At 35.7% G+C, this 144,179-nt stretch overlaps 1 protein-coding gene, 4 non-coding genes and 7 pseudogenes across 5 annotated transcripts; 6 read left to right on the forward strand and 6 right to left on the reverse strand.

The window, feature by feature from the left end:
- Positions 1–27,753: 27,753 nt before the first annotated feature.
- On the forward strand, positions 27,754–29,045 carry LOC131068263 (uncharacterized; annotated as a pseudogene).
- A 2,005-nt stretch (positions 29,046–31,050) lies between these two features.
- On the forward strand, positions 31,051–31,138 carry TRNAS-GCU (transfer RNA serine (anticodon GCU)). The gene has a single exon. It is a non-coding gene; the product is annotated as a tRNA-Ser (tRNA).
- A 2,402-nt stretch (positions 31,139–33,540) lies between these two features.
- Positions 33,541–33,613, forward strand: TRNAF-GAA (transfer RNA phenylalanine (anticodon GAA)). Its single transcript has one exon. It is a non-coding gene; the product is annotated as a tRNA-Phe (tRNA).
- Positions 33,614–33,841: 228 nt separating this feature from the next.
- On the reverse strand, positions 33,842–35,392 carry LOC131068264 (NAD(P)H-quinone oxidoreductase chain 4, chloroplastic-like; annotated as a pseudogene).
- Positions 35,393–38,002: 2,610 nt separating this feature from the next.
- Positions 38,003–39,915, reverse strand: LOC131068278 (NAD(P)H-quinone oxidoreductase subunit 1, chloroplastic-like; annotated as a pseudogene).
- LOC131068265 (NAD(P)H-quinone oxidoreductase subunit H, chloroplastic-like) lies at positions 39,877–41,058 on the reverse strand (annotated as a pseudogene).
- A 1,850-nt stretch (positions 41,059–42,908) lies between these two features.
- On the forward strand, positions 42,909–45,141 carry LOC131068279 (NAD(P)H-quinone oxidoreductase subunit 5, chloroplastic-like; annotated as a pseudogene).
- Positions 45,142–45,931: 790 nt separating this feature from the next.
- TRNAN-GUU (transfer RNA asparagine (anticodon GUU)) lies at positions 45,932–46,003 on the reverse strand. The gene has a single exon. It is a non-coding gene; the product is annotated as a tRNA-Asn (tRNA).
- A 6,854-nt stretch (positions 46,004–52,857) lies between these two features.
- On the reverse strand, positions 52,858–54,665 carry LOC131860269 (uncharacterized; annotated as a pseudogene).
- Positions 54,666–56,831: 2,166 nt separating this feature from the next.
- LOC131859967 (small ribosomal subunit protein uS7c-like) lies at positions 56,832–57,338 on the forward strand (annotated as a pseudogene).
- A 265-nt stretch (positions 57,339–57,603) lies between these two features.
- On the forward strand, positions 57,604–59,768 carry LOC131068280 (NAD(P)H-quinone oxidoreductase subunit 2 A, chloroplastic-like). The gene is made up of 2 exons (XM_058003449.2): positions 57,604–58,325; positions 59,012–59,768. The coding sequence occupies exons 1-2, from the start codon at positions 57,604–57,606 to the stop codon at positions 59,766–59,768; spliced, it is 1,479 nt and encodes a 492-aa protein (XP_057859432.2).
- A 351-nt stretch (positions 59,769–60,119) lies between these two features.
- On the reverse strand, positions 60,120–60,192 carry TRNAM-CAU (transfer RNA methionine (anticodon CAU)). The gene has a single exon. It is a non-coding gene; the product is annotated as a tRNA-Met (tRNA).
- Between the last annotated feature and the right edge of the window lie 83,987 nt (positions 60,193–144,179).

Here is a 144,179-nt window from a genome sequence, read left to right on the forward strand (position 1 = left end):
ATCACGTTATAGCGCTATTGATACTTGTTGTTCTAGCGCTATTGTTCTTACAATAGCGCTATTGTATCAAGATTAGCGCTATTGACATGGTTTGAGCGCTTTTGACCCTGTTTTGGCGCTATTGACCCTGTTTAAGCACTTTTGCCTTCTCTGTCTTTCTTTTTCTTTTAGCGCATTTGTGTTAAATAGCACTTCTGTTCCAATACAGACTAACGCTATTGTAACAGAATGTTGTAAAAAAGACCTTGTAACTGAAAACATGAAAATTTTTAGGCTTGTGGAAGCCCCCCTTAGATATGGATTTTACTAACCGGTTGTTATTTGTGCAGGTTTAAAAACTCACTTTTTTAAAAATCAAAAACTTTATTTTGGTGTTTTAAAACTTGAACAAACAAACTTTCCCTTGCTTTGGAGTTAGAATCACTTGTTTCTTTGGTGCATTAAAACTGAACAAAACAACATTTGTTTTCTTGCAAGTTAGGAAACACACTTTATTTGGTGCTTAAAATCAACAATTCCAGTTTTTTGCATCAAACTAAAGAATTTACAATCCACACTTCAATTTTTGGTGCACATAAAATATACAATCAACTTGTTTAAAACTTTTTGCAAGGCGATTTTTCTTCATGCATACGTGCTTCAAGTTCAGTTGACCAGGATTTTCAAAATTCTAGTTTACTCAAACCTTTGCATTTGAAGTTAAAAAGAACACTATGAATGTTGGAGCAACATCTCCAAATAGTTAGATCACATTGCAATGACAAGTTAAAAAGAACAAGTGTTTTCGTGCTTGGCACACTTGTGCAAAAAGTTGGTCGAGTGGTCCTACTTCTAACACACACTATCCTCTCCCTTGGCTTTCGTGGTCCTAGGTGCAAGAGAAAAGTGTTAATAACACTCAAATTTTTTTTTATCTTTTTAAGAGAGGCCTGCCAAGAGACACATCACTCTTGGGAACGACCTCGCGCGGTAAATCCTTCGAGCCGCTATAAAAATCAGGTGAGAGTGAAAGTTGTAGCCTTGGGTATAACTGTTCCTACAGTGTAACTGGCCAAAAGGACAAATGGGCCCCACCACTAGTTACAAGGCTTTTAAGTGAGTCACTGCAGAATGAACTTATGTCCAAAAATATCGAACATGACTAAACACCTTTAAGTAGTAGCCCGCCCGTTCTATTGATTGAGGATATTTGCAATATAATTTAGTGCAAGAGCATAGATGGTTTTGCTCCCAAGATACTCACCATACATATTTCCTTGAGTAGAAACATAGCTTTTTGAAAAGTCACTTGTGGCTTGATAAAAGTGGTGACTCCCCCATCATAGGGATCATCTATTTGTTATGCTCGCGCAAGATTTAGTATATCACATCCTTACCTGCCACGACAGGATTCATAAGGTATGTAGTACCAAAGTCGAAGAAATATCAAGATGTGGGCTGAATTTATCACAACTGGCCATTGGACCTTAGGGATACAAAATGTTTGAAGTGTTTTCGTGTTAGTCAAGACCAAGTACAAATTGAGTCGACTTCAGGCTTTTGGAAAGAAAACACCTAAAATACACTTAAAGGAAAGGGTCATAAAAAGTCCAAGGATTGGGTTGATCTAGACCCATACTCATTTGTGCCTTTGAGGCAACATGCTTGTGTTTGTGTGCTTGCTTTGTTTTCTTGTCAAAGAAACATCATAAAAATCCAAAAATCAACACAAGTGTTCATCCAACCAAGCATCTTTCAAAAACAACCAAAAGATCAAAAACAAAAAAAGAAAAGAATCAAACTTTATGACCATTCTTCACATCTTGAGAAAGAAGAATCGTCGTCAGAATATCAACTTGAAAAGAAGACCATTGAGCTCAAAGACTTTGATCAAAAGGAGGAAATTCTTCTATCTACATAGACAAATCTTTCTCTCCCATAGAGTTTTTCTACGTCACATGCGTCTCTACCTTCAAGGCAAAACAAACGAATTTGAATCAGAGTCATTGAACCCCAGAGCTTTTATGTAATATAGAGCTTTGAGTTATCATAAAAACCAGGAGGCAAGATTAATCCCAATTTCTTCCCAAATGTTTGCATCACATACAACATAGCTCAAGAAATACCACCAACGCCCGAAAGGGAAGAGGTAGAGTTTGTTCCATTTGTGACACAAAGCTTTTATTGAAGTTAAAACATTTCATCCATTATCTCACTCATACATCATCACTTCATCATCAATCCGTTCCAACTCTCAAAACATTAAGAGGTTCTTGTCCCAAGTTCTCTTTTTAGATATTGCTTGAATCAAACACATCACATCACTTTCTTAGATTGTTTCTACATCTAGGATAAGCTCATCCTAAGAGACACATCTACGCAGGTTAAAACTAGTTCATGAGTGAATCCTCTCATTACCAGGTAGTTAAATCTATAACACATCTCAGATTTCTCTACAACTTATCACATCAAACCTTATAAAAAACAAACAAGCAATTCAAAGAAGGAATTTTGGTTACATCTACCTTAAAAGTGTTAGAGATCCATATGCAAAACACTTCACCAACCATCAATCTTTCATTTCATCAACAACTCATCATCATTTTTACCCAACTTCAACAAAAGCTTATAAACAAAATGGCTCAAACCCGATCACAGTCAAGACAACGAGAAATAGAAATTGAAGAAGAAGAGGAGGAAAATCTCAATGAATTCCAAGAAGCACTTGGAGGAAATTCAAATGACGAAAACCCAAGTACTCCTACTCCTGCAACAATAGAAAGGGCCCAGCATAACCCTCTCTTTAATAGACTTTTTGACAAAATACTCAGGAGCAATGCGGATGCTCACTTTTTAAAGCTCGCTCAAGAAAGAGCAAAACTCCCCTCTGACTTTGATCTTGCCCAATTAAGACAAGCATCAGAATGACAAAGTCGCCATGAAGAGGAAAGAGGTAGAGATCCCATCAGATATAACATTCTTCGAGGTAACCCACCACCTCCTCCTCCAAATGAAATGGAGATGTTGCGGCAACAAGTCGAGAATCTCGCCCAACAACTTCATAGTGGTGTCAAGACTAACCAATTCTCACTCAATGACATTTGTCCCTATCCTTTTGATAGGAATCTTTATATGCCACCCTTTCCACGAGGATTCGAAACACCCAAATTCGAAAAATATAGAAGAAAGGGAGATCCTCGTGATCATGTCAGAGAATTTCATTCCACTTGTCTCAAAGTGGCATATGAAGACACATACCTAATGCACCTTTTTCCCCAAAGCTTGGGAGGAACAGCCACATCATGGTTTTCCCGACTACCAGGTGGCATTAGAACATTTGAGGAACTCATCCAGAAGTTCCTAGCTCTTACTCTCATAACATTGAACGCGACATCACCATGGCTGATCTGTGCACCACTAAACAAAAACCAGGTAAACTATTCTCAGTATTCCTGCAACGATGGCGTCAAATGTCTAGTAGACATTCTCTTCAGTTACCTGAACGAGAACTAGTGGAAATATTCATTTCCAACTTAAACGAAGAAATGGAATTTCACCTGGATGTCAAAGACATAGACTCTTTTAATGATATGATCACCAAGGGTTTGAAATGTGAGCGGGCCCTCATCAAGAAAGGACTCATCAAAATATATAATGAACCAAAGGATGGTCCTCGTCCACGTTTCAATAGTGATAAACCAAGCTTCTGTAACAAAAACAAGAATATCATCAACGATGGGGTTGTGGATGCCAGGACTATCAAAAGTGCACAACCTGTGGTTCGGTTTGCAGGACAGAATCCTCCACCTCAGAATAACACAAATGTTCCTTCAAATCAAGGTCGCATCACATCTCATGATGAACCTAGACCTCGTCAGCAAAAACGAACATACACTCCCTTAGGGGAACCCATTGAAATAGTATTGTGACAACTCATTTCTCAAAATTTGGTCACTCTACCTAGAACATCAAACTATGAACCTCAGGTCAAACCTGCATGGTGGAGAGATACTGAACACTGTGATTTCCACCAAGGGAGAGGACACAAGACAAGTAATTGTCACCGATTGAAAGATCTTATTCAGGATCTTATTGATCGAGGAGAAATTGAAATTGAAGGACATGACCCAAAAACAACAAATAATGATCATCTGATGTTCAAAAATCCACTTCCATCACAAGATCAAAGGGGTCCTTCCACTTCCAGAAGAGGCACTGATACCACTGATTATACACAGGCTGCGTATAATTATACTGTAAATCACCTGTATGATGCCAGTGAACAAGTTGCAACTATAACCATCAAAAATACCAACTCCAATTGCAATATTGTTACACGTCACGGCAAGGTTACCATAAAGGCAGCTCCACAAGGCACCACCTCCATACCAAAGCAGTACAATCTTGTGGAACAATTAGACAAAACGCCTGCACTTATATCCATTTTAGAGCTATTGTGCCTATCGCCATCTCATAAAACAATCTTGGATCAAGCTCTCCAAGAGGCGTCAGTCCCTGCAAACCTGAATACAGACCAATTTCAAGCCATGGTTGGAAGTCTAAAGTCATCACCTTGTCTCACTTTTTCCGAAAGTGACAACTCTTCCTTCCAGCAACCTCATAATGCTTTGCTACACATTGAAGGCTTTATCAACCAGCATAGGATCAAGCGAGTCTTGATTGATAATGGAGCAGGCCTAAATATTTGTACCCTACAGTTGGTCACAACATTGGGATATACAATAGAATCAGTGGATCCTCGCAAGAAGATCACAATCAAAGCCTATGATGATGCAGAGCATTCATCCAAAGGAGCGGTGGTACTACCCATCTGAGTGGGCCCTGTGGTAAAGCACATCATTTGTTAGGTTTTGGACCTTCCTCTGCCATATAATCTATTGTTAGGAAGACCTTGGATACATGCCATGCAAGCCGTTCCATCTACCTACCATCAATGTATCAAGTTCCCACATAACAGTGTAGAGATCACAATCCTGGGCGATGCAAATCCCTTTGGATATTACCATAATATCAGCCATCAACCAGAGATTACTGTTCCTAATAATAGAGAAGCCATTTCCTCCACATCATATATAAATCCTGCCTCTCTTGCCAGTTCGAACACCACTATACCAAAGCAAGAAAAACTTAAAATGAAAATAGTAGAGGAAGGTCCTGGGGAATACAACTTGAGTCAGCTCTTTTGTGTGGGAAAAATGCCCACTTCTCCTAGAGCACATGGTAAACCACAACAGTTACTCCAGCAACAACTAATCATGCCAGCATGTGCTTTGACGCCTTTCATCTTTGGAAAGAGTCAAGAAGAAGAAACCCAAGATGAGGACTTAGTGGAATGGATCTATAAAGATCCCATCACCATTGACATACCACAAGTTAAGCTTCCTACAGATCAATATGGCAAAGGTCTTCTCATTATGCAAAGAATGGGGTATGATGGTCAGAGTGCTTTGGGATATTGCAAACAAGGATGACATGAACCTCTGCTACCGGAATTAAAGCCCAAAGGTAATACAGGCCTAGGCTTTGAAAAAATGATCTTTCCTAAACTCAAATTCAAAGGAAAACCCAGCAAACCATTATGTCAGCCTACTGCCAAAAGGACACCTTTCATTATCAAAGTAGCATCAAACACCATCACAACTGCCCCACCAAGGCTCAGAATCCCAACACAACCATCACCAATGCCAATCATCCCACCAATCGAACCAGTAATCCCATCCGCAGCAACCATCACATCAATAACACCATTAACAACAACAACTGTGTCAGAACCTACAACAACATCTACAACACTAGCAGTTCCAGCAGAAGCAACTGAGTCAACATTACCTATACTCCCCGTATCGGATTCCTTGATCCCCATCGTCCTTCCTGCAGCACCGATCATATCATCTACAAAGGTACATCAACCGATCACACCTGTAGTATTTAACTCAAAGGACATCCCAGTATGGTATAGTAATCGGATGCTAGAAAGTGATTCAGAGACTGACTCACATGAATGGGAATTTGATTCCATTCAGCTTAACACTTCAGATGAGGAAGACACATCACTACCTCCACCCCGCAAAGACATCCTTGTTTACGGAGAAGCACAGATAAAGACTTCTTGGGTTCCTGAGCTGGAAACATCTTCCATAGACCCTACGTCTCATCCTATGCCTGATTCTAATAGGGAGAGTACCATCGATGACCTTCACCATAACGTCTTAACCCTCACTGATACATCTAATGAACTTAACCTAATCGATGAAGTAATGCCCATTATCCATCATGAACTCATTGAATGGAACCAACCTAATCCCCCATGTCTTGACCTTTTCCAAAACGATGAGGCAATCATTGACTTTTTGGAATTACGGGATAACATACCAAGCGGGGATCACAAAGCTGGATTCGCCATAGAACTAAATAGCGCAACATACTTCAGGGCGGATGCCAAACCTTTCAGCTGCAAAAATATAACAATAAAACATGGATCTTCCAGTGAAAACCACACCGTGGCACTGTTTGATCCCACAAAAGTGAAAAGAAAGAGCGTATCCAACGGTGAAAACCTCTCTGAGGCACCTGAGGATGAAGGGTTTGACATTCTCCCTGCTAGTACACAACAGGAACGATCAATGATTCTCATCGAGGAAACCAAAGAGTACAATGTGGGGACTCCTGAAAATCCTTATCTCATACATCTGACATCTCTTCTCACTCCATAGGAACAACCTAAATTAGAGTTCTTTCAAAAGCGTCAGATCAACTTTGCATGGTCATATGCAGACATGCCTAGGCTTCATCCTAATTTAGTCATGCATCACCTCACCGTAGCAGAAGGAGCCAAACCTGTCAAGCAGAAGCTTCGTAAGATGCATCCTCAGATTGCAGTGCTAGTCAAAATAGAACTCAAGAAACTCCTAGATGTTGGTTTCATTAGACCAATTGATTATGTAGATTGGATCTCCAACATTGTGCTTGTTGGCAAACCAAAAGGGGGCATCCGCATTTGTACTGACTTCAAAGATCTAAACAAGGCATGTCCTAAGGATGACTTCCCCCTACCAAATATCGACATCATAGTAGACCTGACAGCAGGACATGCCATGCTTTCACTCATAGATGGCTTTTCAGGATACAATCAGATAAAGATCGCACCAGAGGATCAACATAAGATGACCTTCACATGTCCATGGGGAACATACTGCTGGAATGTAATGCCTTTTGGTCTAAAGAATGTAGGAGCGACCTATCAACGAGCAATGACTACTATCTTTCATGATATGATGCATACCATAATGGAAGATTATGTTGATGACTTACTGACAAAATCACTCACAAGAGAAGGTCATTTGGACATATTAGAGAGAATCTTTGATAGACTGGAACAATATCATGTTCGACTCAACCCAAAGAAATGTGTCTTTGGAGTAACCTCAGGGAAACTTCTAGGATACATTGTCTCAAGCAAAGGCATTGAGGTCGATCCAACAAAGGTCAAAGCAATCATGGACATGCCACCACCAAAGAATATCAGTCAGCTAAGGACATTACAAGGACGACTACAATCCATCTGAAGATTCATTGCACAATTGGCAAATAAGTGTCATCCTTTTACACACCTGTTACACAAGAACATCCACTTTCAGTGGGATGCCAGATACCAACAATCATTCCAAATGCTTAAAGACTATCTTATGAATACACCATTGCTGATCCCACCAGATCCAAGTAGACCGTTATTACTATATATCTCAGCAACAAGTACAACATTGGGTGTACTACTGGCACAACATAATGCAGAAGGAAAAGAATGTGATGTTTACTACATCTCTCACACATTGGTGGGCTATGAACTCAATTACACACCTATTGAGCGAGCTTGCCTAGCAGTAATCCTAGCAGCCACTAAATTGAGGCACTATCTGTTAACACACAAGGTACAACTCATTGCAAAGATTGATCCACTCAAGTATTTACTTAGCAAAGCAGCATTGACAGACCGCTTGGCCAAATGGGTGATGATTCTAAGTGAATTTGACATCGAGTATGTGGACCGTAAGGATATCAAAGGGTAGGTCATTGCATATTAGTTGGCCGATGCACCACTCATAGGCGATCATCCTCTCATTTCCAATTTTTCAGATGAAGAGATATTCATGATCACAACAGCACAACCATGGAAACTATACTTTGATGGTTCATACACTAGGCATGGCTCGGGGGCAGGCATTCTGTTTATCACACCTCAAGGTGACAGCATCCCGAAGTCTTATAGGCTCACATTTCCATGCACTAACAACATAGCAGAGTATGAGGCATTGATCACAAGACTCAGGCTCGCCGTACAATGAAAATTACAAGAACTACAAGTATATGGCGACTCACAACTGATCATTCGACAAGCAACTGATGAATATCAGACCAAGGATGATAAACTCATGCCATATAAGCAAATGGTGGACAATCTAAAGGCATCATTTACTACAATTACCTTTGAGCAGATACCAAGAGATCATAATCGAGCTGCTGATGCTATGGCTACTATTGCATCTCTCCTAGATCTTCCACATAATTCAACATGCTATGAGTTCTTGGTAGAACAACTTTGGATCCTTGCTTATGATATCCCCGAATCCGAGATGATATGTCGCCTTGTCGGTTTTGAATCCCCATGGTATGGTGAGTTCTACACCTATCTCCGCGATCACACCCTTCCTCCCAACCAATCGAATAACCAACGTAAAACCTTCATTCGCCAAACTGCTCGATATACCATTATTGCCGAGACCCTATACCGACGCAGTCTTGATGGTACTCTCCTTCGATGTCTGGAACAAGATGAGATAACAAAGGCCTTATAAGAAGTATATGAAGGAATTTGTGGAGCTCATGCAAGCAGTTCGTCACTAGCCAAGAAACTCCTGCACAATGGATACTATTGGCCATCTATGGAAAAAGACTCCTACTACTTTGTCAGGAAGTGTAAGAAATGCCAAATTCATGGAGACCTAATACATGCACCGGCACAGGAATTTCAACCAATCACAACACCATGGCCATTTTGTCAATGGGGCCTTGAACTTGTGGGTAAAATCCATCCATCTTCATCTAATGGCCATAAATTCATTATTACCGCCATCGAATATTTCACAAAGTGGATCAAAGTTGTTTCACTTACCCAAGTCACCGGAAAACAGATTGCCTCATTCAGCCTCAATTACATCATCTGCCGGTATGGTGTACCCATGTCCATCATCACAGATAACGGGCTTCTTTTCAAAAATTAGGATGTCTGGGAACTCTGTGAGAAATTTCACATCCAACACCGCTTTTCCACTCCCTATTACCCACAAGGCAATGGTCAGGCTGAAACATCGAATAAAACCATATTGAGGATCCTAAAGAAGACAGTCAATGATGCCGGTCGTGATTGGCACGTTCAATTGAATCCATCACTATGGGCATATCGAACTAGCATTCGAACCCCTACAGGCGCAACTCCCTACTCATTGGTCTATGGTGCAGAAGCTATCTTACCTATTGAAGTCGAGATCCCATCACTATGGGTTTCCTTGCACAATCTCATCGATGATGAAGCATACAGAGTATCCCATCTTCAGGACTTCAAGCTACTTGATGAGAAGCGACAAGCTGCATACAACCACCTCAAAGCCTATCAACAACGCATGAGCAGAAGCTATAATCATCGAGTTAGACCTCGTACATTCGAGGTAGGTGATCTTGTTCTCTGAGAAAATCCTCGTAACCAACCAAACAGAGAACATCAAGGAAAGTTTGAATCAAATTGGCTGGGTCCATATGTTGTCACTGCTGTATTTGGGTCCGGGGCATATCGGTTGGCTACTTCAGAAGGAGAACCATTAACAGATCCGATCAACAACATGCACCTCAAATGGTTTTACACATAAGCTGCACAGAGCATCAGGCTCCCGTATATACTGGCAAAAATACCAAAAACATCCAGATAAATGACTTGAAGAAAATACAAAAACATCAAAAGAGTAAAGAAAATTCATGCATCCAAACGGTGAACAAACCACTCCGGTGGCACCTTGGGTAAATACGATGGTGAAAACCTGGCAAACAGGCGCCACTCGTAAAGGCTATGGCTCCATTGTCTTTCAAACTTGTTGCGATCACATCGACTTCATACATACATCCATCCATCCATCAACCATGGCTTGTTATAAATCTACAAATCCAAGAAAGTACTGCATGCATCCTGCATCCCGCTTTTTTATAGTCATGTCTAAAAACTGGGGGCAATGCCTTTAACCTATTTGATGGAAGTGGATTCTACATTATCTTGTGATTCGTTGGGTTCTTCATTGAAAATTATCTCACAAAATCCAAAAACATTTAAAACAACAATCAAAATACCAAAAACATTGAAAACAATCATCAAAATACCACAAACATTTGAAAACTATCTCACAAAATCCAAAAACATAAAAAAACAACAAAAATCAATCAAAAACATGGCAACACCCTGTACATATATTCTTCAAAGTGGATACCAAACAACATTGCAACATACTCCAAACAAATGACCACTTATCAATCAACCAAACAATCAACGTCAACACTCAACCTGTCTTCAACAAGGATGCATCCTTCTTTACCAAAACAAAGACAAGATGACATTTTCATTGACAAGAAAATTTTGTTTAAGCTATCAAATACTTGGTTGATTTATGGGCTAGTTATTTATATCAGGTTCCTACAACATTGTTTGTGTATCTTCGGTACATTATTCCGATGAAGTTCTGGTGCATGTACTAATGGTGTCTACGTGGAAAGTTCACTAAGCTACGTGATCATAGGCAAAAATACAGTCATAGATCACTACGACTTGCTGACTACGGCGTATACCTTGACCATATGAGCATGAACCATTACCAAGGATCCATATTTTTTATTCTTTATGTATATACTGTTTGTTTGCAGGTACAATGCTCTTTCTTTGGTTCCTTCTACCTCGTCTAAACCGGATAAAGGTTTTATCTCTTATTACGGTATGCACTTGTCTTAGGATATGATCAGCCTAAGATCAAGGAGGACGATCCAAGTCATGCATGAAAGGAGATAATCCTTGTCTATTTCGCAAGCAATACTCAGGTCAACTTGATCCATTATATCAAGTTGCTTGTATTAACTTGCTATATCAAAATCCATGTAAGGAATACTCAGGTCATCTTGAATCATTATGTTAAGTTGCTTGTATTTTTCTTACAACATTTTAAAGCTCAATGATGAAAATAGAGAACTATGGATCGTCATCTCATCTCATCTGTATATATTGCATTTCGTTGCATTCCACCCCTCCATACATTCATAATAGTTGCATATCATGCATACATAGTCATAATAATGCATACTCTATTTTACTCATCTTCTTCCATAGGACTCGGTCCTAGTCCTCCATATCTTCTATCTAACATCGAATCCCCCCTCACCCTCCCTATCTTGATCATCAACATCATCCTAATCCCTTCATCGCTTCCCATCCTCACTCATCCACAAAATTAAGCCAATTACTCTGTCTGCACAAATACATAGACTCCCACACACCTAGACTATCAACAGATACTCTGATCAAGTATCTTCGAGTCTCAATAGGTAATCGATCATGGTAATCCTAAACTACATCAGACATTTATCATAATGACCTAGTCTCAACGAGGCTACCATGATTCCCCACAACCATCCATCACATGCACACACTATTAATTGATCAACCAATCAAACACAATCCAACAGACAATTACATCAATTGTTTACGTCTCAACGAGAATTTTGCTTCATATACCTTGACTTCATCGAGCAATTACATCAATTGTCCAAGTCACATCTGGTCACTTTGATTCACTTACTCAGACTTTATCCTGTCCAAGCGACCAACTGACATCAACTGTCACGCTTTGACTCGACTGGGGCAATTTAACCAATTGCACCAGATTGTCCAACCATTTTGATCAATTATATAGCATCATTCAAAAGCACAACACCACATTTGCATCGTATCTCCTGCATAACCTATGGGTACTCACTAGCTTGCCATTTCTCCGTATTCACTCTATTTTTCTTCCATTCTTTCACCGTTGTTGCTAATTTCTTCTATTCTACCTCCCCTCCACTTCTTATTCTTTTTCAAGAGATCGCTCGATTTTTCAAAAATTTTCAGCCCATCTCTCGAGGTGGCATACCACCCACTAAATTAACATTTCTGGGGCATATTTCTCATACCTATCCATCTTTCTTTGAAATGACGTGATAAACCGCACCGTCTCAAAAAGGGGCAAATGTAATCACATAAATCTATCCACTTAATTAAATGAATATTTAATATTTATTTGATTATTTAACCATCAATTAATAATTAATTAAATTAATATTTAATTAATTCATCTTAACCCTCTTCTCCTATTAATTAAATAAATTATTCAATTTATTTGATTTAATTCACTTAACCAAATTCAGACCATTAATTAAATAAATAAATCATATTTGTTTAATTAAATCTTCTCTCACATTTAAATAAATTAATATTTATTTAAATCCCCCAAAATCCCACCTCTCACATTTAAATAAATTAACACTTATTTAAATCACCTTTATCCTCCACCCACTTGTATTTTCCTACAAATGTAAGTTGCACAACTATTTTAAATAAATAATTTATTTAAATCATCTTTATCCTCCACCCACTTGCATTTTCCTACAAATGCAAGTTGCACAACTATTTTAAATAAATTATTTATTTAAAATCCTATTTATCCTCACCCACTTGAAACCTTTAATAGTTTCCCTTAAAGTCTTCAAACTTAATGGCTTCCTTCTAGAGTCTTCTCAAACCTTTAATGATTTCCTTTAAAGTCTTCAAACTTAATGGCTTCCCTTAAAGTCTTCTTAAGATTTTAATGGTTTCCCTTAAAGTCTTCAAATTTAATGGCTTCCTTCTAGAGTCTTCTCAAACCTTTAATGGTTTCCCTTAAAGTCTTCAAGCATTTAATGCTTTATCTTCCTTTTTCTCATTTAAATAAATTAATATTTATTTGAATATCTATCCAAATGCAAATTACACCATTTAATTGAAATAAATGATTTTATTTTAATTGAAAATCCCAAAATTCCTCCCACTTGCATTCTCCTACAAAACCCACTTGCATTTTCCTACAAAATCCACTTGCATGCCTAAACCCCTTCTAGATTCTTCTAAACCCTTCCTAATTAACCTAATCCATCCCCTAAATATTGTCACATTCCTAAGCAAATTGGAGTCACTTCTCAAAGACTCCAAAGTCTTTGAAAAGCAATTAATGCTTTGTGTGTTCAACAAATTAACCTCTAAAGTCTTCCAAACCACTTATGGCTCTTACATGACCATTAATGGTTAATTCCACTTACACCCATGGTTAAGGACTTTGACCCCTAACTTAACCCTCATGTAACCCATGTGTCTCTTCAAAGCATTTATTTCTTTGACTAGGGTAACCATCATGTCCCCTCAAGCATTTAATGCTCCTTATGTCTCCTCTCAAGCCTCCTCATGGTGACACTTGTCAACATGAGATTGGGTTGAAAGTCCTCACATGGATTGAATACCATTCAATCCTGACCCTTGTTGAGATTATTCAATCTCAACCATCCATTGCTCCATTTTTCCTATAAATAGAGCCCATTTCTTCATAATCCAAATCCTGAAAACTTGTATGCATTTAACCTATAGGCATTTTAGAGAGCATTTAGCATAGCAAACTAATATCTTGTTATTTTGGTTAAAATCAATCATTTTTAATAGCATCTAGTATTTTAGCTTTTCATTTTACATTTGGAGCAAAATACTAAAATCTCAATCCTCCATAAGCATCCATAGTGCAAAAAGCTGCTGAGAGCTATACTATTTTGGAACTTGGAGAGGAGAGGAACAAAGGAGAAGGAGCCAAGAGCATGTTAGAAGGCATTTGGAGATGCCTCATCATATTTACTTTTGTAGTTAAATATTCTCTCATGTTTTTGGCATCTCTTTTGATATGCCTGTTTAGATTAGTTTTTGATTGACTAACACTAACGATTTCTTGTGTCTTGTGTTGTTTGTCATTTGCTAACCTTGTCCTTTTTGCAGAGCATCGGATTAAATAATTCTTTAATTATTTAATTAAGTTAATTAATCTTATTCTTCTAAATTCATATTTCCTCACCATCTTACTAATTATTCTATTTTCTATTTCTATCATTATTTAATCATTTAAACCATTTTCTAAATATTATTTAAATTTTTTATTATTTAATTAATTGTGATTAATTCCCCAATTTAAATAATCTTTATTATTTAAATAAATCAATTCTCAATTGAAAACACAGTATGAAAGAGACAACCAATTTTGCTTATGCTAAATAGATAGTGTATGTTCAGTGAGGATGTGTTCAAATCCCCAATGTTTTCACAGGTTTGGATACAAAGAAGATAAATCAGACAGGCTCTTTATTCAAGGGTCATCAACAATATCATAGCCCACTAGTCTTGATACTCTGTCAACTCAAACAACTGTGTCACCCCCTAGGGGGCGCCCATTTTTTTACCTTTTGCCAAAAAATAACCCAAAGTGAATTGCTTCACAATTGGGTAGTTATCTTGGGAGATATATGGTGAGTGATCTTGGGGGCGGATTCTTCCCCACCCTTGCACTATGATATTGAAGATGTTTGAATACTGATTCGACTCAAGGTTTCTATTGCTAAAGTTTGTAATCAAGCTTCTTGTTCGGTCTTCAGTGATAAACTCCCTCGGGAGGCTTCCCAATCTTTAGAACAAATGCTTTACGTATCGTAAAGATACTGGGGGAAGACTAATCATTGAGCAAAACCATTGAAGGGACTTTCGTCAACCTCAACTATTGATTATAGTGGGTTGGAACTCTTGGCGATAAAGTCATTTCCCACCTAGGTCGTTCCCCTCTCACTGACCATTTAAATGGTGCTCTAAGAACAACTCGGGAGGGTAGACCTGCTAAAGGATTTAAGTACTTGAAATACATAAAGCATAAGAGTGGTTTGGCTTTTTGGTCACCCAGTTAAGGGGAGAGCATATACCTTCCACTTTCGAGACAAAGCAATCAAGTTCTTTTTAACCCTCAAGGCAATGATTTTCTAACTTCTATTTAGAGATATTGCTCCAAAAAGCATGGTGTTTGTTTTAAATCCCCATAGAAAAGTGCGTAAAAATGAATTCTCGAATCAAAACTGGTCAACAAAGAAAATTTGTGATTTTGGTCAACAAAATGTAAATTCGAAAGAGGAAAGATTTCCCTCTTTTTGCTTTGTCTAGAATTTGAAAGTGAGGTTATTTTACTTGTGCAAAACAAAGTGGATCATTTTAAACACCAAAGGATGGTGAGAGGTTCATTTTAAAACTTTTACAAAAATAAATTTTGTCTTTGTTCTTTTTAAGTCCAAAAATGAAGTGTTTTCTCCCTAAGAAAGCAAGAAAATGATTTTTTCTTTTGTTGTTCTTTTTAAGTAACACCAAAGGAAAATGAGTTCATTCTTTTTACCAACAAGGAAAATAAAATACTTCTAATAACTAACTTAGAAAAAGTTAGAAACCCGAAAATAATCAAATGCCTTAAAATCAAAATCCTCCAATCCTGCAAAACAAAGATTAGTAACCTGCAACAAAACACTAGTTAGCGAAAGATTCAGATTTTAATGTGAACTTCTACAAGTCTAACTTTTTGTCTTGGTTACAAACTGTTTTTTTCTCTTTGTTTCTGCTATGCGCTAATCTGTAGAACCTACGCGCTATAGAAAATCACTAATGCGCTAACAGACGGCCCCGATGCCCCTGTGAAAACATTGGAGAGTTGAACACATCCTCACTGAACATACACTATCTGTTTAGCATAGGCAAAATTGGTTGTCTCTTTCATGTCGTGTTTTCAATTTATATTTTCAGAAAATCAAGATCAGTTCAATGCAATGAGTGACGCTGGGAGGGGGATTGTTGGTAGTGGGCAAGCTACAATGAGTGATGCTCGGAGGGGGATTGTTGGCAGTGGGCCAGCATCCCTCATGGGGATTCATGACATGGTTTAACAACTTCATGTGGATTCTATAAGTCTAGTGGTTGTATTGGGCATTAACAGGTCAATCTTTTGGTGCAACAACAACCCTAGCTTGTAACAATTGGCTTGATCTTTTAGTGAGGTAGCTAAGAAATTCATTTGGGTGAGAAGACCAGAGCAAATAGTATGTACTTCAAGGTCACAAGGAGAAAAGGAGTGATATAGGGCAGCAAGACATCTAAACTTCTAGATGCATTTGATAATGGTGAGATGGAAAGAGCTAGAGATCATGTTGTGAGCTAAAGAATATCCTAGAACAAGAAGTTTCCATAACCATGAGAAGTGGAAAAGGGTAGGTAGGGAAGTAAAAAGTTTATCCCATAATAATTTGACATGATAGAAGACATAGAAGCAATGTTTGAAGGTTTCATTCTTACCAGAAAAGGGACGTAAAGGGAGATTGCTAAGGAATTTAAGGCAAGAATCTACTCGGAGTTTTACATGATGAAGCTTCCAAGTAGTGAATTGGGATTGGCATCGTCTTTTGACTTCCAAATTAGGTAGAAATTGCTTGTAAATTCCTTTGAGAGGAAATGATCTAAGGATGCAACCATTAGGCCACCTCCAATCCTTAAGGAAGCACATATGACAATTATAAGAGATAAGAATATGGAGGTTGGGGAGCACAATTTTCTAAATTTACATTACAATAATCTTATCATATAGTTTAAATTGAAGGTTGATTTTCATGATGATTCCATGATTTCCACGTGGATCTTGAAGGATCCCAAAATTCTTTGAAGGTTTGAATTACTTTTTTGACTTGCAGAAGCGTTTAGCTTTTAATCTAGGAATCATAGCAAGTAGGTTGTTATTTTCTTGGATCATACGATTCCACCAAATTAAAGACATTGCAAAGCTGAGTCCATAGCTAAATGTTTGACCAAACCAAGATAGTTTGTGATAGATATACTATACATACTAAACATTCCATATACAATTGAAAGGAGTTTATCTATGGGACCTTTCAATGTAAGGGGATAAAATAATCTTGTCAAACCATTGGATAGCAATCCATTATATACGGACAATTATTGTTTGCATACAATACCTAACCAAGAGTTTCAAGGTGAATTTCCTTCCAGAGTCCGCTAATCCATTTTGTTGATAGGGAAGCCCCTTGTGTGAAGGGGTCTGTGATTTCCAATCCACCCTTCTCTTTTGAGAGAACACAATGAGACCAAGACATAGCTAACATGCCTTTTTTCTTTTCCCATTTAGACCAGATAAAACTTCCTATGAGCTATGTTAATTGATTGTAACAATATTATAGGGCAACCAACATGAAGAGATATCGACTTTGTTAGCCAAAATAATTTTATTAGCTACCTAAATATGCCTAAACATAAATAAAAATTGATTTGTCCATGATAAATGTTTTTCTTTGAACTTGTTAAGGAACCACCTCAACATTTATTTCAATAAAACTCTTATTCCAAAGGGAATGCCAAGATATCTAGTAATGGTACCATGCTTAATTTCTTTCCTCTCTTTTGGAATCTGAGGATGAGAGCTAGGATGTATCATCCAAAATTTAGTTTTGTGCATAGCAAGTTTAGAGCTCAATGTAGTGCAAAATAATTCTTTTGAATGACTATAGTGTTATCATTAGAAAAATGAGAGTTAAGAGTGACAATATTGTTAGGAAGAGAAATACTATGGATGAGGTGGTTTCATTGAGCATGATGTAAAAGATATCCAAGGACATCAACTGTAAGGACAAAAGGAATGGTGCAAGAGGGTAGCCTTGTTGAATGAATATTTGGAGTGGCAATCGGGGGGCGAGAGTTCCATTAATGGCCAATCTTGCATTAGCATCCATAAATATCATTCAAACATGAGAACAAAACTTATGACCAAAAATTATTTATTGAATCATTTTAAGGATGAACAAGTATCTTATACAATCATACACCTTATGAAAATATAATTTGAGAATTAGAGCATCCTGAGTTGTTTGATCAGGCCATTAGATGGATTCCCCAGCTATCACCAAGTTGTCTAAAATAAATTTAGCCCTAAGGAAGCTTGTTTGCTAAGGTCTTATTATCTCTTGGGATATGTTTTTTATTCTTTTGGCTACATATTGAGCTATAATCTTGTATGGAATATTCAATAAGGTTATGGGGTGTCATCCATTCATGATGTCTTCTTTCTTCCTTTTGGGTATAACCTTAATGAGCCCTTGTTTAGTATTAGCTACTAGAGACCTACTTTTAGTTCCTTCTAGATAAACATTATAGAAGTCCTCCTTGATATGTGGCCAGAGAACACAATATAACTCAACAAGAATTCCATCCACTCCCAGGCCCTTTTCTAAATCCAAGATACATAGTCTCCTCCATCTCATCTAAGGTAAGATATTGATCTAAAAAAGTGTTGTAATCTTATTGAATTTTGTGGGGGATACATTCAACTAGTCTTTCTTCCAAGATAGGAATAAGGGGATTAGTAATTGATTCATCAGTAATTAGTTGTTTCTAATAAACATAAAATAGTTTCATAATCATATCTCGCCTCGTTGAGGTGTGTCATCAATAGAATTAATGATTCTGTACGTTCCTTTTTATGTTTATGTTGAAGGAAATGGAAAAAAATATTCATGCTCTTATCCCCTTCTCTCAACGATTGCAGACATGCACTCAATCAAGCTCCTTTGACCTTAGCTAGTTTTCAATATGAGCAATTGATTATTGAAGAGGTATGTTGTACAGATTGCTATCTAGGATTTTTTTACCAATAAGCTACCCTTTGAGAGATTTCTCAAGTCTTATATGCTTAAATGCGACTCTCCTAGGTCATAGACTCAAAGGAAGAGAGTACAACAGGATATGGTTCTTTCCTACTAATTGATCCATCTATCATTTTATGGCTCTGGTTCATCATTCCAAATGGATAAGGGTTCATCAATGCAATCTTGATTTTGAAGATGTAAACATTAAATTTATATGGGAGTTCATTTAATGATCATTTGTGGGATCAACTAAGTATTTTGTTTTCATGTAAATTTAACTATTTATTCACAGTGTGTCTGCCTTTTTCTATGGTCTCGTGAAATGGTGAATTAGACTCTCATGGCGTGTTATGAGCCTTCATTGATTCGCGGACTGCGTGTGTGCCTTTTTCTGTGGCCTCGCGAAATGGCAAATTTGACAAAAATGGTGTGTTATACACCTTCATAGATTCGTGGACGACCTGGCTTAGCCGCGGCCGCAAAACAGACCAATCAACGGATGTGTCTATTATGATGCATAATGTAAAAAGCAAAAACCTACGGTTTAAAAGGCCGTTCAAAAGGGTCGACCCACTACAACACTACCATGGCTTGTCAGTTGGGAGTCACAATGTAAGGCTTTTTGGAGCCAGCATACACGCGTCTCGTGTGGTCTCTAACCCTGACAATGCAAATCTTGATCATTTTAAACAAAATCCAAACACAAACATGAAAAAGACAAGTTATAGAGGTGGATTTCAACATACCTCACCCCCACCATGACACAGAAAATTGCAGTCCCAGAAATCCGCCCTCAACAATGAGCCTTCAACAATCAAGCCTTCAACAATCGGATGCCCTTCAACAATGAGCCATAATAGACGCAGCCTGCCCTTCAACAATGCAGCCTGCTTCAACAAGAGCCCTTCAACAATGAGCCATAATAGACGCAGCCTGCCCTTCAACAATAATGTTTTCATCGTGCATTAGTCTTCTTTTTTCCACGTTAGGCATAAAACAACGCTACGTTTTCTGACGAAGGTACGCCTTTTGAAAGCAGCGCCCTCCTTTTCCCATCAGTATGTCATCTGAACGCGGTTTCTTAAATCACCGACGGTTTTATTTTATTTTATTGATTTTTTTTAAGCCCGCACCCTCTTTTTCCCGCTAGTATGTTGTCCGAACGTGGTTTCTTCAGTTGTTGGCGGTTTTTTTTTTTTTTCTGGCTTTTAATGTGCGTGTTATGCACAAAATACCGCCACTAACCACTAAGCGAGTCGTGGCCATCCTCCGACATGTCCACGTAATTTTGGGTGGGGCTCGACGATTGAAATCGGCGAGTCCACGACAACTCCACATCACATACTGTGGGTTCAGCCGCTGCGGCAAATTGGCATGGTATGCATGTCTCGGACATGTATGTCGATGCATGTTGTTGGTACGACAGGTCACTTTTGGAGCCAGAATAGACGCGTCCTTCCAAGAATAGGTAGACCAAGCTCATGAGAAACATAAGGATGCATATGCAATAGAAATAACAAAATTCTACTTGAATAAGATTGGTTAAATATATAACTAAGTTACAAATATGAGAAAACACGAGTAAATTAAGCCATGCAAGGACAATAAATTGCAAATATGTGGAATATTTCCAATAGCCAACAATTAAAAATTTAGATGATTATAGAATGCTCTTTTTTTAATAGGTTGCAATTCCAATTACTTGTCAAGGATAACTTTTCTCTACATCAGGTAGATTCTAGAGTTTCAAACATCCAAGGAGTAATATAATGTCATTGCCACATCTTGACATCGAGGGGCATGTGTGTGGAGCAAATTTTATAGTGAACAAGGCTAACAAATTCTAATATGAAAATATACAGTTATAGAACAACATATGAGCCCATGACTGGCTCAAAAAAAATTGATGTCAACATGTAGAGCTATACAACTACAAACTTTTATGCCAGGAATTATCAAATCCTAGTTCCAATCTAACTATGTTTTGTGGATTTGTTCCATTTTCTTTTAAGCAAAAATGTAAGTGTGAAAATATTGGTCTAGATACTTCAATATAAACTTGTAAGATTGTGAAATTAATTAAATGTTACCATTTTCAATCTATATTTATTACTTTTGAGGTTTCATTCATTGCACATTTTACTAATAGCCCAAAAATAAATCACTCTGTACAAAACCATCACGTTTTTTAGACATGCATTTTTAAATGTTCAAAAAATTGGGGATTTTGACATGTAGAAAATATAATATATCTATTTCCTAAATATTGTTGTAAACGTCTGCTTTGGATAATTTTTTTGTTTTAGTTCCATTAATTTCGAAGTTTCCTAATAGCCCAAAAATAAACCCTTTCCATACAAAACCCTCATCCTTTTCGACCAAATCAACAAGTTATGGACAAATAAGTAACAAACACGGCTTCTTACAACAGTTTCAAAAAATTACCTATTTAAAACAAAACATGTTCAAGATTTTACTAATAGCCCAAATACAAACCCCTTTGTACTAAACCCATCATGTTTTTCTAACTGCATCTATCAATGTTGAACTACTGTAATTTTCAACAAGTTTTGTCAGTTATGGATAGAAAAGTGATAAAAGACATGACTTTCTATGGTAATTTCAAAAATGACCCATCTAAAACAAAACAAAATGTCCCTTTCACAACCCAAAAAATTACCCTTTGCAACTAAAATTAAAAAAACATAGTTATAATTTTTTACTCACTATTTTTTACAGTCACAATCTTTACTATCCACCCTCGAATCAAAGCTTTTTCTTTCACACGGTCCCAATTTTAGCAATAGATGACAAATGAGAAATATCCTATTTGTTTTCTTTTCACAACGCTTCACACCCCGTGTGTTTTTAGCAAATTCGCACCTACCTCCTTTAAAACCTGTGGTGTTTTTCACATAGCTTGTCGATGATAAAAGATTCCTGCCGCTTCTCATCTTTCGAAGGGCGGTACACTTTCATGCTGCTTTGTTGGCTTCATGTCAACATTGGTGAATACCTGTCGACTTAGCTTTTCTCGATGGTCAAAGGGCCCCACCATGGCAACCTCTCTCATGCTACGCCCCACACAGTCCCCGATGCAAACGAACTTCATATGGCTACTTATGTATGCCGATACATACTATTTTTGTACTTGCATTACTATTGTGTGGAGAATAACCACTTCCATAATCTTATACGTTCAATCTCTGAATTTATATCCATTTATTATTTTGTGTAGAAAATAACAACTTCGTAATCTTATATATTCAACCTATGAATTTATGCCCATTAAATATATAGCTACAATATCTTAAAATATCTATCATCATATGACAATTCATAGGAGGAGGATAAGCACAACCTATGAAAATATGAAAGTAAATTTTCATGCTAATTACACTCGTATAATTGTTTCATATACTCGAGGAATCTCCGGAACGCTTCTTTCGACGAGTTGCATCTCAATTTGGACTTGGAACATCCTTTCAAAACATCCTTTCAAGTGATATAAAAAGTAAGTATTGAAAACACATTTTCCATGAATTTCTATTCGAAATAGATTCCTAACATTCTTTGTAACTCTGTAGCGAATTAAGTTTGTACAGATAAGAAGCAGTAGTTTGTTGATAGTGAGATTGTCTGACTGGACTAGTCTAGAGAATGCTCCATAGTGTTGGTTCAACTATTGTGGCTTGGAGGACATGTCCATATTGTTTGTGTAGTGTTCCAGTTCAAAATTCAAGTGTTGGTTTTCTCTAGAAGAGAAGTTATGTTGATTTGTTGTTGGGCGATATATGTTGTGTTGGTCTATCTTATTTGGATCATATTCTTTTGGTCTAGATATGAATTGGAGGTTGAGTTATGATGTTTTTATGGGTCTTATTATGGCATGTGAAGATCAGCATTTAAATTGGATAATATTTCTAGGTTGACTGGTTAACACGTTTTATTGTTTATCTACACGTGAAATTTGATGTCAACTTTGGAGGATGTATTGATGAGTGTGGTTCATTCTCCAATCAACTTAGAAAGACATGTTGTGATGTATTTGGGTCCCCTTTATCTCATGGTGGTTGACTTTGTGTAATTTATGTTCATTCTATATGTCGTTGACCTAGTTGAATGCTTTGGTGAATAAGTTGATATTAAATTGATGTGTGGATGTGTGAATTGTGGTGTGGATTGATTGAGAATGATGTAGAAGTATATGTATGGAAGAAGAAGAGAGAATATTAGTCTATGATGTGTATATGATTAGGAGATCCTACATCATTCAATTCATTTTTTCTCCATGTCTACCAGAAGACAATGAATCCTTTTGGCAGCCTGTGCAAATTCGTATCTTGCCCTGGTATCGTGTGTCTCAATACTACACAAGTCCTTTGTAGCTTTCCCTGGAGTAGTAAGCTTCAACCTACAAGTCCTTTGTATCTTGCCCTAAGGTTGTGTGCCTTAGCTTGCAAGTCCAAATTAGGAGAAATGAGATTTCTTGGCCTTTAGGCTAAAATATTGTATTTAGTTATGTATATTGTGAGCGTGATTCTTAGCGTGGTTTTTCCCACATTGGGTTTTCCACATAAAAATCTAGTGTTCATGTGTTTGGTGTTTATTGTTTCATCTTTCATTGATGCCTAGTTGGTTAATGATAATTGATAAGTGTTTGTGATTAAAGAAGTTTAAGGATTTGGACAAGATTGATTCACCCCCACTTTCAGTCTTATGATGTGCTTAAAAATATTATCATATCATCTAAGATTTTACTTATAATAACACTCTAATTGGTCATTAACAATAGCATAAAACCACGAAGCACGTGCTATATATTTTCTCATTGTAATATAAAAATAATAATTTAGCATCTCAATTGAATACAATGAAGCATCACAAATTGTGCATACATTTGAATCTCTTAATTTATGATATGACTAGAAGTACATAAAATAATTGAGCATAAACACTTAATTTATATATCCGTTATAATCATTGACTAGTCCACAAGTAAGTCTTAACATATTATCTTCTAAAACAATTTTATCTATATTCATAATAATTATTTGATTATGTCTTAACATGTATGTGACTTAATTAATACATATTTAAATTCCTTATATCAAAATCTATTCCAATTTACTATCAAGAATCTTAATTTATTATGTATCAATATAAATTCATGTACCTTTTATCCATACACGTGTATGCATACTTATCTCCATATAATCAAGAACATATGTAGTTTCCCCCTTTCATTTATTATATGTTCAACTAATTTATGATAGAGGAATGATGTCGACTCAAAGAAGATGTATAGTTTTGTAATTATAAAATAAATGAGGACATGAGTACTTCGTGTTTTCTTATGGGTGCATCATTTCTCCAATTCTATTACTATATCATTAACACAACTAATTTGAATACTTTCATTATTACTTTTAAGGTAGATTAGTAACCCATTATGCCATACACATCATAAGGTCAATAGCTTAACCATAGAGTTTAGATAAGGTTAACAAATCAAGTGAATCCATACCTTCTTTGCACCTTCTGTCTGTTGACCTAACCTTAAAGAAATATATCTCCTTTCCATATGAGAATTGTTTCCACCCCCACAATTTCTTCAAGCCTATGCTCGGATCACACTTAGTTGTAGTAATTAGTAGAATATAGTAAACATAACCGAAGACACATAAATTTGTTCATACAATTAACATATCATAAAATAAATGAATCATTGAACCATAATTCATGAAGGAACACTCTTCACATAATGTAATTTATTTAACTCTTATTCGAGATTTATTTCTCATATGTGCACTAATTTCACCTATGTAGATGTTCCTAACATCAAAATCAAGTATATTATCTCAAAATAGCATCAAAATATGTAGTATTCATGTCCATCTATAATGAGGCCTCACACTTTAATAAAATAAAACCCACTAAAACCCCAATTTTCCTCATGTTTCTATGACCAATTTCTAGAATAATTTTTTATGCTCTTGTTGGGTAGAGTTCTATATTAAAATTTAATTATGGTTACCACCTTGATATTCATATTGTGACACATTTCTCCACAAATTTGGAAAAAAATTCTTCATGCTTTAATTTTATTTTGGGTGTTGAAATATTTTAAGAATTTATTCTTGGTGTTTGAAATGATTCTTTGTCTTCTCATTTATTTCTTTATAATAATTGCATGTCTATTGGTATAAGAAATAGTTAGAGTAAATTAAAAAGATTAATAAAGATTTAGTTCTAAGTTATGATGTTAGAAAATGATAGATCATTTATATATCTACACTTATGGAGTTATAATAGATGTGGATAAGCTCATATGCTTCCCTTTTTTAATCAAATTAAGTAATTGGAAAGTGAGTTTTATCTATTTTTTTATATTAGTTATAGGTTTGAATGTCTATTTGGTGGGTCCAAGTACTTCATCACTATTCTAGGGCAAAAATATATATCCCTTATCTCTTGTTATTTGCCTAGCTAGAATTATGATAATATTATTTCAAGAGTCTTGATATGAATTATCTCATGATGGATACATCTTCTACTAAAGTATTGAGTTAGTTTGGAGTGTGCCACATTAGACTATATTGTACCTTTAACTAGACGAGATTGAAGTATGTGCTACCTTCAAGTTTCTTCCCACCTTATTTATTTATATTGTGTGCCTCAATTTCTATCAAGATGCTTTTATCTATAGTCTAGGCCCCTAAAGTATAGGTTAAAATATAAGGAAGGTACCAATCATAAATTTATGATGTCATAAGTAAATGAAGACATTCCAAGAATAGGTAGATCAAGCTCATGAGAAACATAAGGATGCATATGCAATAGAAATAATAAAATTCTACTTGAATAAGATTGGTTAAATATATAACTAAGTTACAAATATGAGAAAGCACAAGAGTAAATTAAGCCATGCAAGGATAACAAATTGCAAATATGTGGAATATCTCCAATAGCCAACAATTAAAAATTTAGATGATTATAGAATGCTCTTTTTTTAATAGGTTGCAATTCCAATTACTTGTCAAGGATAACTTTTCTCTACATCAAGTAGATTCCAGAGTTTCAAACATCCAAGGAGTAAGATAATGACATTTCCACATCTTGACATCGAGGGGCATGTGTGTGGAGCAAATTTTATAGTGGACAAGGCTAACAAATTCTAATATGAAAATATACAGTTATAGAACAACATATGAACCCATGAGTGGCTCAAAAAAAAATGATGTCAACATGAAGAGCTATACAACCACAAACTTTTATGTCAAGAATTATCAAATCCTAGTTCCAATCTAACTATGTTTTGTGGATTTGTTCCATTTTCTTATAAGCAATAATGTAAGTGTGAAAATATTGGTCTAGATACTTCAATATAAACTTGTAAAATTGTGAAATTAATTAAATGTTACCATTTTCAATCTATATTTATTACTTTTGAGGTTTCATTCATTGCACATTTTACTAGTAGCCCCAAAATAAATCACTCTGTACAAAACCATCACGTTTTTTAGACATGCGTTTCCGAGTGTTCAAAAAATTGAGGATTTTGACATATAGAAAATATAATATATCTATTTCCTAAATATTGTTGTGAACGTCTGCTTTGGATAATTTTTTTTTGTTTCAGTTCCATTAATTTCGAAGTTTCCTAATAGCCCAAAAATAAACCCTTTTCATACAAAACCCTCATCCTTTCGACCAGTTCAACAAGTTATGGACAAATAAGTAACAAACACAGCTTCCTACAGTAGTTTCGAGAAATTACCTATTTAAAACAAAACATGTTCAAGATTTTACTAATAGCCCAAATACAAACCCCTTCGTACTAAACCCATCGTGTTTTTTGAACTGCATCTATCAATGTTGAACTACTGCAATTTTCAACAAGTTTTGTCAGTTATGGATAGAAACGTGCTAAAAGACATGACTTTCTATAGTAATTTCAAAAATGACTCATCTAAAACAAAACAAAATGTCCCTTTCACAACCCAAAAAATCACCCTTTGCAACTAAAATTAAAAAAACATAGTTATAATTTTTCACTCACTATTTTTTACAGTCACAATCTTTACTATCCACCCTGGAATCAAAGCTTTCTCTTTCACACGGTTCCACTTTTAGGAATAGACGACAAATGAGAAAAATCCTATTTGTTTTCTTTTCAAAGTGCTTCACACCCCGTGTGTTTTTAGCAAATTCGCACCCACCTCCTTTAAAACCCGTGGTGTTTTTCACACAGCCTGTCGATGATAAAAGATTCTTGCCGCTTCTCATCTTTCGAAGGGCGGTACACTTTCATGCTGCTTTGTGGGCTTCACGTCGACGTTGGTGAATGTCTGTAGACTTAGCTTTTGTCGGTGGTCAAAGGGCCCCATCATGACGACCTCTCTCATGCTACGCCCCACACAGCCCCCGATGCGAACGAACTTCGTATGACCAACCATATATGCCGATACATACTATTTTGTACTTGCATTGCTATTTTGTGTGAAGAATAACCACTTCCATAATCTTATATGTTCAACCTCTGAATTTATATCCATTTAATATTTTGTGTAGAAAATAACGGCTTCCGTAATCTTATATATTCAACCTATGAATTTATGCCCATTAAATATAAAAGCTACAATATCTTAAAATATCTATCATCATATGACCATTCATAGGAGGATAAGCACAACCTATGAAAATATGAAAGTAAATTTTCATGCTAATTACACTCGTATAATTGTTTCATATACTCGAGAAATACCCGAAACGCTTCATTCGACGAGCTTCATCTCAATTTGGACTTGGAACATCCTTTCAAAACATCCTTTCAAGTGATATAAAAGTAAGTATTGAAAACACATTTTCCATGAAGCAGCATTAATTCTGGAATTACTATCAATTTATTACAAGACAATGGCAGAGAAAGGGAAGCGTTGTTACAACATTGCCCACAAACTTCAGAGCCGTGAGATTGGTAAAAGGTTGGCCTTGACAAATGTTCATCCTCAGATTAAGTTCCGCAATTTTCAGTTGCAGGAAGAGTTTGATACAAATCAACCATCCAAGATTGTCGAAATAGTTTCAGCTCGCGGTATTATATTTGCTTTGGCACAATCAGGTGTTTGTGCTGCATTTGACAGACACACAAATAAAAGGCTCTGCTACTTGAATTTAAGTCCACACGACCTTATTCGAAGGCTGTACTATAACGAAGAAAATGATTCTCTCATGACAATATCAGCTCATCCTTCCGATAGATTCTCACTCAAGTACAGAACAACCCTACTTGAGTACATTAGAAGAGCTCAACCAGATGCTGGCTTTGCTTTGTTTAAGGGTGAAAAGCTCTTAAGGCTCGATCCTCTCAATGGGAAAGTTCTTGTTTTTTCAGCTCAAGATCATATTTACAAGGTGTTTGATTTGAAGAACTATACACACTTGTACTCCATATCTGACAAAGAAATTGAAGAAATAAAGATCACTTCTGGTATAATGCTCTTAAAATCGAAAAGAAGTGCTTGTGGAAGTATTCTTCCTCTCAGGATCTTATCTTTAGAGGATGGCAAGTTTTGAAATCTTTTCATCTTGCATTACTACCCAACAAAGAGAGAGAATTTTTTGAGCTGTTCCATGACAAGATACTCCTAAAACAAGAGAATGAATACCTGCAAATGGTTGATGTTCACAGTGAAAAGAGGACTGAATTGAGCGGACGAGAGTTTGAGAAGCCTTCAACATTTATTTTTTTGATTATGAAACGATTGTTCTTGATATTTAGCAGTGGGACTGTTTTTGTATGGAATGTGCAAGGAGAGCTGGTTGCATCTTACAAAAACAACTTGATATGGTTTTCTGCTTTAAAGATCAACACAACTGTTGTTAAATTGACTTATGATCAGCTACTCCTTTCTTACAACAAAGTTCACAAGTCCATTGAAGATGATAAAAAAAGTTGCTCAATAAACATAAGCAACATCTTGACTGGAAATTGCTGTGCTACGATTGGTGGCAGTGACCCAGATGTGGGCATAAGTCGACCTAATCTATCAGTAATCCAGAGCACCTTTCAAGACACTCTTGAAGACATTACTGCATTGTTCTACGACAAGGATAGAAATGAAATTTATACAGGCAATTCAAGAGGCCTTCTACATCTCTGGTCAAACTAATGTTAATGGAAAATACTGATTATTTTGAATTATAATAAAGTAAAAGATTTTTTTTGTTTTAAAAGGAAGTAAAAGATTTTTGGAAGGGCTTGTCCATATAATTTTGAAATAAAAATGTGGAAAATGTCCATAAGATTCATATGTGCTTGTCCAGCTGACTTCCGTGACAGTCTTCAGTAATTGGAATTAGAGCAATAACCAAAAGATATCTGAATATCTGTATTAATTAATTTCAGATGTCAGAAACGTTAATTAATCTATTAGCATTAGCCTTTATTCAATGATAATGTAAGTAAAATAGCTTATTTTGTTATGATTTTAAAAATTGAAATCTAAAATTTTAACGATAGATGTGGGAGGTTTGGTTACACCATGGAATCTCATGGAGTGCAGTCAACTAGCCTAGATAAGTATTCAGCATTTTGTACAAAATATTTGAAGGAAAGTTGAACCTGAATTGGATGGAAATGTTTCGCCTAATGTATTTTAGCATTTAGCAAAAATATCCCTTTCATTATGATTTAGTGGATGTCCACATCCTGTTCCAAAGCTCCCATCTTGATAGAGGCAGAGGGGACGTTCGCAAAGGTTGTCGAGTTTGGCTTCACATCTGTCAATTGCGAAACAATTGAAGACACTAATAAGTTAAAATATCTTATCTTTCTATAGATGATCCCTATAGAAAGATAAGATTGAAAAATCTTAATATTAGGCTAAAAAATCTTTCTAGTTACTTCGTTCCCTATTTCTACTGATTGCGATCTTAGAGGAAATCAAATTCCACCGAGCTCAAACAAAATCACGGTGACTCAAGTAAACCAAAGTCATTGTTATCTAGCTATTTGGCTCCAACTTTTGCTATTCTAGCAATTGAACATTTAGTTACGATGAAAAATAATCTTTTGATATCCATGGATCTTTAATTGATCTGATTAGATAGATCGGTCTAATCCTTGAAAACATTCTACATTCTGTTTCGCCATCTTGGATGGAATGGAAAATAGGGCTTCTTTATCATTCCAAATCCAAATTACGAGAATGTGCACAATTCCTTTCCTGAACCAGGGTATTCATAGGAGAGGTTTGGAACCTATATAGAAATATAGCTTTTTTTTTTCAAAATATAGACGAGAGTTGAAAGATCCTTCAACTCTGTTGAATATAATGATAGAGTGAATCACACTTTTACCACTAAACTATACCCGCCACAATTTCATTGTATCATACAGATCGATCTTTTGTCCATTAGGGAAAAAAGGAATTTTTAGATTCTAATAAGAATTTAATGCAAGTTCCTATCATCGTATTTCCCTATTCCTGAAGAATTCAATAGGAGATGGTTCCTTTTAAATCCGCCCCTTACCTTATTGTTTTTACTCTTGCAAGAACAATCCTTTATGGATATTCAAAATAATACCCTATTACTTAAGTAATATTTTTTTAGTAACCACTCTATAATAGCTGTTAGAATTATTAACACATTCCTTAGAATGGTTCAAATGATTTTGTCATAGTTTTTCTTTATGAATAGAAAATGAAAATTATGATCATTTTCATAAAAATTATCCACTCTTAGTCTTTGAAATCTCTTTTTTACCCTTCCAATATGATCTATCCATTTTCAATCTAGAACATTTCATCCAGATTATAGCTTGAAATAGCCAGAATCATTAAAATAAATAACTAGAAGTGCTTATCTATTATCTTATATAATAAATAGTGATTGGAGAGGAAATAAAAAAATGATATCACTAGGTCAAATTTTGATAGCCCTTTTAGCTGCTTTTATAGTATTATTTTTAGCTCTCAGATTAGCTAGAGCACTGTATGCTTCATAATTTGGTTAATTATTCTTATCTAGGGAAGATAATGGCCTGGCCAGATACTGGCCGAGCTAGAGAAAGCGAAAAATTGTTTGGAACGGAATAAAGAAAAAAAATCGGATTCTCACAAATCTTGGTCTTTATTTAGTGAAATGCTATATTCATTTTAGATCTCCCATCTAGGAGAGATGGCTGAGCGGACTAAAGCGATGGATTGCTAATCCGTTGTACAGACTATTTGTACCGCGGGTTCGAATCCCTCTCTCTCCGTTCAATCACTTAAGATGACTAATCTACTTTCTAATCTTTTTTCATCACTATTCTTTACACCCAGGATTTCGTCCTGGGTCGTTTGAGAGGAATCCAAAGATAAAGAGAGAAACAAAAAATATCACTACTATGTAAACGAATAGCTTAAGAGTAAGCATTATGTAATCTCCGGGATTCTTATTAGAAAACATAATAGATCATCAATTTTTGTATCACATACTTATTAGCCGAGCAAAGAAGAAAAGAGAAACAGAATTGAATCTATTCTGTTTCTCTTTTCTTCTTTGCTCGGAATTGAACAGGATAAATAGGAACTCGAGTACCAATTAAACTATCCTAAACTTGTTTAGGATTATCACAATTAATAAATTTATCTATCATCTTTTCAAACAAAAAATAGAAACAAGTATATAAATTGCCTAAAATAGAAGAAAATTTGGAATACATAGATAAATTCTCATCCTTACTTGTTCTTTAAATAAATATCAAAGATATGCCCCTCTATTAATAAAATAACATATTCTAATCAATACCTAATAACCCAAATTCCAACTGTGATGCAGTTGATATTGACTAATTCGAGGTATTTTGATTTGTTGAGAACAATTGATGTATCACAAAATAAACATCAGAACAAGGAAAAATAGTTTTACACCAATTTGGTTAATGAAAATGATCCATTAGAAATAGTTAGAATGTAACTATTGAAACAATATAATTGTTTCTGTATCAAGTGAATACAAAAAAAATTTTGTAAGATTTTCGTTATCGAAAACTTACGGCAGCTTGCCAAGCAAAGGCTAATAAAAAAAAGAACAGAGGTATAATTGGCATAACATTAACAATTGGATCAAAAATCGCATAAGCTTCAGGCAATTTGGCAAAAAAGGGATTATTCAAATGAAAAGCGACATCATCTAGACAAATATGGAGGTTGAGGATAACTGGCATTTTGATTCTCCGATGAATAAAAAAGATGTAAAGATCCAAAAGTATTTGGCCAATCAATCGAATTTCTTCGGCAAGATTAGACTTTTAGTCTTCGAGTTGGAAGGGATAATTTCTTCATAGAATATTTTAACCATTTTGATAGAGAATGACCAATGAATGTATATTCTTGTTTCTTTTTAGGTTCCCCTATAAATATAGATCTGAAGAAATGATCCCTCCGGTTTTTCTATGCATAATTGCATATTACTAGATAAGAATTAATTAAAATGAAACATTGCGACAATTGATATTAATTTATTAAAATCAAGCAACAATGGGGCGTGGCCAAGCGATAAGGCAGCAGGCTTTGGTCCTGTTATTCCGAAGGTTCGAATCCTTCCGTCCCAGGTGGAATAGTATTATTGAAAAAAGAAATAAGAAGAAAAAAAATTCTTTTTTGATTTCTCATCCTTTCATAGACTATACTTATAGAACGAAAATATGATTTCAATAAGATCTAAATATAGAAAGGGATATTTTTGTGGTGTACAATGGGGATACATATAAGAACATTGTATAAAAAATGCAAAAAGAATATAATGTGAAAGCAAATGAAATAATTGAGATGCAATTATTGTTTTATTATTTCGTTCTACAAGAAGGGGATATGGCGGAATCGGTAGACGCTACGGACTTAAATTTTTTGAGCCTTGGTATGGAAACTTACCAAGTGATAGCATCCAAATCTAGGGAACCCTGGGATATTTTGAATGGGGAATCCTAAGCCAAATCCTATTTATAGAGACAATAGTTTCCTTTCCGAGAAAGGGATAGGTGCAGAGACTCAACGAAAGATATTCTAACGAATCCAACATAATTTGAATTGGATACAATACATTATTTATAGAATGTCTTTTGTATTTTATTTAAGGCTTGAAAAAGCATTATATATCACCAATAAACAAAAATAACGATTAGAGCTTTAATTGTTCTAGGTTTGTTATGCTTGGCTTCAAATCGAAATTGAAGGATTTTTCGAATTAAGAGCTTCTCTAGAAAGAGATGATTTGCGTTTATTCCCATTTTTGGAAGTAATAATTGGACGAGGATAAAGATAGAGTCCAATTCTAAATGTCAATGTCAACAACAATGAAAATTGGAGTAGGAGGAAAATCCGTTGGTTTTATAGATCGTGAGGGTTCGAGTCCCTCTATCCCCATCAAAGAAGTTTGTTTTTTTTCTATTTTTTATTTATTAGGCGTGTTACTAAGAACATAAGAAGTTTTAATTGTATGACACAATTTGTGTCTGCTTGTGTATATATATATTTGTGTGTGACTGTATACAACATTATATATGTTATGTTTTTATTTGCATTGTTGCTTCTACTCTTTCAAATGTTGTCTTTTACCTTTTTTGTTTTTAGTTGACAGGAGTTTGGTTACTGTGCTAGTATGATGCACAGGGGAACAACTGGGATAGCTCAGTTGGTAGAGCAGAGGACTGAAAATCCTTGTGTCACCAGTTCAAATCTGGTTCCTGGCATGTATACTTTTATAAGTATGAAAAAGGATTAGTAGACCTCATTATAATAATAATATAGGTATAGATATATATCTATCAATATTTATATATTTATATTAATTGATTTAGAATAATCAGCAGTGATTCTATGTTATTGAATCAATAGGGAGTTTGTCCAAGTTATTTCAAAGGGAATAAAAACTACTTGAAATAACTCAAACTAGAGAGCAATTAAAAAATGATTATTTCTTAATAGAAAGATTGAGAGAAAATAGCTTCTACCTTAGCATTATATAAAAATAGAACTAGATCGGGGTAAAGACCAATACCTATGATTGGTAGAAAGAGACAGATCAAAATAAAAAGTTTGCGTGGCCCCGAATCCTTAAAATAAGGATTCGGGACATTCAAAACCTTATATCCATAGAACAATCGACGTAACATAGATAACAAATAAATGGGAGTTAATATCATTCCAATTGCCGCTATTGCAGTAATAATGATTCGAAAGGTCGAAGAATATTTATGATTAGTAATTACGGCCAAAAATATCATAAATTCTGCTACAAAACCACTCATTCCTGGCAATGCAAGAGAAGCCATTGAAAAGCTACTGAACATAGTAAAGATTTAGGAATTGGTATAGCGATTCCTCCCATTTCATCAAGGAAAAGAGTACGTATCCTATCATAACTTGTTCCTACCAAGAAAAAAAGTGCATCACCAATTAATCCATGAGAAATCATTTGCAAAATGGCTCCATTGAGACCTGTATATGTCATAGAACCAATTCCTATAATTACAAAACCCATATGAGATACTGATGAATAGGCTATCCTTCTTTTCAAATTGCGTTGACCCATAGAAGTTAGAGCTGTATAGATAATTTGCACTGCTCCTATTATTATCAACCATGGTGAAAACAAAGAATGAGTATGAGGTAGCAATTCCATATTGATCCGAATCAACCCATATCCCCCCATTTTCAATAGAACTCCGGCCAAAAGAATACATGTACTATAATGTGCTTCCCCATGAGTATCTGGTAACCAGGTATGTAAAGGGAAGATTGACAATTTTATTGCATAAGCGATCAAAAACCCTAAATATAATAGTATTTCAAGTGTGATGGGATAATCTTTTTTAGCTAATAATTCAAAATCGAAGGTTGGTCCATGAGATCCGCAGAGACCCATACTTAAATCTCTCATTAAGATAAAAATGGAACCACCGACAGTATACAAAAGAAATTTTGTGGCCGAATATAGACATCTTTTTCCCCCCCACATGGCCAAAAGTAGGTAAACAAGAATTAGTTCCAACTCCCACATGAGAAAGAAAAGTAGAATATCTCGAGAAGCAAATAACCCCAATTGGCCATTGTACATTGCCAACATCAAGAAATGCAATAATCACGGATTCTGAGTAACCAAGCAGCTAAAGTAGCTAAAGTAGTTACAAATCTCGTTAATAAAATAAGTCCAATGGAAAATCCATCAATTCCCAGTTTCCAATGAAAATGGATAAGATTTATCCAGTTATAATCCTCCTCCAATTGGATTAATGAATTATCAAAATGATAATGATAACGGAATATATAGGTCATTAAAAGAAGATCTAATAAGCAAATACCTAGAGTATACCATCGAATCATTTTATTTCCTTTATGAGGAAATAATGGGATTAATAACCCTGTAGATATGGGCAAAATAACAATTATTGTTAACCAAGGTAAATTACTCATAATGAAGAGAAAAGAGACTTTCGATATCAAAACCCATGCTTTCAATTTTGGGTCGAGTATGGGTTTTGATCAATGAAAGAGGAAAAGGAGAATGAAAAATATGTATGGGATGAATCTAACTATCTTTCTTTTTTCATGGATCAGTAAGCTAGACCCATACCGCATGTTGTTTCATGCCATAAATAAACACGTACACTTAAGAAATCCGTTGGACAAGCCGATTCACACCTCTTACAACCTACACAGTCTTCTGTTCTTGGAGCAGAAGCAATTTGCTTAGCTTTGCATCCTTCCCAAGGTATCATTTCTAATACATCTGTGGGACACACTCGTACACACTGGGTACAACCAATGCATGTATCATAAATTTTGACTGAATGTGCCATTGAATCTAAGAACTCCATTATTATATAAAAAGTTTTTAATTGAATAATATTTTTTAATATATGGTAAATGACGATATATTATGAATGAATATCAAGAAAATCAATAATTGTATTATCGGTGATATAATGAATATATTCAGATTCTAGCTGTTTGTTTTATAAAACAGACAGATTTGACTGAATCTGGTCTAATCGTGTTAGACAGATAATTTGGATAATGAGTTCAATATGAATTATGCTCTTGATTGATCATAATACTTATAATAAATAAAGATAAAACAGAGATCTAGATCTATTTTTAGAGAGACAGGTCTAGTATCTATTTGAATCGAAATAGGTATATAAATTCCTCATATGGAAGGAGATCTCTACTACCATTTTGACAAATTAAATTGATCGATACGAGTTGATTTTCTGTTATGATATATTGTCAGAACAATAGCTAATCCAATAGCTGCTTCAGCAGCAGCAATAGTTATAACAAAGATCGAGAAGATATCCCCCTTTACTTGCCTACTATCAAAAAAATTTGAGAATGTTACTAGGTTTAAATTAACCGCATTGAGTATTAGCTCAAGACACATAAGTGCTTTAACCATGTTTCGACTTGTTACTAGTCCATAAATACCGATAGAGAATAAATAAGCACCTAAAATAAGTGCATGTTTGAGCATAATAAAGAAACTCCTCATACCTTAACATCTTCAGATACAAAAAAAAGTTATAATAAGTTTCTAATTTTCCATTATCGAAAGAAGAAAATGATTATTTCACGATCTATGAAGATAAAACAGCGTATTTCTGCTACTAATGCACAGGAGAGCTTTCATTTTCAAATTGTTTCTTCTCGACGAGCTATAGTAATGGCTCCTATAAGAGCGACTAGAAGAATTATAGAAATAAGTTCGGATGGAAGGAAAAAATCAGTGGATAAATGAGCCCCAATACGTTGAATATTGTTTGTTAAATCTCGTTCTAACATTTGATCTAATTTTTGAGTCAGAGATATTCCGAACCATGATATGTTCAAGATAATAGTAATTAATGAACAAAAAAGAATCATACAAACTATTGAACTAATGCTATCTCCGACGGTCCAGGGAGGGACATAATTAGGATATTTCGGATTATTCATCAACATCACGGTAAATAGAATCAAAATATTAACAGCTCCTATGTAGATCAGGATTTGTGCAATAGCTATGAAATCCATGTTCAATATAATATAGAAAAAGGATATACAAATAAGAACTAGCCCCAATGAAAGAGCGGAATAAATTATATTAGTAAGTAATACTACTCCTATACCTCCAAATATAAGACTTAGCGTTAGAGGAGCCAAAACAAGATCATATATCGATTCAAGTCGATTCATTATGTGTACAATAAGTTTGAATATTATTTCCTCCCATTCACTAAATAAAAAGTTACCCCATTTACCTATATGCTATACTGGATTTATAATTTCATTTGATATGGGCACTGATTAATTAATCTATAGATCAATAATAGATTCTGATCAATCACACATGTGACATTATTAATGGAATATTATTAATTCCCGATTTTTCAAAAAAAAATATTTTATTTATCAGATACTCTTTGATCGGAGCTCAATCTGAATAATCATAGAAGTGATTAAAACATAAAATTTGTCTGTAGTTTCTTCAGACATACTAAGTTAATATGTTCAGCTCGGAATTGTTTGAATTGTTAAATCTTCAACAACCGATATTGGTAAACGTCCTAAAGCAATATGATCATAATTTAATTCATGACGATCATAGGTCGAAAGTTCATATTCTTCAGTCATCGCCAGACAATTTGTAGGGCAATATTCCACACAATTTCCACAAAAGATACAAATTTCAAAATCAATACTATAATTTTCCAATCATTTTTTCCCAATATCTATTCTGACTTTCCAATCCACAACAGGTAGATTGATCAGGCATACACGGACGCATACTTCACAAGCAATACATTTATCAAATTCAAAGTGGATCCTCCCGCGAAATCGTTCTGATGGAATCAATTTTTCATAGGGATATTGAATAGTAATAGGTAAACGATTCATGTGATATAAGGTAACCATAAAACCTTGACCGATGTATCTCGCAGCCTGTATTGCTTGTTCACTATAATTCATAAACCTAGTTACCATGGAGAACATGTGTAAAATCTCCTTGAATAATCATTCCATAGAAATTTCTTTCTCTTCATAGATTTGATCTATGAAATTTGGATATATTGCAACCCTCTTCACAAAGAAGAAAAGAGAGTTAGTCACAATAAAATAAGTTGGAAAGAAGCTGTTAGTAACAGATTACCCAAAGCAATAGGTAAAAGAAATTTCCACCCAAGATCCAATAATTGGTCCATTCTTATCCTAGGCAAGGTCCATCTTGTCGTAATAGAAATAAATAAGAACAAATAGGCTTTAGCTAATATAATTAGGATCTCGATTGTTATATTAACGACCCCGTTAATTCTAGAAATAGAATCCCATTCAAAATTTTCCAGAATGGGTATGAATGGAATTGATAAGTTCCATCCGCCCAAGTAAATAACTGTTACAAAGAATGAAGAAGCTAATAGATTTAGGTTAGAAGCAACGTAAAATAAACCAAATTTGATACCCAAATATTCAGTTTGATAACCCGCTACCAATTCTTCTTCTGCTTCTGGTAAATCAAAGGGCAATCTCTCACATTCTGCCAGAGATGAGATGAAAAAAGCTAGAAACCCTATAGGTTGGTGCCACAAATTCCATCCTAAAAAACCATATCTGCATTGTGCTTCAACTATATCAATTGTACTTGAACTATTGGATAATTATAGTCGACAGAAACATCACTGTTTTCATCTCTATTCCAAAACCGTACATGAAACTTTCACTTCATACAGCTTCTCAATGGTCATTAAGAAATAAAGAACAGAATAAAAAAGCACCAGAATATTCATAAATCGAACCAATGAGATTCCGTTTGCTACAAATAATAGGAGCTTTGAAACCTATCTCAACCTTCAGTATTTTTTTGTGGGAGAAAGAAAACTGTGGAAAGGATTACTTCGTTCTGGATAGCCATTTTTTTTAAGTAGATAGAAAGATATTCTAGATCGGGGTTTTGGATAAGTACTACTTGATCATCCCTACCAATGTCAAGTCCTTATTGTTATCCCATTTCTATGGAAATATCTCTGGTCTAGATATCAGTTTCTTTTTTTTTTTTTTTCACAAATCTTTTTTATATCTTGGTGTTTCTCACCATCTACCTTTGCTTGATTTTTGGTATATAGGACAGTAACTTCATACTTTTTTCCTTTGCCTCCTCGCTGTTGGGCCCCAATGGCTAATATATGAACTGGGGTACACAGTTTTCACTGATTGTGCATGCTCTCACTCTTGTACATGGGGGATGGGACTTAATCATCTTACTGCAAGATTTGTAAACTATTTGATCTCAACCCATATGACTATCTAGTTTTTTGATCAGAATGAAGGAATCCCATTCACTTCTGTTTTTCCCTCTTTTTAGTTATTAGTAGAAATAAAAAGAGGGAAAAATGAATCTCATATTCCAACGAATCACATGTAGAGATATAGATAACACACATAAAGCTAAAGGAATTTCGTAACTAATAGCTTGAGCAGCAGCTCGGAGACCACCTAAAAAAAATATTTATTATTTGATCCATATCCTGCTATAAGCAATCCAAGGGGAGCAATACTTGAAATTGCAATCCAAAAAAAAATGCCTATACTAAGATCCATTAAAATAATGTGGCGATGAAAGGGAATTACTATATAGCCTAAAAAAATAGGTATGACCACTACCGTTGGTCCAATCCTAAATAACCAAATATCCCCCCTAGATGGAATAATATCCTCTTTTAGCAGTAGTTTTATTCCATCTGTCAAGGCTTGAATAATTCCCAAAGGACCGACGTATTCAGGTCTAATGCGTTGTTGTATTCCCGCAGATATTTTTCTTTCGAGCCATACAATAACTAATAATCCTATTGTAATTCCCAATAGAAGGATAATTATGTCGATTAGAATCCATATAAGACTAGAAATTTCTCTTGAAAATCCCAATCGAGAAAATAAATTGATAGCTTGTTCTTCGAGATCTGCTATATTAATAACCATTTTAACGATCAACCTCTCCCATAATGATATCTATACTACCCAAAATCATCATTTTATTAGCTAATTTCATCCTTTTAACCAGTTGAGGAGGGATCTGCAAATTAATAAAACCAGGTGGTCGAATTTTCCATCTCCAGGGAAAAATATTATCATCTCCTATAAAAAAAATTCCTAGTTCCCCCTTGGGAGCTTCTACTCTCACGTAATGTTCTTGTTTTGATAACTCAAAAGTAGGGGAAGGTTTTTTACTGTTAAATCAAGATTCGAAATCGTTCCATTGTGAATCTTTTCCCTTATTTAAACGTCGAACCTCTAAATTCTCATAGGGACCTCCCGGAATTACTTCTAGGGCCTGTCTAATTATTTTTATAGATTCTTTCATTTCCCCGATTCGAAGCAAATAATGAGCTAACGAATCTCCTTCTTTTTTCCATTGGATTTCCCAATCCAATTCATTGTAGCATTCATAATGATCCACTTTATGAAGATCCCATTGGATTCCGGAAGCTCGTAGCATGGGTCTTGATAAACTCCAATCTATTGCTTCTTCTCTACTAATAATGCCTACTCCCTCAACTCATTTCAAAAAGATAGGATTGCATGTAATAAGCCTTTCATATTCTGTCACTTTTGGGAAGAAATAATAGCAAAAATCTAAGCATTTATCTATCCAACCGTAGGGTAAATCTATAGCTACTCCTCTAATGCGGAAATAATTATGCATCATTCGCATGCCCATGGCAGCTTCAAATAAATCATATATCATTTCCTTCTCTCTTAAAATATAAAAGAAAGGAGTCTGCGCACAAATATCAGCCATGAAAGGTCCAAGCCATAACAAATGAGAAGCTATACGACTTAACTCTAGCATAATCATTCTAATATAGCTAGCCCTTTTAGGTATTCGAATATTTTCCAATTTTTCTGGCGCATTAACCGCTATCGCCTCTGTGAACATAGTAGCCAAATAATCCCATCGTGTTACATAGAGGAGATATTGAACAATTGTTCGATTCTCAGCAATTTTTTCCATCCCTCTATGTAAATAACCTAATACAGGTTCACAGTCAATAACATCTTCACCATCTAGAGTAACAATTAGTCGAAGAACACCATGCATTGATGGATGATGAGGACCCATACTTACCATCATGAGGTCTTTCTCCCTAGCAACCATAATCATAACTCTTCCCCGTTTTTTTCAAAAATCAATGAGAACAAAAGAAAGAATGACTCATTAGGATCCGGAATTTAATAAACCATAATTGGATCTTAAAATTTTGTTCGAAATTAACGCAGTCCACGCATATCTAATTGACCGATTAAACTTTTTTAACGAAGTCTGTCTTTCTTGAACAGATAAATTAGAAGTCGTTTACGTTTACCCACAATTTTCCACAAACCTCTTTGGGAAGAGTAGTCTCTTCCATGTAGGTCCAAATGTTCAGTAAGTCTTTTAATTCGACCGGTTAAATAACATACTTGAGATTCAACAGATCCTCTTTGTTCTCTAGGAATCAAAGAGGGGCGAACGGACAAATTTTTTATCATAAAAAAAAAAAAATTCCGAAATTCATATTTATTTCATTTAGAGTAAGAAAAAAGAATGAGATCCATTTCTTTTTGTTCATGGTCCATATATTCCTACGTTTCGATCGACTTTATCTTCGGCATAGAAAAATAAAATGCAATTTTCATAGAATAAAGTGACCATACCAGCAATATTTAATGTGGGAGCTGGGATTATTAAAAAGAATGATGCACTTTCCTTTTCTATTGGGAAAGAAAAAAAGATGACGGAATGATTCATAAATTTCCCATCTTGAAGGTCAGAGAGAAAGGCTGTAGTGGATTATAGAACTGTGTCCCTTCTGCCCGACCATCTTTCCAAGTACCTCCAAGAGACCCTAGAGATTCCCATTGCTCCTCTTGGAGGGTGTACACCACTTCCTCTAATTTATTCATCATTTTTGGGATCTTCTTGTCTATCATTTTTAGAATCTTCTTTTTTGGGCACAATAAAATCGGGGGGTCGAAAATAGTGGTGAAAATTGGGTCGAGCCAGAGGACTTCTTCTCATCCTCTTTGTTCTCGTTCCCACTTATCCTCTTCCTCTGCTATGGAGGATGCTGTGGAAGAAAGAAAACCCTCGGGTTTTCTTCCTGGTGAATTAGCTGCAGGAAATATCTTCCAATCACCATCACCGTAAAGCTCAAGCTTAGAATAAATATACTCACTCTTAACATAAGAAAGAGCTTTTGCTACGGCCCAATACACTTTTTTCCTCCAAACATTGTTACGATTTTGTTTTTTAAATTTAGAGGTGCGTTTTTTTGGTACAGCCATAAGAATAGTATCCATTTTTATACCTTGATTTTATTTAGAAAAGATATAATATTTTATATTATATACTATTTTTTTTTTTTATTTTGCAAACTTATTATATCTTTAAATTCATTTTTGAGAATATTATATCACATTTTTCTTGCATTTTGCAACCTTATTCATATAATATTGATTAGCAATAGGGGATCCACGATACAAATTGATAATAATTATCAATTCTTACATACGTATATACTCACGAATTTTGAGTAAATGAAAACCCACTATGTCATTTTAACAGATTCAATTATTTCTTATCTTAAGAATTCCAATTGGTTTCATTTTCTATTAAGTTCCATTCTTAATACTACTATTCATCTACAATAGAAAATTGAATAAAATAAAAATGTGTGTGTACATGACTAATAGCGCAGTACCTAGACTGAAAAAGAGTTCCTTCTTGCTCATCTTACAAATATTTGATTAGTATCAGTATTGATCGGTTCCAATCTGGTATTTGCAAAAAAAAGATGAAAAAAGGTCACAATCAATATGAAATCGATAGGATTCCATCCCTTCCATCCCATATTCTATCGTTCTTTTTTATTCATGATCTATCATTTTTATTTTGTTCTCTTCAGGATCTAGTGGATTGGAAACCAAGAATGTGGAATATAAAAATATTTAGAATAATCATTTAATCTTCCTATGGAATTTATATACAAATATGCTTGGATCGTGCCTTTCCTTCCGCTTTCAGCTTCTGTACCAATCGGATTAGGCTCCTTATTTTTTCCAAGAGCAACTAAGAGTGTTCGCCGTTCATGGGCTCTTATTAGCATTTGTCTGTTAAGTGTAGCTATGTTTCTTTCTTTCAATTTGTTCTTGCAACAGATTATCGATGGTCCCATCTATCGATATTTCTGGTCCTGGGTTATCAATAATAAGTTTTCATTAGAGTTGGGCTATTTGATTGATCCACTTACTTCCATTATGTTAGTTTTAGTCACAACAGTTGGAACCATGGTTATGATCTACAACGATAATTATATGTCTCATGATAAAACATATGTGAGGTTTTTTGCTTACCTTAATTTTTTTAATGCTTCTATGTTGGGGCTAGTTATTAGCCCTAATTTATTACAAATATATATATTTTGAGAATTAGTAGGAATGTGTTCCTATTTATTGATAGGTTTTTGGTTTACGCGACTCAATGCGGCTAATGCTTGTCAAAAAGCATTTATAACTAACCGTGCAGGGGATTTTGGACTCTTATTAGGAATCCTAGGTTTTTATTAGGTAACAGGTAGTTTTGAATTTCAATATTTGTCTGAAAAATTAAATGAATTGTTTGCCATTGATTGGGTTGGTTCATTTTTTATTACTTCGTGTGCTTTTCTCTTATTTTTAGGTCCAGTAGCCAAATCTACACAATTCCCACTTCATGTATGGTTATCTGATGATATGGAAGGGCCTACTCCTATTTCAGCTCTTATACATGCCACTACTATGGTAGCAGCAGGAATTTTTCTTGTAGCTCGATTGTTTCCTCTTTTTAAAGCTCTACCTTTAATAATTTATCTTATCTCTTGGATAAGGGGAATAACAACTTTATTGGGAGCTACTATGGCTCTCGCCCAAAAAGATCTTAAAAGAGGCTTGGCTTATTCTACTATGTCTCAATTAGGTTACATGATGTTAGCTCTAGGGATAGATTCCTATCGAATCGCTTTGTTCCATTTGATTACACATGCTTATTCCAAGGCATTATTGTTCCTAGGATCCAAATCAGTGATCCATTCCATGGAACCCATTGTTGGATATTGCCCCCGTAAAAGTCAGAATATGGCTCTTATGGGTGGTTTGAGGAAATATATGCCAATTATAGGAATCACTTTTCTTTTAGGGACACTTTCTCTTTCTGGTATTCCACCTTTTGCTTGTTTTTGGTCTAAAGACCAAATTCTTAGTGATAGTAAGTTATATTCTCCCATTTTTGGGGGGATAACTTGGTTCAAGTAGGATTAACTGCCTTTTACACGTTTCATATGTATTTACTCACTTTTGAAGGGGACTTCCGCATAAATTTAGTTAATTCATATAACAACCATATTACATTATATTCGACTTCTATGTGGGGAGAGGAGGAATCCAGGATATTAAATAGAACGAGAGCAGATTCTATGTCGAATCAAATTATAGGAAGGAATAATTCCTTTTCCAAAGAAGCATTTCAAATTTCGAATAAGATGGAAGGATTGTACAAAAAGAACAAAGGTTTGGTTGTCACTTATCCTTTCTTTTATAAAGGATCTTTTGCATATCCGAAAGAATCGGGCAAGGCAATGCTATTTCCTTTAGTTGTATTGGGAATATTTACTCTGTTTGTTGGATTAATAGGAGTTCCTTTTTTTCGAAGCGGAATGAGGTATGACATATTATCTCAATGGTTTGCTTCATCGATGACCCCTTTTGATATGAAACATCCAAAGAATTGGTCCGAATTTTTCATAGACGCAATCCCCTCAATTGGTATAGCATTTCTTGGTATATTGATTGCCTGTATTCTATATAGACCTATTTACTTCTTATCATAGGATGTATATCATAAAACAAATCCTCATATGAAGATTATTATGGACCAATCGATTAATACTATATATAATTGGTCTTTTTATCAAGCTTATATAGACATATATTATGACATAATCTTGATTAAAGGTATACAAGGATTAGCTGAAACAAGTCATTCATTTGATCAATGGGCAATTGATGGAATCCCAAATGGAGTAGGTTTTTTAGGTCTTTTTGTACGAGAGGGAATGAGATGCTTAGGAGGGGGACGTATATCTTCGTATATATTTTTTTCCTTATTTTCTGTATTAACATCTATATTATTATATTACTATTCATTTTCATTCTATCCATAGAAAACTAGAATATATACATATATATCTTGCTATTTATCAGCATTGATGTCTATAACTGCATCCTTTTTCAATATCGTTCCCTAGATTTATTTTTTCAATAATAAAATATTATTAATTTATATTCTTTGTGAATGAATATGATTAAGTTATTTCATCAACTGGTTTACATGGAACAAATAGATAGAGAGAAAAAAAAAATGAAAAAATGAAAGATTATGAAAAAACTTATTGAAATGCTTGCAAAGACAAATAGGTGAGTCATTGATCCGATGAAGGTACGATCGCTGAGATCCATTTTCATACTTTACGACTTTCCAATACTTCATTTGCCAAAATAAAATTCTCGAGCGGATCGAATAAGATTTCACATATCTTATCAACTAGCCCATGATTCAAAGGCTGTACAGTCTGCATAAGGTAGAAAGATGAAAGGCCTACATGATGGAAATCAATTCGAGAGATTGATGAATGTATTTTAAGAAAACTGCTAGTAACAAATCACCTTAGCTCGCTCATAATTTTAAATAAATGAGCAAGCTAGCCCCGAGGTTTAGATTATTCCCAATCTACACGGAGATGTTGGTAACATTGCTGGGATAAAATTATCAATGAAATTAAAAAAAAGTGAAAAAAAATGTGTCGGGGCGAATAGAGGGTTACTCCAATTCAGCTCTAGAAATTGGACAATTTTTTACTCTTTTTATGGTCCGATCTCTGTTATCAACAATATCTTATTCATAATTTGAAACAATAATTTGCTATTTAGTCATAAAAAAAAAGTGCTTGAAGAAAAGAGCTCTCCTCAAATAGGATTTGAACCTATGACCAATCGGTTAACAGCCGACCGCTCTACCACTGAGCTACTGAGGAATAATGAAGGTATGAAGTTTCTATATATCTTTGAAATGAAACAACCTATAACAAGTGCATCAACAATTGAAAAATTCAATGCAAAGGTTTATTCAAAACACCTCCACCTTCTTGTGCCTATTCTAGGCTTATATTATAAGCCTAATAGGTTATGATAGCAATCCCTCCTTTGTTTCTTCGGAGACGGCGGTCAATCACCACCACAATCTTATTTGTTGCCTCCCCTCCTCCATCTGAGATACATATTGATAGATCGATACGGTGCTGCAGAGGTACCAGTGAGCTAAGTATATTGCAATTGCACTTTGTCGAAAGTCCAACAAAGACCTCTCTATCCCCGGCCTACTGGTTACCCTATAGCAACTACCCCTTTAACTACCCCTTTCTTTTTAAACCGTGAAACAAAGTGGATATAGTAGCACTCGAAACTGCAATTCGTAAATAGATGACCCTAATTTGAATAAGCAGGTGTCTTAATGAATGAGTAAGAGCCCTTGGTTCTTACCAATATGCCTGGCACCAATGAGAAAGAGTTATAGAAGAAGGTCATACACAAATAACTATATATATAATATAATCTTGAACATATGAAAAATAGTATGTATACACGGTCTAGGGACCTTTATAGTAAACCACAAATTTAGCTATTGGTATTCGCAGTTCTCTTACTAGTTCGAGAGCAGTCATAGTAATTTGAGAATTTTATTCTATATATCTATTATAGATACTCATAGTCTCTCTATGTGGACTGTTGTGGGTGAGGAGGGATTTGAACCCCCAACACCGTGGTTCGTAGCCACGTGCTCTAATCCTCTGAGCTACAGGCCCCGTCTCCACCAGATAACAAATATTGCATTTCGTAGTGTGGAATGGGAAAAAAAGAATGTCGGGGTTGGGTTTATTTTTAAAAAGAAGTAAGCTTTTTAATTATTCTAGCATCGAGCTATTTTCCACAGGGCTTCCCCTGCAGTATCGTCACCGCAGTAAAGTTTAACCACCAAGTTTGGGATGGATTGGTGTGGTTCCCCTACGCCTGAGACACCATAATTTCAAACCATAAACGAAGAAGGCGACAAGATATTGGTTAGTACTTGTCGAGTTCTCTGCTGGGCAGGGGCACCTTTTTGGGGCCCTGCCAAGTAGAGAAGAGAACTCGGAATGATACAAATGGAGCTATGCAATAAAAACTTCTTGGATTTTTTCGGCTTATTTTTTGGAAAGAACATATTGATTAGGAGTCAGAAAGACTCGATTCCCTTTATTGATCTTTTTTTATTCTTTATCACATCTATAGTAAAATGTTATATCAAAACATACTCTGTGTACCCGATCAGATCAATCGGGTCATGTCATGTAGTAACAAGGTTCAAATCTTCCGGTCTCTTAGGATGCCTCGGCTGCATGCATCACTGCACTTTCACTTGGCACCTATCGTCTAATAAACGCCTCATCTCGCCATGACCTTATGAGAGCACTCATCTTGAGGTGGGCTTCTTACTTATAGGTGTTCAACAATTATCTGCTCCGCACTTGGCTACCCAGCGTCTACCGAGGGCACGATAACTAGTACACTACAGGTGCGTCCTTCTCGATCGTCTCGTACTAAGTAAAAGTCCTCTCAATTCTCTAACGCCTACACCGGATATGGACCGAACTATCTCACGATGTTTTGAACCCAGCTCATGTACCGCTTTAATGGGCGAACAACCCAACCCTTGGAACATACTACCGCCCCAAGTGGCGAAGAGCTGACATCAAGGTGCCAAACCTTCTCGTCGATGTGAACTCTTGGGGAAGATTAGCCTGTTATCCCTAGAGTAACTTTTATCTATTGAGTGACGGCCCTTCCACTCGGCACCGTCAGATCACTAAGGCCGACTTTCATCCCTGCTCGATGGGTTGGTCTTGCAGTCAAGCTCCCTTCTGCCTTTGCACTCGAGGACCGATTTTCGGCCAGCCCGAGAAAACCTTTGCATGCCTCCGTTACCTTTTGGGAGGCCTACACCCCATAGAAACTGTCTACGTGAGACTATCCCTTAGACAGTAGGTTCAGTCGCAAGGTTAGACTTCTGGCTCTTCTAGAGTGGTATCTCACTGATGGCTCATGCCCCCCCGGAAGAGGGCCTTCTTCGCCTTCCACCTAAGTTGCGCAAAAAGAGCCCAAAGTCAATCCCAGGGAACAGTAAAGCTTCATAGGGTCTTTTTGTCCAGGTGCAGGTAGTCCGCATCTTCACAGACATGTCTATTTCACCAAGTCTCTCTCCGAGACAGTGCCTAGATCGTTACGCCTTTCGTGCAGGTCGAAACTTACCCGACAAGGAATTTCGCTACCTTAGGACCATTATAGTTATGACCACCATTCACCGGGGCTTCGGTCGCTGGCTTCCCTGTCATCAGGTCACCAACTTCCTTAACCTTCCGGCACTGGGCAGGCATCAGCCCCCATACATCATCTTACAACTTTGCGGAGACCTGTGTTTTTTGTAAATAGTTGCTCGGGCCTGGTCACTTCGACCTCCTTTGTACAAGGAGGCACCCCTTCTCCCGAAGTTATAGAGCTATTTTACCGAGTTCCTTAGAGAGAGTTATCTCGCACCCCTAGGTATTCTCTACCTACCTACCTGTGTCGGTTTCAGGTACAGGTACCCATTTGTTGAAGGTCGTTCGAGCTTTTCCTGGGAGTATGACGTGGGTTACCCAGCATGGAAACACGCTGGAATTCATTGGACATCGGCTCGAGGTATTTTCTCTACCCCATTCTGACCTTGCTTTTTATGGGTCACCTTCTGACCTTGAACCGCAAACCAGAAAGATGGCTAACTTATCCTACTCCGTCCCTTGGGACCAACAAAGGTTAGTACAGGAATATTAACCTGTTGTCCATAAACTATGCCTTTTGGCTTGATCTTAGGCCCTAACTCACCCTCTATGGATGAACCTTGCGGAGGAATCCTTAGGTTTTTGGGGCATTGGATTCTCACCAATAGTTGCGTTACTCAAGCCGACATTCTCGCTTCCGCTTCATCCACATCTGCTTGTGCAGACACTTCCCTCTGAGGCGGAACACTCCCCTACCGATGCATTTTTATTACATCCCACAGCTTTGGCAGATCGCTTAGTCCCGATCATCTTTGGTGCAAGAGCGCTCGAGTAGTAAGCTATTACGCACTCTTTCAAGGATCGCTGCTTCTAGGTGAACCTCTTGGTTGTCTTTGCACTCCTACCTCCTTCATCACTCAGCGATCATTTAGGGGCCTTAGCTGGTGATCTGGGTTGTTTCCCTCTCGACGATGATGCTTATCCCCCATCATCTCACTGGCTAACCCTTGTTTATCTCTAGCATTTAGAGTTTGTCTCCATTTGGTACTACTCACGCAGCCCGCACCGAAACAGTGCTTTACCCCTAGAAGATCCAGTCAACCGCTGTGCCTCAACACATTTCGGGGAGAACTAGCTAGCTCTGGGTTCGAGTGGCATTTCACTCCTAACCACAACTCATTCGCTGATTTTTCAACATCAGTCGGTTCGGACCTCTACTTAGCTTCACCTAAGCTTCATCCTGGTCATGGATAGATCACCCAGGTTCGGGTCCATAAGCAGTGACAATTCAATTTCCCTATGAAGACTCGCTCTCGCTACGGTTCCAGTGGGTTCCCTTAACCAAGCCACTACTTATAAGTCGTCGGCTCATTCTTCAACAGGCACGCGGTCAGATCTCCTCCCACTGCTTGAGATGAGAAACAGGCAGGCGGTCGGATCTCCTCCCACTGCTTAAGAGCGTCACGGTTTCATATTCTATTTCAGTCCCTGATGGGGGTTCTTTTCACCTTTCCCTCACAGTACTATTTCACTATTGGTCACCCAAGAGTATTTAGCCTTACAAGGTGGTCCTTGCTGATTCACAAGGGATTCCACGTGCCCCATGCTACTTGGGTTAGAGCATAAGCTGTCACGATGCTTTTTGCTACTGGACTCTCACCATCTAGGGTGTGGTATTCCACCCACTGCTTCGCCTAGTAGCATGATGCTTAGATTGCTCTCCCACAACCCCGTTTAAACGGTTTAGGCTGATCCCATTTTGCTCGCCGCTACTACGAGAATCGCTTTTGCTTTCTCTTCCTCTGGCTACTAAGATGTTTCAGTTCACCAAGTTTCCCCTTGTCTGCCTATGGATTCCATAGATAGTTAAAAAGGTTAACCTATTCAGGGATCTCTGGATCTATGCTCAATTTCCACTCCCCGAAGCATTTCGTCTCTTACCACGCCCTTCTTCGTCTTTGGGTGCCTAGGTATCCACCATAGGCCCTTTAGTTTTTTGAACCTTGCTATTCAAGGCCATCTTAAGGAGCTACTATAGTAAAGACATGAAAGCATCTTATCAACATCCATGAATGATAAATAATAGATAAAACTGTCGATTCTGACTGATCTGCTCCACAGAATCGTCACGGGATGGAGATAAGCGAACTCGAACCGCTGACATCCGCCACAGGGTCAACCACTGTCTATTGGACCCTCTTGATTAAGTCTACTATAGAAGGTCAACAACCAACAATTGCCTTCCCCCCGAACATAGCTCACAATTTTCATTGTACTGTGCTCTCCAAAGAGCAACTCCTCCCAAAAGCAAAAGTTGTCGACCCTAGGAATTCTTGAAGTTCTAAAGAATTAAAACTCTGGAAGAACCAAGAACAAAAAGCTCTTCTTTTTTCCACCCAACTCTTTGGTCTTAAAAAAGAGTGCCCTTCTCCGACCCTTCCTGCCCAATCGGAAGGGATAGCTAATGCGTTCCACTTCTCAAATCAGGGTATGTGGTCGGTCTGTGACCCCTGGATGCTGAAAGCATCCTTGGAGCGATCTTGTAGTTCCTACGGGGTGGAGATGATGGGGTCGGTCCATGGCATGACTTTTCCTTCTGCCCCATTTTTGGGGCTCAAAAGGGTTGAAGGGAGATAGCACATCAAGTTGTTCGCAAGGGCCAACTTGATCCTCTTCCCCAAGGATCCTAGAAGAAGGATCCCAAGGAGAGCCGCCAACTCCAACTATGGGCCATGTACGATCGATACTAGATCTAACCAACTACCCACCCTACCTTCTCTACATTCTTGACAGTCTATCTTCGTCTCAATAGGGTTTTTCAGTGGCATGTTACGGTCCTTTCCCCCATTACTAAAAAAAAGTGAACCACTGGTTCAGGTAAAAAATACTATCATTACCGCCTAAACAATCAGACATCCAACCCATAATCGCAACGACCCGATTGCAAGAGCGGAGCTCTACCAACTGAGCTATATCCCCATAGATGTCAAATGAAGTAGACAACAATCCTACTACATAGCGCATAATGGGTGGGCTATCCTAGGCTTGAACCAAAGACCTCGCCCGTGAAGTAAATCATCGCACCTATGATTACGTGAGAATCAGCTCTCTCTTCATCCAGGAGCGACTCATCCTTCCCGAACATAGCATACAATTTTCCGTTGTACTGCGCTCTCCAAGTGTACTTGTTCCCCTTCCTTCTTCTTCTTTGCCAATGGCAAGAAAAGAAGTCAAAAATTGGATGAGAAGAGAAAAGGAGGCGTTAATAAGATCCTCCTAACCCAATCCCAGACACTCCAAGATCCTTTTTCGATCCTTCTTTTCTCATCGTTCATTAGGAGATGAATAACGATTTCCTAATGTACTGATCCGGGAATTGTTCATAGTGATTGAGTGAGTCGAAGACCAAGGAAGTATTTACTTCCACTCTTTTTTCTCTTCTTCTTATAACTATAAAAAGTATCCCGGCCGGACAAGAATCCTATACTATAGATTTCTTTCCCGCATCCTACGAAAAAAGCATGAAAAGACTCGAATGATATGATCCCTCCGTCACCTTAGAATAAAAGGTGATCTCATAGTTCTTGGTCTGTGAAGATGCATTATTAGGTGCTTTTTTTACACATTTAGGCTTATAAATAAGAACTTCAGCCTGTGCTCGAGAGATAGCCTTCCATACACTGATAAGATATGTATGGATTCTCGAGAAAAAAGTAGCCAAATTGGCTACCCAAGACCGCCCAGATCCCACGAATGAATAGAAAATTTGATCTACATTCAATCTCACCTTAATCACCCCATCTATCCTTCTGATAAGAAAGTCAGTTTCAAACCCTGGCTCGAACAAAAGGAGTACGCCATGCTAATGTGCCTTGGATGATCCACATCTCTAGGTCAGGCGTTGATGAGCACATTGAACTATCCATGTGGCTGATAGCCTTCACAGCCCAGGCACAATGACGCAGTTATCAGGGGTGCGCTCTACCACTGAGCTAATAGCCCAGTAGGCCTCCCCAGTAGTAGGGGATGCCTGCCAAAAGCAAAAGAAATCCTCTTGCTTGCTTAACTTTTTTGAGACCTTATTTGTGTGTGTGTGTTTTTTTTCTTCCTTCTTTATTAATGAATGAAAACTTGCTTGTTATGTGAAGTTTTCATTCATTAATAAAAACTAAAAAAAATAATAATAAATAGTGAAACTTAACTTAACAATGTTTTTATAAGTATGATTAAGTATGATTTTTACCTCTTAAAAAAAAAGAAATAGAGAAATTATTTCAATAATTTCTCTATTTCAAATTCAATATTAAACTAAAACAAACACAGAAAATAGGAGCCTATCAACTTGTTTCGACCTGGGAAAATGAGCTTACTTATGAACTTCATTCTTACTTACATGACTATCAAGTAGCGAACTTCACTGCCGATAAACAACAAAAGACTCCATCTCCTGCAGATGGATCCTCGTGTCACTCACTCTCTTTCGCAAGTGTAATAGTGTATGAGCTCAACAAGCATTAGCTCTCCCTGAAAAGGAGGTAATCCAGCCGCACCTTCCAGTACGGCTACCTTGTTACGACTTCACTCCAGTCACTAGTCGTGCCTTGGGCATCTCCCTCCTTGCGGTTAAGATAATGACTTCGAGCATGGCACACTTCCCTAGTGTGACGGGCGGTGTGTACAAGGCCCGAGAATGAATTCACCGCCATATGGCTGACCGGCGATTACCAGCAATTCCTACTTCATACAGGCGAGTTGCAGCCTGCAATCCGAATTGAGGCCAGGTTTTTGAGGTTAGCTTGCCCTCGCGGGGGTGCAACTCTTTGTCCCGGCCATTGTAGCACGTGTGTCGCCCAGGGTGTAAGGGGCATGATGACTTGACATCATCCTCACCTTCCTTTGGCTTAACATCGATAGTCTGTTCAAGGTTCCAAAATCTTATGGCAACTAAACACGAGGGTTGCGCTCATTGCGGGACTTAACCCAACACCTTGCGGCACGAACTGACGACAGCCATGCACCACCTGTGTCTGTGTCCCCGAAGGCACTCCTTTTTTTCAAAAGGATTTGCGGCATGTCAATCCCTGGTAAGGTTCTTCACTTTGCATCGAATTAAACCACATGTTCCACCGCTTGTGCGGGCCCCCGTCAATTCCTTTGAGTTTCATTCTTATGAACATACTTCCCAGGCGGGATACTTAATGCATTAGCTGCAACACTATCTGGGTCGATATGCACAGCACTTAGTATCCATCATTTACGGCTAGGACTACTGGGGTATCTAATCCCATTCGCTCCTCTAGCTTTTGTCTTTGAGTGTCAGTGACGGCCCAGCAGAGTGCTTTCGCCTGTTGGTGTTCTTCCCGATCTCAATGCATTTCATCGCTCCACCGAAAATTCCCTCTGCCTCTACCGTACTCTAGCTTGGTAGTTTCCACCGCCTGTCCAGGGTTGAGCCCTGGGATTTGACGACGGACTTGAAAAGCCACCTACAGACACTTTACGCCCAATAATTCTGGATAACGCTTGCATCCTCTGTTTTATCGCGACTGCTGGCACAGAGTTAGCCGATGCTTATTCCTCAGATACCGTCATTTATTCTTCTCCGAGAAAAGAAGTTTACAACCTGTGAGCCTTGTTTCTTCACGCGACATTGCTCTGTCAGGCTTTCACCCATTGCGGAAAATTCCTCACTGTTGCCTCCCGTAGGAGTCTGGGTCGTGTCTCAGTCCTAGTGTGGCTGATCATCCTCTCAGACCAACTACTGATCAGAGCCTTGGTAAGCCATTGCCTCACCAACTAGCTAATTAGATGTGAGCCCCTCCTTGGGCGGATTCCTCCCTTTTGCTCCTCAGCCTACCTCATAGAGGTACTAATTCTATGGGGTATTAGCAACCGTTTCCAGCTATTGTTCCCCTCCCAAGGGTAGGTTCTTATGCATTACTCACTCGTTCGCCACTGGAAACACCACTTCCCATTTGACTTGTATGTGTTAAGCATGTCGCCAGCATTCATCCTGAGCCAGGATCAAACTCTCAATGAAATTCAGAGTTTCGTTACTTATTACTTATAGCTCCCTTCTTTGTGGACAAAGTCGATTTACGAATTATCTATCATCTATATAATATCTTTCTTATAAGAAAGATGTTTATCAATATCCTTTCATTTTGTTTACTAAATAATGAGTATCTTTCAGTTTTTTATCAATCAATGTCTTTGTTTGCTCAATTTTTCTAAAATCATCCTAACTACTAACGTTGCAAGATGATAGAGTAATAGCAAACAAAGACATTAATTGATAAAACTTTTTGTCATTTGTATTATTTGTTTCAACCCATATACCCATTATTAGGGTTCAATATATATATATATATATATTGAATACTATGGAATTATGAGTTTTTGTACTCCATATATAGGATAGAATGTTCATTAACACTTTGCTACGTATTAATGATACATTTTACTTTGTCTTTTCTGGTGGGTATTAAATAAATTAAATTTACATTTAATACACTATAAATATAAACCCCCTAGCCTCTTTTTTCATGATATAAAAAAGAGTGAACAAAAATAAAAATGGAAGAACTCGCATTAGATTTAGGGATAATCAGTTTTGAACTGATGACTTTCACCACGTCAAGGTGACACTCTACCACTGAGTTATATCCCTTTCCTATCCTCATCTAGAAGGGAAATTGTAAGAACTTTTCATTCCCAAAGAATAAAAAATGAAACTATATTATTATTCTCTGGAAGTTATATCTTGTTTTCATACTCTTTCAAAACCTCGTTAAAAAGGAATGGAATCATTCTGTAACTATTTACAGATTGACATTTTATTGAAAGAAAATTTGTAACTAAACTATGTAACCTAGTAGGCAAAGAGTTTTTTGCTTCTTCTATTTTGCATAGACTTATTCTGTTTAGATTCCCATCATAGACTAAAAAAAAAAAAAGAACTGTTTTTCCCTAGACTTTCTTGGTTTACATTGCCGATTGGCGCGCACAGCCGCTCAGAACCTATATATCTATTGATACCATTTTATCATAGGCCATTGAAATAAACCTAAGCAACCAAACCACGCCACCCAAACTAAAGCACAAAAGTAAAGATCTTTCATCAAATCGATTCCTAGTTAAATAATGCATAACTACATGGATAAGCTGACATTAACCCGTCAATTTTGAATTGAATTTGTGATTCAAAAAAAAAAAATGATATTTCGAGATATAAATAAAAAATTAGCATGTTAATAACAAAAATGGATTAAAAAAAGATTGTCACTCTCATTCTTTTTAGTAAAGAATGAAGAATTAAACCCGAAGGATTCAGAGAGCTTTTTTGTTACAAAAATAAAATTATATATATATATATATATATATATATATATATAATATATATATATATATATATATATATATATATATATATATATATATATATATATATATATATATATATATATATATATATATATATATAATACTAATCATTCGTGTTAAAATAGGAAAACCGCCCAATCAAGTTTCCATAACGAAGAAAGGGAATACTCGAAAAACAAAAATGTCCTCAAAAGAATTGAACGAGAAGCCGTATGAGGAGAAATTCTCATGTACGGTTTTGTATAGTGGCAGTAAAGATAACTTTACTGTCAACTTTTCCACTATCACCCCTAAAAAACCAAACTCTGCCTTACGTAAAGTCGCCAGAGTATGATTAACCTCTAAATATGAAATCACTGCTTATATACCTAGTATTGACCATAATTTACAAGAATATTTTGTAGTATTAGTAAGAGATGGAAGAGTTAAAGATTTGCCCGGTGTTAAATATCACATAATTTGAGGAATCTTAGATGCTGTCTCAGTAAAAAATCATAAACAAGGGCATTCTAGTGCGTTGTATATTCTTATCTAAGATTTGTATCATTTTATGATGATGCCATGTCAATTGCTAAAAACATGTAAAGTTTATGGCTAACCCAATAACGAACGTTTTGTAAGGGGACTAGAGCAGGCTAAAACAAACTAATTTGTAAGGATATTATATGTCTAAGGTTTAATATTGTATTGAATTCATTTCATAAGTTTTCCCTTACTGTAGTGTGTGTTAACATATAAATTGGAAATGTCTTGACCTTTTTGGAACAGGTTCAATTCAAATAGCATCAATTTAAAACACCTTCTTTTCTTTTTTTTTAATTCTTTTTTTAAACCTAAGGACTTAATCGTATAGATATAGAAAATACAAGATTTCTAATCATAGCAAAAGAAAGGAAACGGATACTCAATATGAGAATGAGTAAACATAATTCGAATGCATAAGAATGAATATCTTATATATGCAGATGGAATCATGTGGAAAGCTATATTCGACGAAAGTCGTATGTACGGTTTGGAGGGAGATCTTTGATACCTTTAGAGATCCACCCTACAATATGGAGTTAAAAAGCCGAAATAAGTAATTATTAGTCTTTATGAAATAAATTTATGAACCTTTTTCACACTCATGTCATGCCAAAGTACCGTAGAAAAGAAAATTGAGAAATTTGATCCGATTTATCATAATTGATTAGTTAACATGGTCATTAACCATATTCTTAAACACAGAAAAAAATCATTAGCTTATCGAATTTTTTATCAATCTCTAAAAAAGATTCAACAAAAACCAGAGAAAAATCCACTAATTGTTCTACGTCAAGCAATACAAAAATTAACTCCCAAATTGATAGTAAAATCAAGACGTGTAAGTGGATCCACTTATCAAGTTCCCATTGAAATAAAAAAGAAAGAAGGAAAAATACTTGCTATTTGTTGGTTATTAGAATCATCCAGAAAACGTTCTGGTCGAAATATGCATTTCAAATTGAGTTACGAAATAATGGATGCTGCCAGAGAGAAAGGCAATGCTATACGCAAGAAGGAGGAGATTCATAAAATGGCAGAATCCAATAAAGCTTTTGCGCATTACCATTAACCCACTAAGTATATAAATAGATCCACAGATTTGTTGCATTCTGGCCATTAAAAGAAAACTTACTTTGCCAAAATTTATCCAAATTTTCTTTTATTGGAATGAAAACGAAAGGAAAAGAAGAATGAAAAATAAATCGTAGATAAATGATAATAAGGAGATTATGGATGAATATTCAATCTTATTCATCAGGTTTATAGAAATGTAAATGAAAGAAAATGTTGCTCGAAGATTCATTGAAGTTACTAAATTATGATCCGGACAAAATGAAAAACTCATTTTCAATTAATACTTTTAAATCATTTTTATGAAAGAATTTCATTTGCTTCTCTTCTATGGAAGTTCCATTTTTCCAGAATGTATCCTGATTTTCGACCTATTCCTTCTTCTAGTGATCGACTTCATTTCTGATCAAAAAAAGACAACTTGGTTTTATTTCATCTCTTTAACCAGTTTAGTGCTAAGCACAACCTTTTTGCTATTTCAATGGAGAGAAGAACCTACAATCAGTTTTTTTGGTAATTTCCAAACAAACAATTTTAATAAAATATTTCGGTTTCTAATTTTATTATGTTCCACTTTATGTATTCCTCTATCCGTGGAATACATTCAATGTACAGAAATGGCTGTAACAGAGTTTTTTCTATTCATATTAACAGCTACCCTAGGAGGAATGTTTTTATGTGGTGCTAATGATTTAACAACTATCTTCGTATCTTTAGAATGTTTAAGTCTATGTTCTTATCTATTATCTGGATATACCAAAAGAGATGTACGATCTAATGAGGCTATTATGAAATATTTACTTATGGGTGGAACAAGTTCTTCCATTCTTGCTTATGGTCTTTCTTGGCTATATGGTCTATCTGGAGGAGAGATTGAACTTCAAGAAATAGCCAATGGTCTTATAAATACACAAATGTATAACTCTCCAAGAATTTGGATTGCACTTCTATCTATAACGGTAGGAATTGCATTCAAGCTTTCCCTAGTTCCTTTTCATCAATGGACCCCCGATGTATATGAAGGAGTGCAATTCATTTTACAAATTATGACATTTCTAAATCTCTTTTTTAGAGATGTTTCTATTTATAAAAACTCTATAGACATGTGGAAAAAAGACTGTTATTCCCTCTTGGGCTAAGACATCACTTTTACCAAAAATTAAATTGAATTCAATTAAGGTAAAGCAAAGTAAGAAACAAACTAAATTGTTTGATTGAATCAACAAATAGCTTTTACAAGTTAGTTATTACGGGTAGTTTTTACAAAGGATCAGATTAATGACGTGTACAATATTTTTATTCTTTACGTAGATGCTACATAGTAAGTTTTCATTTTTCAAAAACTACAAGTGTAAAAAAGAAGGCATCCGTCGACAAAAAGATTACCCTAAGATGAGCATCGCATGACTATTCAGAATGATTTAAATCAGATGGTTTTATTTTTTATTTTTAATTCTTTCATAACTACTGAACTTAAAAAAAAAAAGGATTTACCATAATAACCACTGAGTAAGGATTCCTTGGAAAGTTAAGGATTAGCGATTCTATTCTATCAATTGAATAGATTCAATCTTATACATACACGAGGAAGGTAATAAAAAAGAGAGAATCCACTAATCTTTTTTATCACTTAGGAGCCGTGTGAGAAGAAAGTCTCATGCACAGTTCTGAATGAGAGAAAGGAGGGGGAATTCCTCTTTTCGACTCTAACTCCCCCACTCCAGTCGTTGCTTTTATTTCTGTTATTTCAAAAGTAGCTGCTTCAACTTTAGCCACTAGAATTTTTTATATTATTTTTTATTTCTCATTGAACGAATGGCATCTTCTTTTGGAAATATTAGCTATTCTTAGCATGATATTAGGAAATTTAATTGCTATTACTCAAACAAGCATAAAACATATGCTTGCATATTCATCGATAGGTCAAATTGGATATATCCTTATTGGAATAATTGATAGAGACTCAAATAATGGATATGCAAGTATGATAACTTATATGCTGCTCTATATTTTTATGAATTTAGGAACTTTTGCTTGTATTGTATTATTCAGTCTACATACAGGAACAAATAACATTCAGGATTACGTAGGATTATATATGAAAGACCCTTTTTCAGCTTTGTCTTTATCTTTATGTCAGCTATCTCTAGGAGGTATTCCTCCATTAGCAAGTTTTTTTGGAAAACTTTATCTATTCTGGTGTGGATGGCAAGCAGGTTCCTATTTATTAGTTTCGATAGGGCTCTTTATGAGTTTTATTTCAATATATTATTATCTGAAAATAATTAAGTTATTAATGACTGAAAGAAACAAAGAAATAACTCCCTACATGCAAAATTATAGATTATCTTCTTCAATCTCAAAAAATTCTATCGAATTTAGTATGATTGTATGTGTAATGGCATCTACTTTATTGGGAATAGTAATGAATCCAATTGTTGCAATTGCCCAAGATACATTATTTTAGAAATTTATTTCTATAAATATTATACTTACTGAAAAAAGTAAAAATTGCCCTCATATTCTTAAAATTGCAGGGAATAGGCTTAAATTATCAGATGAACTTCTAATTACAAAATCAACTTGATCGTTAAATTAGAAGTTCATTTTGTACCATAAATATACATTTTCATTATGAGAAAAAGTCGTTCAAACGTGCATAAATAAAATATTTGTAATTCTGTTCTATTTTAAATAGAAAAGAATTACAAAAACATTGACGTAGATAATCTAATCTCGACACTTAATTGAATCGAGATAACCTTTCTCTTTCATCTAAAAGTTATTGTGAGTAAAGCACAATAACTTTTTATTTTAGTACATCCAGAAGGAATTGAACCCACGACTTCCCAATTATGAGTTGGGTGCTTTAACCATTCAGCCATGGATGCCATGGTAACGCAGAAACAAAAAAAAGTTGATTTTAAATTGAATTCTAATTTATGTTTCTAATTTTCAATAAGAAAGAGATTTGGGATTGTTAGCAATTTCTATAGGATAAAATGCTAATTAAAGGAACAATACAGATAGATAAGATCTAATTGGGGGGTACAAATAGAGATTCTTAAATTAATGAAAATTGAATGAAAGAAGTATCGTTCTAAATAGGGTCTAAAAATCCTATTTTATTTTTGGTATGTTTGGTTTCGTATAATAGATACCTATCTATTTTTTGCCCTTTTAAAAAAAGTATCCACAAAAAATCTTCCTCTCTTCTGTAGGTATTATTATTAATGTTTAAATATTGCATTGTTACTAATTAAACTCTCTCTCTGTAAACAGAGGAGACAAATCGTCTTCGCCTCTATCTATTCTATAAATAACAAGAACTTTTTTTGTACAAATTAATTGCACAAAGTTAGTTGAATAAGTTGCATTAACTGCGTCTTTCTTATTATAATTCAATTTGATTAGTAATAATCACATTCTATCGTTTACAAAATTACATTATATTATTTACAATACAAAAAAACTCTATGAAAAAACATGAGAACCCGTGGTCTACGGACCCTATTGGAAAGAACCAAGAAATAGTTTGGTTCTTTAGCGTTCAGTCGAAATTTAAAGATAACATGATGGAAATATTCGTTCCATGGAACAAATCCAATTTGGTGAGATTGCTAAGTCAAATATTTTCTGGTCGAGAAAGTGTTGTTAAGCTTTTTGACTTTCGGATTCTTAGTACATTACTTATACGGGATATACGTATATTTATTTTAAAAGGGCAAGCAATAAAAGCTGTAATGATAATAGCATTACCATTACTTTTCTATTTTTTAAATACTCGAGCTTTAATTGAAAGAGACAAATCATCAAATTTGATGAAGATATTTCCATCTGTACAACATTTTGGAGCTAGAAAGAAAAATTTGTTGCTTGTTCTGCATCTTTTTATGTCTTTGCCAAAAGGCAAAAGGAGATATCAACGTTGCTTGCTCAATCCAAAAGAACATGTTTGGATTTTATCAAGTTCTAACACAAATCTGAATCAGATAGATGATAGAATATCTAAGAAGCAAGAAACAATAAGTTGGGAAAGTCCTTCGGAGAAGGAATCGAATGGCGTCGAATGGGAGATTGATTCATCTTTTAATTCGATTCCAAACGAATATTAGGAACCTGAAAAAGAACTTGAAAACCTTTATGAATGGAGGGAATCGATAATTCATAAAAACAAAATTATTGAGGGACTAGAAAACGAAATTGAGCAACTAGAAAAAAAATTAGTTCAAACAGAAGAATTTGATTTCTCTTCAAGATCAGAAGATTCCATAATTTCAGAAAGGAAAGAAAGAGTTGAAGAAATCGAAAACTACAAAGAGCAACTGCAAAAAATAAAGGAAATAAGGGATAAATGTAAGAAAATATTGGAAGAAATGTTCCAAGAAAAAATGGAACAAGAAGAATCAGATCGAATAAGAGAATCTTATTCCTTTTCAGAATCAGAATTTTTCAAAGGGTTCTTTGATGATTTGTCAATAGATGAATCATCTATAAGTATTAATTATACTAAGAAACCCAGTGAAAAATTCAAATTGTTGAAAGGGCGGCAAGACACTTTTCAATATTTCAGAGGATTAGAAAAGAATAGAATAGTTGATCTATGGAAGGTTAAAACATTTCTTAAAAATCCTTCTGTAAATTATGACATTTTATTAGATCCCTGATGGAATCTCAGAAAAGAGATAAACCAATTAAATTGTATTCGATTTCTGAATCAGAATTTATCTTCAAGATCTTCTTCATCCTGTGATCAAAATAAAGAAGAATTAACATTAAATGATGATTTTCAATTGAAAAAATTTGTTCTTAAAATAACGGATCAATTTACTCTATCAATAACTAAGCCTAATCAGGGTTACTATAATGAAATTGTCCTGGATGTGGATTATCGCATGAATGAATTATATGAACTTAACAAGAATATATTATTGAACAAGATCTTCAATTATAGAGATAAATTAAAGCATCATTCTTTCTTTATGCTACTCAATATTCTTGATAAAGATAATAAATATACAAATCAAATAGCAAAGGATGATAACATCGAAATTTTCATTCAACTAATATTGAATAAATACAAGATTCAAATTGATGAGCATTTTGAAAAAACGTTTAAGAGATTCCATTTGTTGAAGAACGTCTTGTTATCAAAGTATTTAATGAATACTCTAAGTATTCTTTAAAATCAGATTCTGTATTGGACGATTTAGAATTTGAAACTGCAATGGACGATTTAGAATCCGAAACTGTATTGGATGAGTATGCTTTTTCAAAATCGTTCCAGAAGTATTATTTGGAATGGAAAAAAGTATTGAAAGATTCTATATTGAATTCGTAAAAACATTCAATAGATATTCTTTTCAATTGACAAAAGTATGGAATAAATACTATTTGAAATTACAAAAAGTATGGAATAAATACTATTTGGAATTCAATTTTGAATTACAAAAAATATTAAATAGAATCTATTTAATCAAAACATTAAGTTGCAATTTAAAAGATCCAATTTGAACAAATTGGATAAAATTGAATAATGTAACGCAAGATACAATTACCCAGCATTCATCAAGTTGGAGAAAATGTCAGAAAGAATGGTTCAATCGCTCTATTTTTCGAACTGTTGAAAATCAAAATCAAAATTTGAATGCTTTTTTATTGTCAATTACAAAAGCATTCAAATTCTTATTTAGTGTCTTCAAATTCTTCACAATTTAGTTGTTATAGGTTTCAAAATTTAAAATTTGGTGGAAATGCTAACTTTAAAGTCTTTCTTTGGCCAAAAACTCGTACACACTACTAGGGGATCACCCATATATCATGGCATTTTTACCATAAACACCCCCCTCATGTAGTTATCAGTCTCGAGTACTTCATTTTGGATCTTATAGATTTTTAGGTGCCCATTTATATAAAGATCACTCTTCAAACATCATTGTATTGCTCATGTTACAATTTAATAATAATCATCACCATATAATTTAATCTTAGGATATCATTGTCAAGTTCTTGTTTTTGAGAAAAATGCTTTCTTTTGTTTTCAAATGGATTTCATGTTAAGTCTTTTTTTTTAAAAGATGATTATTTCAAAGCTTTGATGTTGTTAAAAGAAAATCATTATACTCATAAAAACAATTTATTGTCCTTGTAGATAATTATACATAAAAAAATTCAAATGCAATTGAGAAAGTGATTTTAGAACTTCGGTATGGATATTGCTACCATAAATTTCTATTATTATGCATGCACAACATGAAGAAATATCTCCTTGAATTCTACACCTAATAGATACCTCAAATCATTTGATTTCAAATTGGCAACCAATATGCACACGAGATATATACATTTCTTTTTCTACATAAAACAAAACAAGTCGCGAGTTTAATGTTGTATTGCGCCAATCACAATTGACATGTTATTATGCACAATAAATAGAATAGCAATGAGGCCTTTTCCTACACATGTCATCAAAACTAATACATCAAACAACTTACCTACAATAATATACCTAACAATTAGAAATGGTGACTATTTTAATATATACAGAATGATGTTTTGTATTGCCTATTTCATCTAAATCTTGGTTTTTTTTTGAAGTTCATAATTATTTGACTTAATCTTATAATTTCGAACATCTCTATTATTTTATGAAACACATATAATCATACCAAAAATTTGAGATCAATTTCCTAGCACCATCTTCAATCTTGTCATAATGAGGAACCCTACTCATCAATTCTTGGTTATCTTCTTCACTAGTATCATCCAACACCTTTCTCTTTTTCATATACTTATTAGTGTCTTAAGTCATTTTCACTTGAAAGCGAATAGATTTGATGTTTTCTTGTAATTTTTGAACTTAAATAGAGGTCAATATCACTCTTCTTGAAATAATCTTATTAACTAGTCATTTTTTTTCCAATAGAACTCAAACCTTTTGTAATATTTTCTAGGGTCTTTTCCCCTTTTTTGTGAAATTTACACCTAAAAAATATAATGGCACTTCTAGTTCATCATGAGTAAGTATACTTGATAATAGTTGGTCTTGACTAAATTTTTCATAATGAATAAAAAATTTCTCAACTATTTCCTTTGAAGTTATATTTGATGATTTGTTAGTAACATCACTAGGTCACTCACCATAAAATCTCAATTTCTCTATATTCTAATAACTTCTTTAATTAGATTCATATATAATGTATAAATAAAAGGAAGCAATCCTGTCCCCTCTCCAACATCAAAGTTTGTTTGGGCCTCCTGCTTGACATCAAATGTGTGTGGATGGGCTTCCTCCCTAACATCAACTATGTGTGGTTTGGTCTCCTATCCTCTAGTATCTAAATAAGGCTTGACTTGTACTCTAATATTTATATATTGATCCCCTACACATATATTATAAAAGAGAGAATACTTTACAATTGTACAAAAAAGGCATTGAAAAGTTGTGAGAAGGTGAAAAAAAATGGTGGGGATAAATACTCATCTTGTGAGAAAGAGTAATTTTTATATAGAAAAGCCTTAGAGGAAAGGAGTATCCAAGGGATATAACTATTAGAATAAGGAAATATTAAAACCCTCAAAGAGTTGACAAAAATATTAGTGGATAGAAAACCTTGAAAAAAAAAATTTAAGAGTTTTAGAGAGAGAAGATAGGTGAATATAGTGAAGATGAAATGATATACAAGTTGGATAAATCTATGATGTTGTATTAGAAGGGGAAGCTATTCAATAATGCAATATGGAAGAGAAGAGTATGAAGATTATAATGAAGAGGAATGTATCCGTAGACACCTAAAAGTGTCTTGTCTAATTAAATAAATATTTTTATTTATTTAATTATTTTATCCCAAGTCTTCTATTAATTAAATAAATCTTTATTTATTTTATTAATTCTTTTATCCTCTTCTAAGCCTTTCCTCATTTAAATAAATAATTTTATTTATTTAAATTGTCATTTTCCTAAATTAAATAAATATTTTATTTATTTATTTAATTGATCCCACTTCCCCTATTAATTAAATAAATCTTTATTTATTCTTTTAATTCATTATCTTTTTCCTTAAATGACACATATCATCTATCTTTTAATTTTCCTCTACCTACCCTTTAATACTATTCGACCATTTATCTTTACACCTCTTAATCTTATCCCTCCATTTCTTACAGTGTTCTCTATATAAGAGGATTCCCTCTTCCTTTTCAACCCAATCAATGTATCTAATCAATCCAGCTAGCTATTTAGTGTGTCTAATCCATCTTATGCAATCAAGCCTTCTTGCGATCAAGCTATCAACCATAATTCGTTCTTTGCTGAGATCTTGCGCACACATAAAATCTGAGAGCAAATATATCAAACAAGATCAATGGAGATAGGAGACAATGGAGATTAAAACCCTACTAAACATGTGAATAGTATATCTTGTTTTGTTATTGTTTACTTGCATAATCTTAGGTATCTCTATTGGTATTGGTGAATGTTTCATTGTAGTACCTAGATTGTTTATGGTTGGATCTTTATGGTTTTACAATAGTTTATTATCATCACTTTTCATTGTATACATTTTGGCACGCCTGGTGGGACTCTTGTCCCTTTTATTTTGACATCTTGTTTGCGGATTTGTGTTTTTGAAAAATTGCAGGTTGGATTTTGCGAGGATTCTCTTTTATTTTGCAATTGTGAGTGATCTTATTGTGTTTTTGCTCGATCTAAGCGTCTGCGATGATTTTGGCTGTGTTATTGATTTGTCTTTTGTTTTGTAGATCTCAGATCCATAAATCGCGTTTGGGTTATTTATTGTCATGTTTTTTAATGTATTTTTACGTTTAGGTTTCATATTATCACATTTCTATTTTTCAGGGTTGTTTTTTCTGTTTTGCAGGTTAGGTTTTTCAAAAATCGTGTCTACGGCATTTATTTTTGCGTCCTTGTTCAGAAATTGCATCTACGCAAGCTATTTCCACATTTGCACTTTTCTGTTTGTTTTGCAGGCCTGGGTTCCTAAAATCGCATCTTGGTGCTTTGTTTCTACATTTGCGTCATCTTTCTGCGTTTGGGTCTAGTATAGTTGCACCTGTGTTTTTAGTTTTCATTTCACTTCATTTTAGGGTTTTTAGATTTTGGTTGTACCCTAACCATTTTTTGTATAGACTAACGAAGTGGTGTAGCTGTGTGAAAAGGAGAAAATGTATTGTCGAAGGCCCCTATTTCACAAAGTTATTTGGGATTTTTAAATATTTACCTAACTTGTGTGCTTACAGGAGGGCTATCATTTCACAACTACTAACAAGTTTGGTGTAGGACCTTTGGCAAAGATTCTATTTTGAAATCGTTTGCTTTGTCTTATTTATTCTAGCATACACTTCTATTGGTGCTTTAAAATTAACAAAGTGTCTTTTGTATCTTGATCAATAGGCTCTTTTTGTTTTTCCTTTTAGATGGCCTGCCTCATGAGTAGCCCATAAGACCAAGTGAGAGGGAACAACCCAAGTGGTAATGGGCTAAAGCCAAGCTCTTCCAAGCCACTATAAATAAGTGTTTGTGACGAAAGTTGCAAGCAAATGGTGTTACATGCTACTATAATGACGTTATGACTCCCCATAAACCCTATAGAGTGCAACCTCTATATACTAGGAGGCAATCCATTTAACAGAGCGTAACACGATGTTGATTATAGCAACCCAAATGGATGCCCTTACTAGACACCTTTGTGTTAGAAACCAAAAACCTTCTAGTTGTTGCTACAGGAGGTTGGACCGTTGATGTTGTCTCACATTCTTATGGTTCTCAGTAGAGATACAAAGTTCACCATGGGGAGTTTTCATGGGGAATGGTGCTTGGCTGCCCCGGAGAAGTGAGTGTTGTGGAGGGGAGCCAGTGAGGTCAAGCATCTAAGTATCCTCTTTAAATAAGCGTAGTTGAGAAACCAAGTGAGATCCAACAACTATTGTTATAGCTAGCCTTAGGATTTGTACTTGTCTTCATTATCAAAGAATCACTCAAACATTTTAAAACAAACGTTGTGTCTGTCATGTTTTCCAAGTGTATGCGAAACAAACAGGGACATTTCACAATCACTATCACACTTTAAATTGAAACAATTTATCATTTTTGGACAAACACATTTCAAACATTGTGTCTTCACTGTTTTGTTGTGTTTTCTTGCCACTAAAAATTGAAACAATGAGATTTGGTCACATTCAACAACTTTACAATTGGACCGAACAACAAAATATTTTGAGAACCGCATTTGTGTCACTTTAAATTGCATATGTGTTTGGAAATCGTGTTTGTGCAGAGAAGAATCGCAATCATGTTTGTGTTGTCAAAAACTGTGTCTGTTGAATTTTTATGTTTGTGCAGAGTAGATCGCGTCTGTGAATTTCAAGCTAAAAATTGTTATTATCACAAAAATCCTATCTACGTTTATGGTAAGTGCATCTGGGATCAAAAATCACGTCTAAGTTAGTAAAACTACATCTGTGTTCACAGTTGAGAAATTACAAAAAAATTGTCAAGAACAAAAAGGGCTTAGGTTTTTTAGATTCGAAGAATTTCTAAGGTTTCTTCCTACAGGGTTTCATTTTTCAGTCAAGTTGTCTTGGTCACATGTAGTCAATCATTTTCCTTCACTTACATTGCCCTCATACATATTTTCCAAATTTGAGTCAAAAGGTTACTTTGCTTGTTCTCATCACACTTTGCAAACATACTACAACACAACACTAGATGATTCTCATATCAAGATCTATCATCTTAGGGTCTCATTTGTTCTTCTTTAGTCAAGGTTAACTTACCTCATCAAGAGATTCATCATCTCTTTGGAAGCCATACCTTACTCTAAAAACATACATACTTTGGTCTTACACTCTTTGACATTGCAAGTTTACCCTAGATCCATCTACACTTCATACACCTCTTGGTCTTTCATAGTCTTTGGATTTTCATCCTACCTTTCATTTTGGTCAAGACTTTAGTCCATGGTTAAAACCTTCTCACAAAGATCTAGAAGGGAAGCCGAAGAAGATCTAAGGTCTTTAAACCTGAGTACCTATGAATATGATGGAGATGAATTTTTCAACTTTGATAGCAACACTTTACAAGACAATGACAATGACAATAATGAGATCAACAGTGGAAATGATGATGACAATGACAATGCATCCATGGATTATGCAGAGGTTGAGGAAACTATCATAGATTCCCATTTTAAAAAATTGGTTCAAGAGATCATGAAGGGATATTTAATACTTCTTCCAAGTCATGACACAAAGTGGAACAAGATTACCCCATAATTTTGATATGTCACAATTTATTGAGGATGATCCAAATCAAGAAAATCAAGCTAATACAAGGCTTAGGAGGCCTAATAATGGTGGCCATAGAAGACAATGTCTCGTTCCTGAGTCATCTTCCTTCCTATTTCAAAAACCTAAAATGCCAAACACATACACTCATTCTCATGCCAATTATGATAGAACCTCTCATGAACAACCCCGTAATTGTACCTGGAGGTCTAACACTAATATGCATACCCAACAACATGCCCATACTCATTATCATGCTAATGGATACAACTCTACACTAGGACATATTCAAAATCTTGACACAAGAAGATCCTGTGTCAGGTTTGGGGGAAACACTCAAGACGAATCTGATGGCATCCCCTACACTCATGGACATGATATGCATGATCGAAATAGACACAATAGTTCTTATCACAATACTATACCAAGTGGTCCTTACATGCAGTATCATTATAGACCGCCTCAATATGAGAAAATTTACGACTAGTATCACCCTTACATGCAATATATCCATCCTCCTCCACTCGATGGCTCAGGCATGGAAATTAGTCAAAGACATAAATCTCCACCTAAGAATGACTTGCAACAACGGATCATGGACTTGCAAAATAAAATGGCAGACATGAACATGCCTAAACCAGATTATACAATGAGAGACATATGTCCATATCCATTTGATAAAAGCATTCCAATGTCTCCATTTCCTCCATATTTTCTGACACCAAAATTTGACAAGTATAGAGGCAAAGGGGATCCTAAGGCATGCATAAGAGAATTTTTCACAACTTGCATTGATGTAGTAGGAGAAGAAACATACTTGATGAGATTTTTCCTGGACAAAGTTTAGGTGGACAAGATATGGAATGGATCTCCCAACTTCCACCTGGAATCAAATCATGGAGTGATCTAGCGAAGGCTTTCATACAAAACTTCTCATATAACATCAAAATAGATGTGTCAATAACTACCTTGTGCTTCATTTTTACAACGATGGAGAGGTCTTGCTAGTTGATTCTCTTGTGATATCCCACAAAAACAAATGCTAGAAATGTTCACTCAAAACGTCAACAAGGATATTAGATATGAGCTAAGAAAAGATTGTTTGTCTACCTTCAAAGAGGTCATTGAAAAAGGATTGGCAACAGAGAAAGTCCTTATTGAACAAGGTGTCATTAATATATTCAAAGAGAACAAAGAGGAATCAAATGGGAAAGACAAATCCTACTTTTGGAACAAGAATAAGAACACAGTTAATGATGGGGTAGTAGATGCAAATGTTGTAAAACCAAAAGTAACTTTCCTTGGTGCAAGTTCATCCAATACAAGCAATCAAGTGAACACTCAATGGCCATCAAAGCCTCAAAGAAAATACACTCCATTGGGAGAGCCACTTGAGACAACATTCAAGAAAATGGCTGTAAACAAGCTCATAACACTACCAGATAATCCACCTTATGAACCAAAAGTAAAACCTATGTGGTGGAACAATGATAAGTTTTGTGAGTATCACAAGAGCAAAGGACATAAAACTAGCATTTGTCACATATTAAAGGATGTCATACAAGATCTTATTGACAACAACGACATAGAAGTTGATGGTCATACCTCCAATGAGGAACATGGGATGTTTAAGGAGCCATTTCCTAAACATGATAAAGGAAAAGCCAAAAAAGATAACCAAGCCAACTATACTAAGATGTTCTATGATTATGACTCGACTATTAACCACATTCAATGGATAATTATGTTTCTACCATTATCATAAAGGACAAAACTCCTGAAGGTTCTACCCAAAGGAGTAAAGTTGTTTTAAAAGGCATTGGACCATTTTACTCATCCTCCAAAAATGAAACCTCCAAATGTAATGTCACACCCCGTCGAGGTAAAGTCACCTTGCAAGGTGTTCCACCCAGGACCACAACCTCACCATCTACCAAAAATGAGTATGACCTTATAGATCAGTTAGGGAAGACACCTACCCTTATTTCCATCCTTGATATTTTATGTATATCCCCTTCACATAAGACCATTCTTGACAAAGCATTAAGAGAGACCTTCGTACCCACTGATCTGAATGTGGACTAGTTTCAAGCCATGGTGGGATACCTTTTCACTCCACAATGCCTTACATTCACATAAGACGATGATGTCTCCATATGCCAACCACACAATGCACCCCTCTACATTGAGGTCTTCCTCCATAAAAACCGTATCAAAAGAGTCTTGATAGACGGAGGAGCAGGTCTGAACATTTGTACATTGAACACTATTAAATAATTGGGATATTCTGAACAAACTATGAATTCAAAGAACAAGATCACCATTAAAGCATATGATGACAAATAATGCTCATCCAAGGGAACAATCACCTTACCTTTAAGAATTGGGCCAATCACGAAGGATGTGGTTTGTCAAGTCCTTGATTTAGATCTCACATACAACATACTTTTGGGATGTCTATAGATTCATGATATGAGAGAAGTACCATCAATGTATCAAATTCTCTTATAATGGAGTTGAAGTAACAATAACAAGTGATCCAAATCTGTTCATATATTGCAATAACCTGTGACCAAGATCAAAGATAATAATTCCAATTAATATAGAAATGAATCCTTCATTAGCATATGTTGATCCCGAATCATTGAAAGCTTCTATCAAAGCAAGCAGAGCTCAAAGAAAAATTCAACCTTAAAGACACGGGATGTGGTGAGTATATCTTTCATGTTGATCAACTCCCACTATCTCCTAAGACATTTAGTCGATAGGAACAACCTACAAACATTTTACAATGCCAAGGAATTGGGTATTAACCACCTAGTTTTGTGGCTACTAAGTCCGAATGCAAATCTCCTCTAGTGGTGCAAGCAACTCTTGATATCAATATTCCTAAGAGTGGTTCCAATGAACAATCTATTGAATTATCACCAGCTCCCTTGAGAACTCATATACCATTACTATATCATCCCCTTATTCCATTTCTAGTCCACTTCTAAACTTGGATCAACATGAATCACAAAAGCCCTTACTCATTGGGGATCAAAAATCAAGCTTTGAAAAGAAAAATCTATATGTCAAAAATAAAGAAAAATCCTTTAGTCCAAATCAAAATCAAAAGCTATTGGACTCTGCAAAAATCAAAGTCAAGGATAAAAATCCTATGAAGAGAAAAGAACAAGAGTTGATCTCCCCTAATACTAAAATAATTAGGGGCAAAATTTCTAATATTTCAAGTCAAAAAGAATACTTGTTGATCCTAAGTCTCCATCATGCCATGCTACTTTCATTTATTTTCTCAATCATAAGCCTTCATAACTCATCCACTTGTTCCACACATCCATTCCCTTTTGGTGATAAATCACATCAGTGGACCTTTAATGGAGCTTCCTCGAAGGACTTTGTTGTCAAGGATGCCCAAACTTCTTTAGGTGACACACATATGCCCCTACATAGTCCACACATTAGTAATTATACCTTGGTTCCTTCATCAAGGAAGATAATCAAGGGAGAAACATATCATTCAATCAAGAAACACAACTATAATCACAAGGTGAAGCCCCACACATTTGAGGTGGTTGACTTAGTTCTCAGAGAAAATCCTAAAAATCAACAAGACAGAGAGAAGAAGGGCAAGTTTGAACCAAATTGGTTTGGTCCTTATGTCAACACAACAATCTATGGATCAGGTGCATATTAGATTTCAACACCAGATGGAGAACCTTTGGAGGATCCTATCAATAGCATGCATCTTCGTAGGTTTTACACATAGTTTTTCAAATATCCCATTATTAAAAATACAAAAAAAATATATAAAAAATTACAAAAAATCATTACTTGGTGAAAACCTGGCAAACAGGCGCCTTGTGACTCAAAAAAATCAAAAAATCAAAAAAGTAAAGAGAAATAAATTCGTCCAATGTTGAAAACCACTTGTGTGGCACCCTGGGCAAGTACCATAGTGAAAATCGGGTTACCAGTGCCATGTGTAGAGACATTGCTCCTCACTCCTTCAGGATTTAATCTCATCCTTTCATCTTGCACACACTCACAATCAATCCATCCATAATATATTTACTCATTACCATCATGGCTTGTTATTGATCTACCTAAGATTGGTTCCCTCTCATACAACTTCCCCTTCCTTTTCATTCCTCTCCTTCCATAATAAATCAGGTCCAATCTGCAACTAGGGAAAATCCTAAGTCTAGTGATCGATGCGGAACCTTGAGCATCATATGTCTTGAGTAGCATCACCTTTTCATCTTCCTCTTTCTGTTTGCACATAGTCGCAATAAAAGATCACTTGCATTGCTAATTCGCAATAAATTTCCAATCTTCTTCGTAATAAAGTATCATTTTCATGGATTCAGTCAGTTTCATATGAGACTCAAGAAGCAATGACCTTTCAACAAATCAAATCTTTTAGCAGACTTTAGTAGCAACGTGGTTTTCAACATGATTTGTCCTTTATCAGGATAACAACATTGTGACCAAATCAAACATGTTAGCATATGTGGCAAGAAACACAAATAACTTGGGGATTTCATTGTATGTTGGTGTCAAGTCTTGGTTTTCTTTTAATTTTATCTTTTTGGTGACATGTCTTTTAACTTTTCCAGGATATCTCTGACTAGAGATTTTATCTTCAGGATGTCTTTGACTAGAAAGGCGAGGATGGGGTATGTTCACCTGTTATTTTTCTATTTGTGGATTGTCTCTTAGTAACATTATGACTTGCTCAATGATGATAATAGCACAAGAATCTCTTTCACTTCCATATCTTCTACCTTTCATCCCCCTTTCTTCATTGACCTCCATTTTTGTTCCCGAGCCTGTGTAGCCCGCTATCCTATTATTGAGTATAATGACACACCAAAAAAATCTGCATTTAATATAGTTTTAATCTACATCATCACATGTTAGCACATAATACATATGTATTTAGAAATCATGATAGCATCACATCCTGCATATATCATTGATTAGTATTTGCATTCTCATATAAAACATAAAAAGACAAAAACATAGCATATCATGCATCTAATCATAACCATATACTCATCTGCATTTAGTACATATAAACCAAGAAAGAGAACAAAAATATATTGTATTTCATCATGTACATATTTGCATTCATATCATAAGCATCATCACATAGGAACACACACACACACATTAAAAAATAATAAGTGTCATGATACAATGATGTCAAAATCTCATATGGCTACAAAATCACCCAAAGGTGTCTACATCATCATACAAAAACTGATGCAAAATAGATCCAAGAGAGCTATGATGAAGACCCTCCCTCGAAGCCAGCTGGAATTGAAGGAATCTGAGCTCCCGAAGGACCATCCCCTGAATCATCTCATTTGTCCCCTCCTGTAGACCTTGTGGGACCATCTTTTCACCGAAGCAGTTAATAGTCTTGTGTTTGCCCAAATCTTAGGCATATGCATAATGTGTCTTAATCCCTTCACTTTGATCGTGACATGGTCCTTAACAGTCAAATATGTTTGTAAGCACTGTGTCACAAGGAATCTTTCTTTAGACTCAATTTGGGGTAAGTACTCCTGCATCCAGTCAAATCAATCATGTCAATCCTAGTGATACTCATGTTCATCACATAGTGTTGCTTATCACATCCTATCCTAGCCTAGTGATACCTATGTCAATCACATGGTGTTACTCATCAGGCTCTATCCTAGTGCTTATGTTTATCACATGGCACTACATCCTAGTGTATATGTTTGTCGCATTGCACTATATCCTATCTTACTAGAGTACTCACCGGATTTTATCAATTCAATGACTTATCCTATATTCAGCTTAGCAAACCTACCTATTTTAGGGTGCTTGTTTGAGTGAATCCTCTTAGCATATTATCCAATTGATAGTGTATCTGTTGGGATCAAAGAACACTGAGAGGGGGGGGGGATGTTAATCAATGTTCTACCAGAATGATTAAATTTAACCTTATTAAAACATGCATTCACCAATCGGTACATATAAGATTGAAAGAAGTAAAGCAACCAATAAGCCAATTACATAAAGGAATACCATAACATAGAGAATTAACATGGAAAACCTCAAAGAGGAAAAACCACGGTGGGATTTGTGATCCACAATATCAATCCACTGGCCATATGAAAAGATATTACCAAATATAGGGGCCTGCACTTAGAGAAAGGCTTACAACCTAGAGCACACTGCTCATCACAAAAGGAACCTCACTGACTACATACAAATCCAGACTACTATCTGGAGAAATGAGTGAACTACAAAGATATCATCATCTATTCCTGAATATAGTTTTGGTTAAGCTCTGTCTGTTCAGGTTTGAAACCCTAAACCCTTACCGGAATAACCTCTTGCATAAAATTCACATTACAACCTTCCATATATCTCAACATATCTTCCATATCCGAACATGTTACAAAATGATCTAATCAACTGACCTATATACCCTTACAATCCATTATGCCTTATGTTGGCTTACAAAGATAATTACAAAATGAACATACATGTTACCTCAATTATATATATACATAAATATCAAAATCAATTGTCGATGCTAGATCTCCCAAGATGACGTCGACCTCCAATACCAATAACCTGACGAAGTCATGTCGGCCTACAATGTTGGTACCAAGAGAATTCTTCCAAACCGATGAAGATACCTGTCGGTGCTAGTGAAGTGTCTATCGGTAATCAACCAAACCAAAATGTGAAAGACAGAACATGTTGCCATCAATGAGAACATATTGAAACCAATAAAATTAGTGTCAATTACCAAAAATCTCCGCCTTTGGCATTCATGGCAACACTCATGTGAAAAATGATAATGGTTTCCATCTGTCAGTTTCATCTTGAGACTGCTCCCCCTGAGCTGAATATCCATCTAAGATCATTACCAATACAAAATACTCCATACCTCCATATCTTTTGATACCCCTTTGACATCAATGCCAAAAAAAAAACCAAAAACTGAGACGAAGAATGAAAGTCTGTACAAAACAATGTCCCATTATACCTTACCAAAGTAGAATATATTTGAAATTTTTTGGATAGGCTTTCTCCAAAATCTCTAGATAGGTATCCCAACCTGATTTGAGTGTCTTGGAAATAGATACTAGTCCATTAAGCATATGGGCATATGACTCTTTATCCTTAAGTTATGCCGATGTGGGCTTACCAACCATATCAATACACTCCTTCTTATGCACACTTAATGAATCCAACTGAGGACTCACCAATCCTCTAAGACCTCTGGCTCTCCTTATGATTTTATATTTTTCCCTCTCAAGAGCTAAAACTTGGGCTTTCAAAACCAAAATATGACCATCAATAGATGTAGTCAAAGAATGTGATCCACCAAAATAATTGACTATACCTACAATCTTCTCTTGAGTATCCTTATTCCCTTTATCTGTCTCAGCTGTAAGTAAACTTGTGTTACAACATACTCTATAAATATTAATACACAACCTCAAAGCATTATCAATCAACTTCAACTTACCATTGATCTCCTTTTTATCTGACTAAATCATCTAATCAAATGTTGCTCTCTTGGCCTGTGTAAACCTCTCCAATGCCTGTCGATTTGATATCTACTGTAAAGATTGAAAGTCCTTTGAAATATGTTCTGAGATTACTTTAAGCTTGTCGGATGGGATTGCTTCTTTGTCAAATTTGCACTCTAGGACAAGTCTATGCAAAACAGTGATAGAATGATCAATAACTCCTTTGTCCATAGATCCTTCCTTCATCATCTTATGTGCAGCCATCATCATGAACTCAGTAGAACTCATCTCGGTAATGCTTTTCAGTCCAACCTGCAAGGTGTCAATTGACAACAATGATGGGCTCACTACCGGTTCCCTATGGGATTCCCCTCTCTTCTCCTCTAATGGTTTAACTTTTATAGCTTTCCCTCTTGCACCGGTGGCTTCGCCACCTGGTGTAGTATCGGTTACTGTCAATTCCATCTTATGAACTATGACCTCAACCTGTACATTTGGATCCGAAGGATTATTGTCCTCAACATTTGTAACTTGTACACTCTTCAATTCTATCGGTATCTCAACATTTTCTTATACATTAGTTTCTATCGGGAGCTCTATATCCAATATCTTAATATTTTTCAAAATTGTAGATATGGTACCCATTATACCTTTACCTTTACCTTTCCCTTCAACTAGGATGTCTATAGTGTCATTTTTAGCTTTCGATGAAGTATCAAAACCAGGGTTTGATGCAAAAAATTGAACCCATGCCTTGTGGGTCTCCTTGACTATCTCATTAACCCTTCCTAACATAAGACTGACTATCTTGTGCTTGATGTGAAAGATTTTCCAATCTGCAACCTCAAGAGTTTTGTCCAACTCCTTTGGAGTAATAGATGCACAAGTAGATAAACACTCTTGAATCTTTATATGCTTGTCCTCCTCATGCTTGTCCTCCTCCATTGCTGATAATCTTCTAGCATCTAATTTATCATATAAATATGCCGGTATTTGAATTTTGAATTTCTTAAAAGGCTTTCTTAAATATATCCAGATACAACAAAACTGCTTCCTCAACTTCTCTCTGTTCATCATCATCTAAATGCTCATAATAAAATTATACATTCTTCAACCTACCATCCTTAGTTATTCCAAATCAAAATCAAAATCTATTGGACTCTGCAAAAATCAAAGTCAAGGAAAAAAATCCTATGAAGAAAAAAGAACAAGAGTTGATCTCCCCTAATACTAAAATAACTGGGGGCAAAAGTTCTAATATTTCAAGTCAAAAAGAATACTTGTTGTTCCTAAGTCTCCATCATGCCATGCTACTTTCATTTATTTTTGTAATCATAAGCCTTCATAACTTATCCACTTGTTCCACAATCCATTCCCTTTTGGTGATAAATCACATCGATGGACCTTTAATGGAGCTTCCTGGAAGGACTTTGTCGTCAGGGATGCCCAAACTTCTTTAGGTGACACACATATGCCCCTACGTAGTCCACACATTACTAATTATACCTCGCTTCCTTCATCAAGGAAGATAATCAAGGTAGCTAGCAAAAAATAATTCAATCAAACAACGCAACTATAATCACAAGGTGAAGCCCCACACATTTGAGGTGGTTGACTTAGTTCTCAGAGAAAATCCTAAAAAATCAGAAAGACAAAGAGAAGAAGGGAAATTTCAAACCAAATTGGCTTGGTTCTTATGTCAACACAACAGTCTATGGATCAGGTGCATATTGGATTTCAACACCAGATGGAGAACCTTTGGAGGTTCTATCAATAACATGCATCTTTGCAAGTTTTACACACAGTTTTTCAAATATCCCATTTTTTAAAATACAAAAAAAGAAATCATAAAAAATACAAAAATCATTACTTGGTGAAAACCTGGCAAACAGGTACCTTGGACTCAAAAAAATTGAAAAATCATAAAAGTAAGGAGAAATAAATCCATCCAATGGTGAAAACCACTTTTGTGGCACTCTATGCAAGTACCATAGTGAAAACCGCGTTACAGGTGCCATGTGTAGAGACATTGCTCCTCCCTCCTTCAGGATTCAATCCCATCATTTCATCTTGCACACACTCACAGGCTATCCATCCATAATAAATTTACTCATTCCCATCATGATTTGTTATTGATCTACCTAAGATTGGTTCCCTCTCATACAACTTCCTCTTCCTTTCCATTCCTCTCCTTCCATAATAAATCAGGTCCAATCTGCAATTGGGGAAAATCCTAAGTCTAGTGATGGGTGTGGAACCTTGAGCATCATATGTTTTGAGGAGCATCACCTTTTCATCTTCTTCTTTCTTTTTGCACACAGCCTGCAATAAAAGATCACTTGCGCCACTACTCCGCAAGAATTTTCCAATCTTCTTCGCAATAAAGTATCATTTTCATGGATTCAGTCAATTTAGATGAGACACAAGAAGTAGTGGCCTTTCAAAAAATCAAATCTTTTAGCAGACTTTGGTAGCAACATGGTTTTTAGCATGATTTGTCCTTTATCAAGATGACAACATTGTGACCAAATCAAGCATGTTAGCATATGTGGCAAGAAACACAAATAACTTGAGGATTTCATTGTATGTTGGTGTCAAGTCCTTGTTTCTTTTAATTTTATCTTTTTGGTGACATGTCTTTTAGCTTTTCCAGGATGTCTCTAACTAGAGATCTCATCTCTAGGATGTCTTTGACTAGAAAGGCGAGGATGGGGTATGTTCACCTATTATTTTGCTATCTGTGGATTGTCTCTTAGTAACATTATGACTTGTGCAAGGATATAAGGACACTAGGAGTCTAGTGTGAACTAGGGCATTCCTTGTTTGTGACTATGTGATCTCCATGCAAACGGGTACAATGACTTTCTGGGTTGTACCTATAACTCGATTGTCATAACGTATTTGCCATAATAAAGCTCAATAATGATAATAGCACAAGAAGCTCTTTCACTTCTATATCTTCTACCTTCCATCCTCCTTTCTTGATTGACCTCCATTTTCCTTCTTGAGTCTCTGTAGCCCGCTATCATATGATTGAGTGTAACGACACACCAAAAAGATCTGCATTTCATATAGTTGTAATCTACATCATCACATGTTAGCACATAATACATATGCATTTAGAAATCATGATAACATCACATCCCACATATATCATTGATTAGTATTTGCTTTCTCATATAAAACATAAAAAGACAAAAACATAGCATATCATGCATCTAATCATAATCATATACTCATATGCATTTAGTATATATAAACCCAGAAAGAGAACAAAAATATATTGCATTTCATCATGTACATATTTGCATCCATATCATAAGCGTCATATCACATCATCATAAAGCATATACATCACATAGGAACACACACACACATATATATATATTAAAAAATAATGAGTTTTATGATACAATGATGTCAAAATATCATATGGCTACAAAATCACCCAAAGGTGTCTACATCATCATACAAAAACTAATGCAAAATGGATCCAAGAGAGCTATGATGAAGACCCTCCCTCAGAGCCAACTGGCCTTCAAGGAATCTGAGCTCCCGAAGGACCAACCCCGAATCATCTCATATGTCCCCTCCTATAGACCTTGTGGGACCATCTTTTCACCAAAGCAATTAATAGTCTTGTGTTTGCCCAAATCTTAGGCATATGCATAATGTGTCTTAATCCCATCACTTTGATCGTGGTGTGGTCCTCAGCAGTCAAATCTGTTTGTAAGCATTGTGTCACGGGGAATCTCTCTTTAGACTCAATCTATGGTAAGTACTCCTGCATCCAATCAAATCAATTGTGTCAATCCTAGTGATACTCATGTTCATCACATAATGTTTCTTATCACATCCTATCCTAGCCTAGTGATACCTATGTCAATCACATGGTGTTACTCATCAGGCTCTATCCTATTGCTTATGTCTATCACATGGCACTGCATCCTAGTGTATATGTTTGTCGCATTGCACTATATCCTATCTTGCTAGAGCACTCACTGGATTTTATCAATTCAATGACTTATCCTATATTCATCTTAGCAAACCTAGTTGTTTTAGGGCGCTTGTTTGTGTGAATCCTCTTAGCATCTTATCCAATTGGCAACGTATGTTTACCACAGAATAGCCAATTCTAGCCTTGTTTTTAGTTGTCATCCCTAGGGAACTTTTTTGAGTGAATCCTCTAAGTAGCTTATCCAATTGATTGTGTATGTGTTGGGATCCAAGAACACTGAGAGGGGGGGTGAATCAATGTTCTACCCGAATGATCAAATTTAACCTTATTAAAACATGTATTCACCAACCGGTATACCGGTACATATAAGATTGAAATAAGTAAAGCAACCAATAATCCAATCACACAAATGAATACCATAACACAGAAAATTATACATGGAAAACCTCAAAGAGGAAAAACCACAGTGGGATTTATGACCCACAATATCAATCCACTAGCCATATGAAAAGATATTACAAAATATAGGGTCCTGCACTTGCAGAAAGGCTTACAGCCTAGAGCACATTGCTTATCACAAAAGGAGCCTCACTGAATACATACAAATCCAGACTACAATCTAGAGAAATGAGTGGACTACAAAGATAGCATCTTCTATGCCTGAATATAGTTTTGGTTAAGCTCTGTCTATTCTAGTTTGAAACCCTAAACCCTTACTTGAATAACCTCTTGCATAAAATTCACATTACAACCTTCTATATATCTCAACACATCTTCCATATCCGAACATGTTACAAAATGATCTAATCAACTGACCTATATACCCTTACATCCATCATGCCTTATGTCGGCTTACAAAGATAATTACAAAATGAACATACATGTCAGCTCAATTACATATATATGTATGCTAATATATGAAGCCCGATAATGTTCTTATGTAGAATTTAATAGTAATATTAATATAGACTGTAATATGTATGACAGTTTAATAATGCTTTTCTAACTATTCATATGACGATTAAGTAAATTATGTGATGGAGTCTGTAATACCTTTCAATCTCACCATCCAATTATGGAGGGAGAATACAAGGAAGCAAGAGTACTAGGCTCCAATAGGTACGCCAACCCCAAGTGTGGGCCAAGAGGCCAAGTTGATGGGCCCTTGGTGCTCTTGGGCTTGTTGGAGAGGGATAGTCTCGAGGCACCTTGGGTGATTCTCCTTGAGCTCCATAATGGGAACTGGTGTAGGGAGAGAAATGGTTTTTGAATCCTTCATATAACTATGCAATATATATAGTCTATCAAGGCATAATGGAAATGTTGACTAATCTGTTGTGCAGAGTCCAGACCAGGATTAGTTGACAATAGTGTTCTCATATTGTAATCACTATGCACAAATCTTAATATAAGAGGGTCCCATTAGGGGACATTACACACACACATATATATATATACCACCAGCAGTTGTTGGAGTATGGACTACTGAAAAGGGCAAATCTGAAAATAATATTAGATTGTTGTTTTACGCTTGATCTGAAGATTAATTCCTTTGATGTATTTGTTGTTGGATGACTAGAGGTTTGATTTGAAATACCTTTATATCCTTTTTTCAAAATTATTTTGATAATATACTGCAACTTACTAATTGCTATTGATTCGTGGAAGTATAGTTCTCTATCAGGCTCTCACTATCATTGCTTGGTTAGTATCTTCATTGGTAAGTATACTTCACTCTCCTTGTAAACATTCTATGTCACCATCATGTGGTACTTCATTATTAAAAGGTATTAATACTTCCTCATCTATGATTTGATTGAGTTTTGACTATCAATTGAATGATTCTATAATAGTTACATAAAACCAACTTTTTCAGTTGAGTATTTGTTATCATGAAGTGTGAAGTATTATGGAAATTAGTGATATACACTATATCCTCAATTGCTAACTTAGAATTATTCTAGTTGATAACTATCATACTTTTGTGAGCTAATTGTAGACTCTATTAGGTCATTCTAATGGTTGAATTCATGTACTCTTAAATCTATGGAAACCTTGGTGAGGCAGAAAATGAACATGACTTAACCCTTATGAGTTTCTTTGTACATCCTTCATGAAAAATTAGATTTTTGTTATAACCTGTATGGTGATGTACAAGTTTCAGGTTGTATGTTACAGGCTGGCTCTTTTAATTTGTGTCACATAAGTATTGTCTCAGCATTCTATGTATCATTGGTTATATTGCTAAAGGGATGCATCTAAGTTATCATGAATGTTGTGATCCTCAACCAAGGTCATTTTTATATAACCTCATATAGTAGGTGATGTATGTCGAGGGCCAAGGCCATACTTACATCAGAAACCTATAACCTTTGATTGATGTGGCTTCAGAGGTAGCTTTGAAATAAGGCATAAGGATCTTCACACTCAATTAGAAGAAGTTTGAAGATATGGCATGATCATAATTGCACCATGGGTCCAACTCATAAAAGGTGAAGTTGGCATTTCTCATCCTTGTTTATGAATACTTATGATACTATGATGCTTGGATATCAGTTTGATATTAAGGATTAAGAGGGAGCCCTATGATCTTCAATAAAACTCTTGGTATGAAAGATTACTTGATAAACCTAGGGTTTTGTAAAGATTCTAACCTGTTCCTTAAAGTATTTAAAATGCTAATTCTGATTCCTTATGTGGATGATCTAACTCTGGCTGATAAAGATAGTCTCATGATTTGATATAAGAAAGAATTATCTCAAAATTGAGATGGAAGATATAAATCTAAAATGCATTACTTCTAGGTTAGAAGTGTGGCAAGGATCTAATGAAATTATTCTAAGTCAAGTTTTCTATTGTTATGTTAGAATTATGGATTGTAAACCTATATGGAAACTAACTTGGATAAGTTGAGTATGTCTACAGCCAACTATGATCTTGTAGATTCATCAAAATAGAGGGAGGTTGATTGGTGAGTGCTTCAGCTAATCAAAGCTAAGCATATTGTTGCAGCCAAGCATATCTTGATATATTTGCAAGACACAACTGATTATGGGTTGAAGCTGCCATCACATTAGAAGACTACTTAGGTTCAGATTGGTCAAGAAGTGTTTTGAACAAGGAAAACACTTCAAGTATTCACCCGTTGCGATCTCTTGAACCTACAGGAACAATCCTCGGTTGCATTGAGTATTGTTTAAGCTAAATACATTGTTGCAAGTGTTGCATCAAGAGAAGCAGTGTGGTTTCTCAAAATTCTTGTTATGTTGTTTTGATTTATTATCAGGTTTGTATAGAGATACCTTACAATTCAATGTTTTATGGTAGGACAATCCTATGTTGCAGATGTTCTCACCAAGTCTCTTAAAGCTTGAGTACTTCAAAAGAAAGACTTGGAGTTGTGGAGAACACAACCTTGGTTGAGAGGGAGTCTCAACCTCAGTGATACATTGTGTTGTATCAACCACCTTCTACAGGCAATGCAAGGTGGTATTGTACTCTTCTCAGGGAGAAGATCAAATGTAACCATTCTCTACGGGCAATGTAAGATGGCAGAAAAGATCCTCTCCACCCTCTGCGAGCAATGTAAGGTGGATCCATTCTTTGCTTGTGTGCAAGATGGAGATTATGTTTATTCCACTCTTTGCTTGTGTGCAAGATGGAGATTGTGTTTATTCCATTCTTTGCTTGTGTGCAAGATGGAGGATTATGTTTACTAGATTCCATTCTATGCTTGTGTGCAAGATGGAGTACTATGTTTTCATTCTATGCTTATGTACAAGATGGAGGACAATGGTTATGTAACTCCACTCTATGCTTAGGTGCAAGATGGAAGATTATGATGTTACATTCTTCTTTGGGAGAAGACTGAGGTAAAGGCAATGAATGATGGATATGCATGATGGATGGCATGGAAAGACTCCATGATGTGCATGAATAATTGTGTATGTATTCATAACTTGCAAGTGTGCATGTTAAAGTTTTGGATTCACCCTCCATAGACAGTACAAGATGGATACTATGGGCTACTATTTGTGGCTACTTGTTGTGATCCTCTCTAAGGAGTATTTGATGTTGACAGCTAAGTTCAAGTTACAATTTAAACATTGTATGTATTACTTAGGGTTGGGCCCTAATCTTGTAACCTGGTTGTAAGATTATCTTTTTCCCTAGTTAAGAGGGAGTATTGATTGTAACTAGGTATAATGTGGATTCCAATTGCATTAAGGAAACATTGGAATCCACCAAGGGTTGGGCCCTTCTCTCCCTTCTCACACGCCACACTAATGGGAAACGTGTTCCCTCTAAAAGGGCCGACCCTATAACTAAAAGACACACGCCACTCAAAAGGGAAACGTGTTCCCTCTAATAGGGCCGACCCTATAAAGTAATAAAATAAATAAAAAGGATCAGCACCAATCTGACCTCAAATAGGTCCTCTTGCCTCATATAAATAAACAACTACTTGACCTCATTAACATACAATGATATCACATACGATAAACATTCTGCAAGTGCGAAAATCAAAAAGAAAGAATTCTAAATGCGAAGTGAAGAAAGTGTGCATTGAGGCTATTGTTAATACAAGGGTAAACTTCAATAGATGATGTGAATTGCAAGACATATGTGAAGCCAAAGACAATTTCCAAATCAATTCATCTCAAGGTCATCTTGTTGTTATATGCAAAACAGAGTCAAGAGGTGTATTGTTGTGTGAAAGGTGATGAATACTAAGAGGGGGGGGTGAATTAGAATACCAAAAATTACTGTAAACAAACTTCTAAATAGTTTAGTAGATAACCAGTATAGAAGATTCACTAAAAAACCAGTTAAGATAAATGCAAACCAAATAGAAAACAAAGCATTCACCCACAAGAGCACAATCACCATAACACAAGATATTTGACGTGGAAACCCAAATGGGAAAAACCACGATGATCAGAAACTCACAAGTAACTATCTGTAGAATAGAAACCAGACTGGTTAAGGTCATACAATGTTCTTCACCAGAACAGATCCTATTAGGAATCTAGATCTCTGTTAGGAGATAAGTCGTGTTAAAGACTACCTTGTTAAAGGATTTCAGATCCACGGTTGTGAACCACCTTGTTAGAGGATTTACAAAGGCTTTGTTGGGCCTACCCAGTTAAGGGTTTCAGACTTGTCAAATATATTAGTAATCAACAAGTGAGTGATCTAGATACTAGCACAATATGCTTGGTTAGATCCTTGATAGCTCATTGTTAATGCATTTCAGCATTACTTCAGTCTTCAATATCTCCACACTCTATCTCTTCACAGGGACTTAATCTTCTCTACAAAGATCATACATAACCTTTTCTATCACACATCTCATACATCATACATGCAAACCCTAGACATGATGCCCTTATAAAGGAAACTGATTTCATGTCGGACCAATAGGATTAGACTACAAGTTCCTAGGTTCAGTGCATCTAGACACATTTGGTAACACAACACAAAATCACTACCAAAGTGTCGATGGATGATAACTCATCACACATTATAGAAATACCGGTTGGTAACTCATCATAGAGTAATACAGGTTAATACAATATACCGATTACCGGTTTTGACAAAAATGAAGACTGGTAGATCGAAATGTTCCGATCAAAAGTTAACTACCACTTGTTTCCTTTGTACCATTTTTTGCAAAACACCGATAGTCTAAAGACTATACATACAATACCGGTTGGAGCAATTACAAGTTGAGCATAACTCATACATCAAGAAAGTGTGTGTCCATCAATGACAATAAAAACATCATCAAAATGCCAGCAATCTCCCCATTTGGCATTGATGGCAACACTTAGGAATATTTTGACATCTAAGTGTTTTTACAACAAAAATGCCATAATCAAAATTACTCCCCCAAAGCATATACACTATCCCTTTTGCAGAAATTACAGTGTACACTACTTCCCAAAATGGTAACATGAAAGTATACATGAAACGGTAACATTCACCAAAATTTTACTGTCACTACTCCCCCTTTTCCAACAATGACAAAGTAATGCAAAATAACCCTTTTTTGCATATATAATAAAATAGAGTAGATGTTCATGACAATAAGGAATGAAATTTATCAAAAACAAATTTAAAGTCCTACATAAAAGTTTTCATGGCCAATGTCCATGACTCAAGTAATGAGGTAGCAACCTCACTTTCAGTCTGCATCTAAAATACCAATTCTTCCATTGCATCAATGGTACTCATCTCTTGAGTTACTGTGATAGCCTCCAGGTTGAGAAAACATTTCTGAAGAATCTCCAGTCTTGGAAATAGGAGTAGTTGTAGCTCCTGCAAATCTTTAGATCAATTGTTGATCTCTAAGTCCATCTTGGCAGTCTGTTGTTGATAACGATAAACTGTTTACCCATATGTAGTGAATGAATCATATGGCATCTTAAAATGGTTGATATATGCCTGGAACTCCGATTGGAGTTTAGCTTTCTAGTTAAGCACATCATCATAAAATAGATAGGGTTGGCAAATTTTACTCAACAGTAATTTACCTTTACCCATAGAAACATTGATATCATTCAGTTTATTCAGTAGTTGTGTCTGGAGCTCATTCATTTTCTTGACTAAGGCAGTATTGAGTGCCTTTTCATGATTCTTCTTTGGTGTGGCTTCAACATCTACCAAGCATTGTACCTAGTCCTCCACTATGATATAGAGAAGTTTAAGCTTGGACAGAGAGGAATCGGTACTGGGGAGGTTGGCACCGTGAATCAAACTAGTAAGGGTGTCAACTGCAATTTTTATGACATCATGTTCCTTCTTCCTCCGCAATGCTTCCAGTCTCTCCCATGCAAGTTTGATGCTTTGAAGCAGCTCAAAATCATCTGTTGATTGAAGATCAATAGGACTGGTGATATCAACCTATTTGGTTTGATCACCGGTCGCCCTAGGAGTCTCCGCTTGTTTGTTCTTCTCTGCTTCCTTCTCCTCTTCTATTTTTTTCTTATCCTTTTCTTTCTTCTTTTGATCCTCTTTCTTCTTCTCCATTTCTTCTTTCTTCTTGTCCTCTTCCTGCTTTTTCTTCTCTTCCTCCTTCTTCCTTTCTTCTTCCTTCCTCTTGTCTTCTTCTTTCTTCTTCTCCTCTTTGTTCATTATCTAATGCATCCACATCAATAGGTTGTTGTGTCACTCTTTCACCTTAATTCATTGTCAAACACTTCATCTGGTTGGCCTAATGATAGGTCAGGTTCTTGTTCAGCCTGCTTAGCAGCTTCAGATACTCGATGCATATTGATAGTAGCTTTCACATGAATGTGAGTGCCCTTTTCCACTTCAGAAGATTTTCCTTCTAGTAGCCTGAGTCTTCTCCTTCTCATGAATAAGATGCCTTTGTTCTTATCCATTGTCTCAAATAATTTTGAATTTGAGGCATCAGGAAAGTATTGTACAAAAATGTTCTCCCTGATCTCCTGTTCTTTCTCAATGGCAATGTGCCATTTGTTATCTAAATAATTGTACAAAGAATCTGGTGTAACCGATCTAATTTTAGATGGCGACTAATCATTAACACACAAATATTTAATGATTTCTTGTTCTACTTCTTCTTTTTCATTATCATTAAAATCATCAAAATACTCCTTTAGATCATCAAGCACTTTTCTCCTAATGTTCTTAATTGTCCTCTGACAATATGTCATTGGTTTATAAGAGGAGATGTCTATATTTACCGGTGTTGAAGTTGCAAGTACATTACCGATAGACTTTGTCTTTTTGCTTGATTGCCTTGTCTTCTTTGGTTGAATTTTTGGTTCAGTGTCCTTTGATTCTAGTGAGCTGGTTTTGGTTTTCTGCTTCCTCTCAAAGACTTTGGCTGGAACAACCTCAGGTTTCTTCTTAGCTGGTGACCACTTGGTCACTTTCGGACTGGTAGAGGTAATCGGTGCAGATACCAATGGCATTGCTTTTCCCTTTTTCTATTTTGGGTCTTCAACCGGTGTGACCCTCTCCAAGTAGGTACCGGTTCTCTTTTTCTTAGCATCCAGTTGTGAGGCAAGTAGGGTAGAGGCATACCCGATCAATAGGTCATTCACCACTTCATAACCCATAGGTTCAACAACTTCCTTTCTCGGTTCCACCGCTTCCATTATGCATTCATCTACCTTTATTGTGAAGCAGATGTCATCTTTATATTCCTTCACAATATCATCAAATATCCTCATTCTCTGGTTCATTTTTCGCTTGAATTCATTAAAATACTTGTTTAGAACCTCAGGATATCTAGTTCCCACTACTTGTAGACTTTCCTTGATTTGCCTGGAAACAAGTAGGTCAATAGACCACTGCACATCACCTACTCTAGGGAAATAACCTTAAAAGTAGAAGAATAAACCGACCAAAATTTGTCCAAACTTGAACCTTGAGCATTGTCTTGTTTGATGGAATTTAGGTTCAGTAGCAATTGCTTCTATAGATAGGTACATAGGTCAAATATAGTGTCTTCCTTGATCATTCTGTAAGCGGCATTTACTGCAGCAGTAGGGACAAAATTCATTCTGTTGGCATAGAATATCCTATAACCAATCACCATGCAAGAATATTTCACTAGATCATCTTTGATGGTGTTGACAGTCATCGCCCATTGGTCACTCATAGAACTGGTGAGCTTAGTCATTTCAGTCTTGGTGACCTTTCGTAGAGCTGGTACCTCTCCAATATTGTAGAAACCGGTGATGGCATGAATTGCTTCCAGTGTGATGTCATGCGTCTGCTCAAGATACATCTTATCACCATGTACTCTGCTGAGGATGATACGGATATGTTCTTTTATGAACTCTTCTAGAAAGTACACCGCATTGTGCAGTTTCATCTTCTCAAGGATACTATACTCAGGTTTGATCTTCTTATCATCCCCACATAACAGACTTAGCTAGGAATGAATCACTAGGGATCCTAGGTCTTCCAATTTACAGTCAATATACCCTAAAATATCTTCCTCAATAATAACTTCGGTGGGTATTTGATATAGGGCATTGTATTTTTCTTTCTTTTGAAGAAATTCAGCTAAATCTACAAGTGCACTAGAACTAGAGTGCGATGCAGAAGCCATGATAAGAAAGAAATTCAAGAAATACCTTCACAATCCAAAATTTAGGGTTTGGCAATGTCGCTCACAATACACCACTTCGGTTGCTGGATTACTACTCAATGTTCTTCACTGATAGATTGAAAAAGATCTCTGGATTCCTCTGCAAGATTTATGAATTCACTTTGAATCGCTAGATGAATCGCTCTTTGTCGTTCTGCTCTTGAAAATTCTTCTCTCAAAAATTGATAATTGATAATGACGAGAAAAATCCCTTTTAAACAAACTTTCACCTACCATAATAAATGCATCACCGTTAGGTAACATATATCGGTTAAGGTCTTTATCGATATAAACTGGGGGTTCGAAATAATTCACCGATATGTTCCCCCTAAGATTTTCTGAAGCTCAGTTTGCCAGTTCAGAGACTTCCACACTAGGTGCAGAAACTGGTTCATCCTGTGACACTTCTTCTGGTTTCTTTTTCCAAGTTTTATTCATTTTTGTTTGAATGGTTTCAACATCAATCTTCCCTTCTAGAGTGATCGGTATATCATTCGATAGGTTCTTTCTCAATCTGCAAGTTCTGGCAGTGTGTCCCGGTTTGTTGCAATGATAGCATACCATTCCAGGTGTACTCCATGGTCCATTATTCATACTTCCATTCTTCCTTCTACATGTTGCAACAGTGTGACCACTACCACGATAGATCAAACAAGTTGCTCTCCAGCCAGTTGTCACTTGATAACCACCTGACCGATGGTCATAGGTATTGTACCGGTTGGGATTCTGGTTCATAGAAGGTTCCAAGATAACTCCTTGAGTCCTTGGAGGATATCTCCTAGTGTTGTGCAAAACTGACCTGCATTCAAATGCTCTATTCCCAAACTTGTTGCATGCATAACAGTTTCCATTGAATCTATTGGATCTAGGCTTATTGTTTAGAAAATAAGTAAAATTGTTGTAGGCCTTGCTTCTACACACATTAGCAGTATGTCCTTTGAGACAATTAAAGCAAACAAGTTTAAAGTTTTGCTTACCTTTATCCTTGGATGTTGGTTTCTTATTTGATGCTTCAGCTTTTGATCCAGAGGTCTCACCTTCCTCATACCTAGAGAAACCAAGTCCAATGGTATTCTTTACTGGTTTTGCCGATTCTAGCTTTTGCTCTAGCTTAGCAGTACTCTGATTGAATTTGGCAAGTATCTCCTTTGATTTAGTAAGTTCCTTGGAAATAGCAGCATTGGATTCCATCAAGGTTGCATTCTCAGAAATAGCCATGTTTAGTTCACCTTGCATTTCTTCTTTTTCAACTTTACTCTCTTGGAGATGAGTGGTAAGGGCACTGATTTCTTGCTTCAGCTTGGAGATCTCATGATCTTTGTCTTTTACCAAATCTTCAGCTTTCCTTCTATTCTCAAGCTCTTGACACATTCTTATAGTCAGTCCTTCCAACTTTGGCTTTCTCAAGTTGGCTTTAGATTCATTTAGTTTTTCAACTTCTTCAACTAGGGCATCCATATTTGCTTCATTAGAAGAGCTATTTTCAGTAATTTTCATCAGTTTCTCAGCATTCACTCTTCTTTTGGCCAAAGAGGCTTTATACTTGACTTTGAGTTCATCATAGGCTCTCTTAGTCTGAGTGAGATGATGAGTAAGTTCCCTCACACTATATTCCCCCATATCTCCTTCCAAGTGGTTAGACTTATAGAAACGTTGGCTCTGATACCAATTAATGAGTACGAAGAGGGGGAATGAATTAGTATACCAAAAATTACTGTAAACAAACTTCTAAACAGTTTACCAGATAACTTGTATAGAAGATTCACTAAAAACAGGTTAAGATAAATGTAAACCAAATAGCAAACAAAGCATTCACCCACAAGAGAACAATCACCATAACAAAAGATATTTGACGTGGAAACCCAAATGGGAAAAACCACGGTGAGCAGAAAGTCACAAGTAACTATTTGCGGAATAGAAACCAAACCAGTTAAGGTCATACAATGTTCTTCACCAGAATAGATCCTGTTAGATATCTAGATCTATGTTAGGAGATAAATCTTGTTAAACACTACCTTGTTAAAGGATTTCAGATCCACAGTTGTGATCCACCTTGTTAGAGGATTTACAAAGGCTTTGATGGGCCTACCCAGTTAAGGGTTTTAGACTTGTCGAATATATTAGTAATCAACAAGTGAGTGATCTAGATACTAGCACAGTATGCTTGGTTAGATCCTTGATAGCTCATTGCTAATGCATTCCAGCATTACTTCAGTCTTCAATATCTTCACACTCTATCTCTTCACACGGACTTAATCTTCTCTGCAAAGATCGCACATAACCTTTTCTATCACACATCTCATACATCATACACGCAAACCCTAGACATGATGTCCTTATAAAGGAAATTGATTTCATGTCGGTCCAATAGGATTAGACTACAAGTTCCTAGGTCAGTGCATGTAGACACATTTGGTAACACAGCACAAAATCACCGCCAAAGTGTCAGTGGATGATAACTCATCACACATTATAGAAATACCGGTTGGTAACTCATCACAGAGTAATATTGGTTAATACAATATACCGATTACCGGTTTTGATAAAAATGAAGACTGGTAGATCGAAGTGTACCGATCAAAAGTTAACTACCACTTGGTTCCTTCATACCACTTGATCTCCTTGAACCGCTTGGGGTCTTCATACCGCTTGAGCTCTTCAGTCAAATAGTGACCGATAAACCATTTTCTGCAAAACACCAATAGTCTAAAGACTATACATACAATACCGGTTGGAGCAATTACCTATTGAGCATAACTCATACATCAAGAAAGTGTGTGTCCATCAATGACAATCAAAACATCATCAAAATGCCAACAAAAGGCTTAGACAAATTGGTGTGCCACATCAAAGCTACCATCTAAGTAATGTACGACTACAATTGGATATAATTCATAGTCAGATCTAAGGATCTGTTGGCTGGGTTTTTCCTCCTAGGAGGTTTTCTAGGGTATTTGTGTGTCATGTTCATTTTTCTCAATTTATGTTTATGTCTAAGTCTGAAAGTAATTAAACTAAATAGCAAATATATTGATTTAGTAATTAACTTTAGTTTTCTAAGTATAGTTTAAATCTGAAAGTCTAAAATTCAACAACTACTTCCTTTTCAATGTTTCATTTGCAGGTCTCCAAACTTGGTGTTTGACGGGGCTATAAACCTGCTAAACACCAAACTAGGTGTTTGGTAGGTTTATAACCCCACCAAACACCAATTTACCTTTCCTTTTTTTGAGTTGTAATACGGGTTTCTATACCCACTCTCCACTTCATTTGCACCATTTTGGTTTCTTTAAGTGTTTGGTGGGTTTATAACCCCTTCCAACACCTACTTTGTTGTTACACCTTTTTCAAGTGTAATTCGGGTTTCTAAACCTGAATTACACCTAGGTTTATTCTTCCCAAGTGAAATTCGGGTTTAGAAACCTAAATTACACCTTGATCCACACTTTTTCTTAGGTGAATTTTTCAAGCTTATAAACTTGAAATTCACTTATCGTACATACACACATAAATTGAGATTTTCTATCCAATTTACCTCAGAGATTTCAAGGTTTCTTGGAAACCCTAATGACTTAAAATACATCATTTTTGAAGTTTGTTCATATCAGATGAACGAAATGATTAATCAAATGTATCATTATAATAGTGATGATTTTTCTTTTCTCGGTGTTATTATCATATCAATGATAGAAGCTTCTCCAAGTAAAAGGGACATGAAGTTCAATAAATAGGACCCCATCCAGTCTTTCCACCTTCTTCAATCAAATCCAATATTGATCATATTAGAGATACGAAAATAGGTCATGTGGACCTATCTGAATTTCTAAAGAGGGTTGAGAAGCCTTCTTCCTACTGTCAAATGGAATCTATCATCAACAATAGCATCCACTTGGTATCAGCTTTCCCCATGTCTTCTCAAGACCCTGAGTTGGTGATAGTAGGTGCAAATCACTTTGATCCAGTTAGTAGAAGTGTGAAGGATGAAGCCGGAAAGAAATTGATCAGACTGAATGAGGAATTCTTTGATTCTATCTTTAGGTTCCCTAGTATTGAGAATTATTCTGATATTACAATGCAATCAGCTATAGCCTATTTTAACAAAAACTCTGACAAGTACAAAAAGAACATGTGATAATTGGGTAAAGACCTCGAGACCTACCATTGCAAGATGGCCAAAAACTCTTCCCAAAAGTGAATTTATTGAAGAAAGTCAATGATTTGATAATTCTTTTGAGCAGAGTAAAGGGTCTTCCAACCTCCAACAGTTATTACAAATGGATGTATCAATACATTCATGTGATTAGGACAAATAAAGAGAAGATATTTTGGGAAAACAAATCAATGATGTTATCTATGAGCATCTATCCAAGGTACCTACCACACTTAAGTTTTACATGACCTCATACTTGGTGTACGTTGTGACTTCAATGAGACATTTTCCAAGTCTATCTGCAACAGGGGATAGAAGACTGTTGGAATCACTGTTGTCATTACACCAAAAGCTCAAACTATCAATGAATGGGCGTGCGGCCAGAGTTAAGGATCCATAGGAGGCAGGAGAAAGCCATGTCACAAATCCACAGGAGGCGTTGACCCATCGAATGGCCAACAATCCCCCCTCAGTGACTACTAAGGATTCCAGGGGCAACTCCAGGGGTTCAAACCCATGACCTAGCGCTCTGATACCATTTGTTGGAATCACCACTTTTGTTACACTAAAATCTTGAACTATCAGTGAATGAGCGTGCGGCCAGAGTTAAGGATCCACGGGAGGTGGGAGAAATCCATGTCATGAATCCACAAGAGGCACTGACCCACCGAATGGCCAACAAAGACAAATTGAGGTACACAAATACTATTCTCGGTTGATTCTTCAAAATAGTCATAAGTCATTTTCAAAGAGTAAATGATGCATTATTTGGTTATTATATGGCTATGATGAATAAGAACCTATATAAAAAATGAGTATCTAATCATGCTTGGGAGGTGGTGAACCAGTATGGATGCATGTTCCTTCAATTCCCAACCTTCACATACCTTAGGGTTGGTTGTTTCACTGGTGAGCCTTTCATGCTCCCTAGGTATCCTTCTGATAAGATTGTATTGATGGAGTCAGCTCGTCAAATGAATGCAGTCCATGAGGCCCAATTAGGTTATGATAAAACAGGTTTGAAATTCTCCCTTACCATTGGTAGATATTTCATCAATTCCATCTTCAAAGATAGAGAAATGGAAGAGGAGATGAGAAGAGTTACCATGAGGTTCTTCAAGGATAGGAAGGACTTTGATTATAGAGGAACAAGAAATAAGATAAAGAAGGCATGTGTTCATGTACACTGAATAGAAGATGTTTGGGTTGATTGCAGGTCTGAGCATGATGTAAGAAAACTTGACTATTGTTGGTTGACAGTTGAGAAAATTAAAAACTTTGGTCTTGTTGATGTTCTCGATGATCTTGAGGAAGATGGAGAGATCTTAGATCATATGTATGAGAAGAATAAAGTTTCCTCTACTCCTTTGCCTCTCATCCAATGGTCACAAAATGAATGTATTTCCATCAGGGAGTGGTTTCAAAGTCTTCTTGCGAATACCAGTATGTGATTAACCCTACATGGTGTTCCAATGAAACCCTTCTCTTCTAGTTCTTATGATGACACTGTTGGCCCAATGGGAAGAAGATCAAAAATTAGAACCAAGAATATATAGGATCCCACTACTCTGGCCAAAGCTCCCAAATTGAAGTTCATAGTTGGAACTAAGAAAGGGAAAGCTCAATGACATCCATCAACTTCTAATGTTCATGAGACACAGGAGTTTGACGTACCAAATGAGCAAGTGGAGGGTGAGCATCCTGATGAAGAACCAATTGATATTGATCAATGGGAAGAAGGACAAGAAGGTGATCAAGAACATGGTGAATTTAATGAAGAGGAATTGCCACAAGTTGATGAGTCTTTACCCCAGGAAACTCCTTCTTCATCTATGTTACATGTTCCTATTTCTACAACTGAGTCAAATCCCCCAATGATTAATTGTGTTTCTCCTTCAAATATCATCCATGTATCTTCCACTAGTGCAAGTGAGTTCGCTCTAGATACTCCTCATGACAGCATCGAGAATGTTTTCTCAGCATTTCCCACTTTGTCGTAAGTGTCTGCAACTATGACGAATGATATTGATAAATTCATGATTGAGTTGGCTCCTAGATCCAACGAATCATCCCTTGAAAATCCTTTCCATGTTGTTACAATGACATCACCATGACTGTTCAGGATTCTATCAATCCCTCTCAGGATGTGGTAGTAGGTGAGAATGATGATTTGACTTACCACCTTGGTTATTTTCCAATAAACCAAATAGAAACAAGCAGACAATTTCTCCTGAAGATTTTGATTTCATTCAACTTGTTCTTGTTAAACCCAAAAGTACCAAAAAGCCTAAAACTCTATCAAGGGTTAAGGTTGATAAAAATAAGAACAAGTATGCTAAGGTTGTTGTTCCTCCTTCAAGTGCAGTTATTGGTCAGGTCCAAGATTCAAATTATGTGATTTATAGAATCGAGTTGGGAAAGAAAACTCATGATTCTGTGGTGAAGGGTGCTCAGTTGGCTTTGGAAGCCCTAGTTTTCAAGTATGATGAAAACAAGGCCAAGAAAGATCAACTCATGGCATGAATTGAACAATTCACCTCAATTATAATCAAGGTAAATAAGTCCTCAGAGGTTGTTGAATGTGGAACTCAAAATTGTAGGTTGCTAAACCCTAAAGCTATGCCAAGCCTTATACTTAGGTTCAACATTCAACTCTTCCCAACTAGCTGAATAAATCAATGTGATTGTGATTCCCTACTCTGCAGGCTATGCTAAACCTAGGTGGGTATGCCTTATTACCAAGTATCTTTATCCTATGATACTTAAGATATTTATGATTACAAAATTGTCTTTAGGTCAATCTCAAATTGGCATAGAGATTTGATATGACTTGATACCTTTTCCCCTACTTCTACTTCTATGAAACTGAAAATGAAATGTTATTACCTAAAATTTTGAGATTATAAGTATATGATTCTGACCAGTACCTTCTTCACCTATTGGGTTCAGAGTCTCATAAATTTATTTCCCTATATTCTCCTTGTTAGATAGTTTTAAGAAGTCCGTCCACTATTAATCTTCTCACACTCAGTGATTAAATTTCATTATGACAATTACCATGCAAGTGATTTTAATCTTCCCTAGAAAGAGGCTAACATAGTAATCAATCCAAGAATAGTAATTTCTATTGATCATTCCACACAACAATGTAGTAGACTGAAAATAAAAAAATAACCGTTGTATGCAGAAAGAATTCTAGCAGCCTTTGATTTCTTAGAGTCAAAATAACAAGCTCAAATTGAAAAGCATTCACAATAATAAAAATGAAAATAGACTAATGGTATTGCTTATATAGAATATTAATTGTTGAAACCCTAAACATTTAGGGCACAGTCTTATGAAATATAATACAATGTTTTTATATGATCTTCTTCCCCCTTTTTTCGGTCTTGCTTTCCCTTTTATAAGTTCAAGGGAGTGCTTCAAACCGTTACATTCTTTTGAAATAAAGAAATATTTAATTACCCTAAATTAAAAAATATGCACTTTGATTATGCCTTAATCAATATATCATCTTCACTTTTTTCTGCTCATGTGAAGATAACTTCTTCCCCACTATACTTGGGCCTTCTTTAAGTGAATTCTTTTGGTTCGTAAAAATATTTTTCTGCTCCATCAATAAATTCTCATTTTCCTTAATCTATGATGAAAAATTAGTTATTTATATATGATCCCTAACCTTTTCATCATTGCATTTTACTAATTTTCACGTATTAAGTTAGAATTCCCACTCTATCTCAATTTTATGAGATCACTTTACAATAGAAAATATTCATTCTTATCATATAAATTTATTCACCCTTTCATAGTTAAGCTAAAATATTTTACTCATTTTCACCCCTTTTGTGAAGTAATCATCATCTTTTGATGAGAAAATATTTCACCTCTCCTTCATAAATAAACTTTCTATACATGCAATTATTTACAAATTGCTCCATTTCCCGGTAGTTTAATAGTTGAATTTACCTTTATCCATTGTTTTTTTATTTTGTAATTGTTGTCACGAAGGATTGCATTTGTGAAGCTAAGTATGAAACCCGGCAATCTTTTGAAACATGGGAATACTTTTAGGCCCATGGGTCGCCTATATTGAAAGTAGACCTCTGGATTATAGGTCAGCTTCCTACATGATAAATCTCCTACAAACTAACTTTTGTTGAGTAAAAGGATAGAAGGAATATTGAAATTAAACTTATCCTATGAGGTGATGCACCAAACATTCTTTCTGAGACTTGCAACCTACTTAACTCACAAAATCCTTCAACTAGTAGACTTCAATCACTCACAACTCAACTAAATATGCGATGCATCAATATTTCATAGAAAGGATTGAATTTAGAGTTTGCCTAAAGAAAACTAATTTGTTTTCACAACTACAAATTACTAAAATCAGCTATCACAATCTATAACCTACACCTATCATGCAACTACTCACACCAATCATATTTGAATGAGACATAATTAAAGGATTTAAGTAAAAAACACAATAATAACATCAAATCATTCACCCATTACATAGTACAAGAAGTGCTAAGAAGGAAAATTTTGCTATTCTATTAAAAAATGAAGGAGTTGTTATTGTTACAAACTCAGACATATGAGCTACAATGTTGTCCTTGAGCATGAAAGAGACCAACATGAGTCTACAATTATGCTGAGGAAAAAAATAACTAGAGAAATAATAGAAGAGAGGAGAGACTTTATAGAAAAGTGTTGAGAAGAGAAAGCACTAAATATAGTTGGGTTCTATATTTAGCTTTATTCTTCCAAAATCTGCATGAGAGTCTCCTTGGTCGAAATTGCACAAAAAACATGCATAATTGAGTCCACCTGAGTAATTATGTTCCAAAATAGCTCCTTGACTCAAGGGGCATGGAAGTGGAACTCTTGGCCCGAAATAGAACCATTGCAAACTGCCAAATATAGCCCCAAAAAAGCCCCCCCATCTCTTAAATCTGCATGGTTGTATAGATGCTCTATTTTTAATAATTAATATAAATTTATTAAAACAATTAAAGTAATTGTTTTAATTAAATTATATTAAGTATCAATGAACTTTTATCCTTGTAAATAATTTTATTTCAACTTTTATTTAAAACAATTAATAGTATTGTTTTAATAAAAGATAAAATAAAGATATTTATTTCTTTTAAGTTATTTTCCTTTTTATATAACTTAATATATCTTTATTAGAGTTTTTAATAGAACAAACCTTAATGAAGTTATATTAATTTATGATAATAAAGCAAGAAAAATAAAAAGGATTTTTAAGATCCTAGACCCCCTTTTGGCACAAAGGTTACAAACAAAGCTTAGGTTGTATGACTTTAAAAGTCATGACCACAAGAAGTAATACATGCATAATTTATTTTATGGAAAACAAATAAAAATAAAGCCCATTCGAAGCATGAATTGGGGCATGTAAGTAAAAAGAACCTTGAACCCTAAAAGATGCATTATTCATTTGTCTTCACAAAGAAGACTTGATGATGTGCCGCTATGCATTCGCTTTGCTCAAGCTAGAACTGGAGTTTGCATATTCATCTCACTTTCAGGCTATTATCTCTGTAAAGGGTTCATCTCAAAAGCTTTGTGTTAAATCATGCAGAATATCTAGGGTTTCGGCTTCAAAATCTCTTATACATGGATGATCTAAACTATTATGCTTTTATGGAACTGTCGATGCATCATTTTATACCTTTGATATCTTCACTTTATTTGACAGTCTATGGTTCTATATACTAAACTACTCTTGTAATTTTCTTCTACTGGGACTTCCCTATGAAGACTATGTTTACAACCTTGTTTCCCAACACAAGGTCATTATTGTATTGCTTGCTTTAATAGTGGCATATTTTGGCATCTTTGTTACAAATGTTGAGCACCATGACTTGTTCTGCTGACTGTAGGTTTATGTATTGGCAGTGAAGCCTCCATCTAACCTTATCACTGTCATTTGATTATTTTATTCATTCTTGGTGATTGAATCATTGTGACTGCCCTTCTTTCATCCTTTTGCAAGATCTCTATCGGGGTGCACATATAAGGTCTACTCCTTGTAGCTGGTTACTGTGAACTTTGGTGAATATTCAATTTGGTTGTGACAATGTATTTCTTGCTATGTATTGCTATAACTATGTGTAGACTTTATCACACACTGTCATGAATTGTCTATTTATGCACGTATCTGATATGAATGTTATTGCATTTTTTGGTTCTATCTTTCATGAATGTATTCAATGAATACCACCAGTCATTGTGTATGTAACCATATGAACTTTATCATTGTTCGTTCCTTGAAGCTTATGATCTTTGTTGGGTTGATTGATGCTATACATATGACTGTTACCTACGCTTTTTAGACTGCATCTTCTCACTGTCATTAGTCACAGTGGTTGTATTTTGATTTGGTTAATGCCCTCTATTGTAGTCCTTGATGCATTGAAATTCAATCTTTATATTATCTCAAAACTGCTACATTGTTGTTCTTGGATTGTTTTGGGCAGTGGTTTAGGATATTAACTGTTGTTCTATCTTATGATATTTGCCTTTCATTGTCTTTCTATAGTTAGAAACCCTCATTCTCATTGAGCTTTGAGAATTCTAATAACCGAGGCAAAGATCATCACTACTCTAGCACTACTTTGTGTAGTTTGTCCTCATGCCATCTTCTTGCCTCTTGCCATTTTCCTTATATCACATACAATGCTTGGCTTTGACTTTTTGTAAAGATGTAGATGTTCTAACTTCATTAAAAGAATGAATACTCTTTATTCTTCAAACAAATTTATAATTCATTTAACAAATTCAATGGTTTCTCTCCCTCTAATCATTCACTAATCACATAATGTCATTACATATGCGAGTTCAATAATCAACACATCAAGTCTGTACTCAATAAAGAGATATAAAATAGTATTCTTAAAACATAGAGTACTCTTTCATAGTATTTCAATCATACTTTTCATCATTCATAATTTCATTACATAACTTAGGCATTCAATTGCCTTAAGCTTAAATATACATATACATTATAAATAACACATTAAGGGACGAAACACGTCCTTTGATCTCCAATCCTTTAGCTATCTTCAATTCAATCCTTCGAATGAAGACGAGAACAAGATTCGGGTGCTTTTTCCACCCAACCTTGAAGCATACGCTTCCCCAGAATTCTAAATCAATCAAGAATACCCGACCCTGCACAAATTTCTTAACAAGAAGAATTCGATATGCAGGATGGAATCTTGGTGTGTGCCTAGTATGATACATGAATTTTCATTTATTCTAACTCATTTATGAAACAAGAAAGATCAATACAAGGATATGGTAGAGAGTCATAAATAATTTCATCTATTTCAATGGTCAATAAGTTACTCGACTAAGTATAATGTCATGCATAGGAATAAAACATAGTTTGGAAAAGAAAACTATTCTCTCTAAACTCCACATTCGACACTCATCTCGAAAGATAAACTTTCCCACATACACATGTCTAGAATAATCATTCATCATACATGTTTTCTATCATTTTGCAGAGGCATATTAAATGATTTGTCATGCCTTATTTGTGCTTCCATTCCACATACATGTTTTCCATGGACACGACAACTATAGAGACTACATATGCTTTTAGAAAATATGCTCGAATGATTTGATTTTGCATGAACGAGGAAGACACCAGTTAGAGGTGGCAGAATATAGCCTTGCACCTGTTCATTGCTCCTTGATTACACCTTTTGTATGCATATCTACTGGGGCAATTTTAGATTTAACATCTGACCAAATTCGCTTATGTTTTGATATGAGTCTATCCATATATCATTTTTCAGTGTACTGTCCCATTTCGATGAAACTATTTTGTCTTTACCAGATATGGAATGTTATACCAATGAGTTTATTTTCCTTGTGCCCTAAATAGGTTTTTTTCACTTATTTTATCGAGGAAACTTTATACGCTAGTGAGACAATTTAAAATCATCTCGAGCATTGAAGTTAATCCGATGAAGATTGTGTAAGAACGGGCCCAACATATTTTTATATCTAAAATATAAATTCTTCTTGAAAGTGAATTATCTTCATTTTTTTTTCTTTTCTTGTAAAGATACTAAATAATCGGTGGGCCCCCACTCTTACCTCTTGTAGAACACTTAATCTTGACTCTTCAATAATCAAAAAATTTAGGAAGGCCCAACCTTCATTGAAATACTTATAATTTATTTCCAAAGATGCTCTCAATATTATTGCCCCATTTCTTTCCATGTTTATATTGGGAATTAGTATCATAATGTAAATATCCTTTGTCTAGTGATTATTAATTTGTTATTTAAATCTTTAGTTTAAATTACAATTATTGGACTTTAGAATTAAATTTAAATATTGACATACGTTGGGTCCCTTGTGGAAATTGTATGTTGGGCTCTACCCTTATGGGAGCCACATTTACCTTCATACAATTTAAACATATAATCCACTAATCAATATGAGTTTTAGTACTCTTGGTGAATTTAAATATTGATTTAAATTGTCAACTTTAGGATATTCACCTTTGTGATAGATTTAAAATCAAGCTCCAAATGAAATTGAGTCCTCTTGTGTTATCATCATAAACTTAGGCATCAACATTAAATTTGGCTTTCTATTTATATCTTTCATTAATGAACTTGTAACAATAATAACCTCTCCTAATCATTAAATAAACCATTCTTCTCAAGCCAATATCCATAAATTGGAAAAGCTTGGTGTCAGCAAAGAAAACTTTAGTAACTTTGTGAAAGTGCTCTCCCTGGTTAATCAAATACAAAAACTTTGTGATGACACATGCACATAGTCTTACAAAGTGGTTATTTGAAGGACTTCCAATGTTTTTCATTTTAGGAAACACTAAATTTTGCCAAAAATTTAGGGGTCCAACAGTGGCTTTATCTGGGGATGTACATGCCCCTTGCGGGCATAGAAAAATCAGGCAATCTCTAGTGGAAGCAGACTAAGTGTCAAATCATCTTGCCATTCAAACTGTTATTTTATTTATTCTAAAAAAAAATCACCATCTTATTTGGTGGCCCTGGGCCACCAAAAATGAAAAACCAATTCTTTCCTCTATCAGATATTTGATTTTCATCTTGCAACGATGTATATAATCTCTCATATTCGTCATATATATTATAATGTTCCTCACTGCCAACTCCATATTTTCTCCTAAAATTATGGTAAGCATATTTTGAATAATATGCACTATGGTAATTACTTTCTCCTTTTGTTTTCACCGAGCATAAACTTGAATTTTCAAAGATTACTATACACTCAAGTTTGTCAAATTCATCCTTTTTAAATAGTGTCATATCCATAAGTACTTTATCATATACCCCTAATTTATAAGAATGGTCCATTTAATTCAAGAAACATTGGTTTTGACTTCTCATTTTATCCTTAGAATCTGGTGAAATTATTTTAATATCACCAATGTTAGGGTATGCTAAATTACTGACCTCCACTATTCCTTCACAAAATTTTATCAAGGTATTGCACTTCTCATCCTCTCATACTATTGGAATGTCCATACTATTTGAAAATGTTTCTTCTTCATATAGTGGGCTTGTATATAAACAAAAATCCCTATGGGATACACTTTGGCAGTATATCATCATAAAGAGGATTAAGAAAAAGTTTAAACTTATCTTCAAATTCATATGCTTCCTCTACCTTCTGATCAATATATGAGCTTTCACTGCCATTAGTGTATCCATCAGAAAAATAGGACTCCTCATATAATGTATTTTCAATAGAATTTTTCAAATCACAATTTTCTTCTATCATTCCATCATAAAAAGGGTTTGAAAAGTTCTGAAAATCACTTTTAAGTGTATACATTTCTTCTCTCTTTATAATCAACATATTCTTCATTTTCATTGTAAGCATCAGATAATTGAAACCATCTCTTAATAAAGTTAGCAATGTTTTCCTTGGGATCTACCTCCAAGTTATGAACATGATTACTATCCATAGAACAAAGGTTATCATGATCATTTATTTCTTCATCTAACAGGCCCTCCAAAATATTTTTATCTGAAAATTCATCCTTCTCTATAGGCTCTTCACTATCAAAATCTATCTGTGTGGGGCATGCAAAACCTAAATTACTCCTATGAGCATATTTTTGATATTCTATGTCTAGCAGATTTGAAATATGTTCACAGTTGAGTAACCCTTCCTCTTTTATCTCATATTCTTCCACTTTTCCCATTATGTCATCATAATATTCGTGTATGGATGAATCAATTAATTGTTCATTTTCAATCGAGCATGTTTCCTCAATATCATCATGATCATGTTACATTCTTCATTAGACGGATCCTCAATAGATTCTTCCATCATTATAGGGTTTTCAACTAGTAATGAAATCCGAATAAAATACTCACTATCTGGTTGATCTGAATTATGGTTTCAGAGTACAATACCTTGTATGAACCTGTGGTACTGTCAATTTGATTTCAAGAACAGAACTAGACAAGAATTGTAGCAAGCCAAAAAGTAAACCCTTCCATTCAAAAAGTCATGTATGTACAAAGTTCATGATATCCCAAGGGTGCTAAAATCACTGGGAATTGAAAATGAACAATCTGGAATGTTTATTACAGAATAAAATCCAAACAATGGCAAAATTTCAAAAACCTATATTAAAACTTAGTCTTACTTTGACTAGTCATAACTTTTTACTCAGCACTTGAAACTGTGAACCGTTTTCATCGTTGGAAAGATCTCCAAAATTTGTAGTTTCGGTCCTTTAAGAGTTTTCTTATGGCAACACTCTAAAGGACCATCCAAAGTTTCATGGTCTAAAAATGCTCCGAAGACCTCCAAAAATGTCATTTACTAACATGTAGAAAATACCGAAAAATTATAATTTTGATATTTTTGAAATTATTTTCTGATCACTGATACTTCTTCAACATTAAGATTATTAATGTGAACATGTAGAGACATGGTATCTGGATATCCTTGTGTTCCTGTGAAATTCCATCTGTTGATGTTTATCCACATTCATAGGTCTTCAAGGCTAAGTATCTTAAGGCCTTTGCATATTTTGATTATGCCTCTTTTGATTGTGATATTTTTTAGCTTTATTGTAGGGATGTTATTTCGGGCATTGTTATTCCATTGGAGAAGAAGATGTACTTTTTTTGAGAGTTTGTGAGTTTGTATTTTGAAAAATAGGCATACTTATACTAATCAGAGGAATTTGGGATGACTGAGTATACACCATGGGCATGCTTTGTTGTACTTCAGAGGATATTTCGTGATGGGCATCGTATGGTATGGATTGTAATTTTAGGTTAGCAACTTCTTGGGCTAGCATATCCCTTCTTTGCAACAACATCAACCTATTCCTTTTCTTTTCTAACATCATGATCTCATCTTGCAGGCCTTTTTTGTGGACTTCTTATTTGAACCACTAAATGGAATATTTTTTTGATAATCACTGATGTCATTGGAATCATACTTCTCAATATTAAGACTCCTCTAATTACATGGATAATTTTGAGCATAAAACATATCTTCATTTGGAGACATATCAGAATATACATATCATTGATACATTCTTCTGAATATCCTTTTAACAAAATTGGAATTATATTGCAACCACAAATAATTTTTCAGAGTCGCTACCTCTTGATGAGGAAAAATATCAAAGTATCTCCTGGGTTCATTTCTGTAGCAGAACCAACTTCTACAATTTTCAAATATGCTGCAATAAATTTTAGATCAAATGATCTTTGACTCTTCTCAATGACATTAATCTATGTTCTCCCCAACAGAGTCGCCAATTTGTTGGAGCTCAAAATTGCAGGTTGCTAAACCCTAAAGGTATGCCAAGCCTTATACTCAGGTTCAACATTCAACTCAAGCCAACTGATGGAATAAATCAATGTGATTGTGATTCCCTACTCTACAGGCTATGCTAAACCTAGGTGGGTATGCCTTATTACCAAGTATCTTTATCCTATGATACTTAAGATATTTATGATTACAAAATTGTCTTTAGGTCAATCTCAAATTGGCATAGAGATTTGATATGACCTGATACCTTTTCCCCTAATTCTACTTCTATGAAATTGAAAATAAAATCTTATTAACTAAAATTTTGAGATTATAAGTATATAATTTTGACCAGTGCCTTCTTCACCTATTGCATTTAGAGTCTCATGAATTTATTTCCCTATATTCTCCTTGTTGGATAGTTTTAAAAAGACCATCCATTGTTAATCTTCTCACACTCGGTGATTAAATTTCATTATGACAATTACCATGCACGCGATTTTAATCTTTCCTAGAAAGAGGCTAATGCAGTAATCAATCCAAGAATAGTAATTTCTCTTGATCATTCCACATACCAATGTAGTAGACTGAAAATAACAAAATAACCATTGTATGTAGAAAGAATTCTAGTAGCCTTTGATTTCTTAGAATCAATTTAACAAGCTCAAAAAAAATGCATTCGCAATAATCTTTTACACCAGATAGAAATGAAAATAGGTTGATGGTATTGCTTATCCAAAATATTAATTGTTGTAACCCTAAAAATATAGGGAACAGTCTTATGAAATATATTACAATGTTTTTATTTGATATTCTTCCCCCTTTTTTCAGTCTTGGTTTCCCTTTTATAAGTTCAAGGGAGCGCTTCAAACCGTTATATCCTTTTAAAATAAAGAAATATCAATTACCCTAAATTACAAAATATGCACTTTGATTATGCCTTTATTCAATAAATTCTTCACTTTTTTCTGCTCATGTGAAAATAACGTCTTCCCCACTATACTTGGGCCTTCTTTAAGTGAATTCTTTCGGTTCCTAAAAATATTTTTCTGCTCCATCAATAAATTATCATTTTCCTTAATCTATGATGAAAAAATAATTATTTATATATTATCCCTAACCTTTTCTTCATTGCATTTTACTCATTTTTCACCTATTAAGTTATAATTCCCACTCTATCTCAATTTTATGAGAGCGCTTTACTCATTTTCACCCCTTTTGTGAAGTAATCCTCCTCTTTTGATGAGAAAGTATTTCACCTCTCCTTCATAAACAAGTGTTGCAGGCAGCGAAGTTCCTGCCTGAGACTGCTAAAATAGTCTTGATTTTGTCTTTAGAAAACTAGATTGTTTCTAGTGTAAATAATACACATACAGTTTTGATTTCAATGCTATAAATTATGGCAATTCCTAAAACAATAAATAATAGGAATATAATTGTCACAAGATTAGTTGGGTAAGGGTTCTAATGTAATCCAACAGCCAACACAGGATAGATAGGGAACTGGGGCCCAATATTCATGCTACTAAAATATTCATGCTATGAATGTTGGATATAACTATGGGTTATAAGCCCTTACAAAGAAACCGTGTGATGTGGAAGGCCTTTCAAAAAATGTGCTAGAATCTGGGTTCGCACTGAGCGGAATTTGTGCCATAACTTGTTGTCTCCACCTCAATATATCATGCAACCAAGTTTTGGAATAGCCAATATCTCTTCAAAGCAAAACTAGTTTAGAGTGCTAGGGCCCTAAATTCTTTATAGATAATATATAAAAAAATATTCTTCTTCCTTTTAATTTTTTGTTTTTTAAAAGTAAATATAAGTTGATTGAAAGTTAGGGAGTTAGAATGTGATTAATGTTGTATAAAATATTATTTTAGAAATATATAATGAACATGGCTTCAACAAGTAATTTCAATCAAATGGATAATCTTTAGTTTATGACACTTGCAGAATAGATTTCAAATTTAGATTGTTACTTCTATAGCAAACAATATTCTTATCTGTGTAATGAATTACAGCACTCGGAACTAACAATAAAATGAACATGGCTTCACCAAAATGATTTTTTATAATTTGGTATCAAAATTACTACTAACTTTGAACACTACCACCCCCAAATGAATCATAACTTCAACAAAACAGCCATTCATAAACATTATAATTTGTGTATTACGCAAGTAGCAGCGTTATGCCATTAAACTTATGATAAAAGAGGAAGAAGATTAGATCGATTACACAGGATAGACTCTCCAAATTAAACTATAAAACTTACATCATAAACAAAGCCCTCGCAGTGACTAACAAAAGATAGCATAAAGCTTCTGCTTTTTATATATTATCATAGCTTGCAAATAGTTGTGACAATGGAAGATAGCATAAACAAACCTAAACATTGTATAAAAGCCAAGAAAAAGCTACCCTTCCAAAACATGATTATGCTAGAATAGATAGGAAGTGAAGAAAGGGATTACTACCCACCACGAACCATGGGAAAATAGTTTGCACGAGACATTTCCTCTCTTTTTTTCTGATGGAGGAGGAACTCTAAACAGAGGCATTGAAGAAAGCTTGGTTGGGACGCTCGTAACCCCAACGTTTCTAAACACCCACAACCTTCTATTGTCATTGGACCAGATTATGCCATCTTCATCTTTGTATACCTCAATAGGGGGGAAATCAAAAGCTTTTATGAGGCCCTTTTCCATTTGCTGGCAAACCAATCTCACTGATGATGGTTTAGGTATGATATCAAAAATTGTGTCTATCGTATACCTCTTTCTAAAGTTGCACGAAATGGAGTCTTGGCTGAAGCGCACTTGTTGAGGATTCACCTTCACCTCCTCAAAATCCATCTTACCAGATTATCAAATCCCACTCAATCCTTAAAATCGCTCTCCTTGCAGATTTATAGACCCTCAAGAAGGCTTGGTTTTGAAGAGTAAATGCATCAATATTTCATCTTTATCAAAGTTTTTGCTTTATTTTTATTGTACTCTGCTTGTGCTGATAAAAATTTGGCATCGTATTCTGCTTTGTGTCAAATAGAACCAAGTAGAAGTAATATTTACCTAGATAATGTATTACTCTACAGAATGCATACAAAATTTGGAAGCATAGACAATGGATATGGATTGTTTGCCCAGATGCTCGTCCCATGCTCACAGAAAAATAGAAAAACAGAAAAAGATGCATATTCTCGACTATTGTCCGTCCCATACTCACAGAAAAATAGAAAAATAATAGGGAACCTTTCTTTCTATGCTCTTTGTGATGATCTTCGCTCCCTTGTAGAGCTTAACATTGATTGTTTATTATGGATGTAGTAAACGTATTCTACAGTAAACCTACTCTGTAGAATGCATGCAAAATGTGGAAGTGCAAACAAGACACGTGGACATTTGCACCCAAATGTCTCAAAGAAGTGTGTCCTCTTGGACTGCCATTAATGTAGGATTAAAATCAAAAATATGAAAAATCGCACAGCAGTCTGACAGTAGATTTGGAAACTTACGTTGTTGTAGCCTCGTGAAACTCCAAATTATCTCTGCTCATCCTTAACATTCGTGCGTTCTCTAGTCTTGGTATATGGAAATATGTCTGTCAGCCCTCTACAACACCAATCAAAGGTGGCCAAAATACCAAGCAACAAAATTTCAACTAAGAAATGAGCAACTTCTCGATAAGACATAGCAAAAATAAGACTACACAAAAGTTTCTAGCAACTTGATTGGATGGAATAGAAAACATTAATCACAATTTAATTTCTATGCCTCCGCTATAGTTTCCTGCATGAAGGAACTAATTAACTTTCTATACATGCAATTATTTACAAATTCCTCCATTTGTCGGTGGTTACATAGTTGAATTTACCTTTATCCATTGTTTTTTATTTTGTAATGAAGAAGGCAATCTTTCAGCATCCCTAGCACAGATTACTTTATCATTCTTTTCGTCCATTTTTCATTATCATGCACATCTTATAGCTATGGCATTTCTTGATTTGACATCTTTTTATGAGAATAACAGACTTGAGATTGAAGCAACTCCTACTCCACACAGAGCCTTCGGTTATCTTGGTGGTGAAAATGATTCTAGGTAGTGGGCATTTGAATAGGGAAGAGTATCCTCGAGATAATACAAGTATATCATCTAGGTTCGTTGCTTCCATGACAGACTTAAAACTAGCCAAGAAAGTCATATGGAGCCTTACCAAGAAGCTATTCCCAAATGAAATCCTGCAAGAGCTCCAATAAATTCTTAATAAGGCACTTCATGAATCTGGAGCCCCTTAGCCAAGCGAAAGGATTATGTTCAATGTTCATGGGGAGCTAATAAAGTATTACCCCTTCTTACTAGACCTAAAAGATAAGGACCTGGTCAAACATAGGGCATCTGCTGGAGTAGGGCTCAGATACCTCAAGTGGCGGTTCATGGGGGAAAATCTGAAAGACCAGGGTAGAGAGGAAGAACTCATTCAATTTGCAAGATTAAATGTAATCCTGCCTCCTAAAGCCGATGAAGATGATCCTTAGGCCGAACAGGGTTGTCGGAGTGGTGCCAAAAGGGTACGTCGTGGGTTAGGTCATGGTCGAGGCCATCCTCTAGGTAGAGATCAAGGAAGAGGGAGAAATTCTACTTCTCCAACCGAGCCCTTGGATGAAATTGAAAGCTAGGTTTTTTAATTTGGTTATTTTATTTAAGACATTTCGATGCTTATAGCTGGAAACTGCTATTAGTTAGATTTTTGGCTATATAATCATGATTAAAATCTCTATTAATCTAGCAGTTGAGAATCTGCTACTTAAACTTTTTATATTTTATATGATCTTCAATATCATAGACCTCGTAGTTTTTGGAATGATAGATGATGATGCATATGGTTTACTGTTTGCCTGGAAACTTTTTTCTCGAAAGTGCTGAGAATGGTTTCAGTAGCATACAATAAGTTTTTTGATCCTTCATCATTCATCAATGTTTATATTGTAATTAGTTATAATCAGTATAAAACTCGGCTCTACCTTGACTGATCAAAAAAAAAAAACTTCACGTTGGCATAGGTCATGTCAACACCTGCCATTTTTCTCATATTCACAACACGTCCAAAAATTGCCACTTTAGCACAGGCAAAAAGATGAAGGCAAAAGTTGTAAAATTTTGGCTTTGCACCTACCATTAGTATTTAACTGTATACCATGTAATCACTTCAATTTGTGAGACTGACTCTCATGAGGCAAGTTAATCCCATGGCTTCTTTCATATTTTCTATCTGCGCCTTAGCAAACATAGCATATATCAAATTGCACTAGATTTGAAAGTTTTCGAAGTCTTTTCATCAAATTCGTTGCATATCTTGCCATAGTAACATGTCATTAGCTCGCTTTTTGTTGAGGCATACTGCAAATGATTCACCATTGTTGTCACAACCCTCCTCTATCACTTTTTGATTTAAATACAATTATATTATATTTTTTGTTAAGCTATTTAAATGATTGAATAAATGTTATAAAAGAATAAAATGAATACACACACACACACTTGAGAATATAATTCAAAAGGCATTATTTTTATTTATTTATTTTTCACTCCCAGTTATGGCTCATGTTGTAGGAAGAATAAGAAGCTTCTAGATGAATCTCCACCACCTTGCATGTAACTCCCTCCACTAAGTTTTCAATCAATTTGCATGAGTCCAATATTGGAAAAGAATCTCTTATTTTAATTAAATTCTCTAGATAGTGGAATTGAGGGATTTTTCTTATAAAATTGTATGCAAATTCAAAGAAGGGAGTTGATTATGTTTGAAGGAAATTTCCCAAGTTTTTCTTTGGCAGTCTCATTTTTGTTGGAGGATTTTTAAGTTGTTGTTTGAAGGATCTCTCTCAGGTTGCAAGGAAGGATCAAAGGATAGCTAGAGGATTCAACATCAAGCTTTAGTACACCAGGTTCTCTCCTTTTTTCATATGAGGAATTTGTATTTATCAAAAATAAATATAGTTTCTAGATTCCTTAATTGAATATAATTTCTGAAAGAAATCATTTTTTTGGCTAGATAGGAAGAAAATCTATTTTGTTTTCTTTAAAGAAATGCAGTGATATAATTCTTTCTCTTCTTAAATACATATGCAGATTTCTCTTGCATATTTTATTTAATCTATTTAAAAGGTAGAAAATCAGATTTTTTGCTTCTCTGTTTTCTCTTGAAAATTAGAGATGATATTGAATACAAAAATAAATAAATCTCTCTCTTTAAAAATCTTCCCTGTGTGAATAAATGATATGAATCTTAATATTTATTCTCTCTTGAATTCTTTTCGCTGGCTCTTCGAATGGAAATCTGAAAGTAAAATTTCATCCTTTAATTAAATTTTACTTCTCTGTGAACAGAAAAGTCTGATAACAAGATATAAACCTCATTGTGCTTATTATTCACTGTGGCAAATATTATTCTTTTCCTCTCAGAAATCTCTCTCTCTGTGAATGAAGAAATAAATCTATCTTTGTGAATATTAGTGGAAAAATAGAATATAAATCCCTCTGTGCGAATATTAAATCTTCTTGAAAGGCTTTGTATTTCTTAGCATAAACCTGTTATCTGTGTTGGAGCAAATTATTTCTCTGTTTATTTCAAACTATTTCTCTGTTGTATTTTCGTCCCTATGATCAAATTATTATTTTCACTCTTACATTAGTATTTTTCTTAGACACATATCTATTTGTATACTCTCCTTTTATGCAATTTATTAATTTGGGAATGTAACCAATTTTATATATATAAATTATTACAAACGAAAATGAACATATTTAATAATGCAAGCAAACTTAATACAAAAATCATACCCATCGAAATCCATTGAATGGTTTTCGGGCGGCGTGCAAGGTAGGGGAGGCGATCGATGTAACCGTTGGGGAAGTGGTGCCCTCCACTTCCCCTGCGGTCACTGTCACGGCAGTGGCCGCAGGGTAGTGGAGGGGACCACAGGGTCCCCTCATCACTGCGGGTCTGCTAAATTTTAAGTTATTAATTTTAACTTAGAAAATTTTATAAATATTGGGGATTAATGTGTAGTAAATTCCTAATTAATTTATCCTAAGTAAATTTTATATTTGTAAATTATATGATTAGAATTGTTCAATCCATTTAAAATCCATTGGGGCACTTAGTTGGCATTTAGCAATTAATCCATATTAATATGATTTGAAGTTAAATTCTATCTTTGGGGCTAGTGGCTTATAAGCGATATTCTTGCATGTAACTTACACTACCTTCGCCTCATGCAATTGCTTTACATTGATTACATTTATTGGCGTTCCATCTCCATGCAAGTGTCACGTTCAATTTTTAATATGCAAGTTTCCTAAATGGCGTTGTTATGCAAAGTTATATTTCAAGTTTTGAATAATAAATAATGTTAGTTACATTTTTTTTTATTCCATGTAATTCATCAAGTAGTTATTTCAATTAATTGAGCTTTGCAATGTCTAAATTATACGCATTTAATTCATAATTATTTTCCAAGCATGATGTTTATCATAAGTTAGAAAATTAAATAAAGGAAGTTGGAAAACCAAAACCTAGCAGCGTTCGGTATATACAGTGCCTCTGGGTCACGCTTACGGGTAATGTCGTCGTGCTGAACTACTGCACTTAACGCCTAATAAAGCTACATCAATGACGTATGTGGTATTGTCCCTATAAATCATCAGGGAGTAATAAGGGATACTTGAAAGTTAAAATCCAAGGGGCGGGTAATCCCCCTTGGATCAATAATTTAATAAGATAATTCTAAAACGATCTTTCATCCGCTAAGTTAAACTATAGTAAACCCCTATAGGGATGATGAGTGAAATGCTTTTATGAAATTGATTTAATCTTGAAGATTTGTTAACAATTGGTCAAGGGTGACACTTACAATAAGAATTACGATCTAGTGTTTTAGGCCACAAGCAATAGGCCATCTTGAGCCTTTGCTTAAGCACTACCACCGTGGGTAGCAACCGCAGAGAAACTGTCTGGGACATTGACCCTAGAAAGGGTTGCGTACCCACTAATCAATTTACATCAAACCATAGAGTAGAAAATAGAACTAAATACTTTACACCTTGATCCCGTGCCGAAGCGGGTATGTAGGCAGTCTTGGGATGGAGTTGTCCCTCGTACTCAGGCGTTCATGGGTGGGGTCTAGGCTTTGTATAGAAGGATTGAATAGAATCCTAATTTGAAAGATAATTAAAATAGAAAAATTAATTCAATGCATACTCAGAAGGAATCCCGTATGGATTGGCTTGACTTCTCGAGGCTTTAAGCCAAATTCCAAGGCAAAATTCAAGCTTGTATTATGTTATTTAATTACTCCTAAGGACGGCGACCTCGGTGCACTTCTGTTAGAAGAGTGTAGTACTTAGTGAGTGGCTCAAGACCCGAATGGTCCCGATGAGTCTAAGTCTCTGGCCAAAGCACCTCCTATCTCAATTGGATAGATGCCTACCTCGTATGGGTAGATGCCTATCCCGTATTGGATAGATAAAATCTTATGTCCCGTATGGACAAATGCCTAGCCCATACGGTTAGATTCTCATCCCGGATGGATGAATGCCTAATCCAAATGGATGGATGCCTAGAGTATGCGATTGAATCAAACAAAATGATTAAATTAAACACAAAAAAAAAATGGTCAACTTTGTTGAGTTAATTAAGGTGGGTTATTAAAATTGTCCATTCTTATGTCATTATCACACAAGTCAATGCCTATAATACTCTGACAAAAAATCTCCCACCTACTCTATACTTTGATGAATGGCCAAATGCTATTTCACAACTCCTCAAACAAAATTGTGGAGTTCGGTTTTACACCTCCCAATTGCATTTGACCGAAAGTTTCTAAACCCTTTTCAAATAATTTGATGTTTACTCGATGTGTATCTTGCGGAAACCCTGAGACTGCATTTCTTCACGACATTATGTGCACATTACATGTTTATGGTATCCATATTACATATTCGTGTCCACTATGGTAGTTGCAAACCACAATACATGCTTTACTGAATATCCAAACTTCAGTCCAAATCTCTCATCTTACCATCGACTAGGATGATGATGGTACAGATTGTAGAACTTTGGCCTTATACCTATGAATTGCATTTGATGGACACTTTTTAAAACCCTTTTAACTGATCCATTTTATACATATCCTGCAATCGTGCCACGACCTAATATTATACCTCTTTGAGGTAGCTTGTCAAATTGTCAACATGCCTTGTATATGCTTACACATTTTGCTTGCATGTCTACTGCATCGTCACAATTACAACATCATTTTTATGCTTTAGTGGATGCCTGTAACCGGTTCACAAGTTCCAATTTCGATACAAGGAGGAACAAATGGTGGAAAGGACTGTTGAATTTCAGCCTTACACCAGTCAATATATATTTTCTTAAAAATCTATATTGCATATTAAATTTATTTCGTACATACCATGGATCATGTCTTTCAAAGTAGTTGTAATTGATATGTCTGATAATAACCCTCTATCTGAAATGTCCACTATACCCAATCCCAATCCATGACTCGAGCAAGGTGGACAGGAAGCCTGGGTTTATCTTCACATCTACCAATTGCATTCATTTGAAAGTTTTAAAATATTTAAATCCATTTATACATAAATTATAGTTACTACACACCGTAACAATAATGTCTTTCATTAATGAATTTGTAACAATAATAACCTCACCTGATGATTAAATAAACCATTCTTCTCAACCCAATATCCATAAATTGGAAAAGCTTGGTTTTAGCAAAGAAAACATCAGTATCTTTGTGAAAGTGCTCTCCCTAGTTAATCAAATACAAAAAATTGGTGATGACACGTGCACGGAGTCTCAAAAAGTGGTTGTTTGAAGGACTTTAAATATTTTTCATTTTAGGAAGTACTAAATTTTTCCAAAAATTTAGGGTTCCAACAGAACCAATAACTTCATCTTTAGATAAACAGGTTATTAAAAGAGTTGAACGGGCAGTATCTCATAGTAGAGCTATAGGAGAATGGATGGATTGAATATTGAGTCAAGGCATGTGACTCATAAGGTCAGCTTGTACTATTGTCAACAATCTTGATGAAGTGAAGACGGAAGTAGATAGAACCATAGAGATCTTCTCCTAGGAACTTGAAACACAAGAAAAGGATTTTGAAACCTGGTTGAAGTTTACAGATTATGATCATAATGATCTTATCCAAAATGGTGTTATTCCTTCATGGCAGATGTATATTGAGCAACAAGAATTATTGGAGAATTAGATGAATACCCTAGAGCATCTAGTCAAGGAAATAAGGAGGGCTGAAAAAGAATGTGCAGATAAGAAGAAGGAGATCATTGCTAAGATCTATGAAATTCCATGTGTATTTTTATGAGAATAAAAGGTGCTTGATGTGGATGAAATCATCAAAGAATTCAGCTTGCTCATGACTATTGAAGTTAACAGTGAGTAATTCTCTCTGTCCTCAATTGACAGGTTACTGTATCTTCAGTTCATCTTGGATTTTTTGGATTCACTTCTAAAGAAACATAAGAAGTGTTGTACCGACTTCGAAGATTCCATCACCAGGGTCAAAGTCATCACCGACAATACCTAGGGGCCCAATGGAGTTCAGATGAAGAACACTTTGCAGAAGTTCGAGGAATTCCAAAAGTGAGATTTAGCTTAGAGAAAATGACACAGTCATTTTTATGTTTTTCCCAATGGCATTTCATTTTATCCATCAATACCTCTAGTGTCATTTTGTATGTGCTCATGTGCAGTTGTTGAGTGCACAAGTCCTAAGTCAAATTGAATTATTCTTTTGACTTGGTCTTAGAATTAGTTGTATATTCCTATTTTCATGTTGCGCCCCTATTCTATATATATGAGGGTTATTATTGTAATAAGGATATTTTTTCAACCTTTGTTTATACAACAAAACTCTGCCCAAGTGAAGAGGAAATTAAGACTTTGCGTTCTTTTTGTAAATTTTTAATTTAATCAAGAAGAAGATAAGCTTGGCATTCCAACTTTGTTTTGAGTTCAATCTTATGTGTGGTATGAATGTTCTTATGTCATTGGTGTCATACTTTCTTCAATAATTAAATTTAGATATAGTTCTTTGTGCTAGATATTGAAGATTTTCTTTAAGTTTTGTAAGAAATCTTCAAGTTACTCTGAAATTTCAAGAATCAGAAATTGGTTGAGAGAAGGTTTCTTTAAGTCTTTGAGCTTATACAAGTTATTTCTAGAATTTTTATTGGAAAGTTAAGAAGTAAAGTCTTTGTGCTATACATATTATCTAATTAGAGTAGAAGATCTTTAAATATATTGTAAGTCTTTGAGTTGAGAATATATTTGGGTTACAATGGTTGATAGGAGTTTGCTATATAAGAGAATCTTTGAGTTCTTAAGTATATGTTATTCCCATCCCTAAGTCATTTTAAGAAAAGGGGAAGTAATGAAAGACTGTTCTTTCACGGGCACTTTACTTCCCAGTTAGCTTAGTTTTAAATATTACTGTAAGTTTTGAGTTATTTGAATCAAGAGAAAATCTAGTCTGAAAAGAGAATCAGGTAGAACTGGTTCTGAAGAAAGAGAACTAAGTTGTTATTGTACCTTCGATTAGTGTAAAGTTAGTAGGTAGATAGAATAGAAAGTAATTGCAGTATAAAGGGGGAGTCTTCCCTTATAATTAGGAGGGAGCATATCTTGCCTTCTGAGAGATATTATCCCAAGTGTTGTCATGAAACACACATTTTGTGAACCTTCATCAGTTTACAAAATTTTCACCCAACATAGTCATTCTGCGAATGTGAGGTGGAAGGTGAAGCACCTTTAATGACCATCTTAGCTTGGGAGGGTTTGCTTGATGATTGTGGAAAAGGGGCACCTTGAATGGTTACCCTAAGTCTACGAGGAATGGATGAGTGGTCAGCTCCTTGGATGGTAATGGTATTAACATGGGTGTCGACGGGCTCTATGTGGCCTACCAAGGAGTCAAGGCAGTAATTGTTGGCCATTTGGAGGAATTGATTATGTGTTGCATTTATGTTTTGTCATTGATGTCAACACTAGTTATTTTGGTTGCTTTATCGGTATCCTTCTGGTCCCAGTAGGTTGTTTGGTTTATGGTTTGATTGGATCTGCCATGATCAGGTATGCTCTGATATGTTTGAGTTATGAAATTGGCTTATTCATATTCATGTTCAGTCATTTGGTTTTGTTCTAGTGATCAGATGATATCCTGTATGGTGGCAAACTTGGTTTGTTGTTTTGGCGAGGGTTTCACCGGCAGAGCTTTGTTGAAGATCTTTGATGATATGCATAAGTGGTATTGGTGCGGCTTCTAGTGGAGTTTCAAGATACTGATGGTGATCATGTTCGAGACTTAGTTGATTGGGATTATTGCTTTGGTGTGTATGGACCTATATTGGGTCCCGGTGTATCTAGGTTATGGACCGGCTTAATATAACGTGTGGATTGGACCTCTCGATGTGTTTCCGGGATATCTTATGGGGTAGATATTATTTGTTTGGCCTCTGGCCGAAATCTTTTGTAATTGTGTAATTGTTTTATTGTTTGGTGGCCGACCTTATTGTTTATGGTCGAGGGTTTGTATATATATGATGCAAGATCTCATTGTAGATCATATCATGGGATGGAAGGAGCGAATAATGTAATAATCATTCAGGCAGAGGATTTGGTTGATCATTGGTGATCGAGTTGGGTTTATGTAAGAGGATTTAGTCCTCCAGTATTGAGCTTAACTGAAACTATATTCAAGCATAGGAGATGTTATCTTTGTAGTTCATTCATTCTTTTGGATTATAGTCTAGATTTCTATGTAGTCAGTGAGACTCCTTTTGTGATGAGTAGTGCGCTCTAGGCTATTGGCCTTCCTGCAAGTGTAGGCCCCTCAATTGTAATTCACATACTTACTAGAGAAGTATTATCTGACTGTGGGTAGGCTTTCCACCGTGGTTTTTCCCTTTATCAAGTTTTCCACATATAAATCTTGGTGTCATGTGGATGGTATTTATTCTCTAATTATTGCTTAATCTTAATTGGTTTATTTGCTATTTTAGTATTTGGTTTACATATTCTAGTATTGATATTTTGGGTTTCGGTATTAAAGTTTTAATTGCCTAAGGTTCCGGTAATCTGGTAACAACTGATTCACGCCCCCCCCCCCTCTCTCAATTGTCCTCTGGTAATTTGAACTGTCTAATAATTGATATCAGAGCTTTGGTCCTCTCTGCAGAAGCTTAACAACTTAAGGAAGACCCTATGGCAACTAAGAGTTCAATTTCATCTAGTTCATATGGAGCTATCATTCGAAGAGATATTCCTAGGCTTGATTGAACAAATTACAAAGTATGGAAGATTCAGATGGAGACTCATCTGAGATGCCTTGGTCAGGATATTTGGGAGATCACAGAGAATGGTGTTACACCTCATAATCTGGCATCTGGAAATCCTCCTCCAGAAAACTTGGATAAGGAGCTTGAGAATGATTGTAGAGCAAGAGAAGCCCTCTTGTGTGCACCTTCTGATTAGCAAATAATTGGATTAACTAACAAATCATCTGCAAAGGCTATATGGGATAAGTCAGAGACTCTTAATGAAGGTGACCCTACTATGAAGATTGCTAAACTTGATGGTTACTAGGTGAGATATGAAAACTTGAAGATGGAAGAAGATGAAAGGATTACTGCATTCATGGAAAGGGCAAATGAGATTGTTATGGGAGTTCAATGTTGTGGTGGAACTCTGAGTGAATATGAGATTGTTTCTAAAGTTCTGAGAGCTTTACTACCAGCTTACAAGATGAAGGCTACTACAATTAATGAATTGAGAACAATGGCTAATACTTTTGTCAATAGAGATACCTTGGTTGGGAAATTATCTTCTTTTGAGCTTGAAGAATTTGGACCTTCTGGCTCTATGAAGTCTGAACTTGCTTTTCATGCATCTACATCATCAACTGAAAAGAAAGATTAGAGAGCTTTATATGCAAGGGAATTGGATGATATGAAGAGAGAAGATGAAGAATTTGAGAAACTTGAAGTCCTATTTACTAGAAGAGTACCTAAAGGACCGATCTGAAGTAAGTATGAAGGAAAAGCACCTTTTAAATGTTTTTCATGTAATTAGATAGGTCATTTTGCATCTAGATGTCCTAAAAGGAATTCAATATTTGAAGAGAGAACTAGAAGATATTTTAAGCATAACCCTGGATATCAGAACAAGTATAAGTACAGGAAAAACATTGACAAATCATGCTACATAGTGGATGAGGAAGGTGTGACTCAGTCTGATGATGAACCAGCACAAGACTTTGCTAGTGGTTCCGGCAATGGAAAGGAATGGGTGTTCCTGGATATCAAGGAAGATGTTCCCATAGTGGAAGAGAATGTACTTGCTGCTAAAATTCAAGATAAGGATGATTGGGTAATTGACAGTGGATGTTCACATCATATGACTGGCATTAAAGGGAAGTTTCTATCTTTGCAAAAATTTGATGGTGGTCTGGTTAGATTTGGAGATGACAAAGCATGTATGATCAAGGTAAAAGGAACTATAACATTGGATGGTAAGCACAATACTGATAATGTTTATTATGTTGAAGGTTTAAGGCATAATCTTTTGAGTGTAGGACAATTGGTGGATAAGGGATTTCAACTACAGTTCAAGGATGGAAAATGTAAAATCATTAATAGATCTGGTTTGGAGATTGCAACCAGTACATAGACAAAAGGTAATATATTTAATTTACATTTCGGTGAGAAGAAATGTTTGATTGCACAAATTGATGAGAGTTGGCTATGGCATAAAAGGCTATGTCATGTGAATTTTGATTGCATTGTGAAGATCAGTTCAAGTAAGGCAGTTAGAAATATACCTAAGATTGTAAAGCCCTATAGTATGGTATGTAAAGAATATCAACTAGGAAAATAGGTCAAAACCTCTTTTATGAGTATAAAAAACAATAATAATGATGTTCTTGATCTTATTCATATTGATTTGTGTGGCCCTTCTAGAGTTAAAAGTTTTCAAGGTGATAGATATTTTATGCTAATCATTGATGATTATTGTAGAATGATGTGGGTTACTTTTCTAAGGGAGAAATCTGAGGCTTTTGAAAAGTTTAAAATCTTTAAAGGTACAGTTCAGACAAAGAAAGGATTGAAGATTAAATGTTTGAGGCCAAATCATGGTGGAGAATTCACATCCAATGAGTTTACTAACTTTTGTGAGAAGCATGGTATAAGGAGGCAACTTTCTGCTCCCCAGACACCTCAACAAAATGGAGTTGTGGAAAGGAAGAACAGAACTATCTTGGATATTGCTAGAACAATGATGATGGAAGCTAGTCTACCTCACATCTCTTGGAGAGAAGTAGTGAGCACAGCAATTTATACATTCAACAGAGTTCGTATCAAAGGAGAAACTGGTAAGACACCTTATGAATTATGGTTTGGCAATACACCTACAGTTAAGTATTTCAGAATCTTTGGTAGTAAATGTTATATCAAGAGAGATGATATCATTGCCAAATTTGATCCTAGATGTGATGAAGGAATTTTTCTTGCTTATTCTAATGAAAACAAAGCATATAGATGTTATAACAAGAGATTGTAGAGAATTGTGGAGAGTGCTAATGTCAAGGTGAATGAGCTGAACAGAAGTCAAATCAGAGTTTATGAGCAAGAACTGGTAGTGGAAATGATCATAACTGAACCAGTAACACCTTTATCAGAACAAAATGTTGAACCAGTTACTTCGGCAGTATCAGAAAATTCAACAGTAACTTAAGAACCGGGAAGAGGAACAAAGAGTCAGAAGACTCCTAGGTATGTGAGATTGAATCATTCAAAAGATCAGATCATTGGGGATAAAAATAATGGAGTGATGACAAGAAGGATATTAGCATCTAATGAGGTATGTTTAATTTCTCAAGTTGAACCGGTATCAGTAATTAAAGCATGTAAAGATGAATGTTGGATGAAAGCTATGGAAGAAGAATTATATCAAATTGAGAAGAATAACACATGGACTTTAGTTCCCCGGCCTAAAAATAAGAATGTTATTGGAACTAAAAGGGTTTTTAGGAATAAATTGAATGAAGATGGACAAGTTGTAAGGAGTAAAGCTAGATTGGTTTGTAAAGGATATTCTCAGAAGGAAGGAATTGATTATGGTGAAACTTTTGCACCTATAGCTAGGATTGAAGCTGTAAGATTATTTCTTGCCTATGTTGCACATAAGAACTACAAGGTTTGTCAGATGGATGTTAAGTGTGCATTTTTGAATGGGGATATTGATGAGGAAGTTTATATGAGAAACCTAATGGTTTTTCACTTTCAGACAATACAAACACAGTTTGCAGGTTAAGGAAAGCTTTATATGGATTGAAACATACACCTAGAGCTTGGTATGCAAGGTTAGATAAATATCTTTTGAAGCTTGGATTCACTAAAGGTAATGCTGACAGTAATCTATATTATAACGTCACTGATGATGATATATTAATTATTGAAGTTTTTGTTGATGACATCATTTTTGGAGGTGAAGATAAGTTGTGCATGGAATTTTCTAAAAATATGGAGAAATAATTTGAAATGTCTATGATTGGGGAAATGAAATTTTCCTTAGGTTTGCAAATTACTCAGACTGGTAAAGGTATTTTCATCTATCAAACTAAGTATGTAGGGAATTGTTGAAGAAATTTGGTATGGTAGATTCTAAACCAGTAAGTACTCATATGGTTACAACTAATAAATTGTCAAGGAAAGATGTTTCTGCACTGGTAAATCCTACAAGATGCAAATCTATGATTGCAGGTCTGCTATATTTGACTCAGACTAGGCCTAACATAACAAATGTTGTTTGTATTGCATCTAGATTTCAGAGTGATCCTAGAGAAAATCATGAGAGTGTGGTGAAAAGAATTTTTAGATACTTGCAAGGTACATCTGAATATGGTTTATGGTACCCTAAGGATGATGACTTTACTTTATGTGCATATACAGATGCAGATTGGGTTGGAGACGTTGATGACCGGAAAAGTACTTTCGACGAAACTTTCTTTCTTGGAAATAAGTTGGTTTCATGGATCAGTAAGAAACAAACATGTACTTCTTTATCTACTGCTGAAGTTGAGTATGTTGTTGTTGCTACTAACTGTACACAGGTTCTATGGATGACGCAAATATTGAAGGATATTAACGTGCATTGCATTAGACCGGTAGTTATTCACTGTGATAACTCTGCTGCTATAGACATATTAAAGAATCTAGTATTTCACTCTAAGAAAAAGCACATATCTATCAAGTATAACTTTTTGAAGGAGAAGGTGGAAGAAAATGAAGTTAGACTGGTTTATGTGAACACTAAAGAATAGATTGTAGATATTTTCACTAAACCTTTGCCTAAAGAATCATTTGAGTACCTGAGAGACAGATTAGGGGTTTTTGCCCCTCTGGCAAAGAACTGATTGATGTTGTTTGGCATTAGTCTGGTATGCATTATCATAGATATTATCCATTTCCGCATTGATGTGGAGATGCTAGTGCTCTGGGGGAGTAGTTAGCTTTGTTTTTCAGTGGTTTATGTTTTTTCTTTGATATTTTTATCTGATTTTTGGCATTGATGTCAAAGGGGGAGAGATATATGTGAAAAACAAAGTTTTACAGAGATATCCTTCATAGGGGGAGTTTGGTCTTTGTTTCAGAACTTCATTGCTATATCTTGGTATGGGAGATTGTTGGTTGTCTTCCACTAGGGGAGACTTGTTTGGCATTTCTTGGCATTTGGATGTTTTTCACATCTAGTGTTACCATCAATGCCAAAGGGGGATATTTTTTGCCATTCGGAGGAATTGATTGTGTTGCATTCATGTTTTGTCATTGATGTCAACACTATCTATTTTGGTTGCTTTACTGATATACTTCTGGACCCGTTAGGTTGTTTGGTTTTTGGTTGGATTAGATCCGGCATGATCTGGTATGCTCTGGTATGTTTGGGTTATGGAATTGGCTTATTCAAATTCATGTTCAATCAGTTGGTTTTCTTCTAGTGATTGGATGCTATCATGTATACTGTAAAGCTTGGTTTGTTGTTCACCGACAGAGCTTTGTTGAAGATCTTTGATGATATGCATAAGTGGTGGTTGTGTGGATTCTAGTAAAGTTTCATGATGCTGATGGTGATCTTGTTTGAGACTTAGTTGATTGGGATGATTATTTTGGCCTGTATGGAACTATATCGGGTCCCAGTGTATCTAGGTTATGGACTGGCTTAATGTAACGTGTGGATTGGACCTCTCAATGTGTTTTTGGGATGTCTTATGGGTTGGATATTATTTTTTTGGTCTCTGGCTGACATATTTTGTAATTATGTAATTATTTTATTGTCTAGTGGCCGACCTTATTGTTTATGGTCGAGGGTTTGTATATATATGATGTAAGATCTCATTGTAGATCATATCATGGAATGGAAGGAGAGAATAATGTAATAATCATTCAGGCAAAGGATTTGGTTGATCATTGGTGATCAAGTTGGGTTTATGTAAGAGGATTTAGTCCTTTGGTATTGAGCTTAACCAAAATTGTATTCATGCATAGGAGATGATATATTTGCAGTTCATTCATTCTTCTACATTGTAGTCTGGATTTCTATGTAGTCAGTGAGACTCCTTTTGTGATGAGCAATGTGCTCTAGGTTGTTGGTCTTCCTACAAGTGCAAGCCCCTCAATTGTAATTCACATACTTACTGCAGAAGTACTATTTGACTATGGGTAGGCTTCCCACTGTGGTTTTTCCCTTACCGAGTTTTCCACGTATAAATCTTGATGTCATGTGGATGTTATTTATTATCTAATTATTGCTTATGCTTAATTGGTTTATCTGCTATTTCAGAATTTGGTTTATGCATTTTGGTATTAAAGTTTCAATTTCTTAAGGTTCTGGTAATCTGGTGACAACTGATTCAACCCCCCCCCCCTCTCAGTTGTCTTCTGGTTATATGAACAGTCTAATAGTAATGTGGTTGGTGTAGTCATAATGGACTTCATGAGATGATGAGATTTTATCCTTACCATGTTTAGGGATGGGGTTTTGATACATTTTAATTTTGTCATTTGAATTACCAAGCTTAGCAACCTCAACGTCACCTTTGTCAATCAGGTCTTGGATATAATTCTTGAGTTTCATACACTTGCATGTATCATGACCTTGGACACGATGGTAGTCAGAATATTCATTCTCATTGAACCATCTAGGTTTTGGTTGATGTTCATCAAAAGGATAGGTCATCAGAAAAACAATAGCACCAACTTTGACAAGCTTTTGGAAGATGGTCTCTATAGGTTCAATGAGCGGGGTGTACTCATGTTGGGACTGATTGTTGGAACAGGAAGGGCAACCTTGGAAAGACGATATTGTAGGGTTGGGGTTGGTTGCAGGAATCAGATTGGTTGTTGAATTGATTATTGACGGTGGTGAGTTTAGTGTCTGGATGGTCACAGTTGGGACATGCTTGGCGTCGATGACTCCATCATTGCCATTATTTTTATTTTTGGACCAAAACCTAGGCTTTTCATTAGACGAAGAGGAACCTTACATTTTTTTCTGATACAGTTTGAGAGTACCTTCCTCTAGGAAGACTCTTTCTAATGTTAGACCATTCTTAGTGACTTTCTCAATGTAATTAAGACACAAAGAAGTTAAAGGACAAGACATTTTAGGCACTATGTTTCATTGGAACAACTCTATTTGGTAAGACTCTGGTATGTCCCAAGGGAATTTCTTTATGAGGTGTCACCATCTTTATAAGAAGTTAGTGAAAGTCTCTCCAAGCCTCTATTTTGTGTTAGTTCCATCGTAGATGCATCATTTTCAATGTTATATTCATAATGGGCCACAAACTTCTCTATAAGGTTTGAGAATGATTTGATGGAGCCATGAGGTAAGGTCGAGAACCAACCAAGGGTGGGTCCACTAAGACTCTTGGGAAAAAATCAAAGTAGGTAGACATCACTATAGGAGACTTCTTAATAGGCTATGTATAATTCTTAGACATGATCTCTAAGGTCTTTGTTGCCTTTGTAGTTCTCAAACTTAGGTATCTCAAAACCAAGGGGGTATGACATCACTATAGGAGACTTCTTAATAGGCTACGTATAATTCTCAGACATGATCTCTAAGGTCTTTGTTGCCTTTTATTTCTCAAACATGGGTATCTCAGAACCAAGGGGGTATGGAGCCACTGAAATGTAAGGATCATAGGGACAAGGACAAATTTCCTTAAAAGTGTATGGTTTCTTACAAGTTCCATCCTTAAGGTTTAAATAAGATCCTTCATGTCTTAGATTTATTTCATGAGGTCAGATTGTTGATTTTGGACATTAGGAATGTAGTGACCTGAATTGAACCCTGGGATTTGTGTGGACACGGACGATATACCACCACCAATAATTGATAGGATGAAGTAGGAGGTTGTGAAATGATTAAAGGGTCGATGCAGTAATGATCCTAATAGGAGGTAAGTTAGCATTGATGTAGTTGGTCGAATTGTGAAGAGGTACAAATGACCTAGGAGTTTGGGAGATGGGAGGATTAGAAGTGCTAGTGGGTATAGAAATTGGGGGTAGGGAGGTTACAGTTGCAGAAGTTGTGGGTGGTGGGTGAAGAATGTGTTGGCATTATAGTAAGAAAGATTGTTGATATTCAATAAGGATATTGAGAAGGTTGTTGAAGATTATTCATATAACTGAAGAATGATGATAACTATCTTTATAACATTATTTTGTAATTGATGTCAAGAAATTTATTATCTGATTCAGTATGATGTTGCCATATCTTGAGAAGATTGATTAGAAGAGAATTAAGATGTCGGTAAAAGACACATAAAGAATGTGATAAATAAAGGGAGGAATAAGTTATTCAATGGGCAACTATTACCGAGTTAGACAATGATGAGATCATGATGTTTATATTGTTTTGATATCCTACATATGTTGTTGATTGTAAGGTTAATACTATACTATGCAACTGAGCAATGGACCTAGTCGGTAAATCCTAAGGTTATCGATATCGGTTAATGAAGGCGAAATGTCTACCGAGTAAATTTTAGTATTTACCAAGTTGCAATCGAGTTATGACAGTACACATGGGATGGATAAAAGCATTATTTAATGAAGGACAATGATTAGCTACAGATGTATAAATGATTGGTATGCCGTGTATGAAGCTTGTTAAGGATCTATGGCAAAGGAAATCGGCAGGAAGATCTATAGTGTAGATTGAACCGCAATAACCTTATGCAAGTTCCAAGAAGGGAATGCAAGTCCTGAGGTAAGGTAAAATGTTCTTAGATCGGAAGGATACATTGAACCTGGTCAAGTTTGAAGATCTGATGGCTAAGATTGATCATGGGAAATGTGATCAAGGAGATTTAGCAGTTAGCAATTATTTATAAATAAGAAATTGTTAATAAACAATATATGCGGGCAAGTGTATGCATAGGGATGCTACATAGTGATTACCGATCATAGAAGCTTGAAGACTTGTTTGAATAACAGAGTGCAAAGCCCAGCAGAGGGACAAGATAAGTCCTATGACTAGATTGTTTTGAGCAAATAAGAATCTGCTTCAGCATTTTAGATGTGAAGTAGCAGATAGATTTTTATTACTGTTATTTTGTAAGTGATAGAAAATCTCTTAACCGCGTGGACTTAACAGTCTTATATGTAAACCCTCTGGCAAGGTAACATTCTAAGTGAGCATTTGAAATCCTTTAACAAGGTCACTTCTAACAAAGTGAAGATCCTAACAGATCTGAGGGAAATCCCTTAACCGGGTCACATCTAGCAATGTGTTTGTAATCTTTAACAGGATTTGCTTTTAACCAAGCATACTCTAGAAGAGTATATTTCTTAGTGGGTCCGCAATCCCACAATGGTTTTTCCCTATTTGGGTTTCCACATTAAATCTGGTGTTATGAGTGTTATTATGATTATGTGTTCATAAGTTTGCAGGTTTAGCAATTTTTGGTTAAGTTGTTGAAGTATAAGTTACCGAGGTTGAATGTGTTGATTTTATGGAAGTTTAAGTTTGTATGATTCACCCCCCCCCCCCCCCCTCTCATCTTGTTAGCTATTGGCATCAGCTCTTTACATTAAGTATCAAAACTAATAATTGGTATCATAGCTAAGGACTCTGGAAGAAAAATATTAAAGGTACTTGAGGCAAAGATCCGAAGATGTATAAAAGGGATGCACCGAAGCTGAACAAGTCAAGGTTCTCCACATGGCAGAAAAGGATGAAGCTGCATTTATCAGGAATTGGAGAATATGCAACATATTATATGGAGAATGATTACATTGCACCAAGCACCAACCCTATGACCATGGAAGAGATTAAGGTAAAGCAAGAACATATTCAAGCTATGATTGAAATAACATCAGCATTGACCGACTCAGAGTTTAATGATCTAGAAGGCTGCAATGATGCAAAAGCAATGTGGACTAAGCTCATATTTGTATATGGAGGTGATGAACATGTTCAAAGAGCACAAGTAGATTGTTTAAGAGGACAACTTGAATCCATGAGGATGAATGAAGGTGAGAACATAACCCAGTACAGTACAAGACTAAAGGAGATTGTCAATCAAATTAAAGGAGCATGTGGAACTATTGAAGAAAAGGATATAACAAGTAAGTTGTTGAGAACCCTTCTACCAACTTATGCTATTCGAGTCTCTGCAATCAATGAATTAAGGTTTGTACCTAACATGCCAGTTTCTTTGGATGCTACTATTGGTAAGCTACATGCATTTGAGTTAAGTAATTTTGATAACAGTGGGACTTCAGTAAATAAAGTAGAATCTGCATTCAGTTCTTTTCATATTGGTGAACCTGATGATTACAATGATAGAATGAGTAAGTACTCTAAAGGGGATCACAGTGGAGCAAGTGAAATATTTCGCAAGAACAAGGAAAAAGTGCACAAACTGTATGAGGAAATCAAGAAGCAAGAAGAATTTGAAGCAATACTAGCCAGAAGGTTACCAAGAGGAAAAGGTAAGTATAAAAGAAAGCTACCTTTAAAATGTTTCAATTCTGATAAAATAGGACATATGGCTTCTAACTACCCTGACAAACAATCTAGTGAAAAGAGAGAATACCAAGATAACAGGCAGAAAGATAACCAATACAGAGGACACCAATACTTCAGAAGGAGAGATAGAAAGACATGTCTAGTAGCAGATGAGGAATCCAACGGTGATGAATCTAATGAAACTGATACTGAGGAAGTTGTTTATGTGGCTATTAAAGATGGATCTGATGAGGAAAGGTATGAAGAAAAAGCCCTAATAGCTCACATAAATAATAATGATTCTTGGATCATAGACAGTGGATGCTCACATCATATGACTGGTGATAAACACAAGTTTGTTAAATTAGAAGACTATGATGGAGGCTATGTAAGATTTGGTAATGATGCACCATGTCCAGTAAAAGGTAAAGGATCTATAACACTTCTTGACAATGCTAAATGTGATGATGTATACTGGGTTGAAGGTTTGAAATACAATTTGTTGAGTGTAGAATTTTATAAAGGAATTGTCAAAGTTCATCACAAACATGGAAAGTTAGTTGCTACCAGGACACAAACAAAAGGTAATACATTTCATCTTGACTCAACTCGGAACAAGTGTCTTTATGCAAAGATAGATGATACCTGGTTATGGCATAAAAGGTTTTGTCATGTAAATTTTGATAATCTGATCAAAATAAGTAAGAAGCACCGAGTAAGAAAACTACCAAGTCTTGAAAAACCTGAGAATGCTATGTGTCGAGGATGCCAGATGGGTAAGATGACAAGATCAAGTTTTACAAGTAAGTCCTACACTTGTACAGGAATTTTAGATCTAGTACACACTGATCTTTGTGTACCTATGAAAGTCCAAAGTTATTATGGTGATAAATATTTCATATTATTTGTGGATGATTACTCAAGGATGATGTTAGTTATGTTTTTAAAAGAAAAATCAGAAGCTTTTCAAATGTTCAAATGGTACAAGGTAAGAGTTGAAAATGAAACATTAAGACAACTGAAATGTCTTAGATCTGATAGAGGAGGAGAATTCACTTCTGATGAATTTAACTTATAATGCAATGATCATGGTATAAAGAGGCAAGTATCTGCACTGAGAACACCTCAACAAAATGGGATAGCCAAGAGAAGAAACAGATCAATTGTGGATTGTGCAAGAACTCTGATGATAGAAAAGAGGGTACCTCAAACATTTTGGAGAGAAGCAATCAGCACTGTAGTTTATACCCTGAACCGAGTTCAACTGAAGAAAGGAACTATGAAGACACCATATGAGATCTGGTATGACAAGAAACCTAATGTAAGTTACTTTAAAATCTTTGGAAGTAGATGCTATGTTCACAAAGATGATAGAAATGGAAAGTTTGATCAAAAAAGTGAAGGAACATTTCTTGGTTATTCCTCTAGAAGTAAAGCATTTAAATGTCTAATCAAATCATCTAACAAAATAGTGGAAAGTAAAAATGTGAAAATTGATGAATTTGCAAAAAGAAATGATGAAGGAAATTCCAAAGAACCAGAAGATTATGAAGAATTTGTTTATGTTCAACCGAGAAGTCCTACCGAGAAAGCTGCTGAAGAAAATGAAGATAATGTCGAGTTACCGAGTGATGAAGAAGATCATACAGAACCTACCGAGCCTATATTAGCCAAATATGTCAAAAGACATCATGAATCACGTCAGATTATAGGAGAGAAAGATGATCCAGTGATGACAAGAAACAAACTGAGACAGAAGACATGTCTGATTTCTGAATTTGAACCGAGAAGAGTAAAAGAGGCATTTAACAGTGAAGATTGGGTAAATGCTATGACAGAAGAAATTGATCAAATCAAGAAGAATGACACATGGACACTAATCCCAAGACCAAAGGACAAAAATGTAATCGATATTAAGTGGATTTTCAAAAACAAGCTAAATGAAAAAGGTGAGGTCATTCGCAACAAAGCAAGACTAGTTTGCAAAGGTTATGCTCAAGAAGAAGGAATAGATTATGTTGAGACTTTTGCACCATGGCTAGACTTGAGGGAGTAAGAACATTGTTGGCATATGTTGCTTTCAAAAATTTCAAGGTATATCAAATGGATGTTAAATCTGCATTTTTGAATGGTATACTAAAAGAAGAAGTTTTCATTAAACAACCTGAAGGATTTGTTGAAGACAGGAGTAAAGATCAGGTATGCAAACTGAACAAAGCCTTATATGGTCTGAAACAAGCACCTAGAGCATGGTATGAAAGATTGCACTGTTATTTAATCAAGACTGGTTTTATAAATAGCAATATGTACATAAAGAAAGATGAGGACAATGGAATACTAATCTCAGCCATATTTATTGATGATATTATATTTTGTGGTAATGACTCCTTATGCAAGAACTTTGGAAATGAAATGTGCAAAGAATTTGAGATGTCACTAATCAGTGAGATAAAGTATTTTATCGGTTTACAAATATTGCAAATGAAAGATGAGATTTTTATTACTCAATCCAAGTACATAAAGGAAATCTTGAAGAAATTTGGAATGGAGGATTCTAAACCAGTAAGTACTCCTATGACTACTAATTGTAAATTATCAAAGAATGATGAATTTGCATCTGTTGATGAGACACTTTACCAATCTATGATTGGAAAATTGCAATATGTTGTGCATAGTAGACTGAATATAGCACATGCAGTAGGTATTATAGCAAGATTCTCTGCAGATCCTAAGGAAACCCATATGACAACAATCAAGAGAATTTTCAGATACCTAAGAGGCACAGAAGATTATGGCTTAGTATATGAAAAGAGAAATAATTTTGATTTAAAAGTTTATACTGATGTTGATTGGGCAGGCAACATAGATGACAGGAAAATCACAAGTGGTGGAGCTTTCTTTTTTGGAGAAAGACTAGTAAGTTGGCTTAGCAAGAAACAAGGATGTATTTCTCAATCTATAGCAGAAGCTGAATATGTTGTTGCAGTATTGAATTGTACCAATATAGCATGGATCAAACAACTGTTGGAAGGTATAAATGAGAACGTTACTGAGCCAATAACTATATTCTATGATAATACTAGTGCCATTAACATTTCAAAGACTCCAATGATGCACTCTAAGACAAAGCATATATCTATAAAGTATCATTATCTCAGAGAAGAAGTTCAAGAGAAGAAAGTTGTGCTAGAATATATCAGTTCAAAGGAGCAATTAGCAGACATCTTCACAAAGCCACTGCCAAGGGACACTTTTATCTTCTACTCACTAACCGAGTTCGGTGAAAGCATCAATTCGATGAATCTACAGAATATTATCTGTGGATTGATGCTGATTTATGCACTTTAGAAGGTTTTCTAAAGGTGTGCAGGAAAAATGAATAGATGTTACACAGCAAAGCAAATCACATCATAGACGAAGAAATCATGATTTAGTTCTTTTACTTTTTGGCATTGTTGTCAAATGGGGAGAAGACTAAATGGTTGACTGCATGGTAAAACCCTGAATAATCGAAATAATAGAAGACTAATGACAGGGGGAGTAGATTGCAAAATGGAGAAGACTTCAGAAGACAACAGATCAAGGATAAAAGGAGAAGTCTAACAGCAATCTGAATCTGAATCAATTTGAATATCTTGTTGGTATTACCATTTAATTGTTGGTTTTGCCATCAATGCCAAAGGGGGAGATTGTTGGCATTACAGTAAGAAAGATTGTTGATATTCAATAAGGATATTGAGAAGGTTGTTGAAGATTATTGATATAACTAAAGAAGGATGATAACTATCTTTATAACATTATTTTGTCATTGATGTCAAGAAATTTATTATCTGATTCAGTATGATGTTGCCATATCTTGAGAAGATTGATTAGAAGAGAATTAAGATGTCGGTAGAAAGAATGTGATGAATAAAGGGAGGAATAAGTTATTCAATGGGCAACTATTACCGAGTTAGACAATGATGAGATCATGATGTTTAGATTTTTTTGATATCCTACATATGTTGTTGATTGTAAGGTTAATACTATACTATGCAACCTAGTCGGTAAACCCTAAGGTTATCGATATCGGTTAATGAAGGCAAAATGTCTACTGAGTAAAGTTTAGTATTTATCGAGTTGCAACTGAGTTATGATAGTACGCATGGGATGGATAAAAGCATTATTTAATGAAGGACAATGATTAGCTACAGATGTATAAATGATTGGTATGTCGTGTATGAAGTTTGTTAAGGATCTATGGCAAAGGAAAATTGGCAGGAAGATCTATAGCGCAGATTGAACCGCAATAACCTTATGCAAGTTCCAAGAAGGGAATGCAAGTCCTGAGGTAAGGTAAAACGTTCTTAGATCGGAAGGATACATTGAACCTGGTCAAGTTTGAAGATCTAATGGCTAAGATTGATCATGGGAAATGTGATCAAGGAGATTTAGCAGTTAGCAATTATTTATAAATAAGAAATTGTTAATAAACAATATATGCGGGCAAGTGTATGCACAGGGATGCTACATAGTGATTACCGATCATAGAAGCTTGAAGACCTGTTTGAATAATAGAGTACAAAGCCCAGCAGAGGGACAAGATAAGTCCTATGACTAGATTGTTTTGAGCAAATAAGAATCTGCTTTAGCATTTTAGATGTGAAGTTGCAGATAGATTTTTATTACTGTTATTTTGTAAGTGACAGAAAATCTCTTAACCGAGTGGCCTGAACAGTCTTATATGTAAACCCTCTAGCAAGGTAACATTCTAAGTGAGTGTTTGAAATCCTTTAACAAGGTCACTTCTAACAAAGTGAAGATCCTAACAGATCTGAGGGAAATCCCTTAACCGGGTCACATCTAGCAATGTGTTTGTAATCTTTAACAGGATTTGCTTTTAACCGAGCATACTCTAGAAGAGTATATTTCTTAGTGGGTCCGAAATCCCACAGTGGTTTTTCCCTATTTGGGTTTCCACGTTAAATCTGGTGTTATGAGTGTTATTATGATTATGTGTTCATAAGTTTGCAGGTTTAGCAGTTTTTGGTTAAGTTGTTGAAGTATAAGTTACCGAGGTTGAATCTGTTGATTTTATGGAAGTTTAAGTTTGTATGATTCATCCCCCCCTCTCATCTTGTTATCTATTGGCATCAGCTCTTTACATTAAGTATCAGAACTAACAAAATGGTATTGAGAATAGGGTAGTTTACAAGGTCACCTTCTGTAAGCTTGTCAAGGACTGATTGGTTGAAGTTAGAGGGCAATCATGCCCCTTGTTTGATAAGATGAGTGACACGCCCATTGGGATCAACTTTGAAGAATTTTTTGATCATTTCTTGATTGTAAGGATCATCCATAAAGGTTTTTCAGACATGGGGAGTGCTCAGGTTGGTCAACTAATTGTTTCTCTTGTTGGAGATCATGATCGATAAAGAGACTAGATTCAAGCATCTCACTACCTCTAGTGGCCATCTTCACTTTTTGGGAGAGAGTCAAGACCATACATGGGTAACCTCAAGAATGAAAAGGACGATAATGACAAGAATTGATTTTGTATTTTTTGAGAAAAAGTGATCAGAGGGACTTAGCAAATTTGGATTTGGTTTGATTTGGATTGGATTGAATTTGATTGGTTGGTCCTTGGATAAGGACGAGATTGATTGGATGATATCTCAGACCTTGGATTAGGACATAGATGGTTGTAGGGGTCAATGATGTGGGCCATAAAGAGAGGTAACAACCAAGCTAGGCTAAACTCAAACCTTGGATTAAGATTGGATCAAGCCTTCTTCTACTTAGGATAGACTTTGTTCCTAAGCAAAATAAGGCAAGGGAATAGGGTTTTGATCAACCCAAAAAAATATACTTCAGATAGATTCTTTGTCAAGTATAAGGCTAATTGTGGATTTCGCAAATGATAAAAGGTCTAAGTCAGACTTTGCAAAGTGCTAACCTTGTATTGAGAGATTGACTGAAAAAATTGGATTAAAGTTGTTGATGGGATTGAGGTGCTCAGTCCTCAAAGATGAAAATAGAAAATATTATGGAAGAAGGTAGATTGAAGAAAAGAGATGGAATGAAGGCTACCTTGGATGGGAAATGACGCAATAAGTAATTTCTAGTAGAGGCAAGTTGGACAATGAGATACAACCACTCCTACTAAGGGATTAGGATAATCTTGATCTTTGATGGAAAGATCGAGATCTCAAAGGTTCTTCATCAAACTCATTTCCATAATCGTGTAGATAATCATGAAAATGATGTAGGAAGGTACAATGTTTCAAAAAGAGTTTGCGGTTGATGTACAAGAACTTACAACGCTTGAAGATTTTCTTATAAATTGGCTTCTTCTTCTTGACTTGGTGGTAAATGGATTTCTTGGGATGTTTGAGCGACTTGGTTTTATGGTGCATGAGTGGAAAGTGGATTTGGATTGTTTTGTCTTGGTACGAAATGTCAAACAATAAAAACACATTGGCCAAGGTAACGTTTAAAACAAGCATGAAAGAGGGGGCGCCTAGATTAGCCCAATGTGTTAAAATTTACAAGTTTAAACAAATGAAGACACGCAAAAGACATATGACCTGGGCTAGAAACTAGATTCTACTTGTTGGATCCCCATTTGGATTTCTCCAGATACCTAGACAAAGTAGATAGATAGATGGTGATGCTCTGCAAAATGGACAAAGTTAGCAAATGACAAACAACACAAGACACAAGAAATCATTAGTGTTAGTTAACCAAAAGCTAATCTAAATAGGCATATCAAAAGAGATACTAAAATCATGCTAATATGTCTAACAAATGAAACAAAGATAATAAGGCATCTCCAAATGCCTCTTAGCATGCTCTTAGCTCCTTCTCCCTTGTTCCTCTCCTCTCCAAGTTCCAAAATAGTGTAGCTCTCAGTAGCTTTTTGCACTATGGATGCTTATGGAGGATTGAGATTTGAGTATGCTCCAAATGTAAAATGAAAAGCTAAAATACTAGATGCTATTGAAAATGATTGATTTTTAACCAAAATAACAAGATATTAGTTTGCTATGCTAAATGCTCTCTAAAATGCCTATAGGTTAAATGCATACAAGTTTTCAGGATCTGGATTATGAAGAAATGAGCTCTATTTATAGGAAAAATGGAGCAATGGATGGTTGAGATTGAGCAAATCAAAAAGGGTCAGGATTGAATGATTTCAAATCCATGTGAGGGATTTCAACCCAATCCCAGGATGACAAGTGTCAATGTGAGATAGGTTGAGAGGAGAGGGAATAAGCATTAAATGCTTGACATGACCTTGGGAGTTAAGGTCAAGGTTAGTTGAATGAATAAACTCTTTATTCAAAGAATAAAGCTTTTATCCAATGGATAAACTCTTGTGCAAATGCAAAAGGGATAAACATGGTCAAAGCAATAAATGTTTGGGAAGACAAGTTTGAAATAACCATAAATGGTTATGTAAGAGCCATTAATGGTCATGTAAGAGCCATTAGTGGTTTTGGAAGACTTTGGAGGTTAAATTGTTGAGCACACAAAGCATTAAATGCTTTTCAAAGACTTTTGAAGTCTTTGAGAAGTGACTCCATTTTTCTTAGGAATGTGACAATAATTAGGGGATGGATCAGGGTAATTAGGAAGGGTTTAGAAGAATCTAGAAGGGGATTAGATTTGCAAGTGGATTTGGTGGGTGAGGGAAAATAGGATTTTATTAAAATAAAAATTCATTTATTTCAATAAATGTGTTCGAGTTGCATTTGTAGGAAAATGCAAGTGGGGGGGGGATAATGATTTAAATAAATGTTTAATTTAATTTATTTAAAAGAGGAATAGGGGGATTTAATTAAATAAATAGATTTTATTCATTTAATTGATTTGTGAACTTGGTTTTAATGAATGAATTAAAATAAATTGAATAATTTACTTAATTAATAGGAGAATGTTTGAAGATGAATTAATTAAATATTAATTAATTTAACTCGTGGCTAGTGGATTTTTAATCAAATAAATAGCAAATATTTATTTAATTAAGTTGGACAGATTTGTGTGACTACATTTGCCCCTCTTTGAGATGGTGCAGTTTATCACGTCATTTCAAAGAAATAAAAACTGGTGTGAAGAAATGCCCCATAAAATATTAATTTAATGGGTTGTATGCCCCCTCAAGAGATGGGCCGAAAAATTTCAAAAAATCAGGCGATCTCTCGAAAAAGAATGGAAATTGGCAAGGTGTTAGCAGAGAAGAAGTTAGCAACGCGGGTGAAAAATAGAAGAAATCGGGGGTAAAATGGAGAAATGGGAGGCTCGGGAAGGTTACGGGGACCACGGTGGTGAGCGGGGGGGAAGTTATGGTGACGGTGAAGGGTTTAAATGGGGTGAAAGGGGTGAAAATAGGATCATTTGTGACCATGACCAGTGTGAAACCAGAGCTTTGATAGTGACATTTTGGAGGAGCGAGCAGCAGTCAGGATGCCGATACCTATTACAGAGCATCGATTTGAGCGAGTCTATTGGTTTCAGTGACCAGACGACTACAGACCAACGGTACACAAATTTGAAATTTGAATTTTTATGCATTTTTGATACGTTTTTTGTTGAATCCAAGTTGAGTCAGAGCAATAGCGCTGAAACTATGTTTTGGTGCGATTGCCCAATTAACTAGCGCTACTGTGCCGCAATGGTGCTATTGTCCTATTGTTTGAGCGTTGTGGAAATGTTTTAGCGCTATTGCATACATGTTTAGGCGCTATTGATTAATAAGCGCTATTGAGTGCTTAATTGAGTGCTATTGTTCTGAATTAGTGCTATTGTGTGGTTGTTCTAGCGCTTTTGGAGTTTGAGCGTTGTTGGATAGTTGATTGAGCACTTTTGTTAGGGGTTTAGCGCTATTGTTGATAAACTAGCACTTTTGTTGGTAAAATAGTGCTTTTGTTTTAGGATAAATAGATGCCCCAATTTGTATGAATAAAATCTCTCAATGTCAATGATGGATGGATGGCGATGTGAAGTGGGAGTTGTTTTGAACCATAGCAGCCTAATGAGACTTAGGTCATTTCTAGGATAAATGTTTGTTTAAGTCTAGGTTGTCATGATTGCTTACCTATTGAGACCCAAAGATACTTGATCAAAGTATATGTTGATAGTCTAGGTTTAAACTTAAGAAAGTTTGAAAGAAAACAACTGATGATGATTGATGGATACCCAAGTGCAGGAGGATCTAGGCGTGTTGCAGTTACGCGAGAGACATCCGGTGACACAAGGGTTGCGGGATCAGTTGACAGAGGCGGAGATCGATTGTATTGTCGCAACTAGATTATATGAGTTGATGCACATGCCTGTGATTTGGATGAATCACGGATTGATTACGGCATTAGCAGAGTGGTGGCACAGCGAGACGTGCACCTTTCATCTGGCACAGGGGGAGATGACAGTGACCCTGGAGGATGTGTGGCGCATCCTACGTATTCTGATTCAGGAGGAGCTGGTGACATATGACAGATCCTAGGGGACCCTTGCAGCATAGAGGTTCTTCAATGAGGATGTTTTTATTGATGATGGCTCAATTGCATGGGAGGAGATAGCTGCGTTATATGAGCCTTTACTAGCAGTCGTGTCTAGCATCGTGGGAGGACTACTATGTCCTGACAGGCGATCACATGGTTTGGCCGTTGGATGGGGGCAGGTGATTGAGATGATGATTACCGAGGGGACCCAATTTGCTTGGGGATCGTGCGTGCTGGCACACCTATATCAGGAGCTTCATGAGGTGGTTTACCAAGGGAGGGGTTTCGTAGCAGTGGGAGTGACGTTGCTTCATATTTGGGCCTAGGAGCATCTACCAGTGACTCGACCAGTGAGTCATAGGTTCTGCGGAGTGGATCAGCCGTATATGTTTATGTATAGCGGTATGATGAGTCAGCCAGGGAAGTTAGAGTGGTGGCGGCAGGCATTAGATGATCTAGATGCAGTCATATGGCGAACATACCTGGAGTGTGAGCCCTGGGATGATGATGCAGAGGCACTGCCCTATGTATTCATGACCCGATTCCTCATTGGGAGGACCTCATACCATGTAGAGAGACAGGTGTCGGGGAGAGTGATGAGGTAGTTTGGACGGCAGTAGGGACTGCCTAGTTGATCAGGGGAGTATGCTCGGGTGATTCAGGAGAGATATGCATGGGGGCCAGTGTTGTCGTATGACCAAGCACTAATGGAGTTTCGGATGTTGTAGGCGAGCTCATGGGACATACGACCGAGGGTCATGGATGTAGGGGTATCAGACAAGTACACGCAGTACCGGGCGGTGCATCTGATTCTACGGATATCTGATCCAGCAGAACTGGTGCCCAATTTTGAGGATGCGAGGGGACGAAGACAGAGGAGGGCAGGAGGTCGAGGACCGAGGGCAGGTGGAGGAGGGAGAGGAGATGGTGGAGATGGTGGTGGTGGAGGAGGTGGTGGTGGAGGTGGTGGGTTGGGGATTCGGATTCAGCGGAGAGGGAGAGGTGGACTGCCACTACGGATATCACAGGGACCGCTGATACAGGGAGGAGTTAGACTAGGTGGTAGAGGGATGCAGAGGGAGATCTCGATGGATAGAGGGGAGAGAACTACTAGAGAGGGTGGTACAGGTGAGGCTGCTATAGATATCGGGGAGGGAGCCACTGGAGATCTTAGGGATCATATGATAGCACTTTTGCAGACCCGGGTAGAGGATTTGGAGGCGGAGGTGGCGGCTAGAGATGTGCAGCTATTTGCATAGGAGTCCGAGCTATCTGTAGTGCTGCAGGAGAGGGATAGTGTGGTGGAGAGATTAGCAGAGCTGCAGGAGAGATTCCGGGTTGGAGTAGGAGCACAGGGGCCTACGGGGGAGGTGATGAGGGAGATACGGTGAGCACAGGCTGAGATAGACTACTAGTGGGGGTTATATGAGCAAGTGGTGCCAGCTAGTCAGCGAGCACTTAGCTATACACAGATGCGGCAGGCCAGATCAGAGCGATCACAGAGGGTGCAGAGCAGTGGAGGTGTGATGGGTCCTCTATGGAGGGAGAGATCAGGGGATGTAGGGGTGAGTGGGGGCTTGATGGGGCCTCCACAGAGAGATAGATCAAGTGGTGCTGGGACTAGTGGGGGAGCAGGTGGCGATGGTGGTACAGCATCTGGCCAGAGTGGCATCTGAGAGAGCATTTTTGCATATATGTATTGTATCATTGTTTATTTTTGGATTGGCTCTTGGATGGCTCTTGGTAGCCGATTTTGTGGACTTCATTGTACTCTGATATATGAGATGATATATATGAGGAGATCCCATATTTTGATGATATGCATTTGATATGTATGGATGGTTATGCAGGATGATGAGTTATTGCTTAGATGGATATGTGCACATGTATGCATTTGATGAGATGTTTCTTACATGCATGTTTTTATGATGATTTATGATGTTGGATACTGACATATGAATGCAGGTTTATATATGTATGATTTTGATGTAATGCTTTATGTATGTAATGCCATGATGATGATGTATGCTTATGATGATTTATGAACAGGATTTTGGTGTTTCCTATTTTTTTTGATATAATGATGAGATAATGATATGTAATGATGTTAATGCAATGTTTGAATAAATGATGTTATGTATGGTTATGCATCTAAATGTTTTGAAATGAATGTAATATGGATAAACAAAATGTAAAGTACAAATGTTTATATGATGATGCCTAAATGAATGCATATGTAAAATGGATATGTATTAAAATGGTATGAACCAATGTGTTTTGGAAACAAATGGTTTTATGATTCTAAATGCTTAAATATGATTAAGTAAAAATGATAATGTGAAGATAATGCAACTTATGATTTTAATAACTACACCTTAATGCAATTAAAAAAGGATAATGAATGCAATGTGAATGAATCCTAAAATGAGCATAATAAGATACTTAATAATGGATGAATGAATGCACCTTTTCACTAATGAAGAGATAAAGGAATGTATGCAATGATAAATGATAAAGGAAAATGAAATGATGATGGATAAATGATACTAAATGAATGCATAGTAAATGGCTTAATACAATCAAGGACAATTTGATCCCACGAATGAATCTAATTATTTACGATTAATGCAATGATGCAAATGTTTAATGAAAACTAATGTCAATAGACCAAATGAACTATATGCAATGTTAATTTAAAAATGACATGAATGTACTTAATGCAAAATGCAACTAAATGTGACGATGATATAATTATGAGGAATGCAAGGTTTTCGAGACTTTGCATGATGCATTGATGAGGTATCAGAGTACGCGGTTGTGATTGTATCCAAGACCAGCTTAATGTTCACATTTGCATATAAATCCTACATATGAATGAGTGAATGGATGGGTGATATGCAATGGAATGCAATATATAAATAGATGAGATGAAATGACGATCCATAGTGCTCTATTTTCATCATTGAGCTTTAAAATGTTGGAAGAGAATACAAGCATCTTGTTATAATGATTCAAGATGACCTGAGTATTTTTTACATGGATTTTATATAGCAAGTTAATACAAACGACTTGATATAAGGGTCAAGTTGACCAGAGTATTGCTTGTGGAATAGACAAGGATCATTTTGTTCATGCATGACTTGGATCATCATCCTTGATCTTAGGCTGATCATATCCTGAGACAAGTGCATACCGTAATAAGAGATGAAAACCCTTATCCAAATTGGATGAGGAACCAAAGAAAGAGCATTGTTCATGCAAATAAACAGTATATACATAAAGAATAAAGAATATGGATCCTTGGTAATGGTTCATGCTCATATGGTCGAGGTATACGCTGTAGTCAGCAAGCCGTAATGATCTATGACTTCTTTTTGCATAAGATCACGTAGCTTGGTGAACTTCCCACGTAGACACCATTAGTACGTGCCCCAGTACTTCATCAGAAATAATGCGCAAATTATACATAAACAATGCTGAAAGATCCCGATACAGATAAACGAATGAAGTACTCATAAATCAACCAAGTATTTGATAGCTTAACATAATTTTCTTGTCAAAGAAAACGTCATTTTTGTCTTTGTTTTGGTAAGGAAGGATGCATCCTTGTCGAAGATAGTTTGATTGTTGATGTCGATTGTTTTGGTCAATTTTGATAAGTGATCATCGTGCAAGTTTTTGTCAATGTTTGTTTTGTATCTGTTCGGATGAGTATGTACAAGGTGTTGCCACATTTTTGTGTGATTTCCGATGGTTTTTGTTGTTTTTGGATTTTGTGAGACATATTTGAACGTTTTTGGATTTTGTGAGACGTTTATGAATGTTTTTAGATTTTGTGAGACGTTTTTGAATGTTTTTGGATTTTGTGGGACATTTTTGAATGTTTTTGGATTTTGTGAAACAGTTTTGAATGTTTTACCCAATGAATCACCAATAATGTAGAATCCACTTCCATCAACTAGATTTAAGGGCATTGCCCCCAAGTTTAGACATGACTATGAAAAACATAGCGGGATGCAAGACGCATGAAGTACTTTTTCTTTTTTTGATTACAAATCAAATAACAAGCCATGGTTTAGATGGATGGATGTGTGTATACATGAATGTGATCGCAACGAACCTGAAAGATACTGGAGCCATAGTCTTTTATGAGTGGTGCCTGTTTGCCAGGTTTTCACCATCACACTTACCCAAGGTGCCACCGGAGTGTTTATTCACCGTTTGGATGCATGATTTTTCTTTACTCTTTTGACGTTTTGGTATTTTCTTCAGGACATTTATCTAGATGTTTTTGGTATTTTTGCCAGTATGTAAGGGAGTTTGATGCTCAGTGCAGCTCATGTATAAAACCTTTTCAGGTGCATATTGTTGATTGGATTTGCTAGCGGTTCTCCTTCTGAAGTAGCCAACTGATATGCCCCGGACCCAAATATAGCAGTGACAACATATGGGCCCAGCCAGTTTGATTCAAACTTGCCCTGATGTTCTCTATTTGGTTGGTTGCGAGGATTCTCTCAGAGAACAAGATCACCTACCTCAAATGTACGAGGTCTAACTCAGTGATTGTAGCTTCTGCTCATGCGCTGCTGATAGGATTTGAGATGGTTGTAAGTAGCTTGTCACTTCTCATCAAGTAACTCTAAGTCCTGAAGATGGGATACTTATAGGCTTCATCATCAATGAGATTATGCAAGGAAACTCGTAGTGATGGTATCTCGACCTCAATAGGCAAGATGGCTTCAGCACCATAGACTAGTGAGTAAGGAGTTGCGCCTGTAGGGGTGCGAATGCTAGTTCGATATGCCCATAGCGTTGGATTCAGTTGAACATGCCAATCACGGCTAGCATCATTGACTGCCTTCTTGAGGATTCTTAATATGTTCTTATTTGATGCTTCGGCCTGACCATTTCCTTGTGGGTAATAGGGAGTGGAAAAGCGGTGTTGGATATGAAATTTCTCATAAAGTTCACGGACATCCTGATTTTTGAAAGGAAGACCGTTATCTGTGATGATGGACATGGGTACACCATACCGACGGATGATGTAATTGAGGATGAATGAGGTGATCTGCTTGTTAGTGACTTGGGTAAGTGGAACAGCTTCGATCCACTTTGTGAAATATTCGGTGGCGGTAATAATGAATTTGTGGTCGTTGGATGAAGATGGATGGATTTTACCCACAAGGTCAAGGCCCCATTGGCAAAAAGGCCATGGTGTCATGATTGGTTGCAGTTCTTGTGTTGGTGCATGTATCAGGTCGCCATGAACTTGACATTTCTTGCATTTTCTGACAAAGTAGTAGGAGTCTTTTTCCATAGATGGCCAATAGTATCCAGTGCACAAGATTTTCTTGGCTAGTGACGGACCACTTGCATGGTTTCCACAAATTACTTCATGTACCTCTTCCAAGGCCTTTGTTATCTCATCTTGTTCCAGACATCGAAGGAGAGTACCATCAACACTGCGTCGGTATAGGGTTTCGGCAATAATGGTATATCGAACAGTTTGGCGGATGAAGGTTTTACGTTGGTTATTTGATTGGTTGGGAGGAAGGGTGTGATCATGAAGATAGGTGTAGAATTCACCGTACCATGGGGATTCAGAACCGACAAGGCGACATATCATTTCGGATTCAGGGATATCATAAGCAGGAATCCAAAGCTGTTCTACCAAGAACTCGTAGCGTGTTGAATTCTGTGGAAGATCTAGGAGAGATGCGATGGTAGCCATAGCGTCAGCAGCTCAATTCTGATCTCTGGGTATCTGCTCAAAAGTGATAGTGGTAAATGATGCCTTTAGATTGTCCACCATTTGCTTATATGGCATGAGTTTATCATCCTTGGTCTGATATTTATCTGTTGCTTGTCGAATGACCAGTTGTGAGTCACCATATACTTGCAGTTCTTGTAATTTCCATTGTACAGATAGCCTGAGTCTTGTGATCAAGGCCTCATACTCTGCTATGTTGTTGGTGCATGTAAATGTGAGCCTGTAAGACTTCGGGATGCTATCACCTTGAGGTGTGATAAATAGAATGCTTGCCCCCGAGCCATGCCTAGTGTATGAACCATCAAAGTATACTTTCTATGGTTGTGTTGTTGTGATCATGAATATCTCTTCATCTGGAAAATTGGAAATGAGAGGATGATCGCCTATGAGTGGTGCATCGGCCAACTGATCTGCAATAACTTGTCCTTTGATAGCTTTACGGTCTATGTACTCGATGTCAAATTCACTTAGAATCATCAACCATTTGGCCAAGCGGCCTGTCAATGCTACTTTGTTGAGTACATACTTGAGTGGATCAATCTTTGCAATGAGTTGTACCTTGTGTGTTAACAGATAGTGCCTCAATTTAGTGGCTGCTAAGATTACTGCTAGGCAAGCTCACTC

This window comes from Cryptomeria japonica, chromosome 11 (assembly GCF_030272615.1).
Source record: "Cryptomeria japonica chromosome 11, Sugi_1.0, whole genome shotgun sequence".
Lineage (NCBI taxonomy): Eukaryota > Viridiplantae > Streptophyta > Pinopsida > Cupressales > Cupressaceae > Cryptomeria > Cryptomeria japonica.

Bases quoted from the DNA above. Each gene is read 5' to 3' on its own strand.
- LOC131068280 (XM_058003449.2), top strand. From the start codon at position 57,604: ATGAAAGAATTTCATTTGCTTCTCTTCTATGGAAGTTCCATTTTTCCA. The intron at 58,326-59,011 runs AGTGCAATTCAT...TTTCGACTCTAA, and splicing joins ACCCCCGATGTATATGAAGG to CTCCCCCACTCCAGTCGTTG.